This window comes from Haemorhous mexicanus, chromosome 29, assembly GCF_027477595.1.
Source record: "Haemorhous mexicanus isolate bHaeMex1 chromosome 29, bHaeMex1.pri, whole genome shotgun sequence".
Taxonomy (NCBI): domain Eukaryota; kingdom Metazoa; phylum Chordata; class Aves; order Passeriformes; family Fringillidae; genus Haemorhous; species Haemorhous mexicanus.
Window position 1 is genome coordinate 1,932,962 of NC_082369.1, and position 137,988 is coordinate 2,070,949.

At 50.1% G+C, this 137,988-nt stretch overlaps 10 protein-coding genes and 1 long non-coding RNA gene across 20 annotated transcripts; 6 read left to right on the plus strand and 5 right to left on the minus strand.

The window, feature by feature from the left end:
* Positions 1 to 3,187: 3,187 nt before the first annotated feature.
* KANK3 (KN motif and ankyrin repeat domains 3) lies at positions 3,188 to 15,745 on the plus strand. 9 transcript variants are annotated; one of them, XR_009489717.1, is made up of 12 exons: positions 4,466 to 4,596; positions 8,801 to 8,872; positions 9,235 to 10,965; positions 11,489 to 11,588; positions 11,704 to 11,901; positions 12,388 to 12,475; positions 12,816 to 13,035; positions 13,332 to 13,513; positions 13,763 to 13,963; positions 14,048 to 14,146; positions 14,323 to 14,847; positions 14,983 to 15,745. XR_009489717.1 is itself a non-coding variant. In XM_059870156.1 (11 exons), exons 2-11 carry the CDS (start codon positions 8,836 to 8,838, stop codon positions 14,377 to 14,379), a joined length of 2,913 nt encoding a protein of 970 aa, XP_059726139.1. In that variant the 5' UTR covers positions 4,466 to 4,596; positions 8,801 to 8,835; the 3' UTR covers positions 14,380 to 15,745. The 9 variants fall into 9 exon arrangements, 8 of the variants coding, with proteins under 8 accessions (XP_059726137.1, XP_059726138.1, XP_059726139.1 ...); XM_059870156.1 differs by having other exon boundaries at positions 14,323 to 15,745; XM_059870157.1 differs by having other exon boundaries at positions 14,326 to 15,745.
* Positions 15,746 to 17,314: 1,569 nt separating this feature from the next.
* RPS28 (ribosomal protein S28) lies at positions 17,315 to 17,903 on the minus strand. The gene is made up of 3 exons (XM_059870163.1): positions 17,764 to 17,903; positions 17,640 to 17,687; positions 17,315 to 17,565 (listed from the first exon to the last, which is right to left on the minus strand). The coding sequence occupies exons 1-3, from the start codon at positions 17,800 to 17,802 to the stop codon at positions 17,443 to 17,445; spliced, it is 210 nt and encodes a 69-aa protein (XP_059726146.1). The 5' UTR covers positions 17,803 to 17,903; the 3' UTR covers positions 17,315 to 17,442.
* On the plus strand, positions 17,862 to 19,418 carry NDUFA7 (NADH:ubiquinone oxidoreductase subunit A7). The gene is made up of 4 exons (XM_059870162.1): positions 17,862 to 17,985; positions 18,110 to 18,159; positions 18,248 to 18,397; positions 19,174 to 19,418. Exons 1-4 carry the CDS (start codon positions 17,935 to 17,937, stop codon positions 19,268 to 19,270), a joined length of 348 nt encoding a protein of 115 aa, XP_059726145.1. The 5' UTR covers positions 17,862 to 17,934; the 3' UTR covers positions 19,271 to 19,418.
* Positions 19,419 to 20,011: 593 nt separating this feature from the next.
* On the plus strand, positions 20,012 to 24,006 carry CD320 (CD320 molecule). Its single transcript, XM_059870161.1, has 5 exons — positions 20,012 to 20,146; positions 20,322 to 20,531; positions 21,413 to 21,484; positions 21,839 to 21,988; positions 22,315 to 24,006. Exons 1-4 carry the CDS (start codon positions 20,056 to 20,058, stop codon positions 21,982 to 21,984), a joined length of 519 nt encoding a protein of 172 aa, XP_059726144.1. The 5' UTR covers positions 20,012 to 20,055; the 3' UTR covers positions 21,985 to 21,988; positions 22,315 to 24,006.
* Positions 24,007 to 25,813: 1,807 nt separating this feature from the next.
* On the plus strand, positions 25,814 to 29,393 carry LOC132339608 (potassium voltage-gated channel subfamily V member 2-like). Its single transcript, XM_059869948.1, has 2 exons — positions 25,814 to 27,064; positions 28,441 to 29,393. The coding sequence occupies exons 1-2, from the start codon at positions 25,814 to 25,816 to the stop codon at positions 28,705 to 28,707; spliced, it is 1,518 nt and encodes a 505-aa protein (XP_059725931.1). The 3' UTR covers positions 28,708 to 29,393.
* A 2,020-nt stretch (positions 29,394 to 31,413) lies between these two features.
* On the minus strand, positions 31,414 to 33,732 carry LOC132339714 (bone morphogenetic protein 2-like). Its single transcript, XM_059870133.1, has 5 exons — positions 33,471 to 33,732; positions 33,219 to 33,355; positions 32,747 to 32,869; positions 32,182 to 32,380; positions 31,414 to 31,820 (listed from the first exon to the last, which is right to left on the minus strand). Exons 1-5 carry the CDS (start codon positions 33,730 to 33,732, stop codon positions 31,414 to 31,416), a joined length of 1,128 nt encoding a protein of 375 aa, XP_059726116.1.
* Positions 33,733 to 44,234: 10,502 nt separating this feature from the next.
* On the minus strand, positions 44,235 to 47,192 carry POLE4 (DNA polymerase epsilon 4, accessory subunit). The gene is made up of 4 exons (XM_059869681.1): positions 46,917 to 47,192; positions 45,987 to 46,071; positions 45,655 to 45,696; positions 44,235 to 45,324 (listed from the first exon to the last, which is right to left on the minus strand). The coding sequence occupies exons 1-4, from the start codon at positions 47,118 to 47,120 to the stop codon at positions 45,311 to 45,313; spliced, it is 345 nt and encodes a 114-aa protein (XP_059725664.1). The 5' UTR covers positions 47,121 to 47,192; the 3' UTR covers positions 44,235 to 45,310.
* A 556-nt stretch (positions 47,193 to 47,748) lies between these two features.
* Positions 47,749 to 56,669, plus strand: PRAM1 (PML-RARA regulated adaptor molecule 1). Its single transcript, XM_059869680.1, has 10 exons — positions 47,749 to 48,507; positions 50,815 to 51,502; positions 53,021 to 53,093; positions 53,452 to 53,564; positions 53,871 to 53,925; positions 54,211 to 54,304; positions 54,580 to 54,742; positions 55,292 to 55,325; positions 55,884 to 55,918; positions 56,376 to 56,669. Exons 1-10 carry the CDS (start codon positions 48,505 to 48,507, stop codon positions 56,378 to 56,380), a joined length of 1,263 nt encoding a protein of 420 aa, XP_059725663.1. The 5' UTR covers positions 47,749 to 48,504; the 3' UTR covers positions 56,381 to 56,669.
* Positions 56,670 to 56,733: 64 nt separating this feature from the next.
* Positions 56,734 to 72,660, plus strand: LOC132339438 (excitatory amino acid transporter 5-like). The gene is made up of 11 exons (XM_059869682.1): positions 56,734 to 57,704; positions 59,886 to 59,965; positions 62,650 to 62,862; positions 63,537 to 63,579; positions 64,289 to 64,511; positions 67,430 to 67,529; positions 67,736 to 67,969; positions 69,465 to 69,659; positions 70,294 to 70,428; positions 71,228 to 71,327; positions 71,435 to 72,660. Exons 1-11 carry the CDS (start codon positions 57,528 to 57,530, stop codon positions 71,570 to 71,572), a joined length of 1,638 nt encoding a protein of 545 aa, XP_059725665.1. The 5' UTR covers positions 56,734 to 57,527; the 3' UTR covers positions 71,573 to 72,660.
* LOC132339439 (uncharacterized) lies at positions 67,032 to 69,575 on the minus strand. The gene is made up of 2 exons (XR_009489645.1): positions 69,435 to 69,575; positions 67,032 to 69,011 (listed from the first exon to the last, which is right to left on the minus strand). It is a non-coding gene; the product is annotated as an uncharacterized LOC132339439 (long non-coding RNA).
* An 18,365-nt stretch (positions 72,661 to 91,025) lies between the features above and the next one.
* On the minus strand, positions 91,026 to 131,509 carry ELAVL1 (ELAV like RNA binding protein 1). Of its 2 annotated transcripts, XM_059870096.1 has the most exons (7): positions 131,408 to 131,509; positions 120,925 to 121,108; positions 104,253 to 104,356; positions 103,312 to 103,465; positions 99,916 to 100,141; positions 93,660 to 93,773; positions 91,026 to 92,602 (listed from the first exon to the last, which is right to left on the minus strand). In XM_059870096.1, the coding sequence occupies exons 2-7, from the start codon at positions 121,094 to 121,096 to the stop codon at positions 92,278 to 92,280; spliced, it is 1,095 nt and encodes a 364-aa protein (XP_059726079.1). In that variant the 5' UTR covers positions 121,097 to 121,108; positions 131,408 to 131,509; the 3' UTR covers positions 91,026 to 92,277. The 2 variants fall into 2 exon arrangements, with proteins under 2 accessions (XP_059726079.1, XP_059726080.1); XM_059870097.1 differs by lacking the exon at positions 93,660 to 93,773.
* Between the last annotated feature and the right edge of the window lie 6,479 nt (positions 131,510 to 137,988).

The following is a 137,988-nucleotide window of genomic DNA, read 5'->3' on the forward strand; positions in this document are numbered from 1 at the left end:
AGCTTGGGCACCTCTTTTCAAAACCCATTTTAGAGTCTGCTGGCTACAGGAGGACATGAGGGCCCAGAGCCCCTAAAAGAAAATGGCCATTTTGAAGGAGTGTAGTGTTTCAGCCAAGATTACAGATCTTCAAGGCAACCAAGGCTGCAATCCGCCGTGCACAGCGTAATCCCAGTACTGGAACGTCCCAGACGCGGGAACATCCCCGTGACGGGTGTCGCTGGCCGTTGGGGTGTGTTAGGGCCACCCACAGCAGGACTTGCCGCCGCCGGGGCAGCAGCCCCGGGCGGGGCCGGCGGGGCTGGCCCGTGGCCAAAGCAAACCCCAGCTGCAGAAAGCCGGAAAGCCCTCACGGCATTTCCCTCAGCACTGATAAGGCTGAGCTGCAATCGTACCCACAAAAAAAGCTGTCCCGGCCTTCCCCGGGCTAGCCAAGTGCCGTGCCAAGCACATCAAGGATTGCCCAAGATAAATGCCCACGCCTGCCGTGCCGCACAGGCACACAATCTCACATGCGGCCGGCTAGATCAGAGGGGACACAGGCTGGGGACAGGAGACAAGGGCACCCTGCACCTGGACTAGGGCTGGGCCTGCAGGGCTGTGCTGGGGACAAGAGGATCACGTACCTTGGTGGAAGGTAGCAGGAGGTGGCATGGAGCAAGAGGTCCCCAGGGAGAGGGTGTCATTGAGGGTGGTCTGTGTTTGGTGCAGGTGCATCAGCATAGCCCTAACCTGGGTTCAAGGAGGTCTCCAGGAGGTGATGGGTGCTGGAAAATGGCAAGGCAGGAGGCTTTTGGCAAGGAGTCTGTGGTTGTCCTGCTGTCAGGGTTTGGCTTCCCCCAGTGGCTTCAGCCTTCATGCAAGCCCCCTCTCTTGCCAGCTCAGCTGGGTCTGAGCACCATGTGTGCACCCACAGCTCCTTGGGGACCCTTCCCCAGATCCCACACTGCTGGGGAAGTGGCTCCAGCTCCACTCTTGGGCTGCTTGTTTTGCTGCAGCATCTCAGGGAGGAAGGATCTGAGCAGAGAGGTGATGGAGGAAGCAAGATTTCTGTTCACTCCCAAACCTGCAGGCAGAAAACAAGGACATCCTGCTGGGGTGGCTGGGCAGGGACGCTGTGCCTGTGGGGAAGGCAGTGTGCTGGGCTGGGACATTGCTGGCATTAACACCCTTTCCTACAGGGACTGGATCAGACAGAGCCTCATAGCTTTTGCCTCTGGTCTCACACCCTGCCCAGCCTGGCCAGCTCGTTCAGGAGGCCATGGAGGGGGCGGTGGAGCCAGGAGCCAAGCTCAGGCAGGCTTGGTGGAGCTGGAGCAAGCAGAGATGAACTCAGGCAGCCAGGAGATGGCTGGAACACATCTGATCATCTGTTTTCCAGGTGTGCCCAGAGCACGCACTGCTCCTCCCTGCCATGGGTCACCACTGGCCAGCCTGGACACCCAGGACTTCAGAGCCCACTGCCTCAGAAAGGACCAAGATGCTCCTGCTTCCCATGGGGGAGACCAGGGTGCCCAGGGGTCAGGATGCCACTACCCAGGGAACAAACGGAGTCATCCAGAGCTGCAGCAAGTGGAATGGCTCATGCTGCAGCACATGGGGCTGCAGCCCTTTCCCAGCAGCATTTCTCAGGGTCTCTCCACCCAGAAGCCATCTGAATGACACAGAATGACAGCCAATGCCTGCTTGTAGCCTGCCAAAAGCTTGGACAAGCTTTGTGTGTTTTCTCATGCACCAGCACCACCCAATTCCTGTGCTGTGTGCAGAGGGACAGAAATGCAGCCTGTTGTGTCAGTCTGCAGTCACCTCCAGCTCCTGGGGCTCTGTTCCCAGCACACTGTGGAGAAGCACCAGCTGTGCTGGTGTGAGTCACAACACATGCACACAGGTGCACCCACATTTCCTACTGCTCTGATGGGAAAAGAGGCATGATCACATTCACAGTCCCAGTAGGGACTGACAGAGAGAAAAGGATTTAGATTCACAAGGAAAGTAATTTTTTGAGACCTTCTTCTGAACCAAAAAAAGCTTTTCAGTAGATCTGATTCTATGAAAACTCATCAGTTCCTGGAGCTTTTTGTTCAGATGGACACTTCTACGAGGGTCAGGGCTGATTTCAATGGCCATTGTGAAGGAGCAGCTGTGCCAGACCCAAAAATGATGCCATGAAAGTCAGCAGAGCCCAGACAGCTGAATGACAACACTCTACCACCAGGAAACCACTGAGGGTTTTTTTTGGCAGAACTGCCCCTACAAGAGGAACAGAAGCCTGGCTAGCCCTCCCCACTCCTCCATGCAGGGTTACGGGAGAGACGCTGAATGCAAGAGCTTGGCCCCATTCTGTGGAAGACCCTGGTCCTTACCTGTAGCCTTCCCCAGACTCAGCATCTGTGCATCTTCTGCCCACACAGGCACAAGTTCTAACACCCACAGCCTCACAGCTACACTTTGGTTAATCCAGACCTTGGCACAGGTGTGGCTGCAGTCTCTGTCATTTGCCTCCAAGCCTGGGTTCAACTACACGTGCTGGGCAGTGCCAGCCTGGGCCAGCTGGTGCCACAGCCCCGGCAGGTCCTGGCTCGGCCTGGTGTGGGGTGAAGCCATCACACTTGGTGGCCAGCCAAGGCTGCAGAAGCACTTTGCTCCATGTGATCTGCTCTTGGATGCAGATGGGATTTACACGGGGTATGAACATCAACCAGCCTAGGTGAGTTCTCTGGCCATGGCCTCATATTTGAGTCCCACGTAGTTTCTGCAGAAAACAATGAATATTAGAAACAAGGGCTGTCCCTTGGGTTTGATTCTTCTCAGTGACCAGAACTTAAAGCCAGAGGAGTCTGATCCCTGCAGGGAACAATGCCATCCCTCTTGTTCAAAGGCTGCTGGTGAGTCTCAGCCTGGAAATATCTCTGAGCTCACACAGTTTTGTGATCCAGCACCACATTCAGGCAGCCCCAGGGCTGTATTTCTTTGGTGACGCTGGGTTGTTTGTAGTCTCCTCACTCTTCCACAGCTCAGCCCTCGTGCTGGGGTGGCAGCAGTCACGTGGGGGTCTGGCACCCACAGAGCTGCAGTGACATCACTTTCCCAAGCTCATGTTTCCTCAACTCCTCCTTTGCTGTTTTTTTCTCTTTGCAGGGAGGAAACTAGAATTGCTGCCTGGAGGTGGGTGACGTTTTTGTCAGATGTCGAAGAGCAGAAGTGAGGGACCTGGATGTGGGCCCGTCATGGAACTCTGAGCCGGGTTGCGGGGCATGAGCTCCACAGCCCAGCTGGGCACTGCTGGGACCTGGCTCATCACCCCAGACTTCACCTTTCCTGACCTGGACAGAGAAGGTAAAGCCACATTGTACAGGGGACCCAGGCAATTTCTTCTCCAAGCAGTCAGTGAATCGGCAAGAGCTGTGCTATTCCAGACCTGCTTTGGAGACTGATTGAGGGTGTGAAATCACCAAGTTCATTATTACCACAGGAGGCCAAGTATGCAAATGAATTGGAGAGGGACGAGGTCTGTCAGTGGAGGTAGATTCATTAGAGCTATTAAGGTACTTCCGTCAGGATGCAAGCCCTTTCCCAGGAAGTCCCCAAACTGCCTGCCAGCAGCTGGGAGGGACGTCGGGAAGCACATCGTGTTTCTCCTGCTCTTCCCGTGAGTAGTGTTACAGTAGTGCCAGATATGGAAAAATACCCGTGAAGTTCAGAGCCGAAAAGGAAAGAAAAAGAAGCTAAAATCTTTGCTGAGGGTTTCAGCGCTGAAAAGGTCTGCAGCAGTTAGTGAGGGCAAGCTCTAAGGTGGGGAATGGCCGGGGTCCTTACAGGATGGGGGGAGAGCCCAGAGCTCGCGGCTCAGCGAGCAGCACGGGAAGCAGGCGGGGAAGAAAGCTGGCAAGAAAAGGAGACAGACAGCCGCTGCTGGGACAGGGAGGGCTGCCAGGAAACCCAGCGGGGCCAGGCCCGGGGAGCCCAGCCAGACCCAGAGGCATATTTCTCCCGGCCCTGGGTGGGACGAGGGCAAGATGTGCGAGAGTGGCTGTGCTGGGGGAGCACGGTGGTGCAGGAGCTGGACCCCAGCCACCCGCCGGGCCCCAGCCAGCAGCGGGGTTGAGCTCAGGGCAGAGAGTACGCCAGCATCGGGGCGATATGAGCAGGGGATCCCCCTTTCTGTACGGTGACCATCCCCGATGTGGACAGGTTAGGGAGAATCCCATCCCCAGGGTGACTGCAGTAGGCGCAACCCATCCCCAGGGTAATCAGGACAGGGTACCTGGGGGTGACAAGGGTAGGGGACACCCCTCCTCCCAGGTGACAGGAACGGGGCACATCGCGCCCCGGGTGGCCACGGGGACAGCGATATCCCCTCCCCAGGCGGAGAGGGAGCTAGCGGGGATGCCTCGGGGCGAGCGGCCGGGGGCGGTACCTGTCCCGTCGGGCTCGGGGCCGCTTCCCGCCCGCCCCCGCCCCGCCCCGGCCGCTCCCGCTCCCGCCCGCCCTCGGCCCGGGGCTGCGGCGGGCAGCGCTGCCTGGCGCCGCGGAGCAGCCCGAGAGTCCCGGGCCCGGGGCTGTGTCCAGGCTGCAGCCCAGGAGCTCGGCGGCACGGTGAGGGACGGCGGGGACCGGGCGGGACGGGCCGGGCCGGGCGGGCCCGGCGGCGGCGGGGCGGGGGCTTGTCCCGGTGGCGGCCCCCGCAGGTCCCCGCACCCGCCGCTGCCCGTGGCCCCCGGACGGGCCGCGCCGGAGCCCCGCAGACGCGGCGGGACCACGGCGGGATGGGGCGGCCCCTGCATCCGCCGCCCCGGGGGCTCCGCCCGAGCGGCCCCGGCGGCGGGAGCGGGAGGGGAGCGGGGCCGGGGCCGGGCTGGAACTGTCCCTCTCCGGTGGCGGCGGCGGGGAGACCCAGAGGTCCCCTGGGCTGGGGACGGGCTGTCGCCCCGACGTGCCGGTGCCTGGAATGTGCTGCTGGCACCCCGGGGCGCTGGGCATCCCCCAGGGCTGCCGGGAACCCCTGAGGTTGGGAATGCGGGTGTACTCCCGGGGAACTGCAGGGCTGGGGGTTCTGGGGACTCCCTAGGGTCCTCGGGACCTCTTCAGACTGGGTGTGCTGTGGGTTCCCCGGGGGGTGGGACATGGCACCCCGGGCTGCTGCAGGCCCCTCTGGGGTACCGAAGGGCACAGCAGTGCTCGGGGCTCGAGGAAGGGAAAGGGCTTGATGTTCTTTGGTGAAGCTGTAGGGAGCCTATAGTGCTGTAGGTGTGAGGGGGTTGATAGAGCTGATCCCCACGTGGGTAAGTTTGTGTGTGGACTCTACACCTCTTGTGTGTGAGCTCAGGGAGGTCCCTGAGGGGCTGGAGTGGGTGCAGAGCCTGGGCGGCCCCTTTGGCCTCCCAGCCAACCGGGCCATCGATGACGACAACTCCAGAAATAACAGTCCAACCCTGAAATTAGACTGTTGAGATGATCATTTCCCTTTCTCTCCCTGGGTCAGCATTGTGCACCCACCCACCTGGATCCAGCTCCTCCAGGAGCAGCTCCAGCGTAGACAGCTGGCTGTGGTTGCCTGGGCAAATAAGCACAGGCTGTCCCATGCAGCCCCTGCAGCAGGGGACAGGGAAACGAAGGTGTCGTGAGCCCTGGATACCTACTGCTGCACCCAGCTACAGTGCTGGCAGGTAACACTGCAGGTGACAAGCATGTGTGACAGCTCACTGTGTGAGGAGCCCGAATCCTGGCAGGCTGCTGGCAGCGGAGGAAGCTGTGTGCTTGCTCAGTGGTTTCCCTTTAACTTTGGAACAGCCTCAGTTCCAAGCTTCAGGGCTTATCGCCTGCTCAGCTACAAGGGAAGCATGCCTGGTTGAGATAAATCAAGTTGTGCTGGCCAGGGCTGCTCTGGACTCTGTTCTTCTCACATTCCTCATGACCTCAGTATTTTGGCTCAGGAGGAGAGCCAGGGAGAACCCTCTCTGTGTCCAGCCCTGGCCCTGCCAGTGGAGCAGCTCGAGCTGTGCTGCAGCAGGTGGCTGAACCGGGCTGAGGGCTGCTACAGCTGTGGCCCTGGGGAGGAAAAGGGCCCAAAGGTCTCAAGCTTTAGGAACAGCTCTCCCAGACCTCTCCTCTGCTAGTCCAGGAGCTTGGGAACCCCAAGGGGAAGTTGCACCATAAGGCCAGGGGTCACAAGGTGCTGCCTGCAGCTGGGACTGAGGCATGAGGCCCGGGTGGTACCTGGGCTGTGCCAAGGTGCCCAGCCTCCCTCATCCCTGACATGACTTCTGATTGTAATCGAGCAGAGCAGCTCCAGTTTTGGCCCCATGTTTCCCATGCTGGCATTGGTACAACAGCATGAGGGGAAAATACAGGTGTGAGCCCAGGGCAAAACATAGCCCAGCCTCTACGGGGGTGGTTGGGTGCCTGTGCATCTTCCTCCTCTCCCCCTCACTGCCAAGCCTCTCTACCAGTCCTTTGCTTGTACCATCCTGCTTTTCTGTTGAAACACCAGTGCTAGAAACAGCACTCCTTGCTTCAAAAGACAGCTGGGATCATGTAAGGGCTCCCCACAGGGGTCCATGTGCCCAGGCCCTTTAGCAACGGGCACCAGTGCCCAAGGGAGCAGCTGAAGCTGCTGAAAATCAGCCTTTGGCACCAAAGTGGCTGGTATAATTGGCCCCAGCCAAGACTTCAGCCCAGGTGGAGGGCGGCTGCCTGTATGATGCCATGGTGGTGCCAGCCAGGTCCAGCTGGTGCTCACAGTGGCTGGGCCATGGGTGCGGGGACTCAACCTGCTGCACATCTGCTCCCCCTTGTCCAATCTAGCCCCACACCTCTTCCCCAGCCCAGGGACAGTTTGCACAGCCTGAGGAGCCTGGGTGGTTTTCGCTTCTTGCAGGAGGGTTTGAACATCATGGGGTCCCTGGGGCCACTCGGATATTGTTGGTGGCTGGCAGGTCCCATCACCATTTTTGGAGCTGGCTGAAGACAGAAACTCGTGCCCTAGTCCAGCCCATCCTATCAGACCAAAAGAAATGGGGTCTGGAAGCAGTGGGAGGATGTCTCCCACAGTCGGGATGCAGCTGCAGACATTGGCTGAAGGGGCCATAGGAGGTGGCAGGTGACAAGCAGCCTGTCCTCAGCTCAGTGGAGGGGACACCAGTGCAGTGCTGGTGCAAAGGGCACCTTTGCTGCTGGAGTGGCGTGGGAGGTCTCCAGGCCTTGGCAGAGGAGGTTTTTCCTGTCCCCAGGCAGGACAATACCCAGGCTGGGCAGCGGAAGGGAGCTGCCGGCCACTTCCCCCCGAGGAAATGCTCCTGCTGGCTCTGGCTCCTGTTGCTCTCTCTTCCTCTTTGATTTACAACGTGTGTGGAGCCCAGCGGGAAGTTTGTCCTGGCCCCAGCACTGTTTAATTACCTGCAGCAAGGGCCATGCAGAGGAGGAAGCCCAACTCTTCCCAGGATGGGAGGGACTAGAGGAGGTGGGGGATGTGTGAACTCTCTGGGGCATGAAGCCAGCAGCTTGGGAATGGTGGATGCCAGCATGGAGCCGGGATGTTACCAGGGAGGTGGAATGGGTGCCTGCTCCAGGGTGGGATGATTCCAAGGGAGGTGGAATTTGGGATGTGCATTGGCTGTGGGTGGGTTGGCAGAGGAGTGGGAGAGCCCCAGAATCTGTCCTGGTGGCTAGTGGGAAGTGTTTTATCTCTGCCCAGTTGAACTCGGTGCCCAGCCCGAGCCTGGCCTGGTGCTGCCTCAGCTGCTCTGCTCCACGGGGTCAAGGGGACTGAGGGCTGGTGGCTGCAGCATTGACACGAGGGGCAGACGTGGGTGTTTCTGTGCAGCCAGGGCCAGATCCTGCATCGTTCCCTGTGCAGCTCTGAGCCTCAGCTTCCCTGAGGGCTGTGCCCAAGCCACCATTCCTCTGTGGCATTTCTCCTCCCCTGATTTCTTCTGAAAATAGTCCAGTGCCAAATGCTTTGCCCACCAACAGCTGCTCAGCCCCATGGGCACAGCCATCAGAACTCTGGTGCCATGCACAGCAGCAATGGGTGCTGCCAAGGTGCTGTTGTCCCATCGTGCTCCTGCCAGGAGCATTTCGCAGCTGGGCCCCAGCATCCAGATGCTGCAGCAAGTCCTACCTCAGTGCTCACAGCTGGTCGCACCTCCAGCCATGAGCTCACTTCTGGACCACAGCTGTATCCTCTTGGCCCTCCTCCAGTGTGTCCATGCCTGGCTCCTGGGAAAACCAGGCTCCCATTTCATTCCCCTTTGCCTTATCCCACATTATGGACAGTGGAAAGCAGTCAGGTCCCTCCTGGGGGTCATTGGCCCCTCAGGACACTCCTGAGGCCTTGTGGGGCACTCTGGGTGGCAAGAATAGGCATCACACCCAGCACTGACAGGTGCTGGCTGCTCCCTGCAGTCACGTGCCTTTGTCAAAGCATCGTTTCCCTTTATCCAAAGCAAACTTCGCACTGAGTATTGCACCTATACAGGTTTCAGCCTCTTTTTTTTCCTGGCCTGCTCCCACTGTATGGCCAAGCTGCAGCTCGTGACCCTTGGAGCTGGCAGCATGGCCATCCCAGCTGAGCTGTGGAGCATTCCTTAAATGTGCAAACAATCCTGGCACCATGGGCAGCACTGCGGTCGCCCAGCCACCAGCTCCAGCATTAGCCCTGGGCTGGGGGAGACCAGGGGACCTGACAAATGGCAGGGGGCAGCCACAGGGCTCTCCCTGGGTGGGGGTCAGGGCTGTGTGGCTGCCTGGGGCTTGCCAGCCCTGCGGTCACAGGGTTTGGCTGGACGTGGTCTCGTTGCAGGTTGATGGTCTTCTGGTCAGCAGCATTCTGGGAAGATGGCTCAGCCAGCACCCCTGAACCAGAACCTCCCAGGTAAAGAGACCAGGGTTGTCAGCAGGTAGTGACAGCAGAAGGAGTGCAAGGGGGGTGGCAGGGCTGAGCTGTCCCATCCCATCCCATCCCATCCCATCCCATCCCATCCCATCCCATCCCATCCCATCCCATCCCATCCCATCCCATCCCATCCCATCCCATCCCATCCCAGTGGAGTTCCTCACTCCAGCACCAGCCCTGACATGGACTGTGTGCCCTGTGATTACACTACAGCACTGAGGATGCTAGAGAGAGACACATTGCACATCATGGAGGAGATGGGCCTGCAGGCTGTAAATTCCAGTATAACCCAGTTAGAAAAGCCATCCTGTCTCCACTAACCATTCCTTCTCCTCTTGCAGATCTTGGGGGCCCGTTCTTGTATCGGGACCAGGACGATGGAGAGAAGAGCTCGTATTCTGTGGAAACCCCTTATGGCTTCCTGCTGGACCTTGATTTCCTGAAATATGTTGATGATATTGAAAGTGGCCAAACACTCAAGAAAGTGCCACTGCCTCGCAGGGTGAAAGGGTCCCGTCCACTGCCCAGCATGCTGCGCAGCCCCAGCAGCCACACCAGCGCCTGGACCTCCACTGAGTCCCTCACCTCCACGGCCAGCGAGGAGGGCAGGACTGCGCTGCTGCTGTCCTCACATGGCCGAGCACCCCTGGAGCCTGCGAGCAAGTCAACCTCCCACCCCATCTTGCCACCGCCGGTGCGGCTGCTCCCACCTCCCACCCGCAAGTGTCTTGTGCCAAACCCACGGGTGGAGAAGACCTTGCTGGAGACAAGCAGGAGGCTGGAGCAGGAGCAGGGCCGTTTGCAGGATATTGGTGGTCCCTCCCACGTTGACCTGCCGGGTGCCCTGGGCCAGCCACCCCACTGGGTGCCAGTGGGTGCCGAGGGCCAGGCAGGCTGGGGCCGGGTGAGCCCTGGCAGCTCGGGGCGCAGCACTCCAGCTGCAGGGCTCGGCACGGCCCCGCTGCAGCACGTGCGGGAGCAGATGGCTGCAGCCCTGCGGCAGCTCCGGGACCTGGAGGAGCAGGTGAAAACCATCCCACTCCTGGAGATGCAGATCTGCGAGTTGAAGAGGGAGAAGGCAAAGTTGCTGGAGAAGCTGTCGGCAGAGCCTGGCGAGGCATTGTATCACCCCTCTGGCTCTGAGGCAGGGGCAGAGGGTGAGGAGGGGGCCCATACAGGGCCAGAGAGCGAAGCAGAGCCAGTGAAGGGACGAACAAGTAAAATTGCAGAGCTGAGGAAGCTGACAGAGAAGCTGGCTGTGCCGGAGCGGAACATCAGGGCTTGGCCAGGCAAGAGGGTGGCTGAGAGGCCGTGCCGCTCTGTGGCAGTGGGTGAAGATCAGGCCATGACAGATGCCGTCTTCTACTACCGGTCGCAGCAGGAGAGTGGGGATGCGCCAGACAGCGGCACGCGGCGATGCAGGGATGTGGCCGTCTGGGTGATCGAGTCCTCGCTGGGGCTGGCCACTGAGGCAGAGCGGGAGCTGGAGCTGCTGCAGCAGACGGTAGGGCACCAGAAGGAGGTAATCACCCTGATGGAGGGGCACCTGCAGGAGGCCACGCGGGAGCTGGAGGAGCTGCGGCTGGAGGTATGCGCCCGCCGGCCCCGCGAGCAGGTGGACAAGGAGGTAATGGCCATGCCACAGGTGGCCGAGGCACTGGTGGAGGCTGTGGTAGTGACACAGAGCCGGGCAGCTGGCGACCCCCCAAAGACAGCAGAGGCAGGTGTGGAGTGCTGCCCCTCAACGTCCTGTGTTGCCGTGGACTGCCGCCCTGACGGGCGGGACGTGGCAGTTGGACCCGATTCAGCTGCCAGCTGTGATGATAAGGGCAGCCAGACAGATGTGAGCAGCGTTGTCCTGGCAGGAGAGGAGAAGGAGTCCGGTGCGGGTGAGATGATGGAGCCTGGCCTGGGTGATGGCCTGAGCAGCCTCTCAGCGCCAGGTGCAGGAGCAACGGCGGAGATGTGCCCAGCCAGCCAAGGCCCTGGGCCAGCTGTACTGGAGACAACACACAGTAACTGGGGCCCAGCCCCAGCACAGGACAGTGGAGCTGCCCCAAGCCCTACAGCCAGTGAGTGTCACCAGGGATGATGCCAGGATCTGGGTTGGAATGTTCCTGCAGGAAGGGAGAGGATGCCCTTGTTGGGGACAATGCCTGCAGGGCCAATGCTACCCATGCTCCAGCAGTTGCCCATGTCCCTTCCATGCCCGCCCGGGGGTCTAGTGGGTTTGGGGTGCTTGGCTAGCTCCAGAAGAGACTGTTTCCACAAGCATGTAGTGACAGGACAAGGGGGAGTGGTTTCAAAATGACAGTAGGTTTAGATTAGACATTAGGAAAAATTCCTTACTGTGAAGTGGTGATGCCCTGGCACAGGATACTTAGAGAAGTTGTGGATGTCCCATCCCTGGAAGTGTTTAAGGCCAGGTTGGATGGTGCTCTGAGCAGCCTGGTCTAATGGAAGGTGTTCCTGACTATGGCAGTGGAGTTGAAATGAGATGATCTTTAAGGTCTCCTCTAACCCAGACCATTCCATGATTCTAAAATTCTGTGATTCTCACTCACTGGCCCTTGGCATCCATTTCTTTCCCTGTAGGAGCCCTGAAGTCCATCATGAAGAAGCGGGATGGTCCTCCCCGGAGCAAGACAGAGGGCAGCAAGAAGAGCCTGCAGTTTGTGGGCGTGCTGAACGGAGAGTACGTGAGCCAATCCTGGTCCCCTGCATCCCTGTCCTGGGCTAGGGCCCGTGGCAGGGCCTGAAGGGGGCCAGACTGGTGCTGTGTTGCCACTGAGCATCCTCCCTCTGTGCAGGTATGAGAGCACATCCAGTGAGGAGGATGAAGAAGGCAACAGCTCCTCTGAGAAGGCTTCGGCCGACAGCTCCAACAGTTCAGAGCAGGGAGACACCGAAACCTCAGAAGAGGAGGCCGGGGAAGGCACGTGCGAGCCCAGACTGGAGTGCAAGGGGACTGATATGACCCTGCTGGAGCCCCCTGAGGTGAAGGAAAAGTAAGTGCCAGTGGAAAAGGCTCCCTGCTCCCTGGCCAGCTGGGAGCCATGGCACTGGCCCTGCAGGTCGGGGCATCTGCCCCAATTTCAGTGATGCCAGTGGGAAAAACCCATTCAGCTGTAGAGACCATTCATCAGGAACAATCCTTCCAGTTTCTTGGGTCTGCTAAGGAAAGGATGAGAGGCCCCAAATGCTTCTTTGCTGCAGAAGATAGTTTAGAGTGGGACAAAAAAACCAACAGCCTTCAATAGCATTTTTCAACAAAAGGAAAAAATGTGGCCTAAGAATGGGCGAATCATGCCCAAGCACACCCATATAAGGCTCTGTTCTATGGCAGTTTGCAGAGGCTGAAGCAGCCAGGGTGCATCCACTGGGCTGGAGGTTGCACTCTGGGGACCTTGTGGAGAGTTACAGGCACTGTGGAGCTCACAGGTTTGGTGGGGTGATGCAGCCCCACACCAGGGACATCCTCACGCTCTCCACAGGTTCGAGCTGAGCCCCAGGATGAGGGAGGCCTGCCTCATTGTCAAGACCCACCTGGGCCACCCGGGTGCTGCCAAGAGCAAAGAGGTGGTGAGTGGCGTGCTGGGGTGGGATGGCTTGCCCAGCCCTTGCCAGCATCCCCCAGAGCTGGCCAGCTGGCTCCATTCAGAGAGCAGCCAGCAAAGCCTTAGCACCTTCTCCCAAAATACAGCCCTTTGCTCCAGGTTTTGTCCAGAAACCCCAAAACCCATGTGGACTCAGCTCAGGCCATGCCCAGCATGGGTTTGAGCAGTTCAGGGTCCTGCCTTCACCCAACCCTTCTGGAGCAGGGATTCTGCTCCCTGCCACCTGGGCTGGCAGCAGGGGGTGGGTGCCAGGGTGCGAGGGCATGCAGAGGCTTAGGGGGAGCTCAGCCCCTCTCTGCCCCCAGCTCGCCAGCAGCAGCCTGGTCCTTCAGGAGTGGTTCCGTCTGTCCAGCCAAAAGTTGTCCATCCCTGACATGGTTGCCAACCACCTCCTGGCCTTTGCCGAAGTCTCACCAGCTCTTCTGGCCCACGTGGTGAACCTGGCAGACGGGAATGGCAACACAGCCCTGCACTACAGTGTCTCCCACTCCAACTTCCACATCGTGTGGCTGCTGCTGGATACGGGTCAGTGCCCCCCAGCCCCAGAAACATCCCCTGTCCACCATCCCACTGTACCCCAGGGCATGTCCTGATCCTGTCAGCATGGGGGAAAAGCATTGGCAGCAGAGAGCGAGGAGAACTCCCCTGGTCTGTGTCTGTTCATAGCTGTGGGGGTCAGAAGTCACCGCAGCCCGTTTGGGAGCCCAGATTTTATGGGGGAGACCCATCAGCAGTTCTGTGCCTGTGGGAAGATTCACAGCACCCTGGGCAGGACTGTGAGGGGGAGCCAGGCACGTGGCTTGCTCCATGTCTCTCAACAGCCCTGCAGCATCTTGAGCCCCCTCTGCCCACTCCCTCAGGGATATGTAATGTGGACCACCAGAACAAAGCTGGGTACACCGCTCTGATGCTGGCAGCACTGGCAGCTGTTGAGCAGGAGGAGGACATGAATGTGGTCAGGAGGCTTTTCAGCATGGGCAATGTCAACGCCAAGGCCAGCCAGGTTGGTGCAGTCTGAGGGCCACTACATCTGGACCCTCCCACCCCCAGGCAGACGCCAGAGCCACGCTCAGCTCTTCTGAGGGCAGGACAATGGCTCCAAAACCTGGAGGTGTCAGTGCATGGGGAGGGCATTACCTTAGGAGCTCCTCCTGCCTGGCAGCAGGGCTGTCCCAGCAGTGGTCCTGTGGTGTGGGGACGAGTGGGTAGCACAGGGGGGTGGGGGTGGCCTGGCAGTGTCCCTTCCTTGCAGGCTGGCCAGACGGCGCTGATGTTGGCTGTCAGCCACGGCCGGCAGGAGATGGTGGAAGCCCTGCTCGCCTGCGGGGCTGACGTGAACCTGCAGGACGAGGAGGGCTCCACCGCACTAATGTGTGCCTGCGAGCATGGCCGCCTGGAGACCGTGAAGCTGCTGCTGGCTCAGCCCACCTGCAACATCTCCATCGTGGACAGTGTAAGGTTCTGCCATTGGGCCTGGGCAGCCCATGCTATGTCCTGTCCCCAAGGCCCTTTCTGCATGCTCTCCCTTACTTTCTAGGATGGTAACAATGCTGTTGCCATCGCGCTGGAGGCTGGTCACAGTGACATCGCTGCGCTCCTCTACGCCCACCTCAACAGCATGAAGGCACAGGTACCCGTGAGTACCACACTGCTCCCCACGGGAGGCAAAAGGGCTGAGACACAGACGAGTGTCTCCAGGAAGAGGCTGCAGGAGCAAGAGCAGAGCATTTCAGGTGCCATGTGCTCAGAACAGCCCTGCTGGCCCTGACCAGGAGTCACTGGAGGGGTCTCAGGTGACTACTCTCTTTGCAGCAGGGGACTTCACCGACAGCCACAAAGAGCCCTGGGAGTCCAAAGAAACCAAATTAGAGTGACCTTGGGATCCAGCCAGGGGCCATCATCAGCACTGGGCTGTGATTCACATCCCCTCATCTGCCACCTCTCTTGTGCCAAACCGCTCTCTGCAGCTTTAGTCCCGTCACAAGCACCATCCCTAGCCTCCCTCACCCGTCTCCTCCACTGGATGCAGCCCACACGTGGCCACCTCACCACCAAGTGACCGGAGCCAAGTGACGTCAGGGTGGGACATGGAGGGAGCAGAAGCCACCCCATCCCCTCTGCTCCCTGCCACTACCACTGGAGCTGTGCCACCTGTGAGCCCTCAGCAAGGAGAACAACAGAGAACCAACCCAGAAGAAACACCGCCTGGTTTGTGCTCTCTGGCAGCTCTGAGAAGGCAGTAGTGACAGTGACATGGAGCCGGGCAAGTGACAGATCCTGGCCTCAGCAGGAGGGCAAGTGACAGATCCTGGCCTCAGCAGGGACACTGCTCTGCAGGTACACCCTGTACAGCAATGGGAGAGGGAATGCTGCCTTGGACAGAGCTGGAAGTATTTCCAGACTCAAATACTTGCCCTTCTTTTCTGGCATTTCCTTTCCTGGCTGAAATCTGATTTTTTTCCTCTTTTCAAGCACGTGCATACAAAGCAGAAAAATTATATTGCTTGGCCAAGGGATGAAGTTCAACATGAAATCACTTGGGACTTGATTTGCTCAATGGGAGCAAAACCTCTGAGCAGTTGAGTTGCAGCCAAGTGACGAAAGGGGCTGAGGATGCATTTGGGGACTAAATCTGCCTATCTTATAACCCACAAGGGGAACAGGTCCTTCTCCCAAGGGAAGAGAGACCAATTACCTCCTAAACATTTCCCTAATTAGCCAATCCCACAGACTGTGCAGACAGCCAGAGCCTACAGCAAAGTCCCTCTCTGCCCACTTTTCATCCCAAAAGGGAGAGCAGCTGAAGACACCACCAGGAAAAACACATGGGCCAGAAGAGCTCAGAGCACACACGTGGAAGCTGTAAAGGGGAACATGTATGTTAGAGAATGCGTCTGTGCAAGTGTGTGAGCACCGTGTGGGGTGGGAACAGGGTAAGGACAATGACCAGAAGAAAGGTTTTGCATGACAATGCAGCTCTGCTCTGAGCCCTTCACAAAGGCATTGTTGTGGCCCACATCCCTGCTCCTTGGCCCAGCCTACCCACTTCTGCCCCTGCTTGACCTGCTCTGAGCTGGGGAGCCCCACAGCCCTCTGCAGAAATTTGCTGTCAGCTTTGCACTGGAGTTAATATATAGCGCTTGCTGCCACTCCCTAATACACTACTCTGTTTACTGGTATTTTAATACTGATGTTTATTTTTAAGATATAAATAAAATTTAAAGTTATTTTGAAATATTACAGTGATATCTGCAGTCTCCTGCCTTCTTGTCTGGCTCACAACAAACCCTGCAAGAGCTGCAGCAGAGGCACAGCCCCTGACCTGAACAGGTGACCCCACGTTCCAAGTCATTTACTGCAAGTTTATGTACTGGCTACATCCCTGTCTGGCTTTCTTCCTGCCGAAGTGTCCCAGGCAGCTGCAGCAGTGTGTTTGCCCATTTCTTTCTGCAGCCCTGCACCACCCCTGGTTCTCCGTGGTGCTGATATTACTGCATCCTTAAAGGGCAATCACCAGACCAAGTGTGAAGATGCAAATTGCCTCCCTCCTCAGGTGAAACAGGGACCAGGCTGACCCCACAGGGATATTCCAGAAGCTCTCTAAGCCACTCTGGCCCACTCACCCAGCACTGAGGGCTGTCAAGGGCCAGAGCAAACACTCTTGGGTCACTGATGAAGCTGAAGTGGGAGAATGAACAGCAGCCACAGAACTGAACTATGAGAGGACTTCTGGCACCCCCCAGTTCCGAGTTCTGCTGCATCATACGAGCCAGGGAGCAGAGCCTTGTGCTAATTCTCTGAAACTGAAACCCTCAAAGAATCACAAACTACATCAAGCAACAGCACAAACACAAGAGCTTTCTCCATGGCACAAACTCCTCACGTCATGTTGCCCATGAGCTGCCCAGGGCACAAATAAAACTGCCCAGGGCAGCAGGGACAAATCCCACAAACAGTCTAACATCAGCCCTACAACAATCCTCAGTGCCTGCTTCAGTTCAACATAATGCATATCTGTCCCAGCAGTGCTCTGCTCTTCTTTAGAATACCCAAATCCTCAGTCACACATGCCACTGAACTGCCTCAGTCAAGCTCAGGACTCTGGAGACAAAAACCACTCCCATCAGAGACCATACATGATAGGCTGCAGCTCTGACTGCCCAAACACACCACAAACCTGGACCACTCTATAAGCAGATAAAAAAGGACAATCCTTAAAAACCTGCCCTTGAGTTGTAAGGCTCATTCTAAACTTTTCAGCCCTACTTTTGATTTATGTAATATCCTAAAACCCATCCTGCTATCTGATTTTGTGGTGGAAGGGAAAGCCAAAGAAAGTGAGATGGAGTAGTCAACAGGGGTGACAAGCACTTGCTCTCTGTGGGTGACTGCGAGGAAGACAAGTAGGTATTATTTATGACAGCATTCACTGAGCAGTTTACTGAGAAAAGACAGACAGAAGCAGCAGGCTGTTGCTGTGAAAGCTGGTACCAAGCTTGACTTTTAACTTGTGATTTAATTCCACTGAGGTCCAGTAAGTTTCCAATGCCACTTCATCACATAAAGAAAACGGTTTACCAGGAAAATCAGGATTAAGGCTACTGTAATTAAAACAGAATTATTTTTGTTGTGGCAGGTCAATAAAGATGCAGTAACAGCGATACTACAATGGAGACACTATGTGTAACCCCAGTAACAAGAACGGCATGTTGCTACTGAACCCGAGGAAAGCGGCAGGTACTCAGGTGTGAGACAAACCAGAGTTGTCGGGTGGCGCTTGATGAATGAAACCCGGGCAAGGGGCTACTGGAAAAACCTTTTATTGCAGTGATCCGGCCGTCACGCTCCTCCCCACGCTCGCCCCAAGGCCGAACGAGCTGCGCCAGGCTCCATCCCCGACGGACGATCGGCAGCAGGGGGGCCGGGTCCAGCTCAGCGCAGCCGCCGGGCCTCGCGCTCCGACTCCAGCAGGGTGAGAACGTCGCCTTCACGCACCGGCCCCTTCACGTTGCGGATGATGGAGCGGCTCGTGTCGTCCATGAACTCCACACGCACCTGCGGGGCGGGCCCGCGTCAGCCTGGCCCGGCCCGGCCCGCGGCACCGCGCCCTCCCGGCCCCACCCGCTCACCTGAGTGCACTGCCCCTGAGAGCCGGTCCGGCCCAGCACCTTAGTGACCTGCGGGGGACAGAGTGGACAGTCAGCGCGGCGTCGCGACCCAGCGCGACCCCCTTCCCCCCGGCCCCGCACCCACCCTGGCCAGCTTGATAGGCTGCACGCGGCTCGTGTCCATGGCGGCTCCAGGGCGCTGAAAGGGGCGGCGAAACCCCGCGTCCCCTTATATATCTCCAAGTCTCGCGAGACCCAGTGTTCCGCGCGCGCACTCCCGGCGCCCCCCTCGCTCCTGCCCTTCACCGCGGCCAAGATGGCGACGGCAACTCGTCTGATCCAGCGGCTCCGCAACTTCCTGGCGGGGGTAAGAACAACCCTGGGCTCGGGGCTCCTCTGCCCCGCGGGACGCTGCGCTGCGCCTCCGGCTCTGCGGAGCCTCCGGCGCAGGGCGGCAGCTCCGCCTGAGCTGCTCCGGCCTTGCCTTGCAGCGGGATCTCCAGGCGAAGCTGCAGCTGCGCTACGAGGAGATCGCTAAGAGGTGCCGGGGCCGGGCCGGGCGGCAGGCGGGGCGCTGAGCCGCCCCCACCTCGGCCCCGCCGCTGACGCTCGGGTCGTTCTTTGCCTAGGACCCAGCCGCCTCCGCGGCTCCCGGTGGGCCCCAGCCACAAGCTCGCCGATAACTATTACTGCAGCCGGGACGGGCGCCGGGAGTCGCTGCCGCCCGTGGTGGTGGCGGCGGCGCAGAGAATCCTGCCCGCGGGCGCACAGTCCCGCAGGTAGGTCTGACGCGGGCGGAGCTGCGCCGCTGCTGCAGTGAAGCGGAGTCAGCCTTGTTCCTGATTTGTACCAGGAACACGAGAACGCTCCCAGCGGCAGTGGGAAGTTACCCAGATTGGTAGAAGAATGTGGAACTGATTATTTGAGTCTATATTTCCTTGCAAATAAGTGAGGCGGGAGGAAGTTGACTCTGCTTTGACAATACCCCACCTAGATCATCTGTGTCCAGCTCCGGAGTCTCCAAGAAGGGACCCGTTGCAACGAGTCCAAAGGAAACCACAAAGATACTCCGAGGGCTGGAGCCCCTCTGCTCTGGAGCCAGGCTGGGAGAGCAGAGCCCCTTGCAGGGCCTGAAGGGGCTCCAGGAGAGCTGGAGAGGGACTGGGGACAAGGCCTGGAGGGACAGGACCCAGGGAATGGCTTCCACTGCCAGAGGGCAGGGCTGGATGGGATATTGAGAATGAGGAATTGTTCCCTGAGGGGGTGGGCAGGCCCTGGCACAGGGTGCCCAGAGCAGCTGGGGCTGCCCCTGAATCCCTGGAAGTGTTCAAGGTTGGATGGAACTTGGAGCCACTTGGGATGGTGGAAGGTGTCCCTACCCAGGGTAGGGGCTAGGACGAGATGGGCTTTAAAGTCCCACTCAATCCAAACCATTCTGGGATTCTGATTAACAAACACCTCCAGCACTACTTTGCAGCTTGGACTTCTGATGAAATTCAAGTGTGATTTCTAGAGTGTTGCTAAAGCCTCTTCTCTCTTCCTTTCTCTACCCCAGTTCAGACCCTGCAGTGACAACAACAGGGAAGAAACCAGTGACACCCGGACCACCACTGAGGAAGTGGGAAATTTCCAGGGACGAGCCCTACTTGTGAGCAGGGAGCGAGCTGAGGCTGCTTGATGGGCACAGGTGGTTCCAGAGCAGCTCTGATGGGGAGGCTGTGCTAGATGTGGCTCCATGCTGCTGGAAGGTGCTGATGTCTGATTAATAAATGTATATAAAGCTGTGATTACTACCCCCCATTCTGTGTATTTTATTTGCTTTATTCAAGTTACTGCTGTTTAATACCAGTGTATTTGGTTGTTTGGAATAGTGACACAGGACAGGGGCATTTGTAACTGTAGTCAGTCAAGGAAGAGCAGAGCTGAGTAAAGCACAGCCTCACTCGCAGGGCTTCCCCCGGGTCCAGGTTCTGCGAGGAAAGTTCAGCAGCGTGGGGTAGTGGCCCCCCACCGCCAGTGCCGCTGTCCTGCCGTAACCGCACCCTGCTCGGTCCGGCAGGTCACTGCCGACCGCGGTGCTGAGGGATTTCCAGGGAGATGCGGGAGGGCCCGGCTGTTCCTGGAGCTGGGAAGGAGCTCGGCCGGCGCTGGCTGCAGAGCGGGCTAGCACGGGCCCGGCGCGGGGTCGGTCATTCCGGTGCTGCGGGAGGGCCGCTGGGCATGGGCGGCCCCTCCCCATCACGTGATCACGCCCCGAGGCCCCGCCCCGAAGGGCATGAGGGGGTGGGAGGGGCTTCCTCAAGGGCGCGCGCCCGCGCCCCGCCCTCGCGAGCACCCCATTGGTGGAAGTCGGGTTTGAGCGCACGCGCTTTTCCTGCACATTGCGTTTGTAGCGGCGCTGCGACCCCATCGAGCCCCTCCGGTGCGGCCCCGCGGCATGGCTGGGCCGCGACTGCTGCCGCCAGCGTTCCCGGTGCTGCTGCCGCTGCTGCTGGCACTGCCGGTGCTGCCTCTCCCTGCAGGCAACGGTGAGCTGGGGGAGCGGCCGGGCGGGCGGTGCCCATTGGTTCCCCGCGCACGCCCTTCGCTCTCATTGGTTGGAGCCCTCGTGTGCCCCGCGCGCGGGGTCCCCTCGTTGCGGGGCGTGGGGGGGGCTCTCCCCGCTGGGCCCCCCGCCTCCCCTCACGCTCTCGTTCCCCGCAGCCACCCCGTCCCGCTGCCGCCCGGACCAGTTCCAGTGCGCGCCTGGCGCCCTCTGCTTCCCCCAGGACTGGCGCTGCGACGGCCACCCCGACTGTGAGGACGGCGAGGACGAGTGGAGCTGCGGGACTGCGAACGCGGCGGAGCCGAGTCCCGGCGGCCTCGCGGTGACCCCGCCGAGGAGCTCGGCGGTGCCGCCCACCGGCAGCGCAGGTACGGGGCCCCGGGGTGCGGGTGGTGGCGGCAAGCCGGACCGAAGCCTTTGTTGCCCGCCGTCTCTGGCCGATCCGGGTAGCTGCGGTCACCTTGGGTCACTGTGAGTAGAGGAAGCGCTGTGGGGGACGCGATCCTTCAGCTTCCTTTGGAACAGCAATGACGCCCCTCAGGGCTCCCTCGGGAAAGGCCTCTGAAGTACATCCTTCCTTCTTCCAGAACATGTAATTCCCAGCAGCTGCTTCGAGAAGGCGCTGAAATCTCTCCACCTCCGAGCTCCTCTGATCTCTGGGGAATGGGCAGGCTGAAGGGAAGAGGATGAGGGGGAAATCTGGGCCATCAGGGCTGGCCAGGAGCTGCAGACACAGTGTCTGGGCTTGTGTCCGGCTGTGTCTGCACCCCAGTACTGTCGATACCAGAGCCATGGAGCATCCTTTGTCAGACCCATTGGCTGTCTGGGGTGCTTAGGAAGGCACTTCTGGCTTCCCTCACCCAGGGGTTTCCGAGGGTGTGGAGAGGAGGGGGATTACTGCAGGTGCGAGAGACTGGGTTTGGGTTTGATGTCTGCACCTGTTCAATTGGCAGGTGAGGTGAAGGGCTGCATTTTGGTTGTACCTGTGGCTGCTTGGTGCCACGAGAACAGGCTGCGATGCTGCAGTTCCAGCTCCAGATGGAAATTTCCCACCTTTCCCTGCTATGCATTTCCAGTAGAACATTTTTCCTCTAGAAGGGAAAGATAAGGTTTTGCTTAAATTGAAAAAAGCCTTTTGGTGCTCTTGAGGTGAGCTGGGAACTCAGCCAGGTGTAGATTGAAGACTGCTTTGAGTGCTGACCATAAAGTGAGTTGGAAGCCTCATGGACTTGTTTCTCTTTCCTCACAGAGCCTTCAGCTGCACCTGAGGCATCTGTGCCATCAAGGAGTCAAGGTTACACATGGACCTTGATTGTTGCAGGTATGTGAGACTCAAGAGTGCTGCACATGGTCTTGGACCTACCTACCTTGGGCTATAAATTGAGTATCCTGATGGGATCAATTCCAGACCTCTATCAGGAGCTGCTTTTCCTGCACTGGGAGGACTAAGGGAGGCCTGACACCACAGCTTAACTATTGTTCTGCCTTGGGTGTGTTGTGTCCTTGGAAAGGCCATTCCATACAATCTGGCACTAGCTTACCTCCTCTCTGTCTGTCCCTTGCCCTCAAGGGACACTGCTCATCTCTGCTTGTTGGCTCATGGTGTTGAGCATCAATGCCCTGTCCCAAGACCAGAGCAGTGAGTGGGTTTCTGCTTGTGCACTCTCCTCTCTAGGGCTCCTGATTATCCTGGTAGTGGCAAGTTCTGTTGCTGTGTGGGGTCTGTCCAAAGCAAAATGCAGATCTGACACCTCCAGTCTTGAAAAAGCCTCCAGGGAACAGCTGATGCCTGGCAAGGGCCAGAAAGGCTCCTTGCCCTGAAAGGGTAAGTGTTTTGCATCCCATGTGCTCCAAGTGCCTGAGGGAGAAATTCATTCTTGCCTTGTGTTTCTGGCTTCTAGAGATTTCCCCTGCAGGCAACGGTGAGCTGGGGGAGCGGCTCCTGATGCTTGCCAACCCAGGGGCATGGGGTTTTGGTCTGCAGCAGAACTCTCCCCTTTCCTCCCTGCTGCCAAGAACATGGAGCAGTTCTGCTGAGATACTGATCTTCTGGTGTGGGACTTTTTCCTCCACTTTGCATAAATTGAAGTCAAACTAGGTTTCTTCCCAAAGGACTGTCAATAACCATGTGTTTTTCTGGCTTTGTAACAGGGATCCTTATCCCAAGGTGATAAGGTGAGACTAGCCTGGTCTGTCTCCTGCTCACCATAGAGCCTGACTGAATTGGACATCAGCTCTCAAATCTGGGTTGTTACACTGGAATACGAAGAGGACGCTCCCTTTGTAAATGGGTCTTAGATTGTAGGACTGCCTTGCCTCCAGAAATAGCACAGGACCTTCCTTGGCACTGTTACATCAGCCCTCCCAAAGGTGGGAGAAGTGCCTTCATTGTTCTGCATGACAGTCGTTCCTGCTGATGTCCACCACTGTGGCCTTGTACTCCATGTTTTTCTCCTTGAAATGCCAGGTGCTGTTCAACTATCTCCTTCCACTTCCAGCCAAGAGCCTTTTTTCATCTGTCCCATTCTTCCCCCTGGATTTTGTCAGGGAACGGGAGCTTTCTCGCCTATTTCCAAAGGCACTCACTGGCTGCACAGGTCAAATACTCCATGTTTGCACTACTGTTTGATGCTGCTCAGTCCCATGCACGAGAGGCTTTTACTGACAGTGCCACTGTGAGGGTGACAGTTGCTCTGGCTTTGCTGTGCAGTCACCTGAGCCCGTGTGGGGCAAGGAGCTCCTCAGCCCTGGGCCAGCAGCTCCTTTCACACTCCCTTCCACAACATCTCCATTCTTGGCAGACCTGCTCTGCCCACCCCAATGCTGAATGCTGCACGGGGCTCCTCTTAACACTCTTAATGGCATCTTCCTTAAAACTGTTCTGACATTAGTGGTGTCCCTCGAGGGTCCACAATGGGAGCAGTGCTATTCTGTGTTTTCATCAGTGTGTAGAGTGAGATCAGGTGGACTCTCAGCCAGTCTGAGGATGAGACCAGGCTGAGGAGTGCAGCTGCGGAGGGGGATGTCATCCAGAGGGACCTTCAGGCCCACAGGAACCTCATGAACTTTGATAAGGTCCTGCACTTTTGTTAGGGCAAACCCTGGAGAAGAGATGGCTCCAGGGAGCCCTGTTGTGTCTTGTCCATGTCTAAAGAGGGATTGTAAGAAAGAGGGAGAGGGGCTTTTCACCAAGACCTGTAAAGACAAGGGGCAACAGGTACAAACTAACAGAGGGTGGGCTTAGGTAGGACATGAAGGAGGGTTTTATGGTGAGGCCCTGGCTCAGGTTGACAAGAGCAGCAGCCACTGCCTCATCCCTGGCACCAAGCTGGACAGGGCTCTGAGCATCTTGGTCTAGTGGAGGTGTCCCTGGAAATAAGTCATGTATTTGGCCAGGGCTCCACGTGCCACACAGAGAGTGTCTGACCCAAGGACTGAGTGCTATGTACTCTCAGAACTGACTGTGCAGGGGCAGATTAGTGCCCAGTGCCTCTGGTTCAGCGATGGCCACGTGCACCTTGCACAAGTGATCACTAAGTGCGCCAAGCTGCTGCCTTGGCTGCTGACCTGTGTGCCTTGAAGGTGGGAACTTGGCTTGCCAAGCAGACACCAGTCATCAGCCTTGGAGTAGGAGTCTTCCACTCCTGGATAGCTTGTGAGTGCTGCCATACCCCACGGGAGTAACTTCTATATGTGGTATGGAGTCCTGAGTTATTCCAGGGCTGCTATTTTTAGTACCAAGGAGTCATTTGCAAGGGCACACACAACCTTTTGTTTCCTTAGGGACTGACAGAGATAGCTGTGGTGACTGACACAGGAGAATAAAGAATGTGAAATTAACAAGTTCTGGAGGTTTTTTTTTTCCTGAATATGTGCATTTGCATGGATTCTGTATTTGGGAGGCCAGGGGCTGCATGACCTTTGGATTGTCACATCCTGGGAAAGAGGACTTGAGGTGGGTGGGCTGGCATGGGGTGCTGTGGGGAAGCCAGTGCTGCTGTGCGTGCCAGGGACAGATGTGACTCCAGCACACACCAGCTGTAGCAGAGAAAATGAAATATGGGAACAAAGCAAACAGAGAGGGTGGGGACAGGAAGAACAGATGCCGCAGTAGCACCTCTGCTGCTACTGCTGAACCATGGACAAGTGGGGAGCTCAGCCAAAAACAAGGTGGAAAAAAATGCCTGAACTTGTCCCTTCTTTACCAGAGCAGAACACAAAGTGGGGAGCACTACGGGGCAGGAGCGGTTCCAGGAGTCCTGGCAGGACAGGGCTGAGCTGGGGCCAGTTGAAGCACTGGTGCTGGCAGGGCCATGTGGCCGAGGTCAGCTGTCGCCAGCTGGTCCCAGATCGTGCTCTGAGCTGCAGCTGCCGAGCCAAGCCCGGCTGTTCTATGGTACAAGGCGGAATGCTTCCTCCCTGCGATGGGGAGTGAGGCCCTGGGGCAAACTCACAAGACATTGCAGGTTTTGCTTTCAGCTCCCTGAGCTGAGTGCTTCAGGGTTGAAAGAAACACATTTTATGGATTTTGTGCCAGAACTCGGGCCTGTGTTTCTGACAGCAATTTCCCTTCCTCTATCTGGTGCTGGAATTGTTTTTGTTGTTCTAATCCCCAGGCTCAGAGACTTCAATTGTAGTGGAGCCTGAGCCGTTTTTTAGGCCAGGAGCATCTTTGTGCTCCATGTCTCTGTATTTAATTAGACCAGTTCATGGAGATCAATGTGATGTTTTACATGTTGAAGTAGGATCATGTTCCAGGATAAGACCTCAAAGATCAGCCTGTTTAATTTTGGTTCCTCTTTTACTTGCAAATCCAAAGGATTATTTCCTCCTTTTCAGTTCCAATATTTCAGAGGAACTTCTACTGTCTACTTGCATTTCCAGTGTCCTGTTCTGTCCCTACCTGGGTGAGTTGTGGGGCTGAAGGCTAATGTGACAGCACAGGGCAGGGGCATAGGGGCAGCTTGTCCCTCAGGGGATCTTCTTGGACACTGTGGAGGTGGAGGTGGTGCCTTCACCTCATTCCGTCTAAATCTGCACTATGGGACTCAAGGGGTGAGCTGAGAGGTCATGACCATCTCCCTTGCCTGGCTGTGACAGCTGACAGCCAGGGCAGCTACATTAGCCTTTAACAAAGGGCTGGTGCCAAGAGCAGCATCTGGTGTGGGGATACAAAGCCAGTACAAATCCTGCGTGTCTGCACCTTCCTGTCCCATCGGCAGAGGGTAAATTGAGGCAAGTTTGTGCTGTATCCAGTTTGCTGTCATGAATGTCCTTCCAGGAATCATCATCCAGCAAATGCAAACAGCTAATAAGAACAAAATAAGGGAAAAGAGAAGTGCAAAGCTAGAAATAGTTCCTTACATAAAGGACTAGTGCCTCAATCTCATTAGCGTCTTAAGGAGCGGGCACTTGGCTGCTTCCGACTGCTACGATGCAAACCCCAATCTGATCAGCAATCGGCTTTGGGACCCTGGCAGGTGCCACGTGACACTGGGACACATCTGTGTCCCTCGGGCAGCCACTCCACTGCCCCAAGCTTGCAGCACTCATCCCAGTCATCATGTGGCCAGTGGGAGCGTTCCCATGAAGCCAGAGCTGCTGTCCTGTGGCTGGTAACAGGAGTCACCACTTTGGGAGGCTGGGCACCATGAGGCAGCAGCAGGGCAGGCGCGCGAGTCTCTCGGCCAGCCTGAAGATAGGGGATCACCGGGGCCGCTGCCGGACCCCGGAGGAAGAGGAATCTTACATTCCATTTGCACAGGATAGCCTGGTAAGGCAATGGAACTCCATGCAGAATGTGGCAGATGGTAACCAGGAGAAGAGCCAGACTCCCATCCAAAGGAACAAGTATCTGCTCAACATTAATGTGGGTGGCAAATTGTTCCAGATAGCTTACAAGGTACTCGCCCAGTATCCCATCACCCGGCTTGGGAAGCTGGCACTCTATACCGACCCTGTGAAGAAGCTGCAGCTCTGTGATGATTACCTGGTGCAGAAGAATGAGTACTTCTTTGATAGAGATCCTTCCATTTTCCACTACATCTTCCACTTCTACCGCAGTGGGGTCCTGTGGGTGATGGATGAGATGTGCCCCAGTAACTTTGTGGAGGAAATTGAGTACTGGGGAATCCATTTGAAATACTCCCAACGCTGCTGCCGGATCCTGTTAGAGGAAAAGCGAGATGAACTCAGTGAGTACCTGAAAATAGAGAAGGAACTGGAGGCAGAACTAGAGCCCCTGGAGTCAGGGACGCAGTTTGATGGCAAGTTTCTGGGTCAGTTTCGGAAGATGGTTTGGAACCTCATTGAGAACCCGTACTCTTCCGTCCCAGCCAAGATCATCGCTGTCATGTCGAGCTTCTTTGTGCTTATCTCCATTGTGGGCATGACACTGAGCACAGTGGAGGAGATGAAAAACAAGACAGGGAAAATGTGGATGGAGCAGATGGAGATGATCTGTGCCATCTTCTTCACCTCTGAATACCTCATGCGGCTCATATCCTCCTCCAGCTTCAAGAACTTTCTGCGGGCAGCGTTTAATGCTATAGATCTGGTGGCCATCCTGCCCTTCTACATCCAGATCCTCTTTGAAAATCTGGATGATGGAGACATGCAATACCATGAGGAGCTGCACAAGGTGGAGAATATGAGCAAGCTGGGCAAAGTCCTCAAGCTCATCAAGCTCATGAGGATCTTCCGCATCCTCAAGCTAGCACGTCACTCCACTGGCCTCCGGGCCTTCAGCTTCACCATGCGCCAGTGCTACCAGCAGGTTTGCTGCCTCCTCCTCTTCATTGCCATGGGGGTCTTCACCTTCTCTGCTCTCATACACTCGGTGGAACATGATGTCCCTGGCACTGACTTCACCAGTATCCCCTGCGCGTGGTGGTGGGCAGCGGTAAGGTGTGAGCAGCTTCTTGCAGAGGAGGGTGGGGGAGGCTCTGTGGGTAGGCGCTGCCCCCATGCTCAGGGGATTCACCACTGCTGCTGGGCAGGAGGCAGGAAGGGCCCAGCCTTCCCACCAGCTCAGTAATGGCAGAAGTGCCCTGCGTGCTCTGAGAAAAGGAGTCAGAGGTTTGGACTGAGCCCAGAGGCTCAGAAGCTGGTGCTGGGGTGGGATGGTGGGACAGAGGTGGTGGCTTGGGAACCTCCAGGCCTGAGTTGAACAAGTGGGATGTGACTCAGCTTTATCTGTCATGGGACCCAAGTGTTGAGTGGATGCAGCCTGTGAGTATGGGCACAGCCACCCTGGACAGCCTAAGGGCCTGGGCAGCATTGCAGCCCTGCTGAACTCGATGGGCACAAGAGCTTGTGGGTCTGAGATGGGGAAACTATAGCCACACTGTGCCTATGGCTGCATGTGGCACCCACAGTCACACTGTGCCTCGGCCCCTGTCATGAGAGTGGACACAGACTGGGATGTGCTGCCCATTCACCGCCATGCTTGTGGCAGGAGCCGGCAGCTCCACAGAGCTGAGCACTGTAATAAACCTGGCATTACCTCCAAGATGGGGAGCAGCTAAAGCACTTGAGAGTCACAGGCTATGAGGACATATTGATTTACAGATTAAATGATCCCACAGATCACTTCTGCTCTTATAATCCCCTTTAGCCACTGAAGGCTATTTGCTTCAAATTCATCCTTCCTCGAGGAAGGGCAAAATCACTCAGCAACATCAGCAAGTTCAAGCATTTCAACATCCCAGGCTGAGCCTTTCCCTGGGAGCACAGCTCCCTGCCAAGCTCACAACTCTCTGGCCTCAGATCTCACCCTAGCTCTGCTCCCCATTTACTAAACATAGTTCATTCCCAGGCAATGCTTCTGTTTCCCCTGGAGGGAGGCTCCAGGAAGCTTTGTTTGTCTGGGGCCAGGCAGCTCACAGCCAGGAAGCTCTGGAGCCACGGCTCTGAGGGGGAAGGAAGCTCCTGCAGATGCTGACTGCTGGGGAAGGCTCAGCTCAAGGGTGTCCAGTTGCCTTTGAAGAGACACACACAAAAGCAGTGAGGGAGCAGAGTGTGGCCTCTATCTAATCTATGTTTCATGGGCTCAGACAGCCCTTTCCTTCATCTCTCCAGGCCTGGACAGTGGAGCCCTGGCCATGCAGGTTCTGGAGGGTTCAGCTCAGCTGGCTGCCATCAGGGTCAGGGTCTGGCACTGGTCACAGGGGACAGGCAGCTCCACAGAGGGGCAGGAGGCAGTGAGTTCCAGCACCAGCCGGTGGGGTCTGCTGGGCTTGTTCCCGTGGGATTTTATCCTTTTCTGTCCCTGCACAGGTCAGCCTCTCCACTGTGGGCTACGGAGACACTGTGCCTGACACAATACTTGGCAGGATGGTGGCATTTGTCTGCATCTCCTTCGGCATCATCCTCAATGGAATGCCCATCTCCATCCTCTACAACAAATTTTCTGACTACTATGCCAAGCTGAAGGCCCATGAGATGAGCCAGTCTCTTCAGCTTTCCAGGAGGATCCAACTGAAGGAGCGAGTCCTGCGGAAGTTCTCAGAGTGCTGGAGAGCTGACCCCCGCTATTACCGCTGACCACAGGCTCCCCATCCCCCAGACATCCTCCCTGGCCATCCTCCCTGTAGGTCCTGTCCCCCAGGGAGGCTTCTTTCCTGGCCATCCTCCCTGTAGGTCCTGTCCCCCAGGGAGGCTCCGAGCTATGGGCAGAGTCACAACAGCGCTGGGGCTCTGCTGCTGCACAGGGGCTGCTCCCAGCTGGGACCTCTCTCACTGCTGCTGCTGGACAATGGTGTCCCACAGGGCAGTCAGTCAGGGTGTATGGCCAGGGCAGGATGTTTGTCTGCCCTGGGCTGAGGCAGGGGGCACCCTGACATCACAGGGAGTGAGGATGGGACTCAACCGTCACCTGTGTGAGCCAGGTAGCCCAGGGTGACTCGTGCAGGTGCTGCTCTGCTCCCCACTGAGTGGGACACACACAGGCTCCCCCTGCCCAGGGCCCTGTGACTCCCTCCCAGCCAAGCAGCCCAGGCCTAGTCCAGTGTGGGGATTTGGGTGAAGGCCCAGAGGAAAGGCTTACAGCCATGCATCCTTCCAGCCAAATCTGCTCTTCTTCCCACTGCCCTAGACTTTGGGTCCTGACTTGGGGTGCTGCTGTGATGGGACCCAGAGGCACTATGGGCATACAGAGCTTGTAGCCAGAGCATCCCCAGGAACAGGATTTAGTAAACCAGGCCCAAACTTTCGCTGTCATGGATTCTTGTCCAGCCACTGTGTGTGATTTAGTAAACTGATCATCATTTGGGGTGAGGAGGGGACATCTCCCCAGGACTCACAAGTCCATCAGTGCAAGGACAGGGCTCTCAGGGATGCAGATGAGCCTGTCTATACATTAGTTATGGAATGAGGTGCCGGGGTGCATTGGAACTGGAGCTGGGATGTGCATATGATCAGGACACACCAGTTGGCTCTGCCCTGCATTCACATCATGGGAGGCAGTGGGGAACATGTCTGGGGGGCACAGGGCAAGGATTTGCCCTCCAGTGTGGGACCATGTCCAGTGAAAGGGCCTCCTGAAGGAATATACCTTTCCCTTGCGTGAGATGGAGAGAGGGACCTCAGGTTGCAGGGAGGTTTGGCATGGGGAAGGGCCAAGATCTGCTGGTGCTGCTTCCAGGTGAGCAGGGGGAAGAAACTGGTGCCAGCCAGGCCAGGGTACAATTCACTCACTAGTGAACTGCAGATGCAGAGGTGCCAGGGGACTCCTGGTGTCAGCCTGGGACTGTGGCTAAGCTGCTGATGTTGGAAACTTGGAAAGAGACTTGGAGGAGCTGAGTGCTCTGGCAGGGACAGGCACACTCCTACAGAGAGCTGGACTGCAGGGGACAAGGGGGCTGTGCCACCAGGTGTGAGGGGACCCCTGCGCTGACCACCAACACCTATACCCACTCCCCGGTAACCCACATTGACACCCACCCTCAGTACACCTCCCCAGTGCTGACCTGACCCCACAGCCTTGGGCAGCTCTGGTTTCCACCCCATTTCTCTTCCATGAGGAACAATCTCTCTGGGCACAGCAGTTTCTTCTGACCATCTTCCCCCAGAGCTCTCCTGACCCACTGTCCTGGTTTCAGCTACAATAGAGTTCATTTTCCTCCCAGTGTCTGGTACAATGCTGTATTTTAGATTTAGGGTGAGAATATTCCTGATCTCTCAGCAGCCAATTGCTGCTAGGAGACAGGCTGGGCACAGATCAGTGGCTGCTGAGCAACTGGGTCTTGGGCATCATTTGTCTGTCTTGGAGTTTATGACTCCGTCCTTTTGGTGTTTCCCTTTTCATTGCAAATATTATTAAATATTACCATATTTTATTTTATTTCCATTATTGAACTTTCCATATACCAACCCACACATTTTTCCTTTTCTTTTGATTCTCCTCCCCATCCCACCAGGGTGGAGAGGGAGGCCAGTGGCTGCATGGTGCTTAGTTGCCATCTGGGGTTAAACCTCAACAACCACCACTCACCCACCCCAACAGCATCATCTCCAGGCACCTCTATAGACACCCCTATCCCACCCCAGACCCTGTCACCACATTCCCCCAAGCACCCCTATTGCCTGCTCATCTCCCTGCACCCCCAGTTGCAGGCTGATGGGTCCTGAGATCATTCAGCTTTCAAGAAATAGGGCACACCCACCCCGTCCCCTTGCCCCTGGAGACTGTGCTGCAGCTGGATCTTCATCCCTCCATGTGCACCCCCTTCCCTGTGCCTGTGAGATGTCTGCTTACCCTGCTCCTGGCAGCAGTTCAGAGTTCACAGGCAGCCTTTGGAGAACAGCACTTTTAAATAGTTGCTCTGAATTAATTTTACAAGTCACAGCAATGCAGGAATGTACAGACATTTACAGGACGTTGTACAGGCTGTTTCTGTCATATATTAGTGCTCTTGCTATATACATATAGTACAGTCTGCAGGAGCCTCTGCATGGGCAGAGACACCCATGCCCTGCACAGGGCACCCCAAAATGGAGCTGCAGCCCTGGGGCTGCTGGTTCACATGGGCTCCATCGGGTTGGCTTAATCAGAGCTTGGCCCTGAGCCTTCCTTGGCTGGCCCTGTCAGGGGGTGACACCATCCTGGGCAGACCCAACACCCCCTTGCTTTTCTCGTCCCAGTATCTTTTAGAAGGTTTGTGGGACAGAGACTCCACTGATGCTCTGGAGGGAGTAGGTCCAGCCCCACTGCAGCCCCTGCAGGTGTTTCCAGCCCCTGCTTCTCCCTCCTCAGTGGCAGCCGCAGCTCCCGGCCACCATGTCATCGTACTGCTTGAGGACCACATTCTCATCATCATCGAAGTAGAGGAGGTTGATGGAGAAGAGCTTGTCGGGCACACAGCAGGGGCTGCTGACACCCTCGCTCAGCTTTAGGGCGTTAATGATGGACTGCACTGTGGCGTGGTTCGTCGGCCGCATGTTCTCGCCCAGAGGGAAGGGGCAGGAGCCTTTGCAGTGGAAGGCGTTGTACCCCCGTGGTGAGATGATCCAGCCAGACCAGCCAATCTCCTCAAAGTCCACGGACAACGGATGCCTCTGGCAGGGCCGGAGCCGGTCCAGCGAGCGTGTGCTGCGTGACCTGCCCAGCTTGGGCACCAGCATCTTGGCAGGGAGATCGGGGGCCTGAGGCTTTAAATCTGCCAGAAAGGAACATCCGATGTCATTGGCCACTGCATGAGCCTGGGTGGAGGGAGAAAATACTGCAGCCCCCCCAGCCACCCCTCCCCACAGGTTTTTTCTGCAACCCTCTGGTCATAGGCTGTCACCCACCCAGACAGAGCCACCAGGAGGTGACAGCCTCAGTCTCACGGCCAAACTCAAATCCAACTTCACGTCTGCAAGCAGGCAACGCCCCTGAGCAGGCTACACCAGAAAGGAGAGATCCTCTCCCACCAGCCAGGGAAGGAGGTTTGGATTTGAGGAGCCCACATGCGGGGAGCAGCTCCTGAGAAAGGGATGTTGGCACCAAGGGAGTTGTGCCAGGTGTGTGGGACCCACCTGGGAAACCAGCTGTGGGCAGCGATGCTCCGCGGCGCCCATCATCTGTGAAAAGGACCAACATGGGCTTCTTGCTCTCGTGGTGGCTGCGGCCATATGCAAACTGCAGTGGTGGGGGGTCAAGTGGGCTCCCATCCAGGCCCTGGACTGTCACCAGCAAACCCTGATTGCTGCTTTCATCTTTGGTCCAGTCGCGAACCTGGGAAACCAAACCAGTGTCACCATGGACCGGGACAGGCACTGCACCGCTGTCCGCACAGGCTGGTCCCAGGCCAGCAGCAGGACATGGTGAACCAGTACCCCTTGAGGCCACACTCTGTGTGCCATGGGAAGGGGTTGCTCCGTGGCTGCAGCACAGGGGACACTGTGGCAGGAGCCAGCACCAGCACACCCTGCGGAGCAGTGGAGACAAATTCAGGGAAGGAGATGAAGCAGCCCCGGGGCTCTTGGCAGGACTATTTCCTCCCCCTCCCAGAGGATGTATTCCCCCCATGTCACTGTAGAGACTGCAGGCAGAAAAGTACACTGGAGCCTGAAAGGTGAAAACAGAGGAAAAGTGACTCACAGCTGGTGTGATGGCAAAGACCTCCCAGCCCGAGGTTTGCAGTGAGACAAGCCGTGCTGCCAGCAGCTTCTTCCCTCCAGGGGTGTCTGGCTTGTCTTTCTCCAGCACCTGGTACACACTGACCTGGGGAAGGCAAAAGGTAGTCACCCCGGTGTATTCTGTCCGAGGGGTTGACCCTGGACAGAGGTGTGGGGGGAGATGGGGAGTTGTCAGCATGGATTTGTAACAACCTTGGTGTGCCTTTGCTGATGTTTGCACAAGCCAGAAGGATATTTAAGAACCTGCCACAGTTAAATCATCATGATTCTCTGTGAAACATTTGTTCATGTGATCCTAGAGCCAGGCTGTGTTCCCACTGCAGGCAAATGACCTCAGTGTGCCAGTGGCACCCCTGGGCACAGGCTGGGGGACAGCTCCATCCCCGTCCCCATCCCCATCTTATCCCCGTCCCAGTCCCCATCCGTCTCCTCACCTGGCAGAAGTGGTGCCTTTTGGGCCCCTCTGTGACCCTCGGCCAGAGGCGGAAGAGGTGCAGCTCTGCCGTCAGGATCTTCTCGTTCTTGGCCACGCTGGAGAGGACGAACAAGAACCGCATCTCCTCGCTGTGAGCTGGAGAGAATGATGCGCTGAGGAGAGCAAAACCAGGGGCGGCACCGGCACCGGCCACGTTCAGCCCCTCCCCACAGACGCATCCCAGCACCACGGGGACGACCCCCTCCCTTACTTTTTTCCAGGAAGCTGCGGACGGTGTTGCCCTCCAGGATGTCAGGGTTCTTGGTGACACCATCCGCATTGGCGACAGTGTTGAATAGATCCACCATGTACTGGGGCGGCTGCTTGAAGTGAGTTGGGGGGGCCGGCGGGTCTTCCATGCCAAAGACTTCCAGGAGTTTTTTCAGCGCCTCAGCCCGCCGGCTCGCCACGCTGGCTGGGCTCGGGCACGCCGTCTTGGCCAGGGCCAGCAGCAGCAGGACAGTCCGCAGCATGGCTCTGCCCTCGCTGTCCCTGCACAACTCCCCCGGCTTCCCCAGTGCTGCATTTATAACTCATTGGAAAGATGGACTGGAGTGAAATATGCACAGGAGCAATCAGGAGGGTAAAGAGAGCTAATTGCCATGCTAACAAGGTGAGAAGCCCTGCTCCCGGGCCTCCTGCATCAATTAGCCCCAGTACACAAGCGGGAGGCAGGACGGCTCACCAGGCACTCCCAGGGCTGGCAGGGGAAACGGGGGTCTGGGGCCACCAGCCCCTTGCCAGGGCCTTGGCGGGGCTGCATTTGCTCTCCGTAGGAGACTAACTGGATTTTAATGATGGCACTAATGGGACAAATCGGAGGACCTTTGTGTGGAGGAATGCAGCCCATCAAGATGAGCACCCCCTGCCCGGCCTGATCCTGCCCTTCTCACAGCCGGGCTGAGAGCGAGGATCGTGGCGGGGGCTCAGTGTCACCTTGGTGTCCCCACACCATGTCCCTGTCAGTGTGCAGGGTGGGGTGCCCGGGTCCCCTCTCTCGGTGGGGCAGCCCAGGCTGTGTGTCCTGCCAGGGAGCCGAGGCCACGGGGCAGAGCAGATTCCAGCCGAGGACCCGGCGGTGCTATGTCTCGGGCTGGGGGGTCACACCGCAGCAGCAGCAGCAGCACTCTAAGCCAGCTGCATTTTTTTTTTTTTTTTTTTTTTTTTTTTTTTTTTTTTAAGGCTATTGGCTTCCGGGGAATTAAAAGACATTTGCTGCTAATTCCTGAATATTTGAACTTTACTAAATATCCGGGTAGTGGGATAAAAGCGAATTCTTTAGGTCTTATTCCCCAATCACACAGAGAAACTAAGCTGGTGCAGGTGGACATGACACACTGAACAGCTGCCACGGGAATGAACGGAAAAATTAGCATTAATTAACTAATTCATCAACCGACTGAAGCCCTGCTAGGACCACCTGATGGGAGACAAGGTGAAGGCTAATGTCCAGCGGTGCCCACAGTTTATTCCAGCCCAGAGGGCTGTTAATTATGCAGAACAGGTACGGCGGCACCGACTGGCTGGAGTTAATGGTGAAACTATCTATATCCCCGAGATCCTTTCCCTCCTCTTCCTAGCTCACCAGCAGCATGTCCCACAGGATATCTGGGGGTGCCTGCGGAGGAGACAGCTCTGCCCCGACATGCTCAGCTCCTGGTTCCCTCTCCTGTCTCCGGCTCCACAGTTTGCAACCAGGAGCAGCCAACTCGTGCACCCTCAGCCAGTGCCAGACAGCTGCATCCTCCTGGGATGCTGGATGCGGAGGGGCCGTGGACCTGCACAGCAGAGCCCCAAGGACCTGCAAATTGCCCACGATGTTTATTTTACAAACTGCAAAACATTTTGTGGAGGGTTCATTTCTACCCGCTGGTTAAAGTAGCTTTTATTCAAAAAAATAGCCTTCTCTCATTTACATATCCTACAGACAGTCTGGCGGCTTCTCCAGGAGCCCCACCCGCAGCTTCCAGCCCCGCTCTCCCCGGCACTCCCGGATGGCAGCGACGGTGCGGACTTGATCCCAGCGGCTCCGGAACCTCAGCCTGTCAGAGCCGTGAGTGGCACAGCGTCTCGGGGCTGCTCGTGCCCAGACCAGGCATTCCTCTCCGTCTTTTCTCTCCCTGCAGTTAGAGAAAAACCAGTACAGCCCCAGTGCAGCTTCAGTGCAGCTCCAGTACAGCCCCAGTATATCTCCAGTACAGCCCCAATGCATCCCCAGTACAGCCTCAGTATAGCCCCAATATATCCCCAGTGCACCCCCAGTACAGCCCCAGTACACCACCGGCCCCTCACGTCCTAGACTTTCTGTTCACACTCAGGAGAAGGGCAGATGCTCTGGAGTAGGATGGGGGAGAAGGGAGGCAGCTTTTTTCCTACAGCATCTATTCCTTACTCCTAGAGTAACTCCACTGTCACCTCCCCCTGGCTGAGCAGAGCAGCTCTTTCTTCCTGCATGGTTTGATTTGCTTCCCTTTGCATGCAAAGGATCCCAGAAAGGTTTGGGTTGGAAGGGACCTCAAAACCCTTAAAGCCCATCTCATCCCAGATCCTGCCATGGCAGGGACACCTTCCACCATCGCAGGCTGCTCCAAGCCCTGTCCAGCCTGGCCTTGGGCACTGCCAGGGATCCAGGGGCAGCCCCTGGGCACCCTGTGCCAGGGCCTGCCCACCCTCCCAGCCAACAATTCCTCATTCCCAATATCCCATCCAGCCCTGCCCTTTGGCAGTGGAATGCCATTTCCTGTGTCCTGTCCCTCCATGCCTTGTCCCCAGTCCCTCTCCAGCTCTCCTGGAGCCCCTTCAGGCCCTGCCAGGGGCTCTGAGCTCTGCCTGGAGCCTTCTCTTGTCCAGGTGAGCACCCCCAGCTCTCCCAGCCTGGCTCCAGAGCAGAGGGGCTCCAGCCCTGGCAGCATCTCCATGGCCTCCAACTTGTCCATATCCTTCCTGTGCTGGGGATACATATTTTTATGTCTAAAATCAACACATAGTTCTGCCCCTTCAGCCTGAAACACCTGCCTGGACCCACCCTGCCCCAGCAACCCCCTGCTCTTCCTGCCCCACAGCTTTGCCAGCAGGTGAGGGACACGAGTGGCACATTCCAGGCTGCAGAAGCCACTGTCAGGATCTGTGTCTGCTGTCCTGGGACACCACAGGCTCTGCAGCCACCTGCCCAATTCAGCCCCATCGCAGCAGGTCCAGGTCTCCCCACGGCACAGCACAGAGTGGTGGGTGAGCTGGGGTGCTCCCCAAACCCTGCTCCGTGTTCCCCCACCTGGGAGCCGCAGATGCTTTGGGTGAGAGGACCGGGGGCAGCTCCCACCTGGCCCAGGGTGCGGATGTGCAGGAGGAGAGCGGATGGAGCCCGGCAGCTGTGCTTACCTAAGCAAGCAGGGATCCCCCGAGGAGCAGCTGCCCAAGCATCGTCCCACATCGATTTCCTGCATAGATTTGCAAAACAAAAGCACAAAAATCCTCTGCAGCACCTCAGCAGGGACACCTCAGGACCCTCCACCCCCCCCCCTCCACCCTCAGGCTCTGCATTCATCCCCAAAGAAGGGCAGCAGCAAGGCACAGCTGGCAAGAAGTATTTTGGGGACATAGCAGTGGTTTTTGAGTCAGAAACCCCTGTGCACAAAGGTGTACTCAACTAGGCAGTCGAGTCTCTGTTAAACTGAAGACATACCTAACAACTAAATATTTTTAAAAATAAATATCATTGTTCCTTAATTACTTTTTTAAAGAAATCCTCCCTCCAAGGAAAGAGCCATTTGTTCCTTTATGGCCCTGATACATGCACGAATTAGTGGCAGCAAAATACATTCTATAGCACAAGAGAATACAAATGTGAGGTTTTTACCACTCTAGTTTGATGCTAGTGTGAAACTGCCGATGTTAGAGCATCTACCTAGCAGCTCAAACCCCGCATGAGGGCCCAGCTGAGCCCACCAGAGAGGAACCAAACTCACCTTGCACCGTTCCTCCCTGTGTCCTGCAGAGCGCTGGACAATTTCATAGTACTCCACCTGAGAGACACAATAGCATTTTTCCTTCATTTCCCAGTTCTCCAGGGTCTGAACCATCTCCCCACATGGGTTTTTAACCAGAGCAGTGCTGAATTTTGTGGGCACACAGAAAAGTCCATCTGCAAGGAAACAAGATGGAAAATGAACCTGGAGCTGCACCTGAGTTTCCTGCAGCAGCAGCACAGAGCACCCAGCTTTAGGCATCCAGCAGCCACTGGGTGCCAAAAGGCCGTTCTTGGGTGTCAGGGTCCCAGCTGGGAGTTTGGGGCTCATTCTTTCACCAGCTCAGTCCTCAGTGGTAGGTTTTGTTCCTCCATGCCAGTTTCAGACCATGAGGAAAGGGAGGTTATTGTGGGTGCAAGTTGTGGCTGCTGTCCCTGATCCTGTGAAAGCCCCAGCTGTGGGAAGTGAGCACATGTTATCTCTGAGAAAAACTGTATTTGAACATTAATATTGATGGCAACACTTTTTTCAGAGCCACGCTCTCACACCAAGGATAAGGGAATGTGAATTAGCATTAACTCATTCAGCATTTCCCTCCGGATTTGCCAGGGACTGTGCCCTGAATAGGCTTCTCAGATGCTGGAGCCAGTGTTAGGGGCTCTCCTGGAGGTACTTTCCCCAGGCATCTCCACAGGTGTGCTCTGAATGGGCTCCCCACAGGAGAACCAGGTGTGGCATCTGCCTCTGTGGGGTGGGGATAGGGGAAGGGAAGGGGAAGGGGAAGGGAATGCCCCAGTTCTAGAGTGTGGGATAAAGGAAGGCTGGTACCAGAGGGTTAGAGGGGGGAGGTGGACAATGACCCCAGCTCTGGGGGTGCAGAACAAAATCCTTCTTTGCCTTTACTTTCCCTATTCCAGCTTTAACTCGATGAAAAATTCCCAGGGCACAAAACAGTTCTGGATTTGACATTCCCGGTTTGACTGCAGACAGCTGGGGGAGGAGGGTGGGGGCAGGGGCTCTGGGTGGACAAACCAACAGCCACATCCCTGCTGCTGTGTCACCACCGCACCAGGACATGCCACCGTGGCAGGGTGGCCCAGGCAGGGCCAGCAACTGGAGAGAAGGGACAAGGGTCCTCCAGCTGCAACTTCATCTCCTTAGAAGGGCAGAGACACAGGTTGTCCTGGGTGGCTCAGTCTTGAGCTGATGTTCTGTGCAGAAAGAAACAACATTGTTTCTGTGCTAAATATCCTGGCTTTTCTCCCTTCACAAAATAAATTAGGGTTAAAAATCTGCATTCCGTGAGCTAGAGGAGGGGGAGAAGGATGGCCGAGCTGACGGCCAAGTGAGTTTGGGCTCTGTCTAGGATCTGGTCCTGCCCTGCCCCAGCCCTTGGGTGTACATCTTTTGGGGTTTATTTGGTTCCTGGCTTTGAACGGGTTTTTGAGTGTTTCCTGCCCCCTCACAACTATTTCAGCAGCTGCTGGAGGAGATTTCTTTGTTCCAGGACGGAGCTGTTTCCAGGGGAAGGAAAAGCGATTTCTGAAAGCAAGTATCTCTGGGATGCCTTAAGGGTGGGACACAAAATGACAACAGATTTCTGGACGTCAGTGATTCTGGGTGAGATTTTAACATCCTCCTCCAGCCCCGTCCCCCCGCCCTGTTCCCCCTCACCTCCCTGCCCCGTTCCTCTGATGATTCCAAATTTTTACCATGACACTGAAAGTATCAGCCCGACTTTATGCAGGAAGATGCAGAAGGAAAGTGCAGAGACCTGCCCTAGGGCAGAGGCAAAGCTGGCGGTGAGTCCACATTTCCCAGCCCTGGGCTATTACTGTGACTGAGATTCTCCCTCCCCACTCCATTAATTCCCCTCCCCGGGGCAACAGAATTGTCCAGCACCTTCCACTAACACGTCTGGGAAGTAAATGCTGATTCTCCCAGCTCTGGAAGAAAGCACTTCACGCTGCCTAATTGCCTTTTCCACTTGCAGCTGGATAACCAGCGGCTGCAGCAGCTGTGCCGCCCTCCTGCCATGCCTCAGGAGGGGACACGGCCTCAGGCAGAGCCCTCGGGGCTCCGCCGCCCACTCCCGGCCCCTCCAGCTCCCGGAACCGTGGAATGAATTCCCGGGCCCTGCGCTGCTCTCTGGGCTCAGCTCAGCACTGCCGCGGTCTCTGTCCCTCTCTAGTGGCGGTGCCACAGCCCTGCCGCAGCAGCTGCCGGGAACTTTGAACGGATTGGCTTTTAGAAATGACAAAAAAATTACATCAGCGAATTCCAGGACAATGGAACTTGTCAAACAGTTGTGGTAAATCATTTCAACACAACTTTCAATTCTGATAAAATCAGTTCATCTCCACTGATGTGTCTTGGGTTATTTTATGAGTGAACTCATGAGACAGCTCACCAGTTCACAATGAATGAGTTCAGCTTTGTCCCAGTGAGAGGTTTTGACCCATCTGGAATGATTTCGTTTGGAGTTTCCATTTCCAAGTGATTTTTGAACCAGCAGTGTAGTTCACTGGTACTAAAAAGGCATTTTGGAGTGTCAGTATGGAAATTGAATTTTCCAGTGCTCTATTTCCAGCAGAGCTTTTATCATCAGGTTGGTTTCTTGCTTTGATTTGGAGGGTTGGAGCAACCCCGAGGTCTCTCCCAGCCTGGGTCACTCTGATTCCATGCTCTCTGGCTTGAGGACATTTCCCTATATATGAGGTGCCTGTATCCCCATACTCACCCATGCACACAGCAGAGAATTATCCCTGTGCATGCAGACCTGTGTGGTAAAGGCCCAGCAACAGGAAACTCAACCCCAAAACACAACCCCAATACTCCCAAAGGCAGAGGCTCTGCTCAGCAAACTGGGTGCCCTGAGCTTGGACATTTGTGCTGGTCACACAAGAGGGCTTGCTCCCATATTCCCAGAGGAAGGGAGGGAGCAAGGGAGGAAGAGGAGCTCTCCCTGCACTGTAGGTTGGGTCAGAGCATTTCCCCACATTAATTGTGACCTCCCAAGGAGACTCTTGAAAGGTTTTCAGGGCCAGGAGCCCAAGCCATCCCTCAGGGCAGGTGCTGCAGTGGCAGACCTCCACCACCCCCACCTCCCTCAGGCCTCCAGGGAGCAGGAGCCACCCCAGGTGCAGCTGGCCGGCTCACAGCACCCCTGGGGCAGGAAAGTAGGGCAGGGGACACACCCACCTCAAAACACTGCTTGCATATCCTCTATGACAAGTTGACCCACGTGGTTGACCCAGGAAAGCCAATTGATGTAATCTTTTTGAATTTCAGTAAAGTTTTTGATAGTCTCTCCCAGGATCCTTCTGGACAAACTGTCCATCCCAGAGCCGGATAAACACATCATGGGATGAGTGAGCAATGGGCTCATGGGTCAGGCACAAAGGGTGACAGTGACTGGGGTGACATCAGGCTGGCACAAGTCACCAGTGAAGTTCTGCAGGGCTCCATCCTCGGCCCTGTGCTCTTCAGCAGCTTCATAAAAGTCTTGGATGCAGGACTGGAAGGGACACTGAGCACATTCACATTTGATGCAAAACTGGGAGGAGCTGCTGACTCCCTCAAAGGCAGGGAGACACTGCAGAGAGACCTCAGGAAATCAGAGGGCTGGATCATCACCAACCACATGCAGTTCAACAAGGGAAAATGCCAGACCCTGCAACTGGGACGGGGCAGCCCTGGATGCAGGGACAGACTGGCAATGAGAGGCTGGAGAGCAGCGCTGTGGAAAGGGCCCTGGGGGTCCTGGTCAGTGGCAAGTTGGATCTGAGTCACTGCTGTGTCCTGGCAGCCCAAAGGGCCACTCTGTCCTGGGGGGCACCAGGCCCAGGGAGGGATTGTCCCACTCTGCTCTGCCCTGGGGCAGCCTCACCTCCAGTGCTGGGGGCACTTTGGGCACCACAAGATCAGAAGGATCCAAAGCTGTTGGAGAATGTCTGAAGGAGAGCAACAAAGACGGTGGAGGACTTGAGGAGGAGCCATTTGAGGAGCAGCTGAGGGCACTTGGTCTGTTCAGCCTGCAGGAGACTGAAGAGAGACCTCGTTGTAGTTATACCTTCCTTGTGAGGGGAAGAGGAGGGGCAGACACTGATCTCTCCTCTTTGGTGACAGTGACAGGACCCGAGGGAACGGGCTGAAGTCATGCTGGGGAGGTTGGGGCTGGGTATTAGAAAAAGGTTCTTCCTCCAGACGGTGGTCAGGCACTGCAACAGGGAATGGTCACAGCACCAAACCTGACAGAGCTTCAGGAGCACTTGGACAATGTTCTGGGCACATGATGTGACTCTTGGGGATGGCTCTGTGCTGGGCAGGGAGTCAGACTTGATGATCTTTGTGGGTCCCTTCCAACTCAGCATATTCTGTGATCCTGTGATTATATTTTCATCATTATTTAATCTTCTAATGTTGGTGTCTACGAAGCTGACAAGCTTGTAACAGCTGTCACTGCTTGTAACAGCTCTTAATTTGGATAATTTTATCATTCCTACTGTACACAAGAAGCTGGTATTTGGCAAACACTAAAGGTTAAATTTATACAAGTGCTGCTCTCATGCACTGAAAAATCCTAAGAAACCTCAGAGAGTAAAGCTGTTGTGTCCTTACAGCCACTGCAAAAGGGAACAGGGCCCATAGACTGCTCCTGAAGGCCACAGACTTTTTTCTGATGAACAAATGGAGCTACTTTCTACTTCATCTGCTTTCTCTACTTTTACAGGGCAGCTTGTTGTCTACCTACTGATAGCACTTACAACATCAATCCTGGGAAGCAAAAGCCTGCAGTTGCCCTGAATTTATGCAGCAATAAACAGGGAATTCAAACACAGGATCAACCATGGTGCAGCTCAGGTTCAGGGAACTGAGCTCCTTTGTGCAAAGGAACAGACCCAGGGGTCAGGCTACTCATCAATTCCTGTGCTACAAAAGATGCTTAAGTGTTGGATTATCTGGGCAACAGGTCCCCAGCACATTTCTGTCTTTAATCCCCCAAGGGAAAAGTCACTTGGAAAACTTCAACATGAAAAAAAACCAGTCAAGGGATGGCAGGATGTGAGTGTGGAAGCATCAAGAATCTTGGTTTCTGGAGGGTGAAGGGGAACTCAGAGGAGCTGTGGCTGTCCCATCCCTGGCAGCGTTCAAAGCCAGGCTGGACAGGGCTTGGAGCAACCTGGGATAGTGGAAGGTGTCCCTGCCTTTGACAGGGGTGGAACAAGATGAGCTTTAAGTTCCCTTCCAATCCAAACAACTCCATGATTCTGTGAACTCACCGTGCCCAACACAGAGGAAATAGCTCTGCCTCCTGCAGCAGCCGCTCTCTGCAAACAGATTCCCATGCTCCTCCACTCTACTGACAGCTCCTGCAAATGCAGTCACAAACCACCGAGCCCAGCATTACCCCAGGTACAATTCCCCACTTTTCTGCCTGAGCTGGGATGACGCACTGAGTGCCCAGCACAGCTCCAGCTGCTCCCTATCCTGCGCTAAATGGCTCCAGCACAATGAAGAGATTTTGTTACAGATGGACTGACACATCTGACCCTGGCTGGGTGGGCTGGACACCCTGTTTCGTTACTCCAGGAAAACACTCTGGCACTGTTTCTCTCACTGTTTATCTGCTCTCTTTATTTCTACCTTACTGCAGACCTGGGTGAAAGGAGTCCCCTCCCACAGCACAAAGGAGCTCATGGTCACTAAAACTCCCAAACTCCTGCACAGCAACTTCTTCTGACATAAACCCCACACTGCCTGCCAAGTGCAGACACTCCTCCGTGCTGTTCACTGTGGAAAGCACACACCAACCACGGCAGCATCATATGTGAGCAGAGTCCACCACAGCCCCACACCACACCTCCCAGCAAGAGGCCAAATCAGTGCCAAGCCCAAGAAAGGAAAAGGAACTTACAGGCAAAGATGGGAGCCTGCCAGAGCCCTGCGAAGAAGACCCCAGCTTGTGGGTCCTGCAATGCTGCACCCTGGGAAGCACAGGAAAGTCTCCAGACCCTCTGACACTTATACCTGCCCTCCCTGGCAGCTGAGAAGGTGAACAGCTCCAAGCCACACAGGCTCACATATCCTGGCAAATGTTCCAGCTGTGATCTGAACAAACACCTCAGCCCTGGGAAATGAGCATCTCACCCACATGATCAGGATTATGCTCCCAGCATGATCAGGCTTGGATCAGGCTCTTAGCAAACTTCTAAGTGTTTCTTGAGAGCCACTGGATTTGCTAACAGCCTGGGAAAGCTCCCTTGAGGGGTTCTTGTTCTTATCACCACTTCCAAACTTAAATAAGTTTGTGGTGACTAGGAGCCACTCTCAAATACCCTCATTTGAAAGAACATGGATCCTTCATCCTCCTTCATCCCATTCAATGGTTTTATCTGGGGACAGCCCACACCAAGTGGAGTCAGAGCTGGCACTTGGACAACATTGGGAACACAGCAGGACATGTCACAGCAGTGATGACAGCATGTTCCCCACAGCCACACAGTTCTGCTGTTAACTCCAGGTAGGAAAGCTCTAGTTAAAGTGGAAAAGCTCCAGTGACCAGAGTCCTGGCAGCAGCAGAGGCAGCACTGGTGCTCGTGTGCTGCCAGGGCCTCTCAGACAGGGCTGGTGGCAGCAGCGTTCCTGAACAACGATGGACTCAGCTCCTCACCAAGAACTCAGCGTCTCTGCACCAACTCCTCCGGGGCACAGGGCAGGGAACAGATCCAGGTAAAATAATGAAGCCACAGGGGCTAACTTCTTAGCCGGATAGCTGGTCCCCGTAGGGTTAAAGCGCCCCAGGCAAGTAGTCTCAAGGCTAAATACCTCAGCCCTTCGGGAGCTGAGTGTCTAGCCCAGACTACCACACAGCCGTGGCCTTTTAGCTAGCTTAGTGATTGTCAGCTTTTAGTGATATCAGCTCTTTTATGGTTTCAGCTCTTAGCTTGCTAGTGGCTTTGGCTGGCCGTGGCTTCTGAAGGCAGACGAAGAGAGAGGAGAAGGCTGGGTTCAGAGTGTTCCACGATGGTTTATTCTGAGGGTTTTGTAAAGGGTCCGAATGCAGCTCTTCCAACAAAATGGGCCCAGACAGCCCCTTTTATAGGATTAGGGGGGATTGGAAACTGACCAATAGTAAGGGTCAGGGAAACTAGCCTATGGGGTCACAGAGAGATAAGCAGGCCTGGAGGACCAGAGTGAGGACTCCTGGTTCAATTCCTATGACTCAGCAAATACCTATCTCTAAACATCCCTCCACGGAGCCATAACCGGCCCTGTGTCTGCTACAGATCCAGGTCCCAGGGAAAATGTTTTGCCAGATTCAGGAGTGAGAGCACACAAGAGAACAAAGATGGCAGCGTGGACACTCTCCTGGCATTCAAAATGAGGTTTGGGGGGTTGGGTTGGGGTTTTTTCCTACAATTACTTACAAGTGCAACAGTCACAGGCACTTAGAGAAGCTGCACTGCCCTCAGGCCAAGCCGAGCTCCCCTGGAGCTCATCCCCAGCTCCTAGAGGACAGCTGGGTTTCTCTGGAATAGATGCCTTGAGAAAACAATTATCAAAACCAAAATGCTAGAGAAGGCACCCTATCAAAACTACACTATTTCCCACCATGCTACAGGAACCCCAGCCCAGAGCAGGAATCAGCATAGCTGCTCAACAGCAACAACAACAACAACTTAATTGTGTTAAGAGACAAACATATTAACAAAATCCATATTTCCATAAAAAAAATTTCTTGTGCCTGGGCACCTGAGCCAAGGCACTCGCTGTTCACAGCTCCGTGGTGCTGCAGAGTATCCAGAGAGGCTGGGACTGCTACTGGGAGTAACTGCTGTGTAACCTGGCCAGAGCAGAGAGCTGCACGGCAACCACATGGGAAGGGACATACAAAATAGTTATGAAAAAATATGCATTTTAAATAAAGAACTTACAACAACTTCAACTTTATACAAAATATCATGGTTGCCATGTCTCAATTTCAGTGTCTCAATTCTAGGAATTATTTTTGAACTCTCAGCATCCCGTTTCCCATCTCACACCACCTCTGCAGTCTCTCCAGAGAGCTCTGTCTCTGTCCAGCTCAGTCCAAAGTACCTGAAAATGAAAAAAACACATTTTAGCCACACGAATCAGAAGTACAGTTCTGTGAACAAATAAATCTCATTTACAAACTGGCAAAAGAAAATGCAGTAACTTTAAAGTTTAAGCAAATCACACATTGAGTAAAACCAAATCTAGCAAAAAACCCCACAACTACTGCACGTGCCTCAGGGTCCAGCTGAGCCATTCCAGTGCCCAGAGGGGGACTGCAAGCCACACAAGGAATTACTGAGAATGTGGAAACAGAGAGCTTTGCAAATGATTCAGTTCTTTCTCTCCTAAGTAGGGTATTACACAAAATACTGAAATCAAGTAGAAACTCACCTTCCAAAAAAGCAAATTCATCAATAGCTTCAATGGCATTATCTGAAAAGCAAATTGAGAACAATTAAAATAGATATATCAACTCCATATTTGCATCTGTTTCAAACTGCAGCATTTGAAACTACATCAGAGCACAGTGACCACTTTCAAAGAGATTTGTTTTGCAGATGGTGTGTGAAATTATTAGTGTAGCCTTTGATAGAAGTTCTTCTCTCCCATCTTCAGGGAAAGAAAGAATAAATCTGTAATTACTTCAGCACCTCCAGACAGGTGGAAAAATCCCCCACCGGAGCAACCCTTTGCTAAGAACAGCACAGAACGTGCTCCCATACCCAGGTCTTTTCTTTGCAGGGTTTTCCTTTTTCCTTGCTGGGCATACACGTAAGCATCTTTGGCTATGGTTTCAACAAACAGCTCCTGCAAGACAAAACAGGACAGGTTCACACGGGAGAGGAGAGAGAGAATATCCTGAGGAAAAAGAAAGGTCCCGATAAGGCTTCAGGATTAGATCAGAATCTTCATCCTAACATTACCCATTCCTAGTAAACAGGTCTGAAAATACCTAAGGAAATGGCTGGACAGTGATGCACAGGACAAGCAGTGAGGGAGAAAGCTGGGAATGTGGATTCCTCGAAACCAACATTCTCTGGGCGACCCATTCCACACCAGGGGCTCCCAGGGCACCTTCTGAAGGGGGACAGGTGTCCTGTGCTCAGGACCTATGTCCTATGATTCAGGAGATGAATCATGAAATCCTTCAGATGGAAAAATACCTCTACAATCATTGTGTTCAACCATCAGCCCAGCACCACTTCCACATTCACCCCCATCCCATGTCCCCCGGTGCTACATTTTTTGAACCGTTCCAGGGATGGTGATTGCCCCGGGGAGCCTGTGCCAGAGCTTGACAACTCTCCCCATGGAGGAATTTTCCCAATATCTTAAACCTTCCCCGGCACAGCCTAAAACCATTTCCTCTTGTCCTGTGCCTTCTTGCTTGGGGGAAGCGATCGACCCCCTCCCGGCTGTCCCCTTCTGTCAGGAGTTGTGCAGAGCCAGAAGGGCCCCCCTGAGCCTCCTTTTCTCCAGGCTGAGCCCCTTTCCAGCTCCCTCAGCTGCTCCTGGAACTCCAGACCCTTCGCCAGCTCGGGCCGGCCGCAACCGCCCCGCGGGTCCGTGAGAGAAGGAAAAACCTCCTGGGCAAGACCGAGCAGCATCCACGCAGCGATCCGGGCCCAGGACCCGCGGGGACCGCCCCTCACCGTGGCCCGCGCCAGCACGAACACGGCCTCCTGGCTGGCCAGGGTGACGTCCGGGTCCGCCTTCACCAGCGCCTTCACCCGCGCCAGCGGCAGCCGGGCCAGGCGGGCCGGACAGGGGCCCTGCGGCCCCGTACCCGCCGCCTCCTCCCCGGGCGCCGCCGCCTCCGCGGGCCCCGGCCCCGGCACGACCGCCGCCGCTGCCATCCCGCCCGAGCGCTGCGCCTGCGCGGGCCCGCGGGGCCGGGCCGAGCTCGGCGGGGCCTCGCTGCATCCTCGGCCGGGCCCCGCAGCGCTCACGGCCCCGAGCACGGCCCCTCCTCCTCCCCCTCAGGCCAGCGCCAATCACGGCGGCTCATCTTCCCCTCCATTCCGTCCCCAAACACGGCCCCTCATCCTCCCCTTCACCATGTCGCTTAATTCAGCCCCCCACAGCCCCATCCCGGTCCTCCCCACAGATGGCCCTCAGTGCCTCCCTGCCACCCCCGGTCCCCCAGCACGGCTCTCGGGCCTCCCTCTCCGCACAGACAGGGACGGGCCCTCCCCGTTGCACCGGCAGGAGCAGCGGGGTAGGTGGTGGGTGGCCGTCACTGCTGTCTGCCCGTCCTGTGCCCCAGTCAACTCCCCGTGGGGCCCCTGTGGGACCTTCCTGCACCCCCTCTCCATCCCATCTCCAGCTAGTGGGATCAAGCCCTCCAATGCCCCCCAGGGCACCCACCACCCTCCACAGGACCCCAGGACCACCTCCCTTGGCCAACAGGTGTCTGCCCCAGCCTTCCCCATGTCCTCAAACTCTGTCTTGTCCTTAAACCATCTGCAGGCAGGAGCCGCCTCGGGCATTGCTGATGGGACACTGTCCCAAAGGGGACAGTGCAGGGACGCACAGATCCTGGAGCAGGGACACCAGCACCAACCAGCAGGCCAGAGCACCCCTGCCAGGGTGTCAGACCGTTCCTGCCTCAGAGGCAGTGGCACCAGGACAGTTAGACACTGTGATGGCCCAACACAGCACCCTGCAGTGCACAACTTCCCCTTGCTTCCCAGAGGAAATAGGCTTTTCAGCAGAGCTCATGTCCCGCATGAAGAGCCTAATTCCAGGAAGCCACAGGCCCTCACCCAGCTTTTCTGTGCTCCCACAGAACTCAGCCGTGCACCCTCTGCACCTCCCCGCCCCACAAGTCCTGTGCAGCTTTGAGACCTGACCTGCAGAGGAATCCTGGGCCACCATCAGACAAGAACATTGCCCACCCTCCTGCCCCCATCCACTTGCATCCCACAGTCAGTTCCCAAAACTGGGACTCTCGTCTTACGGCCAGCAGGACTTGGTGGGCTGCAAGCGTCAAACAGCAGCAGAGCCAAACTAGCAGTGTACCAAGAGCTGCTCCTCCTCCTCTTTCTCCTCCTTCTTGTGCAGTCTCACCAGGTCTCATCAGGCAAAAGCAACTTCCTGGCATTGCACACAGCTCTTCACCAGCTGTTAGGAAAGATCTGCTGGTTTTAAGGGAGGGTGCCTCAGACAGGCTTGATCAGAATGCTTCAGGTGGTCTTCAGGAAGGAAAAGAGCACACAGGAAAGCATCCACTGATGGAAGATGGTGAGTAACAACCAGACCTGGGCTATGGTGGACACGGGGATGGGACACTGGGAGCCATACGTCCTGGTTGGAAGGGTTTTGGGGATGTCCTTGTGAGGGGCTGGATCTGGCCAACAACCTCACTCCTCCTGAAAGGCAAAGTCCTTCTGTACATCTGAGCTGGATGGAACTTCAAAGGTCTCTGACCAGTTTCTGGGCTCAGAGGAAGGTTTGCTGGGTGAACTTAGGCTGAATATAAACATGTGGGAAAGGAGGAGACCACACTTCCACTGAGTCCAGGAGAGCCCCCACCAGCACAAAATGGATTGGAAAACCTGGAACTGATCACAGTGATGGCAGTGCTGTACATCCAAGGGCTCCAAGCAAGTCCGAGCTCATGGAACAGGCCCAAAAATGATCATTAAAAACCACCAAATCATTCAGGTGTCAAAAATCTAACTCCATGTTTGGAATCTGGAAAACACTGCTTGTTTCACTAATTTGAGTGAAAGCCCCAGTGCTGGTATACAGGAAATAGCACATTCATGCTGCTTCAGCACTGCTATACCAAGTGCTGCATTTGAGGGTTTACCAGGAAAACTGGGGTGTTTGCCTGGGGAACTTGCACTTTTGTAAATCTGTATATATACATTTGATCAGTTAGTTCTAAAAATATTGCATCAGCTTCTCTCCATATCAGCCTTTCCCTTTTGTGAAAATAAAAATTATGCAATCACAAACCCAAACTAAAATCCCAGAAGGATAAAAACTCCAAAATCAAAGCATACAGCTCCAGTGAAGCAGCCAGCTCCGGTGCAAAAGGACACTGTGGTCTGGGGACAGGGGCATGGGAGAAAGATGGGGAGGGTAAGGTCATCCCTCCCCTCTCACAAAGTCCATCTGAGAAGATTAGGAAAAATGTAGCCCCATCCCATACCTTTGTGCCATACCTCCAACCTGGCAGTCTTTTTGCAAGAGCTGTTCACAGCCTCCTCCTGGCAGCATTTCTCTGGAGGCTCGAGAGAAAGGTGAATTTTGGTCACTGAGGAAGCAAAAGGCAGCTCTGTGCCAGAGCAGTTGTGTCCTGGTTCGTGTGAGCACAGTGTGAACCACACAGGAAAGACACATGTCAGAAAAGTAGGGCAGTCTGCTGCCTCAGCCTTTTTTTTTCTGCACGAAGGCTTTGGTGGGATGAGTCTCAGCAGTGCCATCCCCACTTTTCCTCCAGGGAGGAATCCAGTGGCCCTGTGCAGTCTCCCCCACCAACTCATCATGGAAAACAAGACCAGGGCAAGGCAGGTTGCTCCCATCTGATCCCTGGGAATCTCTGGATCTCAGATTCTGCACTCAGGAGATTTGCTACTACCACCCAGTCCTGTGGTATTGTTACCATTGGGAGGGGAAGGGTTAACAGTACCTTTTTGGTGGAGCCAGAGTGTCAGATTACAAGTGGGTTTTGCAGGGTCCCTCGGGGTCTAAGCCAAAGTTTGAGGGGTGTTCCCCATCTCGTGACTCACCAAAGGACCACTGGACACACTCCTGTGAGTGTGCAGCAAAGCTTTTTGTGTTCAGCCTCAGCTGCGAATCCGGCGGATCCATCCACGTCCTGGTTCTTCAGCCAATATCGAGGTCACCACTTGTAGTATTGTAGGGTACCCCTGAGGTGAGGAATGATTGGCACCTGACCCCATTGATTCAGAATGCTGAACAATTGCTTTATTAAAACTATATTATATTGCATTATCCTATACTATAACAAAGAGATAATATACTATAATGAATACTAAAGAAAAACTCGTGACTGTCTGTAGAGAGGACACAGCTTTGAGTGATTGGCCAAGGAAATATAACAATCCTCAGCAGAATCAATTGACAAATCCCTTCAGGCAAACAATCTTCCTAACACATTCCACATGTGTAAAAACAACAGGAGCAGCAAGTTGAGATAAGAATTGTTTTCTCTTCTCTCTGTGCTTCTCCAGGAAAAAAATCATGAGAGAGAGAATTATCTCTCTCTGTTCAGTGAATGTGAGTGCCAGACAGTCCCTCTGATTTGATGGTCCTTGGTAGTGGACAGAGGGTGGATCAGACCAAAAGACTCCATGAAAGGTGTCATGGATGCCCTCATGGTTGGGTAACCTGGTCCCAGTTTGGTGCAGTCCCATGTTTACTCAGATATATTCGGTACTTTTTTGAGCAAATACCTCATTTTGTGGAGAAGACTTAGTGTGAGACCATGTTGAAGGAATATCACATTCCCCAGGGGGAATTTTGACTCATTTTCCTCCATGGTGTTTCAACTGGAACTGTTTTTCTTAATGGTTGCAGATGCCTCTGGAGGGGAGAGATGCTGTGTTGAGGCACCTTCGGGCAAAGTTCCAACAGAAGAGGAAAGAACCTCCCAAAGTGGGTGGCTGGCCAGAGACTCACCCTGCAGCCTCTCAAGGACCAGAGCAAGGACAGACCTCTGCCATGGCCTCCAAGGGTGATCTTCCTCAGGAGGCCCCCTGGAGCAGGAGGAACTGCAGCAGGGCCTCTCCATCTCACAGTACAGATCAGAGCTTGGGACAACATTCACCTCATTCTGCCTGCGAGACCCCGGCACAAGTGGTGTGTCGGAAGAAGGGGATGGCTCCAGGTGCCAACTTCCACTCAAAGTTGGTGCCTGCAAAGCCAGGAGGAGATGTGTTGAACAAGAAGATGGAAGCCAGCTCTGATCCTCCCCACAGGAAGCCAGCCCAGCAGACACGGCCACCTGCCAAAGACAAGGGGGCTCCAGTGGTTCTTGCCAAAGGCGCGGCTGCTGCAGCCCCCCTGCTCGCTGTGGGAAGCCCCCAAAGGATGGAGCACCCAGCTGTGCCCCGGAGGAAGCCTTTGCCACATGTCAGAGCACTGGGAGTGAAGCCAGGCAAGCCCCGGCGCCCTCCTGATGTGGATTTGGCAAAGTTCAGAGCAGCTGCATATCCTGGGACATCCATCTGTCCTGCCGCAGAACCACCAAGGAGTGATCAGCTGGGTATGGCCAGACACAGGAAAGTCCCTCAGGAAAGGGCACTGCTCATTCAGGAAGGAAAATCTCCCCGGTTAGAGCTGTAGCTCTTGGGAGATGGAAATACTGGGAGGGCTTATGGAGAGGTGGGGGTTTTTATTACCAAAGGGGCTTTTATAGGCAATAGCATGAGGATGAGAATTAGAGAGGAGAAGGACAGGTGAAGAAACGAAGTGTCCTGTCCCTGGCTGGGCACAAGTTTCCATCTCTGGAGTCTTTGTAGGAAGTAAGGTTGGAGTAAGTAACCTGAGAGATATTGTCAAATTGGAGTGAGCCCAAGATGGCTGGGGACTGGAGCACATGGAGAAAGAAGGGCTGAGACCCAGGCTTGTTTAGCTGGGAGGAGAGGGAAGAACAGGAGATCTCACTGCCCACAGCTACCTAACAGGGAGAAAGTGGGGCCAGACTCTTCCCAGAGGTGCCCAGGGGCAGGCCTAGGGTGATGGGCATGAGCAGTAGGGGAGGTGCCAGTCAGACACTGCCCCACCACGCTCCATAGTGGCCTTCCAGAGCCAGGCTGCTGTGGTGGCTTCTCACAGTTGCTGTTCTGCTAATCCACACTACAGGTGATGAAAGCTGTTTCAAATACTATTTCTTGCTCGGTTTCTCTAATCATGAGAGTAGACTTCCTTTCCTTAAGAGAACTGAAAAATCAAGCTGGTATATGTTATAATTAAAAGGTGGTATCAGGGCTGGCTATACTGTTGTGCTGGGCGATTCTCACATGACTGGCTACAAATATTTATTTGTCTCATGGGTCCTGAGGCAAGCTAGTATTTATTTGTCACATGGGTCCTGAAGCAACATCTCGAATCACACTTTGCCTTGATTTGATACTTTTTGTTAATTTTTAGGGAAATCTCATGATTTTTAGGGCCGAGTATCTGATTGTATATTACTTGGTACTGTAAACCAGCAGAGATTTGATGTTCTGCTCAGGTCTTTCTGTCCATTTTTGGTTGGTCTAGTTGACTAGGCTGGAGACAGGGCTTGTGATACAAATAAAGGCTTGTTAGCAGGGGTGCGGTCATGCTGGCAATCTTAAAAGGGGCAACAGTATGTTCTGACTGATGATGCTCCTAAACATGTGGAGATATCCAGGACTTGCCCTGACTCTGGTACCTATTTGAAATTTAGGGGTTTTCCATATTCATTATACCTGTTTTGGCCTCTTCCCCTCTCCTTCCATCATTTGTCCAGGAAGAAAGTAACATTAGAAATATACAAATGGGAAAATATGTATTCACAGTCCTCAGTGAGGAACCTGATGAGCTGTGCACTGGTGCGCTGGAAGAAAACCCCTGGGTGGGCTATGGAGTAAAAACCTCCTTGCTCTATCAAGATGTGTAGTCAGTTTTATCTCCCCACCTCCTCCTGCACTAAATCCAGCCCAGAATGGCTCTGACCTCAGGGTGGCTGATAGAGCTCAGGACAAAATATGAAATAATCCCTCCCTGCTCCCTCCTGTTCTGTTGTTTGTCACAGGTCACCTGCAACCAGGCTGTGCTGCATCTGTGCCTGCAAGGTTCCCACTGCAGGGTGCTCCGAGTGGCACGGGGTAAGGACTGAGGCAGCACTGCTGTTCCAGGCTGTGCCAACCCACTGGGAAGGGCACAAGATGTGACAGCAAGGGGATGTTTGGGTGTTCCTGCCTGCTGCTGGAGCCCAGGGTGTGGAAGCAGCTCCCACAGTGTGAAGTATGGCCATCCCTTGGGGCTGTGTTACTTCACTGTGGCCATTGCACCTGGCTGTCCATCCACATCCAGCTGTGTGAGGAGCTGCTAGCACAGGGCACGGAGCTGCTGTCCAGCTCTGGCCCAGAGCCAGGACCAGTCCATGGACAGCCCACCCTCCTACTGGCAGCCCTGATTCTGCCCTGCAGCAGCACCTCCTAACCGTGCTCTGCCTTGCTGCAGGGATGAAGATGAGATATACGATGATGTTGAGCCTGTTGAGCCAGCCAGGAGAAGCCCAGGCCTTCGGCTGCCATTTTTGTCCCAGCTGCCAGTGTGTCCCTGCCCCAGAGGAGGTGAGTACAGGAGGGGCTTGGATGCTGTTTGGGGTGAGACCTGCAGCTCCAAGAGCCACGAGGCCCCAGTGAGCCGTGGGCAGCGGCAGGGTCAGTGCTAAGCCTGCTGCTCCCCCACACAGGAGGGCAGTGGGTTCCTCTTGTAAATGGGCACAGGAAACCCTGATCCCCCCACACTCGGGGGCAAACTCAAGATTTGGTCCCAGGAGGAGAGAGCTCTTGCTGCTCTTTGTATCCTGTTTTGGCAAGTGTTTACACCTCACAACAGCCTCATGGCAGCACCTCTCCCGGGGTTTGATTTTACAGGTGGAAATGCTGTCCGAGCCTCTAACAGGGTTACCTTGCTGGCTGCTACACAGAGGTAATGGGGCTTTTTTATTCTTTCTAAGGGTCCTAAAATGGCCAGGGCTCCTTGCTGCTCTGACAAAGCTGCTGCTTTAATGGTCTCTGCTGGGCTTGCAATAGGAAGGTCTGTGGTGAAGAGCACAAGCTGTAGGCTGTACACCTTGCCCCGAGAGCCTCCACAGCCCCAGGTCTGGTGCAGGGAAATGCAATGGGGAGCAGCCAGCAGGGAGAAGGGGGTGGGAGGGAGCAGAGCATGGGGTGGGGGTCATCTGAACTTTCCCATGGCTTTCAATGGCTGCAGAGAATCCCAGGTCTCCCAGAAGATGAAGACCATGACACTCAAGGCATGCAAGAAGGAAGAGAAGATGGACAGGTGGTTTCAGAAGAAATTCAAGGTGAGCAGCAGCGAGTGATCACTTTTCCCTTTGAGCTTTTTCTCCCCTTCTGGGAAGGGTGCAGTGCAATGGCAGAAAGGAGCTGTGCTCCTCAGGGACCAGTGACACCCAGATCATGCCCTGCCTTGTTTCCCCAGGTCACACCTGCCCCACTGCCCCAGATCAGACCATTTGGCCAGAGAGAAATCTGTTCTTTTTCAAGGAGGGAGAGCGGTCAGACCTACCTGACTCAACTCCCCATGGGCAGTGTTTGTGTTCTGCTCTTTGCGTTTCAGTTCGAAGGCAGCATCAATGTCCTGACTCAGATGATGGTCGACCCTGCAGCGACAGAGAAGAGGAGTGGAGCGAAGAACCTGCCACTGAGACCGGGAGAAATTCTTGATGTCATTCAGTTTACAAATCAGGAGCAAATCCTCTGCCGGAACAGCCAGAGGAGGTGTAAGTCTGGAGGGGGATGGGGCTTGCCCACAGCGGGGAGCACAACATAGTTTTAGGAAGAAGCTTCTTCGTGCAAACATCCCCTGACAGACCTCCTGACAGATCTTTTCCACCAGTTAGATCTGACAGGTATCCTGCTACCCTGAGAAGGTTCCCACTTTTCTCTGTACAAATGTCCTGCCCTTCCTTCCACTCAGCAGCAGGATTTCTGTGTGAGCTGGGCTTGTCCTTTCCCTATGCTAAAAGCTTTTGCAGTCCTCGAAGCCTCCAGGTGGAATGGGCTGGAGATCGCTCAGGCAGAGGGGAAGGGTTCAGGCTCTTCCCTGTCAGCTGCCATTCAGCCTGGCAGGCTCCTTCCTGACACTGCCCAAAGCAGGTTCCTCCTAAGGGTCCAGCTGGGCTGCCCAGAGCTGGATTCCTCCTTGTCCCAGCTCTTTCTGGGAACGTGAGGTGTTGCTAAGCCCTGGGCAGGGGCAGGTGCTGGGATGATTCCTGCTCAGGCCCTGGCTCCCAGCACAACCTGACATGTTTTTCTTCACTCTGTTGCAGACGGCTACGTGCCCCGGGCCATGATGCTGCCTCTGTGAGTACCCTTTCCCAGCCCCTTCAAGTCCACTCCATGAGCTACAACAACCGCTTCATGAGTGGTCAGTACCAAACTAGTCCTGGCTGACAACTCAAAACTACCGAGCTCAGGCTGTGACCTAACAGATTCCCCTGGGGTGGAATCTGCCATTTCTGGTGTCAGGAGAGATTCTGTCACTGGGACACTGGAAGCACTCCCCAGGCTGTGGTGCCTCATGTGGGACCTAACCAGACACTGCTCAGAGGCTGCTCCTGGGACAGGATGAGGGTGCAGCCCCTCTGCAGAGCCAGGTCTGTGTTTTCTGGCAGCCTGGGATGAGGCCACCATCCTGAGAAGGGCCAGAGTCATCTTAACCCCACTCCAGATGGTCCCAGCCATGCAGGGAGAGCACAGCACTGGGAGGGGGAAACGGAGCTGCAGGTGGACACCAGAGTCCACAGGTCAGGAGGAGCTGGGACAGACACAGCAGCAGGAGCTGGCCCTTGCCTCAGGGTTGGGAGGTGGTGGAACATGGGACACCACACTGCCCACAGTACCCCATCTTTGTCCTTGCAGGGACACTGACATCTATGATGACATTGAGATTTATGGTAGGTGCACAGAACTGCTGCCATACCCCTTCACTGGCCACAGCTACCACCACACCAAGCACCAGGATTCCCCTCCTCCTGACCCTTTGCTGTTTTGCTGCCTTCCCTCTCTCTCTTCCCTCTGTGTAATTTCTCTTCCTCTCCCTGAGATATCCTTTACTTACTCACAGTTCCCTAAAAGTCTTCATGTTCCTCTGTTCCAAATTATTTGGACTTCTCTGCACCCTGTTCTCAGCTTGCTCCCTCCACTTGCTGCCAGCCCCAGGGCCCCTTCAATGTCCTTTGAGGTGTCCCTCAGATCCCCCAGACAATTCAGACTTCCCTTTCCCAAGCAGTTGCTCTCTCCTTACATGCAAACTCCATCCCTGGCTGGCAGTTGGCTCTGAAGATGGAGCTGAATAGAGACAAGTGTATTTCAGTTCTGCTCACAAGCACGCACTTTACCTAATTCTGGCAGGCTGAGCCAACCACGCTGAGGCCAAAGGCACAAGACAGCACCACAGAGACCTCCCCAAGGGCTGAAACACGAACAGCACCAGACACCAGGCTCCTTTTGTGAAGGAGCTCTGCTTCCTCTGAGACAGACTGCAAAACCACCATGTTCCTGCCAGAACAGAACAGTAGCATGGCTGCTCAGCATGTGGGGCTGCACAGATCCTGCCCCATGGGCCAGGGGGCCCCAGAGCCTCAAGTCACACCGTCACTGCAGCTCTCTTTTGTCTGTGTAAAATATAACAATGGCTCAAAAGGGTTTTATGGCCCTTGTTTTTTGGGGGGATGGGGTAGGGAGAGAGGGGTAAAATCAGGCCCATAAAGGTTTTAATATTTTCCCATTCCCAGAGCATCTTCAGCCTGGGATCCACCTACCCTTTTGTTCTGCACCACACTCTGGCCCCAGTGGCACTTGTGGCCTGAACCAGAGGCAAACTGGAGAGAGAAATACTCTAAAATATCACATTATGGATGAATTATGGAACAGGAGCTCCAGCAGCATCTCATGGCCATGGGGCAGCTTCCCTGGAGAGCTGGCAGGAGGTTAGATCTGTTGGGGCAGATATTTTTGTGGGAATGTTCCAAATCACCTGTTGATGTCTTGGGCTGTGTCTGCAGATGCCATGGGAAGTTTTCTCATTCACTGAGAAAGCTTTCCCTATGCCAACCCTCCCCTCATGAAGCCCTCACAGATGGGGGCAGGATTGGGGTGCACTCACAGCCAGTGGGGAGCACAAATCTAGTGCAGGACCCAGATCTGGTGGCAGGATCCACCTTTTGGTGGATCATTTTGGATCAGGAACAGTGAGAAGTTCTGGGGCTGAATCCCTGCTCTCAGTCTGCACACTGGCCCCCATCCCAGGGGCTGGAGGGTTAAACTGGGAGGGTTCAGCACCTCACGGCAGGATGCCAAGCCCAGATTAACCAGTTGAAGACGTCACTTTCCATTATGGGAAAGGCTCCCAAATATCCCTGAAGCTTTTGGTTCTGGGGATTAACCAGCAGCACACTCAGCTCCTGGCACAGAGCAGGGGTCCATTGGCGCTGCAGGGCCCGTGGCCATGAGCGGGGCTGGGAGCTGCTCCCAGGGGCAGCACTTGGGCGGCTGAGGGCGACCATGTGGGAGTGGGTCAGAAGAGCTGTGCTGCACTCGCTGTCCACGGCCCTCCTGCGCCTCTGGAAGTGGCTTCGGGCTTTCTGGTACAAAAATGGCCTCTTGACTCTCTCCATGCTGTCGGTTGTCACCGGATGCCTCCTGGGGTTCCTGCTGCGGGCACTGGAGCTGACAGACCTGGTGAGCCTGGCTGGGATGCTGATGGGAGTGAGGGGGATGGAGTGGGGCAGGGGGCAAGCCCTGGTGCCAGGAAGGGTCCCACATGGGCACAGCCCCAAAAGCAAGGGCACCTGCCCAAGAAAACCACCTCAAGGCAGGTTTCTGCCCATGGCTTTTTTCTCTTTTCTTTTTTCCAAGAAGGTGCCAACAAATGGCCAAGCTATAGGATAAATCCTGCCTCCCTCCAATGAGAGTGGGGAGCTCTGGGTTGGACCCCATGGGGCTGCACAAACTCGAGGTGGGATGAGGATGGGAAAGGGGGGAATGTTTACTCAGATGCTCAGTAAACAGGCTCCCCCCAACACCACCAGCAGCGTTGGGATCTGAGGGATGGGGTTTGAGGGATGGGATCCAAGGGATGGGGTCCTCCCATTACTCTCCTCAGCTGTGTGCAATCAAAGCACATTTCCATGCTCTGGAGAGGACCCAGCAAATAAATAGAGGGCTGGTGGGGAGCCTGGAAGGCTTTGAGGAGTCACCTTACTTTGAGGAGCCTTGGAGACAAATGCATTGGAGAAAACACAGGAGAAAGGCACCATTGGCTCGGCCCCTTCCAGAAGCATTGAGCACGAAATGGCCGAGCTGAGAGCTCTGCTCTGGGGCAGCTGGGCCACAGCTCAGCCCTGATCCTGGGCCAGGCTGCTGAGCCCAGGAGGGGGAATGCTGCTCCGGGAGAGCTCGGCTGATGCTGGAACATCCCTGTGTTGCCCACTAGGATTTAGCAAAGTCTTGTCATTTCAATTAGGCCCTTCAGCATCAGTGTAGCAGGGATGATCTCGTTACTTAATTGAAGCTGGGTGTAATCTCCCTGCTTCCCAGTGCACACACCCGTGAGCTCAGCAGCCACCCATACTGGGTGTGAGGCTGGCAGAGTCTTGGGACTCCCTCATCCTGCCATGCTTATCCATCAAGTTTATCCATCCTCTGCTCCAGCCCATCCTGCCCTGCTGCCACAGCTCTGCTGTTGGCCTAGCAGCCACTAGAGACTGTCCCCAGTGAAAACTTTTGTCACAAAATCTGGAGGAGAGCTGGAGAGGTGGCCAGTCTCTGCTTTCCTCCCTGCAATGGGAAAGTGTCACAAAGCTGAGAGACCCCGTGGCAAAGAGATGCTGTTCATTTCTGGCATTACCCCTTGCACTCATCTGGGCCCATCACAGCTCTGCTCTGCCTGAGCTCCCTGGGGACATCAGCCATGTCCAGGTCACACACTGGGACAGTGCAGGGACAGCACAGGGGAGCAACTGAACAGCTGCCTTGGCACCCCTCAAAGTCCCAGTGTGAGGTGGTGGCTACTTTGTAGTAACCAAAAGTACCTGAGGCCAACTCATATCCCTCCCTGACACCTCTACAGTGGCACAGTGAAATAGGGGAATCAGGGATGGATGGATGGATGGATGGATGGATGGATGGATGGATGGATGGATGGATGGATGGACAGGGGATGGATGAATGAAGGGATGGAGGGATGCGTGGATGGAGGGATGGATGGTGGGTTGAGATAGGGATAGAGGGAAGGAGGGATGCTGGCCAGGCTGCTGGTCCCAAAGACCCCTCACTCTCCCCTTGGTCATGGCTGTGGGACCCAGACTTTGGGAGATCTGCAGTCCTTCCCCATGTCCATGTGAGGGGTGTAGGGGATGGAGAGATTCCATGGCACCAAAGTTGTCCCATGGATGGGCCAGACACCGGGGCTCTCCCTGAGCTCGTCTTTGCCACCTGCAGCCATGAGATAAATCCCACCTTTTGTTGCTGCCAACAATTTTGGGACACTTTTGCCCCAAATCAGATGCAGCCAAGCCTCTGCTCCCTGATAATGAGTGCAATGACTTTTGGGAGGAGCCAGTGGTGGGGCCATGTGGACCATTCCCTAGAAGGCTACAGAATCAAGAACAGTTTTGGGAGGGGACCACCCCCTACATGCTCCTTCCTTGTTTATAGCCAGATTTGCCATGTGGCCAGTATTCCCCATCCCTGAGCCAACTCCCAGTAAGGGACAGCAGAGAAATGGCCTCATGGAGTGCCTCAAGGAGGGGCTGCCAGTTCACAACCAAGCTCAGAGCTGGGTCTGGTTGGGAAAAAGGCAAATTGATCAAGTTTGAGCCCATAATAATTTACCTGACATGTGCTCTGCTCTATGTGCAGGAGAAGCAGTACTTTTCCTTTCCTGGAGAGCTCCTCATGAGGATGCTGAAGATGCTGATCCTGCCCTTGATCACCTCTAGGTAAGACATCATCCTCTGCTCTAAAGCACCACCTTTCCATCCCGTTGGAAAGATCACCCTGCCACCCCCCAGTGAGGAGATTACCCAAAAACTGCATGGGTTGAGATTAATCCTGGCTCCAAGCAGCTGGCAGTCAAGCAGATAGCTTGGTGTCCATCAAACCCCATGATTTCCCAGCAGCAGTCTGGGACAAATCCTCACCTGGATTTGGTAGGCACTTGCACCCATCTCAGATACCTGCACGGGCTGGGGTGTTTCCCTTCTTTTGGGCAGCTGGTGATGCCAGGACCATCCGTGGGCAGTTGTGATGGGCTGTTTAACCTCAAAGCAGGTTCTCTTAGAGGGATTTGAGAAAGTTCAGGTGAAAAATCATAAGTATTCCTCAGTGCTGTGTCTGTCTTTGCAAATTCCCATTTTATTGGCCCATACAGACCTAGAAATAAGGAACAGAGCCAGCACTCCTACTGGGGTCTAAGCAAGGTCTTGAAAATCTTTTATGGATTAACATACTGCAAACAATATGTAGGCGTGTGCTCATCAGACACACACAAATGATCAAGTCCTTGTTTCCTCGAGGATGTGTCTTTTCTCTATTGTTTGTCAGAGTTTGCTTGTTATCCTATTTGCCTCTGGTTCATTTCTGTGAACAGAGTGGTCTCTATCCTGGCCACACTTGACGTGTTCAGTACCAGCCCTTGTAGAGATGTCTGTACCCCACATCCCTCCCTGAGGTGCCTGAGGGTTTCCCTTTGCTCTCAGCCCTCTCTGCAGCTGAGTTGCTGAGCGATCTCTGATCACTCTCCTGTCTGTGGGTGCAAGGTCTGCAGAGGCCTCCTAGGAGTTCTCTTTCATGTTGGATTGAACCAGGGATTTTTTTATAATGACTGAATGATGCTGAAGTGGTGTCTTCCCTCCATCCACACACCATCCCAGAGGGGACTGAATGTGCTCTGGGGGTGGAGCTCTGGAGATCCCCAAGCCCCCAAGCTGGAAAGCACAATCTATGCCAGGGATGCTTTTCTGGACTCCCTTGAGTTTCCAAGGCCCTTCTCCTGCTGGATGTGTGGCTGCTGAATGGGATCCATGAGCTGACCACCACCTCAGCCACCCTGTGTGTCCCCAGGGTTGGCACTGACCCTTGCAGCCTTTCCTTATGTCCTGCCTCAGGGTCAGGGCTTGGCTGGGTTCTGCAGGGGCTCAGTGAAGGTCTGTGCATGGGGGGCACACTGCAACCCCCAAACACTCACATTTTATGGAATCCTGGAATATCCTGAGCTGGAAGGGACCCTCAGGGATCATTGATCCCAGCCCCTGTCCCTGCACAGCCACCCCAACACCCCCACCCTGAGCAGCCCTGACAGCGCTGTCCAAACGCTCCTGGAGCTCTGGGACCATTCCCTGGGGAGCCTGGGCAGTGCCCAGCACCCTCACAGGGAAGAACCTTGCCCTGAGCTCCATGCCAAGCCCTGGCCCAGCTCCAGCCCTTCCTGGCCTCCTGTCCCTGTCCCCAAGCTCAGCCCCTGGCCCTGTGCCTCCCCTGGGGAGGAGCTGCAGCCCCCCAGGAGCCTCCCCTCAGTCTCCTGTGCTCCAGCTGAAGGAGCCAAGTGCCCTCAGCTGCTCCTCAGCCCCTTCCCCAGCTCCGTGTCCCTCCTTTGGGCACTCTCCACCAGCTTTGGATCCTTCTGATCTTGTGGTGCCCAAAGTGCCCCCAGCACTGGAGGTGAGGCTGCCCCAGGGCAGAGCAGAGTTGGACAGTCCCTCCCTGGGCCTGGTGGCCCCCAGGACAGGGTGGCCCTTTGGGCTGCCAGGACACAGCAGTGACTCAGATCCAACTTGGGACTGACCAGGACCCCCAGGGTCCTTCCCACGGCACTGCTCTTCAGCCTCTCATTGCCAGTCTCTTCCTTCACCCAGGGCTGCCCCATCCCTGGGCAGGATCCAACACTTGCCCTGTTAAACATCACAGGGCTGGGGATTTCCCAATCCTCACATTTGTCAGGGTCTCTCTGTGTGGCCTCTCTGCCCTTGAGAATGTCAGCAGTTCCTCCCAAGTGAGTGGCCTCAGTAAACCCAATCCTGCACCCAGCTTGTCACCACCACCATCACTGCTCTCCCTGCTGGGGCAGCCTGTAATGCCCTCTCTATTTTTAGCCCAGTTTTGCTGAGAAGTAGCTTATGGGTTACTTCTTAGGAAAGCTTATGTGTGTATGAAATCTGAACCTGCAGGTCTCTCCTGCGGGCATGGGGTCCATCTCCAGCAGGATTTTATGAATCTTGCTGGTACCTTCTTTTGCTCCTCACAATGACACACAGCAGTGGCACGAGGCAATGGAGATACAAGATAACAATATCTCATGAAAAAAGAAGCAACATCAGTAATTCAACATAAAAATAAGAACAGCTAAGAACATAAACTTCTTAACCCTCACAGAAAACAGAGCCAGACCTTGAGTAGGGGCCTGGAGGTGTCTCCTGCCCTTCACAGCTCAGCTTGGGTTGTCACAAGCTCATCCTGGGTGAGATCCTGTGGGTGCTGGCACAGGAAAGTGCAAGAGCTCAGTGATGCCCTTAGGCTTTGGTTTAAAAAACCTACAGAAACCCCTCCCACCTTGGAGATTTTGCCCATCAGGTGCATCTTGTGCAGTTTGGGGAGCAGACAGTGACCACTCTGTTCTGTGCTGCAGCCTCATGTCTGGGCTGGCCACCATGGACTCCAAGGCCTGCGGGAAGATGGGGGTGATCACCATCACCTACTACCTTTGGACAACCTTCATGGCAGTGACCGTGGGGATTATCCTCGTGGTCAGCATCCATCCTGGTGCAGCTGCCCAGAAGGACAACTACTCTGTGGGGAAAGTGGTGCTCAGCTCCGCCGATGCGTTACTGGATTTAATCAGGTGTGTCACAGGAATTCAGGAGAGCCAAGGTTGTGATAACAAAATCTTCCCAGAAGGTTGTGAGTTCCCAGAAGATGCTAAGATCTCAAGTGGAACAGGAGAACCACTGGCCAGGTTGTGGTACTTCCAAGCCCAGCAACACGGGGTTCATTTCCCCCACCCATGCCCCTCTGGCCACTCTGTCACTGCCACTGCTTTCCCAAAGCCATCAGCAAAGAGATGCTCTGCAGCAGAGATCAGAGAGAGTCATGTTCCCAGCAAGGTCTGGATTCTCCTCTGCAGCCCCAGCTGGGACATGCCAAGCCCAGAGCTGGGTTAAGGCAGTGGATGGGGTTACCTGCAGAGAGGGTTGCAGCAAATATCCAGGGGCTGGGGGAGAATCTCCATTTCTGGGGTTACTGGATCAACTGGACCAAGCTCTGAGCAGGGGGATGCAGATGGCAGATGTCCATCCCGGGCTCAGGCTCTCCACCAAACCCATTTACTCATGGTTCTCAGTCCTGCTTTGCATTCACCTTCCAGCCTTTCTTTGCTCTCAGCTTACACAGCTGTTATAAGCTGTTGTTGGCTTTCATGTCCTCTCATCTGGACACTGTGCCCACCAGAAGTGCTTCCCAGGATGCTCCCTGTGCTCTCATAACACACTTTAGCCCTGTGTCATTGGTCTCTTACAGAAACATGTTTCCTTCTAACCTGGTTGAAGCTTCATTTCAGCAGGTGAGTTCCCCTGACCCCTCTGCATGCTCAGCTCCACACGGGGCTGCCTCTTTGCCCACCCACAGCCTGAACAGCAGCCCCTTCCCTTCCCTGAACTTCCCCTTCCCTTCCTCTGCATCCCCTCACACTCACCCAGGGCACCTGAAGGTAGGAGGGTGCCAGGGGGGCACAGGGACCCCCGTGCCTGCCCTCTGCTTGCGAGGCTCTCCAAGGAAGCAGCACACATCCCTCAGATCCTGCTCCTGTGCAGGGGCAGCCATGGGGTGGGCAGCAGGCAGGTAAGGGGACACAAAGAAGGGACGCCTGAGAGAAGGTAGAGTGGTCAAAAGGGACAGCCGGAGTGGCCAGGTAGGCTGGAGGGACAGGGAAAACAAACTCTTGGCATTGGGAAAGCATCAGTAAAGCTCCCAGGAGGAGGGAAGGAGGGACAGAGGGAGCCCAGCGCTGTGATGGCATCCTGCAGGGACCCGGGTCACCAACACCACGAGTCTGCTCTGCAGCCCCAGCTGAGGATGGTCTGAAGCCAACAGCCACAGCTCCCCCTGCCTGACTCTCACTCCTTGTTTCCACCAGCCTTTCACTGCCCAGAAAGCAAACCTTTAACCTCCAGGAGCACCCAGCCTAGGGCTGGCTTGGCCTCCTGAGAGGTGTTGAGAGCAGGAGCTCATGCCAGCAGCACACTAACCTCCCTCCTTTGCTTCTCTTCCAGTACCGAACTGTTCTTGTGCCAGTGGTGAAGTCTCCCGGTTTTCCAAAGATCCCAGGAAAACCTGTCAATTTTATTTACTTTGCACCTGATGACAAAAACCCTGAAATCCATCGGCCTGTGTTCCTTGAGCTGACACCATCACCTGAGATGACCTACAGGACCCTGGCTGGGACCAGCAATGAGATGAATGTCCTGGGCATTGTCATCTTCTCAGCAACCATAGGTACCAGCTCCTCCCCGGGCCAGGGCAGCCCAGGGTGCCACTGCTGCATCACCACGCTTTACAGAGCAAAAGATGTGGGACAAGGTTCTGTTAGCCTCAACTGCCCCAGTCCCTGGGAACTGGGCCCAGCACAGAGCTCATACCAAGGCCCCTCCCTGCCAGCGGCACCTGTGCTGGAGCTCACTAAAGCTGTAGGCACGGGGAAGGAGGGTTTTACCCCATACTTCCCTCACAACCCACGTGCGGGTCCTGAGAGTTTTCAAACCATTACATAAGCTGGGGATTCCTTTCAATGAAGTCTGAAGTGAGGTGTAAGTTTGCAAAGGCTGCCTGGGACACAACTCACCACAAAGCCCCAAACCTTTCATGCTGAGTGTTCAGCCCCTGAGCAGGCAGGATATCACAGTAGGGTCAGATTTGGTGCTGTTACGAGGATTCCCAACAGGACTTTCTGAAGGATATAGGGCAGCATTCTGCATTGAACAGCTTGCAGTCCTGTATGGAAAAAGTGCTTGGCAGCAATTTTGGGAAGGAAGAAGGAGCAGGGGTTGTGGAGAGACACGTGCAAGTGAGGAGATTTAAAGGGGAGAAAGTCATTGAAAGGAGGAACTTGAAGCTGCCTCCAAGTGTAAGAGGACAACAGGTGCAAGGCTGAGGGAGAAAGGGAGGAAGGAGAGATCAGAAAGGAAAAAAAGTAGGAGGCAGAGATGAGCATGGTGGCAGGATTATGTGTAGATTAAGAGGTGAGGGCAAGGAGCTTGAACTTTGTGTATAAGGAACCAAAAAGCCAATTAGAGGATTTGAGGAGTGGAGGCAGCACAGCCAGCACAGCACCGGAGTGCGCTGGACTGCAGTCAGCCTCGGGGAGCAGCCAGCTCCAAATGTGAGACCTCAGAGGAAGTGGCCACAGTGAAACTGGGCAGAGCCAGAGCCACTGACAGATCCCTACAGCCAGGTGTCTCTAGCAATCTCCTGTCCCAGCAACCAACAGCCTCTGCACACCTTGGACAAGCAGGAAAGCTGCTGAGCTCCTCCCGACAGGACACGTGCCCCCTCCAGCCCTGCCAAACCTGCAAGGAGAAGCTGCTTTTCTCTTCTAAGATGACACTCCACAACCCCTCCAGCGTGGGAGTGGGATCAGCCAGAGTTAGGAGGCAGTGGGAGATCACCTGAGCCAGCCCCAGCCACCACCTGCACTTCCCATGTTTTGCCCAGGATTAGAGCTCTACAAAGCTACAGTCCGGCACAGCATCACCTGCACCAGGCACAGGAAGCTTGATAAAGGGCACGCATACACCCACAGGGGGCTTTCCTTATGAGGAGAGGCTGAACTGAGTTTGCCTGGCAGAAAACAGGAGAGGGATAGGCAGGGCACCACAGCCCCATGCCTTGGGAAACAGGGATCACCTCCATGCAGCACGGTGGGGGCAGGTGGAAGCTGGTTGAGCTCTCAGCAAAGTGTATTTGTGTCCAGCACCAAAACTAGGCAGCTTATGGGGCTGAGACCAAGGCATCCATGCAGCACCCACCAGGTACCCAGAGTGCCTTTGCTATGAGGGGTGACCCCACACAGCTACCCCAGCTCTGACAGTTCTTCACTGGCATCGAGGGCCTCTCTGTTGCTTTTGAAACCCATGAGAGGGCAGAGCTTTCAAGATCCTTATCTGTCTGTTTACTTGGGCCATGTTTCCCAAATCAGCTCCGTAGGACTTGAAGAGAAATTACTTTCTTTCAAAGCAGCTGTTGTAGCTACCAAATACTGGATGAATGTCCACAGAGCTGAGATTTAAACATGCCAAGCCTTGTCTCATTTCTGGGAAATGTGACCCCACCTCATCTTTCTTCTGAGCAAGGCAAGAGATCCAACCACCAACCAAGGGCCTCTTGGAGTCCTCAACCCTGAAGACTGAAGAGGGATAAGCAGGACAAGATCCTGTCTATATTCTTCTTTTCCAAGATAAAACAGACACCTGCACAGTGCTTCAAAATTAATTTTAGCCAACACAGGAAGAAGGACTTGCACCAAGCTGGAAACAAGATGGGCAAATGCTCAAAGGTTTCTTTTACCTTTGCTCGATGGGTTCCTGGAAAGCCTCCCAGGCAGTGAAAGCAATGGGATTTAGCACTGGGAGACAGGACAGCACCATATCCTTTCCAACCATTCAAACCATAGCCTGTATTTCTGCCCTAGTATTCCTTCAACAGAAAATTAGGCTGGATTAGGTTAATGCAACAACATCAAAGGAAAAAAAAACAGATTTAGGAGAGAAGGCTTAATGCCTGTATCTAAGCAACTCACTCAGATCCTTCCTGACATCACACTCTACAGACACATGTATTGTCACCACCATGGCAGAGCCTATGAGCCACCAACAATGAACAGCCCAGGCCATGAGGGAACTGGGCACGGGGCCTGAGCACTGCTCAGACCCTGTGGCAGCTGGGGCCCCTTTCACTCCACAGCTGGGCAGGAATGCAGCACAGCATCACATCCTCAGCTACAGAGAGCCCTACCATACCTTATCCTTAAAAGAATTCAATTTTTATTTTCAAAGGTCATTATTCTTGTATTACTAAATAGCAATCCAGATATCCACCTAATCCAGCTAATCCACAGTTTATCCACCCTAGGAAATCACTCTTCCAGCACTGAGCAGCAGTGAAGTTTATCTGTTTTCTGTGCAAGGAAGAGTCCCAATCCTGGATTTGGGTCTGGTGGGGCTTTGTGAGAAAAGGCCAGATCCTTGTGTTTGCTTGGAACAGAGAACGGCTCTGACTCATAAGAGCACACAGCAACCAGTACTAATTCAGGTTTTGCCTGGTGACCCCCATTCTGTGGCCCCTCGAGACACTTGACGCTTGTGAGGTGCTGCTCCGTGGTGCTCCCAAGTAAAATAACCTGCTGTGCTTGCTTGCAGGACTTCTCCTGGGGAAAATGGGTGAGCGAGGAGCCCCGCTGGTTAACGTGTGCCAGTGTCTGAATGAAGCAGTTATGAAAATTGTCTCGATGGCCGTTTGGTAAATCTGGTTTTGATTCATTGACTGATTTCTTTTCTTTCCTTCTATCTAATGGCAGTGCCAGTCACACGTCTGCAAGTGTCTGTTGTGAGCACTGAATTTGTTTTGATACAGTTGTACTGCACAGTACCAAACACTGCCATGTCTATCTGCAGTGCTACAGTGATTGCTGCATCCTCTTAATTTTTTATGCTTCTTCTTTGCAGGTACTTCCCCTTTGGCATTGTATTTCTCATAGCTGGAAAGATCTTGGAGATGGAAGATCCATCGGTTATTGGACAGAAGCTGGGACTGTATGTCATTACAGTAGTGTCAGGGCTTGCCTTGCATGGAGTCATCCTCTTACCTCTGCTTTTTGTGCTTATCACCAAGAAAAACCCCTTTGCTTTCATTCAGGGGATACTGCAAGCCTTGCTGATCGCCTTAGCTACATCCTCCAGGTAGGAAAACACGGCTGGAACATGTGGATACTGCAGAGCGGGGCTGTGGTTTAGCCAGGGAGACATGGCTGTGTCTGGCCAGGTGAGCGCTGGGGGGACAGATGTAACTCAAAAGAAAATTATGCTCCAGCACTGCTTGAAATGGGAATGCTCCTGCTTTTAGGATGCTTGGCCCTGCCCTGGTCAGCCAACCTGGGCAGCTCCTGGTGCTGCTCCACTCACCCTCTCCCAGGGTTTTCCCAGGGCAAACCAGCAATGTTTTTGTGTGTGTGTGCACACTTCATTAGATTCCTGCAGTTTTCTTTCCATTAATTCAAACCAGGACTGTTGTAGGTGCTTTATAAACTGCATGGGGTAATGATCCTGGAGTTTAACTGAAAACACCAAGAGCTCTTCTGAACACTTTACTGACAATCTAAAATCAATTACAGTGTTCAAGTTCATCCACAGAAAAATCTTGCCTACTTTGAGAAGATTTTAATCATTTTAGATTATATTTACCTATTCTATTTTCATTGAAATACATTCCTTATAACAATGAAAAAAAACTTCACACTATCAATTAGCATCCTTTCCAGGAGACACAAATTCAAACATTTTCCTGGAGCACATTTGACCAGGCACAGGGTTTTTCTGGCCTCTCTGCTGCTTCTCCACATAATCCCAATAAAACCACCTGGATTGTGCCTCTCTTCCCCAATGCCCACTGCTGCAACTGTTGCTTCTGCAACTCTTAATAATCTGGTCTCATCCTGAACCTGGGTCTCCATCTCTGTCTCCATCAGGCTTTTCCTCCCTCTGCTCTGCAGCCAGCTAAGGGAGGGAGAACTGTCACAGAGATAACATCCTGTCCAGTGTCCCAGCCTCACGTCTGTGGGCTGAGGCCATTGCTCTGCATCCAGAGCCCTTCCCAAATGCAGTCCCCGCCTCCCAGAGTCTGTTGCAATCCCATGGACTTCTTTTCTGTGGTTCCCTTTCTTCAACCTGTTCTTCTTCTTCCATTCCTCACCCCAGTTCCTGTGGGACAGTTGTCATCTTCATGCTAGACAGAAACAAGAGAGAGAGGTCAGGGTTGCAGAAGCTGAGGCAGGCATCCCTCATGGAGGAGACAGGTGAGGACTACAGGGACCTGGACTGGACCCCAGCCCAGCCAGTGCTGGTACACAGTGTCTCACGCTCCAGGAGGTGCTGCAGGATTAACGTGGGCACCAGGGATGGTCAAGAGAGTGGCAGCCATGGGACACAGGTGGTTAAAGTGGTGCCTTCAGCCACTGAAATGACATTCTGACATTTTCTCTCTCAGCTTGCAGCTCACTTTGCTGATAATGTCTATTCCCCAGGTGGTGAGAGCTGAAGAGACTTTCATTGCTACAGCAATTTGTGCAACACTGTGGCATCCACCCCCAGGAGGGCTGGTATTTCTGTCCCATCAACCTGACTCCAACTCATAAAGCTCAATACGAACCGCAATTACTGCTCATTTCTTGTCCTCCAGCTCAGCCACCCTGCCCATCACCCTCAAGTGTCTCCTGGAGAACAACGGCATTGACAGACGTGTGGCGCGCTTCGTGCTCCCCGTGGGGGCCACCATCAACATGGATGGCACCGCGCTCTACGAGGCCGTCGCTGCCATCTTCATCGCCCAGGTCAATGAGTATGAACTGGATCTAGGACAAATTATAACTATCAGGTACAAGATTCTCTGCAGCAGACAGACTGTTTCTCTCTCTTCTTATTTATGGATATTAGGATGACCTCTTACATTTTTTCTGTTTGCAGAGATCTTGTTAATGCACAGTGACCTTTGCTGGGAAGCTGAGCAGCAGGAGGTGGCGGGGAGCAGCATGTCCCAGTCCCTGTGCTGTGTGCCAGGGAAAGCTGGGCTGGCTCTGTGCCCCTGAATCTGCTGCAAGTCAGGGACTTTGCCCGTAGGGAAAAGCCTGGCTGCACAGACATGTGGCTGGAGCAAGTCAGCACTGCAGGGCTGAGCACAGAAGGATTTGTGCAGGTGTCATATACTCCCTTTCAGGAACGGGATATTCTCATTTTATAAGCAGGGAAAAAAAGCATGTAACTAAATAATAATTGAGTACATTTGAAAATATTTAGTAATTTTAATGAGGAAATCCCTACCCTGAAGGCAGGGGGGAGCACAGAGCCAGGGTACCCACTGCCAGCCCGTTGTGTGCAGGGGAATTAGTGATAGCACCTGGGAGCAGGAAGGTGGAGGAAGTCAGATCCAATCCAGTCCTTCCACACAGCAATAACTTACTCCGCTATGTAAACACGCTAGTTTGAGTTGCACAGCCACCTTCTCTTTGCAGCATCACAGCCTCAGCAGCCAGCATTGGGGCCGCTGGGATCCCACAGTCCGGGCTCGTCACCATGGTCATTGTCCTCACCTCCGTGGGGCTGCCCACCGAGGACATCACCCTCATCATCGCCGTCGACTGGGCTCTGTAAGTGCTCTCCAGGCCACTGCTGTGGGCAGTGCCCCGTGTCAGTTCATGGTGCTGTATCTTCATCTTGATGGATGAAACCAGACTGCTCTCAAGACAGAAAATGATGCTAGATTATTCCTGTCACAGACAAATAAACTCATAGCTTGTAAAATGCGCCATTCCAAAGTACTCAGATAAAAACAAAGTGAGTCACTAGGTGAGAAACCACAGAGCAGATGCTGAGTTAGGGAAGTGACATGCCCGTGGCTGGTTTGTACTTTCCAGCCCCCCAGGGAAAAGAGGGAACAGTGCCAAGAATCAAGGCTGCTTTTCTCTTTCCCTCCCCCTTTTCTCTTTCCCCCAACAAAGGAAGGTTAACACACCAACAGTTCAACCTTTCAGCATCACAGGGTACCCAGCACCACTGGCACCTTCTACTAATGTGAGAAGTGCCTGGGTAGACGAGAGGACCAGCAGCTAGATCTACAGGATTTCTCTTCGAGAGGCATCTCAAGGAGTTTTATGACTTGCTGAGGCAGCTCTCCCTGCACTTAGCACAACAGTGCCTGTCCCTGTTTCGGAGGTGGCACTGGCAGGTCCCTGCACTGCTCACACAGGCAGGGTCAGACAGATGCTGCCCCAGCACGGGACTCACATAGGGACCATCTTCTCTCTGCATCTCCAAAAACCAACACAGCACTTGGCAACACTGGTGGGAGGGACATTCAGGATGGGGGCTGATGTGTCCCAAAGCCATCAACAGCCCAGGCACACTGGCTGTGGCCACCCCCTGCATCCTGGCACTGTCTCTCCACAGGGACCGACTGCGGACGATGACCAACGTGCTCGGGGACGCCCTGGCTGCTGGCATCATAGCTCATGTCTGCCAGAAGGACTTTGCCCCAAAGCCCTCCCCGGTACGTGCAGCATGGTGGGAGGGCAGGGTCTCATGGGACATGGCAGGACAGGCACAAGGCACCTGCTCAGTCCGGAAATTAAAACTCTGCTCTTTGCTTTTTTGCAGCAAAACCCAGTGAGCAACACAGACAAGGTTCCTTCTGCAGAGACCTCACACCTGCATCCCAAAGACAAGAGGATTGAAATGACTGAAGAAACCCTGTTGGATCAGACAGGAGTTCACTATAACATCTGCCAGGTGTAGATAACAGCATTCCTGCTCCCAGATATGGCATCTTGGTGCTAAACACTGACATTGTGAGTGTCGCATGCGGATACTCTGAAGGATAAAGGCCTTACTTGGCACAAAAAGTGGGAAAATCCTCTTACCCTTTGAAGGCCGTGGAATTCTCAGCAGGCACCCAAAGAGCATGGCTCTGCCACTGGGGCAGGGAGCCAGCTCCTCCCTGCACCTGAGGACACAGCTGAGAGCTTGCTGCCCTGTCTTAAATGGCTGGGTTTGAAGGATTTATAACTCACATTTTTCAAGCTCTCCTATTTTTGAAAGCTAAGGAGGTGAGCAGGTGTCAATAGACTGGATTTGGTGAGAATACAATAGGGAAATAGGGATGGAACATAACACTGAACCCTCTGGCCAGCAGCTCTTCCCTGGAGGCCAGGCTGTGCTCCAGAAGCTTTTGTTTTCCTTATTATAGAGATTATTTTTTTTAATCAATGCATTTTATTTTACTACTGGGTTCTGATATAAAAAACTAAGATTAAGTGAATTTTTGTCTAGAGCTCAAAATCCAAGTTGGACATAACTAGATTTCCCAGCTGTCAGGTTACAGACAGGATGTCTGAGCTGTTGCACTCTCAGGGTCAGTGGGATCCACTGGCTGGAAGGAAGAAAGGCCCAGCTGTACACCTGTTTCTACAGCTGTTTTATTACAGAGAACTAATTAACCAGGCCCAATTGCAACTGTGTTGATTTTCCCAGCTAAGGATCTGTCCCCAAGATCAAATTCCAATTACAGCCTTAAAATCCAGGCTTCCCAGGGCAGCCTTCTACACAAAAGCCTTTTATACCAACAATTCATGTCAGTGAATTAATCTCTCTCTCAAAATATCAACTCATCCCTTTTCTCCTTCTTGATCTTTCCTGACATAGAATTGGGAATCATAACACAGCTCAGACCCCCACTCACATAACTGAACTTTTCTCCAACTGTACATAAGGAAAACATTTTCTGTGCAGAATTCTTTCCAGATGAAGTCAGAGGTTGTAAAAGAATATTTAGAAGAAATATTCATTCCAGTTTTGCCAAATGAAAAGCAGAAACTATTAAATATCATAAACCAGCTTTTGCACAAAAATTGTCTTACTTTAACTTATGAAAGCCTTCAAATATTTAGAATCCTGGGCAACACAAGCTTGAGACACTGCTGCAAACTTTGGCCTTTTTCACCCTTTCTCCTTGGTGAGGTTAATTAATACCTTCTTAAACATTACAGCCCAACTGCTCTTCAAGGAGCAGTCGCATCATTCGCAAACCCAAAATAATCACATTTCAAATGAATCTGCAGCATCCCCAGATATCCCTCCCTCCTTCCCGTATCATTTATGATCACCTCGATGCATCACACACTGGTTCAGCAACACTGGGTCTGAAGGGCTTTGTGGTTGTTTCTCTATTAGCAGGAGTGAGCTCACCCACCCAAGCCCCCCTTGGAGATGCTGGTGAACACTGGGGAGGCTCCAGGCAGCCCCAGCTCTGGACAAAGACCCGAGCATCCTGTCCATCTGTGAGATACCCACACCCCACAGACACAGCTGGACAGACACCTCCAGTGCACCTGCTCCAACACAGTAATTAAAGCAGGCAAGATTTATGAGACCTGTCTGGTCAGTCACTGGTGCAAGGGAGCGCCCACATCCCTCACGGGATGAGTCCAGGCCAACCAGCACTGACACCAGCAGAGGCAGCAGAGATGAGCCCCACTTTCACATCCATTCTCCTCTCATTAGTGAGCTCTAGATATTACAGCACACAATTAACCCTACAACAAAAGGCAGGATGCAACATCCACAGCAAAGGTCCTTGAGTGAGTGCTGGGGCTGCAGGATGAGCCTCTGGGCAGTCACTCCCATCACTGGGCTCTGGCTGCTGCAGACCAGACCACCTCATCCCCTGCCCCAGAAACTGCAAGTCATACTAAAACAACTTAAACAGCACATCCTTGAGCTCACTGCAACAAAGAAAAAATTATTACTGAAAAAACTGAGTATTGTATCTCAGTAATAAATCTAGGGATGGGGAAGCCAATCCCACCCTGTACAACTCACCCCAGGAGCTGCAAGTCCTGGGGTGTATCAATCCCAGAATGCCTGGATTGGAAAGGAACTTAAAGCTCATCTCCCATGGGCAGGGACACCATCCACTAGACGAGGCTGCTCCAAGCCCTGTTGAAGCTGGCCTGGAAAGTGTTGGTAACATCTCTTACTATCTGGTGAGATTAACATTAGCAGAGATGCTTTGATTTTGGAAATCAGCAGAAAGGATTTTGGTACTAGTAAGGTAAAGTGTCATGCTGGAGTCCACATAGCCTTGTCCTTGTGACAAATACAGCAAGGGAGAACTTTAAGTCCAGCAGCCTCAAAACTGGGCTGTCCTCACTGTGCCCCTCTAACAGGATAAAACAAGAGGAAAAAATAATTCAGGTGCTTCTGAAAATCTCTTTGTGGTCTGGTATAGAGGGAAGGCATCATTATGGATGGGGAAAACCCAAAGGCAGCAACTTCAGCACTGCACATAGGCACAGGAGAGGCACCTGAACACCTTTATCAGGGTGGAAATTGCAGAAGAGTAAATGAAGCAGATTTATGGGATGGCCCAGCTGGTGAGGGGCCCACTGTCCCAGACTATGCCTTTGGGATGGCATCATCCCAACCCCACCCATGCTTTCAATAATCTGCTGCTGGGGAAACACTGACACCAGTGTTTATCTGGTGCTCAGGGGGGAATAGCAGCCTACCTGTGCCAGCCCTGAGAGCTGGTGGCACCCATGGAACCCCAGAATGCCAGCAGGGCTTTTGCAGAGAGCAACACAAACACATCAGGGGTGAGGAACAAGAGATTTCTAGAAGAGGAGAAAGTAGCAGAGTTTGGACAAAGTCCCTGGGCACCACCTGGAGGAGTTTTATTCTGTACCAATCGTATTCAGGAGACCAGGATGGGAGGGAGGTGAAGTTCCACATGTCCCACATCAGGAAACCTGAGGTGTCTTGCTTGGCAAACTGAAACCCATCTATACAGCCTCAAAAAAGGTAAAAACAAGGGAGCTGGGGAACTGTCCAGGCTCCCCAGGGAATGGTCCCGGCCCCAAGGCTGCCAGAGCTCCAGGAGCGTTTGGACAGCGCTCTCAGGGCTGCTCAGGGTGGGGGTGTTGGGGTGCCTGTGCAGGGACAGGGGCTGCACTGATGACCCCTGAGGGTCCCTTCCCACTCTGGATATTCTGTGGTTCCATAATTAAATTCTACTGACTGACACATTGCACCTTCAAAGTCTTATAAACTATCTTCCTGGGCACCTGTAAGAAGAAGAGGTGCCTCTCTCTGTTCTAGCACTGAAAATCTAAGTCTGTGTTGTTTCCATGCAATTAGGGAAGTACAGGCAGTGCAAGGCAAACACCCTACAGCACAGAAATCTGGTGTGCAGAAAGCACACAAGCTCAAATCTGTATTTCTTCCTTGGAAATCCTTGTTTTCCTTACAAACAAAAATCTCAGCTGCTATGGTAATATAGGTGATCCCTGGGTTATGGCTGCTGAGTATAATATTGTAATAAAGTTGGAGATCAACTGGGTGAAGGAATTTGGCTGTTATACAAGTGTTATTTTACTGGAAAAAAAACTGAAGGGAAAAAAAACATTGAAAGAAAGCTGCTTTGGTGAACTAAAATCCATGTGGATGGTATTTATGGGGTCTGTGGTTATTAAGCAAAAGGAAAAGTTGAAGCAGCCCTTGGCTTTGGGGCACTTCCCAGACAGAGGGACAGAAAACCCTCCTGTTGACCACATGAGCCTTGACTGGGGAATGACATTTCTGCAATGGTATTTGGGAGTCTGAGGATGTGACTGGCCATAAATATTAAGCTTAAGTGAATTTTCATTGAACAGAATGACTCAAGTGTATACTTTCTTCAAAAGACATTGGCTCCTACAAGCCCATGGATAAGTTACCTCGATCCTACAAACTGCTTCTTTTCTGTGCATCAGCTGTCTTCCAGAGAACAAATTATTTTTACATATCTGAATTTATAAAATGACAAGTTTTGATCAGAGACTTTTGCTTTTATATTATTTTCACACCTTTTTAGGATGTCTAAATGGAGTTGGAAGGGTACTTTCAGCAGAGCACTGCTGACATTCTTCCTTTGGATCACAATGCGCCTTGGTTTGTGTTTTACTAAAACTGAAAAAAAAACCAAAATAACTCAATGCTGTAGCACGTGGCAAAACAGATTCCAAGCAACAGATGTGAAAACCAGCCCAAAGCTCTCTTAATTTCAAATACTACCCACTTCAAAATTAGTCTGCAAGTTTTCTAGAATAATTTTGAAAAGTCTCTTCCACAAAATTTTTTGAAGGTAATTATTTAAATCTATTAAAACCCCATGTTCCTCTGTAAAACCAAAGCAAATATTTCCAAAGCAGCTCTGAATGACAGATATGGCTCAAGTAAGTTTTTTTTTGACAATCACAGCATAACCTCCACTAAATGCTCCTCTAAGGAGTGAGTGCCTCCCTGGGGATGTGTTTTCTGCCTCTCCTTTTCCAATTCACTGTATGCATTTCTTTCCTTGAGGAACTCCTAATTTTGTCTGACGTGATAATAAAACTTTCTAGAGGATCTGAATGAATTATTTCAGCTCCTCCTGCAGGCAGTTGCAGCTCAGTCCATCACCCAGGGTTCCACACACCACAGCCCAGGTCAGGGCAGAACACAGCGCTATGAGAGCACAGTAGAGGCACATCAGGGCCTGTGTTCATGGGACCATTTGCAAACTGTACAAGAGCTAACAGTTCAGATCTAGCTCATAAACTGCCATTCAATGTCCATATGCAGAGAATCTCATCCCACCCCCTGCCACAGGCAGGAACACCTTCCACTATCCCTGGCTGCTCCAAGCCCCCTCCAAGCTGGCCTTGGACACTTCCAGGGATCCAGGGGTAGCCACAGTTGCTCTGGTCACCCTGTGCCAGGGCCTCCCCACCTCACAGCCAAGAATTTCTTCCCACTATCCCATCTACCCCTGCCCTCTGGCAGTGGTAAGCCATTGTCCCTTGTCCTGGCACTCCAGGCCCTTGTCTCCAGTCCCTCTCTGGGTCTCTTGCAGGTTCCCTATAAGTTGTATCTGTACCTTTGCTGGGCCCTTAGGGCTTGTGTTTAGACCTCCCCCCCCGCTCCCCCCCAGTGGCCTGCAGATCCCACCAGCCCCCAGCCATGAACTGCACAGGGTGCTGAGGCGCCCCATGGACTCTTTACCTTGGGCCTCCACAAGCCTGGGCAATTCTGCAGCGTGTTCCACCTCACCATGTTGGATGTTCTCCAGATGCAAACTTCACAGGATTCAGTGTGGGGAGGAAGCTGTAACATCCCTCTGTAAGATGCTCCAAAATCCATGTCAGGAGTAGCCAAACTTTTGCAGGTGCAGAGGTCCTGGCACAGAGGTGTGCAATGTGCACTTACCTTTGTTTTCTGGAAGCTTCGTGTCTCATTTAAACTACACAGATGAAGTGCCCTGTAGCCAACAGTGAGAGCCAGGTACCTTTCTGAGCAGTACATCTCAGACTTTAGGAGAAGATGTCTTCAGAAGGCTCTTACTGATGGGTTTGGACTGGGTGCTAAGACTTTAATAGTTTGAGTCAGTAGTTGAATCCCACCCTAAATTACATGTCTGAGCAAGAGACCTATTTTTAGAATCCTGAGCCTTAAAACTCTAAAAGGCCATATTGTAGTTTTCACTCTGAGCCATGGACTTAGGCAAACCACAGCTCAACACAGACAGGAAAGAACAGTAAGGCTGAAACATTACACCCAACCCAAAACTTGCAGCTCCACTTAGCTGGCCATTTCACCTCAGAGATCTTCTATGCCCTGTCCTTCCTGGAAACACAACAAAATGGGTATTTTGCCATCCTCATCCTTCTTTCCCTTTCAATATTCCTGGAGTATTCAACCACCTGTAAGGCAGGATTTTAAACCAGATTCTGGTGCTAAAACATTGAGAAGAGCAGCATCATGACTCCAACTTCAGAACACTGTGTTGTCTCTAGACATCTCACTCCATTTCTCTGTTTTGCTTTCTCCGCCCCCCAGCAGTTACTTAGACAGGCTGCAGTCACTAGAGACAGACAAAGTACATGCTCTTTGCACTTACAGCCTGGCAGACATCTGCTGGTGGTGTCACAGCTCAATCCAGGCTAATTTCCTCACAATTCTCCTCCTAATGCCAACAAAATGCGAATCCTGACCTTTAACTGTTGGGTTTTACTGCTCATGTATCAAGCAATTTTTCCCCACAGGATGCAGCATCCATCCAGTTGCTATTCAGAGTTATGAGCTGCTCTTCCCAACTGTGCTTCCCTCTAATCTGAGCACCAACCTGCATTTCCTAGACATGAAGCCTTAAGTAGGAAATAAAACATTCATATGTATCCTTCCAGAGCAGCAATTACCCACTTGCTCACAACTAGTTACCAAAGCAGAACTCTGTTCTAATTCACCCTCTCACCTTTCCAACCAGGTGCAAACCGAACAAACAGGGAAGTGCTCAGGCTCTGGGTTCACTTATGGACCTGAATTCTTTCACCTTTTGAAGACACAGTCATAAAACCTGCCTTTCCCCTCATGATCCAGCAAAGGCAGGAGCCAAGGTAAGTCTCAGCAGTGACACAGCCAAGAAGCAGAGAACATGAACAACCTGGTGAGTCCCACTGCTCAGGGTGAACACCACGCATCCCCGCAACAGCTCTACTGGGGCATTAAATCCCCCAATATTGGCAGATATAGAACAACCAGAGACACAAGAACCCTGAAAATGGGCAGATATGAACAATCAGGACTCCTCTTCTGTTGGCCATCACACCCTCAAGCACTCAAACACAGCTGAAAAGAAAAAGCACCCACCAGCAACATCCACTGCTGCCAGCACCAACAGCCACATGACTTCACCTGCTCTGAACCACCCCTCAGCTAGATTTCCCCTGCAACCACCAGGAACACGCTGCTTTAACCCAGGATTGCAAAGATTGCTCTGAGGAGGATTTGATTCAGTGACAAGCCCCACAAGTCCCTGGCTGGCTCTGGACAGCAAACAGCCGCGTGCATCATCACCGCAGAGCCAGCACTGACTTCACCTGAGAAACGTGTTGAGCTGGTCAAAGTTGTCAACAGCAGGTTCTGGTGTGCACAATTCATTCTCATCACTGCATCATTAGCCTACACAACACACTCACTTCCCTCATCTCCCATCCCCATAAGGAAAACGACCAAATTGCTCAGCTGGTTCCCTGTCACAATAAGCAAGCCAAGATGGCTCAGTTCAGCACAAACACATATCACAAGGTTCGGGCCTCTCCATCTATTTCCTCATAAGCAAAAAGAGCCCACCAGCAGTGCCACATGCTCCACCTGGGAACGGGACATCCAAAAAGCTTCTCTACTTCAGCTTCTTTGGGAGAAAGAATTCACTATTTGCCCTTTCTGAGCCTCCCATGTCACCTGTGTCACCAACTCCTGAACAACAGATGCATTGAGATTTTGAACTTCTCATCAACAGCCTTCCACTGCATTTTCATAAATAAACAAGTGACAATATTGCCAGTAGACTGCCAGATCCTGTCCTGGAAGGATTTCCCAATCAAAGCATTTCCCAGCCAAAGGATACACACTGGTAGCACACACAGATGTAAATGAACTACCCCAGCAAGAAGCTCTTCTGGAGAGCTTCAGTCCTGTGTTACAAGTTGCTACAAAGCACATGACTGAGCCTACAAGACTCACATGGACTCTCCTACTCCCACAGGCCCTGAACAATTTGCATCCACTACTCCCTGTCACAGCTGTGTCCCACATCCCTGTTACCCATGTTGTAGCTCCTGGCTCCTGAACTTGTCTGTGCACTCTGCATCACACCCAACCCACGCTCCGGGCCAGAGCATTTACACTCCTTCTGCCTCTCCAAAACCTCTCCTCATACAGCAGAGTGAGAATGGGGAAGTCAGGGAAGAGCTACAGCATCTCTCCACAATTTCCAGCAGAGGATGCCATAGCACATATGTGATACTTCAATATAGGTAAATGCTGAAAATGCATCCCAAAGATCTGGGAAATATTTCACCAGCTGAAAACCTCCTGCTAACCCTTCCATGCTGCCTTCCTTCTTTAAAGCAACTCTCACCCTAAATTTCCTGTATTTGTAACTACCAAAGTTTATTTAGTGGTATGCAATACCATGTAAAATGCTTTACAAAAGTCCATGTAAATGGGAGTTACTGAATTTCAAAAATCTATTTACTTACTATTCTCAAAGTAACTTACTAAATTAATTCTTCTGTGACAAAATGAATTTGAACATTTTCATTTAGGTCTGTATCTTTAAATTTTGTTATTCAGAATATGAAGCATATGGCTTTAGACATTTTTTTGACCATGCCTTGGTGGGATGGAGCCTCCTCAGTTCAGAGCCCCTTGGAAGAAGTTGCCACAGCCTTCATTCCCTACTTCAGCACTTTGCAGGGATAAGTGTCCTGTCTAATGGTGAAGCACAGGGATCAGTTTAACAGGGGTGTACCAGCCCATGCTATACACCCCTAATACACATTTGTCTGTGATGTGTGATTTTCCACACGAGACACTGCCAGGAGGGACAAGTTACTGTACTTCCTGCCTGTTCAAGATCACATCTCTCCTGGTTTTAGCATGGCCAATACCTTGCAGGTCCTTGCCCTTCCACTGCCCCACCTTCTGTAACGAACATGCCACATTCTCCCTTTGGCTGAACATGGAGCTGCTTCCTTCCCCACTTTACAGCTTACAAATAGCTCATCTCCTTCCTGACCTTTTAGAAGGACTTTGGTTTCTCATCAGTCCTCCACTACTCCATTTACTGTGATTTTAATAGCTTGGATTGGATTTTTGCCAGTGCGGGTTTTTTGGCTTTTGCCAGGTACACGGACTGATGATTGCACCAACAGTTTTGAATAAGAAGTGACTCCAAGGACTGTCCTTCACATCCACAGTCCACACTCTAGTCTAACTGGCTTTTCAGAATAATTAATTCCTGATGTTTTCATGAGTCCCCAGCTGACCCCAAGCACAATCCAGTGCACTTTTTGATATAAGTGCCACATTACACAGCCTGATCCCAACCCTTTAATTGCCCCCTTAGCATTGCTGGAATGGGGACTATAGGGGAACCAGATCCAAGAGCTGATCCAGGTTTAAAGGAACCACTGGCAAGACTTATCTTTCCTTTAACTAAAGAAATGCCTACCAACAGTTTTATAGCACAAGTAAGATGACGGTGGAACGTTGGTTGGTATAAGATGCTGGACACTGGAGCAACACCAGCACCTAAAACATATCCAGAGCTCACCTCTGGAGCCCTAGTTACATCTTCAAAGACATTTGATGATACTTATGATTATGGGGGTTTTTTTAGACCTCAGTATCTAAAATCTTCTAATACAAAAACATTTATGAAGATGTACCATGTAACATTATTTTAATAACCTATTAAGCTTTCACACAGGATGAAAATGCACCCATTGCAAGGAATTCCTCCTCCATCTCCAATAAGGAACAGCAGATGGACAGTGCCCAGCTGACACCTCAGTCAGCAGCATATGCCCCACTGCCTCCCAGGTGTAGGACCAAATGCCAAAGTATTTCTGAGCAAAATCACGTTAAGACATCACACCTCTTTCCCTCCTTTTGTTTGTGCAGCAAATTAAGCAAACCTTCTGTCAGGACTTGATGCTGTTCACCATCCTCACTGAGCAAAGGGCTGACACAGTTCCTATCAATCAATTCCCTACCCCATGCTGACCTCAACGCTCCCAACAGGGATCCTTCCTGTCACGTTTCACAAATTACACCAGGCTGCCTTAATCTCACCAATTCAACAAGTCTGTCCTTTTCTTGTTTTATTCCTTCTTGGATACAAGCAGCTCTCATTATTCCCTCACCCAATCCCAGAATCGAAAATGACAAAGAAGCTGGACATCCAATTCCACGGAGTGGACATTAGAGATGTTCTTCTGTAACATCAAGATTTGTCATATGAAAATGGAAAGAATAAAATAAGGGCAAATATTCCATTGCAAACATTCATTCTTCAAGGCCCCAAGCAGTCCAACAGGACATGAGGCTCTCATGTGCCCAGCTGAGCACAGAGCACCAAGATCAGAACAGAAGCACAAAGCTTCTCAACCAGTTTCCATCGTACAGCTCTTGTTCTGCCTTTGAGCATCACTATGTTGAAGTAAGATAAAAGGCAAATCAGGGCAGCCAGAATGTTCCAGAAACTATTACAGTGTTAGAGGCACCACTGCCCAGGAATTAAAACACCTGGTGCAAGTCTTTATGAGCTACCTGAGTGACTAAACAAGGCACAGACATCACAATGAGTCAAACCTCAAACCTGAACTTTGTGTTGTTCAGAAAAGCAGCTCTGAACACACTGGAACAAAGCTTTGCCATGTTTTATCTAAAAAAGCATGAGCAGCCCCGATGACCCTCCAGGAATCCAGTGATGGGGGCAGAAGGGCCTGGCAATGCAGCCCAGGCTGTCGTGCCGTGTGCCGTGGCATGAGCAGTTCAGCCACTGCCATCTCTCTAGAACCACAGTCCTCCTTGCAGCTGAACTGTCTTCCTTCCTCCATTCCTGCAGTAAGAAAAGATTAAAACATTAAGACCCATGGAATATAGTAAAAACAGAAAGGGAGAAATACAGAGTAAAGGTAGCTTTAAACATAATCACTGATTTCTGAAGTCACTGACTCCCACAGAGTGACAACACTGTATCTCACAGGGAGAAGGGAATGAGAGGTGCTCCCTGAGCAGCAGTGATATGGTACAGTACAGGACCACTGCTGAAAAACACCGAGACACAACATACAGATAGGGCAGTTTTCCAGAGTTAGAAAAATGTGGATGTTAAATTCTCTCTAAGATGGGCATTAATTTTCTTAAACCTCCATAGCTTGCTCCTCACATCACAGTAGAGTTGTGACCAACGCCTTAGAAAGCCTCACACAATCTTGTATTTTCAAGGACATACATCTCTGCATTGTGCAGGATGTGGGACAGTGCAGATGTGCCATTCCACATGTGCTATATATAGCACCTATACAGCAGAGACAGTAACACACCACTGACAGCTATGTGTACCTACTGTAAATGAATAATTCCAGTCTACACATGTTTTATTACACAAAGGTATTACATGTGTGTGTACACACACATACAAATGTATATGCACTGTGTCTCTTGATAGATGAAAAGCAGAAGGAACAAGCTGGGACAGAAAGGTAAAGCAGGATGCATGGTCACAAAAGTGTTTAATCACAAATTCTGCAAGACTGGTTAGACCAAGACCAAACCCCTCTGTGCAAGGACTGAGAAGCACAAGATACTTACCACAGCTGTTCATGGGCTGCAAGACAGCCTTGGAGTCCTGCCAGTGCCTCCTCCCATGACAGCAGAGCTGGAGCCCATGGCAGGAAGCAGCTCAGCACTGCTCACACTGCCCCAACTCTGCTCCCAAGCCAAACCACTCCTGCTCTGCTCTCCTCTATGAGCTTTCTCTTGGGGCAGAATCTGTTCCAACACATTCAAACACTAGGTTTAAAAGGTTTGTTAAAATAGGTCTAACAGCTCCTCTGATCCCTACACTGAGAAAACAGGAAGCCTCAAACTTACTTTTATTAAACTCAGTTCTTTGTAAGCTCTAGTTTGAGCACAGGCTCCTTTGTAAGCATGGAGCTCCAGCCCTGCAGGGAGAAGTCAATTCATTCTGGACAGGTCAACCTTCAGAATGTTATAAACCACTCTTTAAATTCAAATAAAGTCTGTATTTTATCTGTGCCAAATTTGGTTTAAATTAATTTTGATGCAATGAAGAATTATTTGCTAATGAGATGTCAGTACAAGTTATGTTCTGACAAACTTCGGTTCAGAGTCCCATTTTGCTCATCACTGTTTCTATACATAAACACTTAAAAAAAAAAAAGACAAAAAAAGGAAGGGTGTCACAGTGCAAAGAGTGAAACATTGTGATTTATTCACCTTCATTCAGCTGCTCAAATAACACCCATGCATTAAACCACTCCCAAATGCTCCACTTCCTCTTCCTGCTGTCAGTACAGATGAAGCAGAGGACAGTTTAGGGAAAAGAAAGGCAGTTTCAAAAATCAGGATTCTAAAGAAGAGGTGGTATTTAGGGCCCCCCTGACACTGAGCTGGGGAAGCACAAGGGAAGGGGAATGAAGGAGGGGGAGAAGGCAGCCAGGCTTTCCTTAAATAGCTGCTCACTGCCACTGCCAGGACAGAATCCGGAGCACGTGTACTGTCAGCATGACCCAGGACACTTCTTACAGTCATAGTCTTCCCTTTTTTTTTTTAAGGATAGGAAATACAGAGAAAAAGGGTTCAGACATCCTTCTCTGACATATCAGTTTAACACATTTTTTTCTTCCCCCCCTCCTTCTTTCACTGTTCTGGAAATGAAGGAGGTGAAATTTGGAAGCAGGATACCGTAAGAGCAAAGCAAAGAAGGGGAACTGTCAAAAGCCAGGGAGTCTGCCAGGAATTCTGCAAAAACCAGAGTCCCTGTCTGGGTGTTAATGGGCCTACACAAACTTTTTTGGTTTGCTTTTAAAAAAAGAGCTATTTCTGAGGGGCTAGAACTTCACATGGCCATGTCTGTTATTAAGCTTTTTCGAATTTAATATATTTTTTCCCTCATGATTTTTCATAAAAGAAAAATATGGAAAATACCATAGTGGTCAAAATAAACATGAGCAAAGTGAACCACACGGGATGAACTCTGGTGGGAGCAAAAATTGAGAAGGTGTTCCAGCTCCACGCTAAGGAAAACCCAGGAAAGGTCTAAATCCTGATAAAGCACTCCTGAATACATCAGATGCTGCTACATTCAACAATCTACTGATAAAATGGTAGGAACAGAAACTCTCAATTCTGCTCTTTACCAATTTAGCTCAACAAATAATTCCATATGGTGAACAGTCCTGAACTGAGAAATTCCCATCACAGAAAATGTAACTGCAAATCTAAAAACTCCTGAGTTGGAAGAGATCCTGAGCTGAGGCAGAACTGCCACACATTCTGTGACATCATACATAAAACACTACCTATATCTCTTACTTTACATCACTTTTCTCAGTAAGTCTTTAAGAGAAAAATCAGAGGCAACGTGTCAAAGGTACAACTAGCCCAGCTCTCAGAGGGATTACATCTGTGACTAAAGGACAGGAGGCACCTGCTGAAACGCAGCAGAACAGCGTTCAGCTCACCAAAACTAAAAGTTTGTTTTGGTGAAGAAAGGACTAAGACTGGAAGTCAGTCTGTGCAGAGCCAGCAGGGTTATATGTGATCCTTCAGCCAAAAGGACTTGCTCTCCAAAGCATTTCTGGAAAACGCCCCTTACAGAACCTCCCTCAGGGTTTGACCTGGGGTGTCTGTCCTGCCCCAGCCTCACCCAAGGAACCAGGGAGCCTGACCTGCACTGATGGTCCCTTCTCACAGAATCACAGCTGTTAGGTTGGAAAAACCCTCTAAGGCAATCAAGCCTAACCACCAAGCTGGCAGCACCACCGTGCTCACCACTGACCCATGACCCCCATCCCACAGCCATGTGGTTCTGGAACACTTCCAGGGATGGGGACTCCCCACCTCCCTGGGCAGCCTGCGCCAGGGCTTGACAACCCTGGCACAACCTGCATAAAATCTTCATCCAATCTAAACCTCCAATGGGCCAACATTAGGTGTTTCCCCAGGAGCTCCCTGAAGAAGTTCCACACACATTTCTAAATAACAGTATAGCTGGGCTTTGGGTTTGGTTTAATCAGGAAGAAAAATGTAAGATAAAGACAACAACTTTTTCCCCCTGAAAAATAAAACCGAAACTGAGCCCCTTATTTTAATTCCATCTTTCTAACAAGGCCAAAAGTGACAAAATCTTTAGTAGAGAAACCTTGATTGGCCTATTCCTGAACACAGTTCAGATTCTTCTGAAAACATGTCAAATTCCAAACTGCACAATAATAATCCAATTCCTGCAGGGAAAAAAAGACAAAATATGAACAATTAAGTAAAAGCCTAATTCTATTTTGAAGTACATCACCCTTCAACAGGGTTCAAGTAAAAGCATCCCAAGTATGTTCCAAACAAGTGCTCAACAAAACCAGCCACGAACATGAGGCAAAAGTACAAAAACTCCTTTGCACTATTAACACAGATAATGTCATTGAAGTCTTAACACCAGTGTAAAATATCTATGAGTTGTTTCATTTAATTTTGAAAATCCATATAGAAAACAATGTTCATAACTCCATCCACAGGATTCTACAAAACTGCTGCTTCATCAACAAATCTTTGAACTGTTTCAATATGAAAACTCAATTTTTTCAAACTGCTCAAAAATCATTGCAGAGAATTTCCAAGCACTTGAATTGAAGCACAACCAAAGTATGAACTTGGTACATTTCTGCAGTTATTTCTAAAATAAGTTAATTTACATAAATCATCTCAAAATAACACAATGGGATTCAACTTCATTTTAGACATTTGGAAAGCAGTGTCATACTTTATTTAAAGTAAACCCATGTAAAAACAAAGTTTAAATGAAAATGGTACCTGAAAAATAAATTATTTGATATAAAACAAATCAATAACTTAAAAACACACTAAATATACAAAATGTATAACCATATACTGTACAGTATGGAAAGCAATTGATAAAACCTTCTGTCCCACAAACAGATTAATTTATAAACAAAAGATTACATAAGTTAAAGGAAAGGAAATCAATAAAAAGACTAGAAGTACAGTATTATTCAAATTACTCATCAAATAAAGGTTTATCCCAACTTATGTTTCAAATGTCTCAAGTCATTTTCTTCTCAATGACCAAGTGAAAAAGCTCATCCATACCACTAAAAACTTGCTCAAAAATGTTCAGAAATAAGGAACAACAGTAGGAGAACATTGAGATTCTAAAATGTGAACACAGAAGCAATTTTCCAAGGTTTCAGGTGGCAGTTCTACCATTACTGTTTTCAAATCATTAGCAACAAAAGACAATTTCAGTGCTGAAAACTCCACTCAACAGAAAAATATTTCTAAACCTTTTTTGCTGTTGGATCAAGTGTGATCTAGAAGGAATCTCCAGAGCTGAATGTCAAACCCACCCATGGGGTGGTGAGTTATGCTTTAGAGATCATAAAGACTTGGACTGGTTTTAAATCATGCAGGATGAGAAAATAACACTTTGAGTTTGGTTTTGTTTGACTACATGAGACTGCTACAAACAGCAAGCACTGAAATGACGCCGTACCTGATCAACCTACGAGCGGCCGCTCAGAAATGACCGGTGATTTTCAATCCACTGGTTGTCATGGAGGCACCACCTCTTCCAAGCGAGAGGGAGGGAACTGAGACCCTTTTTATGAACTCCACATTTTTTCATTTTTTATATTATAAGAAGAAACCCAGTAATAATAAATACAACAATCAGAGAAAATAACCACTGGCCTCTTGAGCTCTGGATTTATCCATTCTACTGTGCTGAGCAGCCAACCTTGAGAAGTGCAGAGCTACATTAGAGGAACTTGCCGAAGGCACAAAAAGACTCTCCTGCTTCCAAATAGAGATTAAAATACCTCAGGTGACAAACTCCTCTCTTGGGAAATAAAAACAAAATGAGAAAAAGACAAAACACAAGTGCAGCTCCTCTCAGAGAGCTCAAGGGATCAGTGTTTCTTTATGCTAAAGGTGGATTTGGTCCCTTCCCTCTAAAGCTATTTGTAGATGCCTAAATGTAGAAATGTAACAATAAGGTGCTTCATCGACAGAGTTATAAAGGACACATTTCTTCATTATGGAAATAAAAAAATAGGGTGACCTTCTGATAGAGGCAGTCTCCAGACAAACTGCTCCATGTTTATTTGATTGAACCAGGCTACCAGCAGCTCACAAGAGCTGTGTGCTAAAAACCTCCCACAAACTCTAACCTTCTGCAGGCAAAGCTATCAGAGGAGCTACTTTGAATAAACAGTTTATCATATGACCTGTATATTGATTTAGATAAGTAAACATGGGGACATTCTCCAAGTTTGTTTTTTTAAAGCATATATCCAAAAAGGAACTTAAGTTATTGCCATTTAAAATGCACTGGAAAAAAATCTCTCCTGAAATATTTGAAGAATTTCTACTTTATTGACCTTACCCAGAACATTAAAGCAACACAGACTTTTAACAAATGTTGAAGGACCTTAAGGACTATTCATTTTCCAAACTCAGCCTTAAAATAATGGATCACCTTTACAGTTAGTTCATCATTTTGGTTTTGACTGCTGGATATTCTTTCTATAAATGATACCAAGTGTTTTTAAAAACATTTTAAAAAGATTTTTAACTGCTTTGTATAAATAACATTACTGCAATGTTCAATTCCCCTATAAAAATAGGTGTCCTCTCCATGCAAACACCCTTTGGTCATCTGGACAAGGGCAAGTGACCACACACTGACCAAGCAGTGTTCACTGCGGTGACAATTTATCCTGCTCCAGTGACTTGTCTCTGGATTTTCCATGGTTTTCATACTCACATGATACAGATGTACAAAAAACATATCCAAGCAAATGGAAGAAAAAGCTGTGTGGCCACACACACCACTGTGGTGATCTGACTTCTTCCCTCACCCTAAGAGCTGGATCCTGAAGCCTTTCCCAGTCCCAGAGCTAGAACAGATGGAGGGGCTGGCAGAGGAAGGCTCCAGAGGCAACAGTAACTCCATTGGCCAATCTCTGACAGAAGAGTGGAGCAGCTCAGGTAAACCAAATTTTATGATAATGCAGCTTGAAGAATAAAATAAAATAAATCCAACACTTCAGTGCACAGACACCACCTAACAGAGAATCACTGAGAACTGAACACACTGAGCTGCTCCGGTTCTGCTCACATCTGGATTTCTGGTGTTGCCATCCCCTCACCTGAAAGATCTGCATGTGCCTTTGCCAGCTCACACCAAGCACATACAGAGATTCCTCTTCCATATTTATGTGGGATTTCCCTATCTGCTAATGGTTAATGGGAGGTTCACAGGTGATGAGGCTCATGGCCAGCGTTCTGCACAGGGTGAATTCCATTCATGTGGACATCTGGAAAGCAAATGCAGTGACTCCCCTCAGCATCTATACATGAGACCCTGAGACAGCAGCATGAACAACTGTGTTTTCAGCAGAAATTACACCTGGTCCTTCAGAACCTACACCAGGGGCTGTCCCTGACTCTTAACCTACTCTAAAGGGCCCCAAAACACTCCCATCTCAGCTGTTCCTGTAGCACATCTCACAGTACAGACCAAAAAATTCAGTCTCCAGAATCTGACTATCACATCCTAGTCCAGCAATGAAGACTTTCCAGAACTCTCTACCTCAATGAGACCACTGAATCTCATGAGCAATGTGAGACCTCTGCTTTGACACAGCCTTTGGTTCTACAAAGATCCTGTAAGTGCTTACTAATAGAAGCATCACCTGACAGAAACACCTGGCTTCCATCAAATGGATGGATGAAAAAGCAGAGCACTCCTACAAAATTAAGAGGCCAAAAACTCTCTTGAAACAGGTCTATTCTAGTGAGAGCTTCAAAGCAGTGTGAAGAGGAAACCACTTGCTCCTACCTTTTGGGCAGAAAAACTCCTGGTAGATGTCTTGTTAGAATTTAATTTCCACCCCCAGAAGCTTCCTTTTGGTCTTTACTAGTTGGATGCCCAAAGCATTTCGGTTTAGGACCAAAAGCATCAAGAATACATACACAATTTTTTCTGGACTTCAGCTATTTATGCTAAGATTTTATTGACTGTTAGAATAGCACAGATCATACACTACTTCTGGTATTAGCTCTGGATATTAGCAGGAGTTTTTCCCCTTTTTCTGACTCAAGCAGCAGTGCTTGGCTCATACCAATTGCCTGAAAATTATTATCAGAGCAACTATCAAAGAAAGCTGGAATCAGACCTTTCCTAAAAGAGATTGTTTTAATATCAGTACAAAACCATATCCTGCACTTCCTTCTTACTTAGCAAAGAATGAGAGATGGAAAAATAGGGAAGCAGTGGAAAAATAAAGGAACAGCGATGCCAGAAAGCATTCAAGAGAAGGGGGTTTTTCAAAACTGGCAGCACAGCAATGTGCTGCTGCCATGGCCAGTGTGCTTGGAACCAGTACTGATAGAGTCATGCTTAGGGGTCACTCGCTGGAAGTCTGAACCCTCGCTAAATATTGTGACAAACCAGCAACTACCATTTCAGTTTAGCAGCAAATTTATCTTAAATGGAATAAAGCAAGAGAGAATGACAGGAACTGGGAATGACTACAGCCCACTCCTGTGGAACAGGACAGTGCAGGGTTCAACAATGATGGGACATGTAAGAGAACTTCTCTGTACTACACAGCTTTAACTTGGGAGGACGCCCAGAATGCTTCCCAAGCTCTCCTTGTATGCAGAAAGGAAATAACCATAGACGTGATAAATGGGTGGTGATGAACTGGTGGAAGGAAACCTCTGACAGCCAAGAGCAGCTTTGGGGGGTGGGAGTGGCCTGGCTGCCATGTCACAGTCCCTGTTCCACCGAGCACTGAGCATCTCAAGAGATGGGCAGGGAACAGATTGGCAGGAGAGGCAAGGTGGGATGCTTTAACAGGCAAAAACCCCACCTGAATTCACTGCACACAAGCTCAAACTCAGCAGGCGGCTGCTCACTGGGCCAAGGCCTATCTGTACGGTTTAGATATGTCCTGGGCAGGTCCAGGAATAGCAGCAGCTCCCACAGGTCCTCCCTGGAGCTGGGCACCAGCTCAGCCACATATGGAGGCTGAGGGAGCACTCAGGCTGTGCAGATCACATGGCAGGGAGAGGACAAGGAGAGGACAAATGGTGGCAAGCACAAGGCAAGGTCAGCTGGGGATGAGACGAGCAGGCAGCATGGACTGGCCTCTCGAGTTTGGAAATGGACTCTGGGGCTGGTAGAGAGTCAGGCAAAACAAGGAGACACTGCATTAAACTGCCACAGACCTCATTTCCACACCGGCCCTACCTACATAAACACCAGAGCCAAGTCTCTAGTTGTGCAAATCAGCTCACACACGTGTACAGGCATGGTCAGCCTTCCCAGTTTCCTACCCAAGCACACCTGAGGGTTCCATCAGTCTGTGACTCTCATTTCTATGTGACAGATTTATTGTGATGCTTGTTTCATAACTCTTTTCTTCTACTCATCTGTCAAAGCGGTAAACTAAAATTCTCTTAAAGCGGAGCTATAGGTCCTTAAACAGCACTCTGAAAGCTGGACACTTTGTGCAATACTTAGCAAAAAAAAGAACAGAAAATAAAAAACAAAACAAAATTTGAGCAAAACAAAATCAAATTTAATGTTCTTAAATGCAAAAGTAAAAACAAACAAAAAACACAAAAAAGCAAAAGAAAATTAACAGAAACAGAACAACTCAAAGTTTCAAGGCAGTCTGCAGAAAACCTGGGGAATTAATCTTTAAATCTACAAATCAAAGGGGTTTTTTGGTTAATATCTAACTTGCAAGTTGTAAGTACTTTTCTGCTGAGTGTTCAGTAAGTAAAGCTAGTTGTCAAAACAAAATCCTATTAAAATAGAAAAACTAGCACTCATTAGAAGGGATGCGAGAAATACAATGCTCAAATGTTTATAACTGGTTTTTCTTTACAAAATAGAACTGCCAAAGGAATTCCAACTACAATGATCTTGGAAAATGAGTAAGTATCTTGCTGCATTATAATGTACCAGTAAGTAGTGCACCATGCATTAAATATTTGGACAGAAGAGATTCAGTCTGATAAAGTAGCAACATATATTCACACTCGCTTTTTTGGAGTTTCATTTTGACTCTGAAATCTTCCCGGAGTTTCAAAGAAACTCTTTGGTCCATTCCTCTCAAAGTGGGTTTTAAAAGTCACGTTTCTAGAACCTGTGAATTGGACAGCTTGGCCACTGCTCAGTGTGCAACTTACCTCCTCAATGGTGTTAAAGTTAGGCTGGCATGCTACTACTTACAAGACCTTGACTTTAAAAAGCCTGATCCTCAACTAGACACAGAGTAATGAATATTAATTTATCAAACAATTTACTGTCAACTAAAACATTAGTATTTCTCAACTTTTCTTCCATACTACTGAAACTGAGGGGGAACAAAAGGACAGGGGGATGGGTAGGAAGAACAACATAAAACCAAAGAAAAATCAATGAATTCAGCCTGATATTTTTCAGAAAATTCCAGTTTTTGCAGACAACATTCAATGAAACAAATGTTAGTCTCATAAGTGAAAGCATGCTTCAATTTTACCACCATCCAGAGGATCTAGTTAATGCAATCTACTTAAGATTTCAGGGGATTTTTAACATGTTTTAAATGAAATAACTTAAAGGAACTTAAAATTGGTCTAACATTGTGGGATTTCAAACATTTGAACATGTCAGTTGCATCCCAGAATATAAAACCTTTTCACTTCTCATTTAGACTAAGACAAACACTTGTGAAAATTGGCGCAAAATGAGTTTTACACTAACAAAAATGTCTCAACTTCTGTCACTCCATTATCTATTCCATACAAAAAGCATGAGCAAGTTATTTGTGGGACTTGTTGGTTTTGAAGGAAACCTGTAAGATTTTGTCCCCCAGGCGGTAGCCATTAAGACTTGCTATGGCCATTGCAGCTTCTTCATAGTTTGTCATGGTCACAAAACCAAAACCTTTGCACTTGTTGGTGTTGAAATCTCGAATAACTTTCACATTGGTAACCGCACCAAAGGGGCCAAACATCTGCCAGAGGATTCCCTCATCAGCATCTTGACCAAGGTTGTAGATGAAGATACACCAGCCAGAAGATGCGTTTCCTGGAACATTTACACCAGAAAGCCCACTCATGTGATCTACACCCATAGGAGAGAACCTAGCAAATAAAAAGCACAATATTTCGTGTTCAATTAAGCAAATGAACTTGAATGGGAAGCAACTGAGAATGAATATTTTATACATGGCACATCAAAACCGCCACATAAATATTTCCCCATTCAAACTGACAATCAAATTGACAGCTGCCAGAAAAAAAAAAGTTAAGTAGTCCAACTGCTTTATCAACAGGGAACTATCCTTAGAAATAGGCAAGGAACAGGCAAGGCAAGATTACATGACCACCTTCCCAGGGGACCTAGATGGATGCCTGAACTCAGCCAGGCCGCTCTGAGTGTCCAGGGCATTGCTGCAGAACTGCTTGAGTTTGGGGGCACAGGCAGCACCTCCCCAGAGGCCCCAGACACCCCCAGGCATCTCCCAGTTATTTCACAGAAGGAGACTTTCTTTCATCCCATGCTTCTTTTCTTGCCTCTAAAAGAACATGTTGGGAAACTCTAAGTCAAAGAGTTTCTTTGGGTTTGCTGGGGCAGGGGATGAGTGTTCTGGGTTCTTAGGAGTAGAGATTGTATGTATTAATTTCTTCTTCTGTGAAGCAGAACAAAACCTACTCCCTTTCCACCCAAAGGCAGCAAGTGCAGGCAAACACAACATGAGCAGGCTCAGTGCAGTTTTATTATTCCAGTGTGTATGGATGGTTTTAATAATTTTTCCAGGAAAACTCAGATCTGACTTTATTGAACTGGATTTTTAAAGTAACCTACTCATTCTTCCTGAATCCTGCCTCCTTCACAATACCTCAGCAGGATTCATGCATAACAAAGAGCAAAAAATCTTCTCCTTTTTATGTCTTGTTTTGTATTAATTCCTTTCCCCTAAAACCCATATCTCTATTTCCCCTTTATTCTATTTCTGGCCTACACTCCAGAAAATCAAAGCTTCTGAATATTTTAGCGCAATATTAGGGTTGCACAGCTAAGCAGTCAAAGGCCAGGAAATGTGAAAGTTAAGGTCAAAAACTCACTTTGAACCCTTGTGCTTATTTATTATTTAAAAATATGAGGTCATGTGATCATAGAAATATAATGATACTATACCAGGGGTTCCCAAATTGAGGTGTACCACTGGTGATTTGCAAACCCCTTAAAAGCGGTACACGAGCTGCTCTCTGCCAAGAGCAGGGCGGTGGCAGATCCTGATTCTCTGCTGACCTGGAGGAAACAGGGAAGGGATGTCTGGGCAGTGAATGCTGCAGTAAGTGCCAAATGCTTCCCCTCTGACTCTTTTTTGCCCTGCATCAAGGAGCTGCTGCTGCCTTTCTCGAGGAGGGAGGGCTTGAGGAATACAGGGAGGGAGGGGAGCAGAGGGATGGCAGTGCACACTTACACTCACACACACACATACTGTGCACTCACACACAAGAACCACTCAGTGCCCATCTCCCCCAGGCTCTCTGGTGCTCAGAGCTCCCTTGAAGACCTGAGCTCCTGGACTCTCCTGTCCCCAGAGCAAGTGTCACTCCATCCCTCCCTCGCTGCTGCTCTGCAGCCCTGGGGGCTCCCGGAGCACAGGGGGACACTCTACTGAGCTGCAGCAACTCACTGACAGCCAGCCCCAAGAAAAAAACAAATTTAGGAAGCCTTGTACTACAGCCAAACTGAAAAAGCAGTTAGAAGTACCACAAGGTGAATGAGACATACCAACCCGTATGATCTGATGAAGAGGTGACACATCTGGTATTTCTTTTGGCTTTGTATAAAAACGTTCCTGTGCTTGCATGCTTGATACACTTACTTGTTCTGACAGACACCTTCAGTTCTGTAGCTTCTTTCCAAGTGAGTAATAATCTGATAGGATGAATTTATCTTAATATCTGTCAAGTTTTCATCTCAACAGATCACCAGTCCTGAATCCCTTCTCAAACCACTGAGCTCAGAATTGCCTGACGTTGGTTCCAGCAGTCAGTATAGCTCTGCCCCTGCCTGCTCCAAAGGCTCAGGCTCTGCCCAGGAGCCCAGGTAACACCATATCATGATACTGCAAATCCCATGCAATCAGTTGTAGAAGAGCAACTGGTATTAAATGCAAGAAAACAAATCTAAATGCTTGTTACAGACAAAATAATTTAAAATAGCAAGTACCTCTGCTCTTTGGATACACTTATCTTCAAACAGATTGTCCTCTCTTCCTGCTTTATCTCACAAAAATGTTACAAGGTTTATTAAAATACTCAAATCAAACAAAACAGGATAAAACCAAAGAAGTCCCCTAAAAGATTAGAAAAGTAATTTAAAAAAACCCCAAAAACAGCCCAACCTGTAGAAAATACTATTCAGCTAATCTGACGAATGTCTGTTCTCACTCTGCACAAGAGGGACCCCAGATCTCTCACTCAGCTCACGGTAACAGCCTGCACGAGCAGGGCTGGAGCAGCTGACACACAGCTCTCTGTTCCACTAGGACAGATTTTTGTGGCTATGCCAATTTAAGATGACCTTTAGGAAGTTACACTTATTAAGGATGTTTAAAAGAACACCCTACTATGGCAAACACAAAGGCCAGCAGAGATCCAGGATGTTTCAGAGAAAGTGGTTTTAAAATTCCTTTAATATTGTAATTTGAACGATCTGAGTCTTAGCACACTTACAGCTGGTGTCCTCATTTCTGCTGAAGTTATTTTTATACTGTCCCCTCCACACTGCTTTTTCAACCCTCCTGAAGAGTCTGTAGCCAGTGTTATTTGTGGATGGTTCCTTCCAGCCATGCAAACCTAATACACCAACATCTTGGGGCATTAGGTATCAACAACAGTGTATTTTCCATCATAACTCTTTTTTTATTTTATAAGCTTCTTTTTTCTATTAATGACCTTTTGCTCCCTCTGCCATTAGACAGACAGCCTGCTCCGTTTAACAGATCCTGAGATTAGATTAACTCACTGGAGGATGTAATCTCAGAAATGACACTCCAAAACAAAAGCAGTTTCTTTTTAGTCTATGCAAGTCTTATAAATTCTTTTCATAGAATGACAGGATCTCCCGAGCTGGAAGGGACCCACAGGGATCATTGATCCTAGCCCCTGTCCCTGCACAGGCACTCCAACACCCCCACCCTGAGCAGCCCTGAGAGCACAGTCCAAACGCTCCTGGAGCTCTGGGACCATTCCCTGGGGAGCCTGGGCAGTGCCCAGCACCCTCGGGGGGAAGAACCTTGCCCTAATATCCAACCTAAACCTAACATAGCTTTGTGCTGGTTTTGCTGAACTCTTTTGCCTGCATTCTGAGGACAGTTCTATACAGCACCACAGGTGGGAAGCCAATAAGCAGGAACATTAATTTTAATCCCAGCTTGTGTTGCCATTGCACTTGAGCTTAACAGCTTTTTATTTTTTAATAGCTCCACAAAGAGCAGGAGCTCAGCTACACTGGCAATGTCCTTCTGACAAGCAACTTTTTCTGCTGTCTTTGACAGGAAGATCTGTCAGAAAAGATCTGCTGTGGCCAACAAAAATCTTGTTGAGAACGCAGTGACACAAGCTCTAAGCCTGAAAAAAATCAGGGTGTTGGGTCAAACAACCACGTAAGGAAAAACAAAAGCAACTGGGGTTTCACTCCCATATTCTTCCAGAACTTTGATGAAATACTACTCTGGATGAAATGGTTTCTACTCAGTACACACAGCCTGCATCCAAATTATAAATTGGTCTAAAAACTGAAAATTTAAACAATTTCACTGGAGTGATACCAAGCAGGTGTACAGGAGCTGTCTGAGCAACCGTATCACTGACAGGGTTAAACAGTCTTCTTGCATTTCCCCTTGGATCAAAGAACTATCAGAAATGGGTCCCCTCCAGGCATTCAGGGCAGAACTCATGGGCTGATGCTGGTAGAGTTATGCCCATTACATGAACTGGGAACTGGCTCCAACCCTGAACAAGTCTGAAAGCAGTATCAGCTGAACTGGCAATAATTGAGGTTTGAAAGAATGTTGTCCTACTAGAAAGCTCTGGTAAGCTGCAAAAGCATAGGTCTTCCAGGGGCCCTGAGCAGCTTCCTCATGCTACAGGAGCTAAACCCCTCCATTTCATCACAGTTCAGCACCTGGAGATCTACTGTTTTCTTTAAGTAAACAAATCTTACATTCTAAAGAAACCCCCACCCCAGATGTTTCATCTGTCCTCCAGATACAGCCTCATTCTGTGGCATCATTCCCTCTGGATGGAAGCAGAGAGCCTGGGTCTTTGAATTAGTCCAGAATCCAGTGGGACACAGGACTAAGACCAGTTCCTGATGTGAGACATAAACACCACAGGAACTCAAAAGGATTAAAAGAACATTAAACAAAGGGTTGGAGAAATACCTGTAGGAAATTAATAATTACAAATTAGATACTAAAGGCTTAATCCTGGATTTACAGGGATTATGATGAAACGAGATGAAATGTAATCAAAATATCAGGTTACATATTCAACCTCTGTGGAGCAGAGATCACAACTTTAATTTATATAGACTGCAGGCTCTGTGGAAGCTGCTTATCCATTCATCATGTCTTGTTCACTACCAAAACAAACAAGACTCAGCCCAAACTCAGGTTCCTGAGCTTAACCACAGCATGAGTAATCACAACTCCTTCAGTGCAACATCCTTCAAGGAAGACAGACTCACTAGAAGAACTTGCAGCTAAAAAAAAATACAAAGGGTTGTGGGACAGACTTGATGATGTTGGAGGTCTTTTGCAACCTTAATTCCATGACCCCATGGTGTAAGTGTTGTGCATACATGTATAGACTTGCCTGCACGAGTGACTGAGGGAAGGAAGCTTTGTAGTAAGTGTTGGAGGTCTCCTAAGTCTGTGACAAGGCAGAGGTGAAGAGCTTGTGTCTGCAAGTCAACTGGGGGCTCTTGTGTCCACAACGTCTTCCTGAAAGCACGGCCTTACCACAACTGCTCTACTCCCACCTCTGCCAGGCTGTGGGACCCCAAAATCTTCAGCTCTTTCCCCACCAGCAGGTCTGCCACAGGGAGCACCAGCCAGCCAACATGTGCTGATAGACAAGCATTGGGCCCAGACAGCCAGCAGGACACAGCTCCAGGGTAGCAGGAATGGAACAGAGACACAACATTTTCTTCCTCTTAAACCCCACCGTGACACTCCAAGCCTAGAGAAACACTCTGTGTGTCTGCCCCATCCTTGAAAGTGTTGCAGGCCAGGTTGCACATGGCTTGGAACACCCTGGGATAGTGGAAGATGTCCCTGCCTATGGTGGGGGTAGGACGAGATGAGCTTTAAGGTCCTATCCAACCCAAACCAGTCTGTGATTCTATGAAATGCACATAATTGACATTAATGCTGCTCTAAATGGTACATTAGGAGAATAATGAACAAACTGATTATTAAAATTTAGTTTCACCAGCAACTCTTCATATAAATACATTAATAATTTTTATTGTTCCTGAGTGATCATTACGGGATTGAATCAAAAGTATTTGGTCTCTTAATTATGGATCCGAATATTATTTGCATTCCGTATTCTGATGCAATTTGGTCCTGGCATAAATTTTAGGGGGAAGAACAATAATGAAAATGTCCAAGTAAATTAAGAATGTTAAGAATGAAAAAGATTTTAGTAGGATCTGGACACACTGAAGTCCAGGCTGAGACAAAGGGCAGATGTGTTGATTTTTTAATAATTCACCTAAATGCAAAGAATGCAGAATTTCATTCCTCAGCGTCTGGCTCAGAAAGTCTGGTGTGGAGATCTGGGTGACTGTTCAGGGAAACGAGGAGCTGCCTGAGCTGACTTCCCAGGGCTACAGCTGATGAGAACTGGGGAACAACTGAGGCTGGCATGAACCTTTGTAAATCCTCTAATAAATCTTCTGCTCGAAGCAAAGCACCTGGAGCAGGTTGCTCAGGCTCATCCTGTCGCTGAAACTCACCAAAAACTGGTCAAATAAAACTCATTAACACCAATGTAGCATTCAGAAGGGCATTCATTATTCATTATAGGCCTGGTTGCACAGGGGATGACTCTACCTTGTGTGCACGTGATCTTCTACAAGTGTGTTGCTTATAAACAGTCACCACGTGCATATTTTGCTCATTACCATAAAGCTCTTCCCAATTTCCCAGGTTCAGTCCTTGCTTTGGCTGTGGCTGCATCCCTAAGCCAGATGTCTTCCCCTTATCTTCCAACCATCCTTGCTGAGAAAGCAGATCCCGCATACTCTATTTCCTGCTAAAACTACACAGGCACAGTAGAAATTAGATGAACCCTTTTGATATCAATTCTAGCCAGGTTTCAGCATCTTCAAGGACAGAAACTTCACTGTCTTCTTGGGCAAACTGTTCAACCACTCTCAGTATAAAACCACAACTGACTACAAAGTACAAATTTTCTCTGGATATCCATCACACAGAGCTGTGCTCAAAATGCTGAGCTACAGCACTGTGAACAGGAAACAGCAACACTGGAACAGCAGTACAGCTAAAAGGTGGCTGAGATTTTAGATCCAATGAGCTCAATTTTACTGAGCTCATTGGATCCCTTACAGTAGAACATAAAAAAAAAAGGAGTAACTTCTCAACAGGGAACCACTACTCTCAGAAACACATATCATCTCAAAGCCTATTGCTTCCCTACAAGACAGCCAATACACTGCATTTTCCAGAGCACTCTCCAACCATCAGCTTCCTTCATAAACACCCAAGGCACTTCCAATTCAAGCAATTCCTATTCAAAGCAACCAAAGCAATTTTCTATAGCAAAGCACAGTGTCTTCTATAGCCCTGGAAGCAGACAGGAAGCTGCAACTGCTCAATATTCTCATCAGTAAACTCCTGAGGCCCCGAGGGAAGGCAGAACCCTGAACAGGTTGCAATGCAGGCAGGAATCCCACAGAACCTCCTCGTCAGAAATAAGGTTTTCCTTTCTTATTGTAACACCTCCCTGCTGGAACCAACCATTCAGAGCTTTAATTAAGTTGCCAAATTCTATTAGTGTTCAGATATATAAACCACAGAACGGGGATCTGTTGAGACAGGCACCTACCAACACCCACCTGGAACCTGCTGCTGCTGTTCCCTCACTGTAACCCAGTAGTGGAAACAGACACCAGAGCGCAGGTACCTTTACATACTAACTTCAATATAAATTTTACAAGTAAGATTTTTCTTTAATCATATTTTAATGCAACAGTTCCTTTACATAACACTGAGGACACATAATACACTATGTATTCATTCACACATGTTGCAGTAAAGGTATCACTGCCCAGCTGTGGGGGCACAGCTCCCCACATGACCACGGGAACAGGAGCAGAGCCTTAAATGCATTTATTCCTCCTAACCTACCTGAATCTCTGTGCCTGGTGATGCACTGGCCCTCCAAACCGTCTAGCTGGTGAATGACACAGCTGCGACAACAGTGCCACATTTTTGTTCTGGTTAGGGTTGGCTGCAAACTTCACTGTAATGGGCTCGGAGGAACCTGGGGGTTTGTGACCATTGAAATTTGTAATTGCCTCTTCTGCTTCTGACCTTTTGTCAAACCGGATAAATGCGACCCCTCTGGACAAACCTTGTAACCAAACCAATAAAAACAAACAAACAAACAAACAAACAAAAAATTGAAGTTCAGGATAAACTCAAAATAACTTTGAAAACAAAACCCAAAAAAGTTCAGTATTTCTATGGTCACAGCTTTCAAGTTCTCTACATTTATATTTCTTCAGCAGCTGGAGGATAAAATACAAAATTAAGAAACCAAAGACAAATTAGCATACTCATTTCAGCTATAACAACCACAGTGACTAAACACTTAAAAAAATATGTGGTAGAATTCCATGATATTCATCACCAACTGACATTTCCATTCACAAAAAACTCCTCAACATTTTAAATTAAGTAAAAAAAAAAAAAATAATTAACTCCAGATGGTTAAAAACAAAACCAGACCCCTCAGTTTCAATTATTTTATCACTAAAGAGCATCTGCAAACACAGAATTTATACATTTTTGCAAATGTTTTCATTTCTCCATGCTAGAAACACACTCAGGTTCAGAGATGAGGGAACAAACACCTGACTATAATAAAGGTCTTCCACCTTTTTTAATGGAGAGATCAGAATTTCACCTTCACCTCATATGCTACTTCCAGCTGGCACATAGATTATTTTTATTCGTTAAAATCAATGAAGAACTACCTCTTGGTAGCTGTACTGAACCAATATCACAACCGTTAAAAATTTGTGTATTTTTTCCCTAGTCCCAGCCCCTGGATGCGGTTTCCTTCTGACTGAGGTACATGTTATGCCTTGTGAGCTCTCCTCTCCTCCCCTTGCTTCTCATCTGTGACTTGACCATGGGCTGAGAACACAGTTTATCACAATGAAGCTAAAAGGGCACATTTTGTTTAAATGCCATTCCAAAGGAGGTATGGTGGCCAGACTAAATGTAGGACTTCATTAGCTCTGTTTCAGAAAGGGACTTATCAGATACTTTGTTTTCTTCACATCCACCCAGGACCATCTTCAAAGCCACATACAGAACTTAGTCTTATCATAAACCACAAAATCATAAACTGTTGTTGGTAACAGCTGAGGATCATTTTCTCTGCTTCACAGAAGGAAATGCAACATGTCAAGACCTCGACCTGAAGCAAACAAGGTGTGATTGCCTTTTGATAAATAACAACACAGGGGCTCACTAGAGTAGAGCTGACAGCACTGCATGCTCAGGTACCAGAGATCAGCCTCCGTGCCAGGGGGAAGGGTATGGCCCACCCTGGGAAGGCCCAGGGCAGCAGCATCACTCAGAACTCAGCAAGGCCTATCCTAGAGCTCAGCTTACTGTGACTCCTCCACTTTCATGCTGCTCATCCTAGTGCTTCTCAAAGCATTCATTTGAAAAATAAATATTTTAGAAAGTGAATTTTTAAACAGAATAATTCTCAAAAGCTGGAGTACCATCTCTGTGAGAAGGTACAGCTAAGTACAAATTAAAACATGTCTTAAGTGGGAGCAGATCAAGATATGAAAGGGAGGCTTAAAGCCAAGGCATAGCTACATTCCTGGTGGGATGGTAAGCCCAGGCTCTGCAGGCATTAACTGTGAGATTTAACAGAACTCACTCTTCAGTCAATGCATTATTAAGGCTGTGGGAAAGCAGGTGGTGTGTTCTGAGCTGAATTACACAGCATCAGGCCTCAGCACACCTATGAAAACTATATTATTCTTGGGGAGATTTTATTTGTATGACTTCTGTCATCTCATTTTACAGCTCTGTCAAATCCAGATGCTTTCCAGACCCCATGGATTCCCAGAGAGGGATGACTAGTTTTGAGACTTGCATTACTAATTTTGCTGTGCTCCACAAGTCTTTTTCTTGCTTTTCATTAGAGCTGCATCCTAGATAACCAGCTCTAGGGACAGGGCCATGCAGGTATCAGAGCGAGTCAAAACAAATAATACTCTCCAGGCAGGATGGGATTTTCCTCATTCTGCCATGGGCAGGATGGGATTTTCCTCATTCTGCCATGGAGTGTGTGCCATGTCAGTTCCCAGATCTCACCAAGCCACCTCAGGTTTCTCTGATGCACAGTCACATTTGCAGCACCATCTGACCAAACACCTGCAAGTGATGCCTGGACCAGGAGCTGGCTCTGATAGGGACACAACCCTGCAGACCTCAGCCTGCACTCACACTGAGCCCACAAGGAGCTGCTGGTGACCCACTCCGAACTACAGCAGATTCCTCACAGAGCAGGAAAGAGGCTTCTGAACTGAAGTGTATAAATGCACATCCCAGTTATAAATGTTAAACGTGGAATTGCTAGAATTAGATTGTCTTCTATTCCAATACACCAGATGCATAATCAATGAAAAAGTCTATTTGTAAAAGCTCTCGCCAGATTAATACATGACATATGGGCTACCAGTAAAACCACAGAACAGCTGGGTGACAGGATAAGCCAGACAGTTATACTGTCTGAAATAATAGGGTAAGAACTTAAAACTCTGAAAACACTTTAACAGAGTCAGAATTGCTATCACAAAGAAAACCTTAACTTTGGTCTCCCCTGAGACAAGTGCCTAACTGACTTCTCCCCTTTCCCTTTTTTTTTTTTTTCTTTTTTTTTTCTTTTTTTTTTTTTAATACACAAAATACATTTAGAACTTTCAGGGCTAAGTGTATGAAATTAATTCCTTTGCTTAGCAGTAACCACAGAGGCCTGTAAGACATCTCACATGGTTTAAAATATAAGAAAATTGAGTGAGTGAGTTCCAGATTGGTACAAAAGACAAAACACACTTTTGTTTTGCTTTAAATCTCTAACTATGGCCTGGAATTGACCAGTGGATAAGAACTGCACATGTGTAAAGTCAAGGTAAGGTCAGCACTCCAGGTTACACACAAGGCCCAGAATTACAGTGCATTGCAGTGCCAGCAAGCATCAGAGCAAGAAAGCAGATTTGGCAAATCAGTAGTGGATAAAAATGACAATAATCCTATTTTAATATGGTCTGAGGTTTGGGCTGTAAGCTGGAAAAGGCAGTGTGAGTCATTTTGTGCTTAAAAAAAATCACTGAACATGGATATCCTGTCAAAATTCTATCACCAGTTGACAGCAGATGTCATAATTAGCTTGTGGAAGTCTCATTTACTGAAGTTTAGGTACTGCCAGTCTCAGAAAACACCAAACACATGCTGTAGACTCCAGTTTTCTGCAGCCAAGGTCCCAGAACTCACCTGTGGTTTGATCCACAAGCACACGTGAGTTGATGATGCGCCCAAAACGGGAAAACATATCTTCTACATCCTTCTGCGTCATTGAGCGGGGCAGGCCACTGATGTATAAATTAGCATCCTTGATAACTTCAGAACTTGGGCGGGCATAGGAAACCTTTAAAAGAAATAAAAATACATGTTCAGGGCATTAACAGGGAAGATCAATTTATTGTCATAAGCCAATTTAATTAATTCCCCCATTACCAACATATGCATTTTTACTGGAATTCATAACAATGGAACCGAGACAGTAGGGGAAAATCAACCAAACAACAGGAGAAAGGGCATGTCCCTGCATAATGCCATTCATTTTGGGCTAACCCAAGAGATAACAACTATATTAGCATTGCTGTAAGGAGACAGCAACAGACCAATACCAATGCTCCCAGCAAACACTTTTGCCACGTGAAGAATCCTGAGGTCTGATTCAGCCACTGGACCTGCCACAGCTCACATCAGGAACTTGTCTTGTTAGTATATTTTCTAAAACTTCATAAAAATATGGCATGAGTAGGGTGCAGTTTTCTGCCCTAATTTCTACTCCTGGAGAAAGCTGCATAAATCACCTAAGCAGGAGCGAGTCCTACACATGGAGCACAGGCTGTTGGTTTGGATAAGGAAAAGAGTGCACATGTACCACCAACAAGATTTACAATAAATATTATGAAGCATCCAAGATGTGCATGAGTTAAACGCCTGACAACCATCTATAATGGTCCCTCTACTGCTGTAAAAATGGTGGGAATGTAAAGAAAGGGAGCCTTCAAATACTAAGCTGTTTCAAAACACTTCACTACTCTCCACCCAGATTCATGTTTGCTGCAGCTGGGAGCACACAAACTTTACCATCAGAATAAAATTTATTACAATGCTGTTTTCACAGACAACCGAAGAGCTCCTACCTTGATAGTTTTTGACTGCAGTCTGAGGCCATTCAGTGTGTTTATTGCTCTTTCAGCATCTTTTGCAGTTACATAGTTCACAAAGCCGTAGCCTAAGCTGTGTCCTAAATGGAAGAACATTTTTTTTAAATTAATCCTAACAAAATTATGTCATCGCTACTAAATTGAAAGGAAATGCAAACAAGAAGTGAACTTAACATACACAATCCACACAGTAAATATTTCAGTAAGCCAAGGAGGTTTCCCAAGGCTGGCACACATAATGAGTAATTCAGAGGTCTTTTACTTCCACTCTGGACATCCCTCTGCCTTCACAGACAGCAGGCACTGGACAGAGCACCCTTTGACAGGAAGAAACTTAGGGCTAAAACACCAACTCTGACCAGTCTTGCACACTTCATGGGTGTGGAACAAAGGCAGAGACTTAACCAAGTTTATCAGTACAAAGTCTTGTGGATAGAGAGCAGAAAGTGAGAAAATGTCAACAGATGAACTGTCAGGTATGAAATGAAGACCCTCGTGATTTCTTTGGCTATTCCAACCTCCACCCCTGGAGACAAGAAGGAAAAAGAAGTTTCCAATCCTTCATTAATATAGCTAATAAGCAGCCAGTTTCCCAAACACAGTATCATAGTGAAGAGTGAAAAATTCTCTTTAAGGTGGACAATTAATGTACTGTTACCTTATTTAAGTTTACTCTTAGAGGAATAATTTGATATTAATAATAAAAATCCTTAAAATATTTAAGGAAAAGGATTTTTAATTGGATACTTACACACTCTGCTTCTACCTCCAATCTCCACAATTGCTACTATTAATTATAACATTACATACTAAGATCATTTTGGGTTGCAACTTCCCAACAATTAAAGGTTCTTATCAGTGTAGGCCTAAAAATAACTAAAATACTTTCAAGACTGTCTCAGAGCAATAAAAAAGCTGCAATTCAACCCAAGACACATCTCTTTCAGCCAACTTCTCCTTGTCTCTGTCAGATCTGAGGGATTTTCTAAAGAAAATTGTAAGCATGCATAGGAAAATGTGCTATTTTCCTCTAACAATGTACTACTTTTAAGCTTAAGGACACTTAAAGACACTAGAAAGCTAATTGTTATGGTAAAGGATTCTGTGGTGAAACAGCCCTTTTTAATCACACTGCTTGGCTCTGCAATGGTCTTAGCTGACAAGGAAGTTTCCTTATGCTTTCCTGACATTTCAGAACACCAAATACGGAGACGGGTGTCCAATGAGGATATCGTGGCACAAATGTCAGAGGAAATGAAGAAAAGGGCTGCAAAAGAACTGTAGATTAACTTCAGATACAGAAAAAAGGATGCCCAGTCTGCTGAGACGTCAAGACTGCAAGTGTAAAATCAGCAAGGGAATGGAAGGAAGGCCCAAATAACCCTCAGTGTTTTCATGCCAACAGACTGACTGCAGAGCTGCACCAGCTCCTGGCACAGCCTCTGCCTTTGGATGCTTCCTTGTGAAACCTAACCCAGCAGTAACTCAGCTGAACCCACACAATGTCAGAGCCTGATGTCTAAATACACCCTTTGTATAAACACTCACAGGTAATTTCTGCCATCTGCTAAAACTCTTAGAGAAGTCAGATCCCCTGTGTTCAGGCCTCACACAGAAACAACATCCTGTTCCCTTAGAGACCTGGTGTTAAAGCAGCTCCAAATCAGCCTCCCGTGACACCAGACACAGAACACAACTAACAGCAAACTGCTCTGTGCCAGCCAAGCAGGATTTAACTCCATCCTCTGGAGACCTGCCTGCAAAATTCTAATCAATGTTTCTAACATGTACCCACAGCATGGCTGCTGTGATTCCTTTACAACATTCCTTCTGTTTTATTAGTCGAAGATGGTCAGTCAAAGATGGTCAGAGATCAAATACAGTTGGTTCCCACCCACTTACCTACTGAGATTATTTACCTCTGATTAAGAAAATGAGTAACTGAACAATTAGAAAAATGTTGAGCACCTGGACCCTACCTTATTTCTCCAGACTAAGAAAACAAAAGTAAGCTTAAGAGGGACAAATACCAGGTGGACAGATGGCAATAGCTTTTGCAAGGATGGGAAGGATCCAACATCTTTCACAGGTCCAGCCCTGCTCTGAAGGCTCAGAGCAACAGCTGCTTTATGGATATTTTCAGTCTGTCCCAAAAGTTACATAAACATGAAGATTCCAGCAAACTATTGAACAGAACCAGGTCCTAATAAAAATTATGGAAATGGGCCCTTAAAGACCAGGGAAACATACCCCAAACAAGACTAATCCCTCCAAGTGTGACCCACAGTGAGCCCTGGAGGACTCTCACTGCCTGGATGGATGCTGCACTGGGGAGGACTGGGGGACTATTTTCTTGACAGGTGAACAAGAGCAGGATTCCACTCATAAATTTATTATGCTGTCTTCAGTACACAGAATATCCTTCCCTTGCAACAAGTTCCCAGAGAACAGAGCAGCCACAGAATTGGAGATCATGGCATGGTTTGGGTTTGAAAGGACCTTAAACACAATTTCATTTCACTCCCTGCCATGGGCAGAAACACCTTCCACTGTCCCAGGCTGCTCCAAGCCCTGTCCAGCCTGGCCTTGGACATCTCCAGGGATCCAGGGGCAGCCACAGCTGCTCTGGGCACCTACTGCCAGGGCCTGCCCACCCTCCCAGGGAACAATTCCTCATTCCCAAGATCCCATCCAGCCCTGCCCTCTGGCAGTGGGAGCCATTCCCTGGGTCCTGTCCCTCCAGGCCTTGTCCCCAGTCCCTCTCCAGCTCTCCTGGAGCCCCTTCAGGCCCTGCCAGGGGCTCTGAGCTCTCCCTGGAGCCTTCTCTTGTCCAGGGGAGCACCCCCAGCTCTCCCACCCTGGCTCCAGAGCAGAGGGGCTCCAGCCCTCAGAGCATCTCTGTGGCCTCCTCTGGTCTCACTCCAACAGGTCCATGTCTTTCTTGTGTTGGTGTCTCCAGAGCTGGAGACAGCTCTGCAGACGAGGTCTCACCAGAGTGGAGCAGAGGGACAGAATCCCCCCTCCCCCCTGCTGCCCACACTCCTTTGTTTCCTCCCAAAGCATCACACAAGTTGTGTTTATGCACTGTTTGAGATCAGTGACAATGAATTTTAAGTTACTTATATGCAGGATAAAACAGACCTGAGTTGCAACACCCATGGACACCCAGGAGTAAAAGGCACCACGTGACCTGGGCCCAGCCCCTGGAATCAGAAACTGTGCCCTAACACACACACACACAAGGCCACATTAAAAGCAGTCTTGCCAGGCACTCTGAAAGCACATTCTACAGCCTCCAGCCAAAGGCTTCCTCTTACAAACTCAGGTGTACATATTCTGTGTCCACTTGTTCCTGTACAAGTCCTATCCTGGACCTCACACAAGTCCTTCCAAGTGTCTGTCCCCAAAGTACCATCACACAGTGACTGTACCATTTTTTACTGGTTTTGTCTGGCCTTCTTTACTGCTTCTGTCAGAGCAAAATTCTGCATCTTTTTCACTTCCAGTTTTATACAGGTTCCTCAGTGACTATTCCTTATCCAACAATTTGAATGTCCTTGAAAGTGAGGGGGCAGGGACATAACGCAGTTTACCCAAACAAACCGTGACTAAAAAAAGAAGTCTCTGAAAGTGGCAGGATCTCAAAAGTTCATTCTCATACTCCCTCTAGGAACCTGACAGTAAGTCTGTACTGAATCCCAATATTACAGTCCTATTGGGTTTTACCAGACAATAAGTAAGAAACTGTCAACTACCTGCATTTCTCTACAATGATCTAGAATGCAGACAATCCCTTTTCAGCTGTACTTACCATCTTTAAACTACAGTAGTATAACATGACCTTATAGTCTTTAAGTGATAGAAAAACCCAATCCATGCAAAACTGACAGCATATGTTAACTTATCTTGCTCTAAAATACCCAATAGCATCAGCCTCAGCCATCTCCTCCCACTCAGTGCCCAGTGTTCATCTCTACACAGGCTGGGCCGACACACAAGTGTCCTGTCACTGCAGGAGACATCTCCACCTCACAGATACCTGTGCGGGAATGCTCTTTGCTTCATCATTTTACTCCAAAACAGTACAATCTACCTATGTGCTAAGGATGACAGGAAATATTTAAGGAATTAGCATTTACACAATATTATGACTGCTGTCAAGTTTTTACCCCAGGCAAGAGAACTGATGTTCCCCGCCTGCTACAGAATCCTGAAGCACAAAAGAAATTGGTGCTGTAACAGTTTTCAAAATATTTTAGTGGATAGGAATTTTAAAATATTTTTTAAAGTTTGCATATACATAAATATAAATTTACTCAAGAGACAAAGCTAAAAAAGAGCAACAAGTAGGTCCTTATCTGCACAATAATTAACAAAGTAACTACAAAAGCTAGTTTTAAGCAAAATACTACACTCCTTCAGCAGAAAGAATCAAGTTTTGTTTCCATGATAAAAGGCCCTTTCAGGAGAGAGGGCACTGCTTTTCTTTCTGTGCATCACTTGGGTTTCTGTCCATGTCCCTGCTTCCTTTCCCAGCTCCTGAGACACACAGCTTCAGTCACCAGCTTCTTCCTTATTCCCAGCCCAGTGCTGACAACTCCAGCTTCACTGAGGAGTCTGATACACGGCAGAGCACTTCACTGAGAGCAGCTAACTCAGATCCTCCCCCTCCTGTCCTCCACAAGAAACCCCAAAATCAAACCTGGCTCCTGTTATGTCAGTGCACCTCAGCATGATGGCAACTTAGTTCAGAACTTGTTTTCTGAACTGGGAATCAGTTTTTGGAGGACGTGAGCTGGGTTTGAGCTTTTTATTTGGCTTTACAAACCATGCCATGAGTGATAACTAGAGAGCCTAAATAGGTGTGAGTGCATAAAGAAGTACCACAAAAATACCAAGCATCCGCAGAATACAAAGCAGTGGCTGTAGCTTCTGAGGATAAGAACAGATTGAAGTGCTCAGATGTGCCTTGTGTGGGCTTCTTTAGCACAGTTACACTGTTGTACAACCAGGGCTCCACAATCATATCAGCCCACAACCACCCTGCATCAAACTTCCTGACAAGTGCCATGACAGGGGAGAAGGGCAGCAAGGCAGGAACGGCAGAGCAGGTGACCAAGAGCCTGCACCCTCACTGCTGAGCAAGTCCCAGCACACATACAGCATCCTCTGTTTCCTAACAGCCAGGAAAACACACAGATGTGGGAGCAGAGCAGCCTGGCTGAGCAGGGAGCCATGGCAGAGCTCCAAGGGAAACAGAGCACAGGAGATAAAAGTAGTAACAGCTACAACAGGAGGAATTTGGAAACACTGTCCACTGCGTCTGAGGAACAGCAGAGCTCAAATGCAGTTCAGACTTGAAAATAATGGAAAGAAATAAAAGAATAATATCAAGGGTAACAAGAAAATATTCTATTGCTGTCCCAGCAGCACAAGGCTAGAAGTATGACAGCAGATTTAATATGTGAGCTGAGCAGAGGGGCACGGGATGCTTTCTGTGCCTCACCTCACCAGCAGAGTCTAACAGGTTCTTCACTTTGGAAAGAGCTCCAAGAGAAAGGCCAGCGGATGAACACTGAGCCACTGAGCCAGCGACTGACTGGTTGAGTGAACTGGTCCCAGTCAAACCCATGGGGAGATGAAATGGGCTCTATGTAAGGGTGATGAGGCACCAGGCTCATGTCCCTGCCAAAACTGCTTCATCTTTGAATGATCAGGAAATTGGAAGAAGGAAGGTAAGCAACACATCCATCTTCACTTCAAAAGGAGACAAAACCACCCCGCACGCCCCCCCCCAACTATATGCCTGGAGCTAGTGAAGTTTGCAGGGTCTCTACTGGGACCTGCAGCTTACCTTGTGACCCACGTTGTGGAGGAGGTGATGGGAATGTGCTCTCACCAATACCGGAGATCCCACCAGGTTGGGAGAAACCTGTCACAGACTGAAGGGTCAGGCTGCCAAGAGGACAGGCCATGAGCACCTCATGGAATGCAGCAAGGACAGATGCAGAGCCCTGATCATGGGGAGAAAGAGACCCTGGCAACAACAGACTGGACACTTTCTGGCTGGAGACTGTTCTAGGGAAAATGAGCTTGGATCAGGGTATGGAGCATGAGCCAGCAGTGCCCCAAGGGAGAGGGGTAAGAGCATCCTGTACAGGCACAAGACAGAACACTTGACTCTGGAGACAAGGACCTGCTATTTTGTAGATCCTTAGCAGGTTTTGTTTTCATACTGCAAGGTGTCCTTACATCAAAAAGAATGGAGCCTCATGAAGGATTTCTGTCAAAACATATTTCTGCATTTGTACACAGACATCTTGATGACCAATTTTCAAAAGTAACAATTAAGGGCACAATTTTCCATTCCATGTCTATGTTGATCAAATTCCATCATCACAAAATAGACAGTAATAAACAGAATAACTTCTAGCATATAATTCATAGTATGTTTTAAAATACAGGAAATTATGGAATTATGGAATGGTTTGGGTTGGGAGGGACCTTAGAGAGAATTTTATTCCAACTCCTGCCAAGGGCAGGAACACCTTCCACTGTCCCAGGCTGCTCCAAGCCCTGTCCAGCCTGGCCTTGGGACACTACCAGGGATCCAGGGGCAGCCACAGCTGCTCTGGGCACCTACTGCCAGGGCCTGCCCACCCTCCCAGGGAACAATTCCTCATTCCCAAGATCCCATCCAGCCCTGCCCTCTGGCAGTGGAAGCCATTCCCTGGTTCCTGTCCCTCCAGGCCTTGTCCCCAGTCCCTCTCCAGCTCTCCTGGAGCCCCTCCAGGCCCTGCAAGGGGCTCTGAGCTCTCCCTGGAGCCTTCTCTTGTCCAGGGGAGCACCCCCAGCTCTCCCAGCCTGGCTCCAGAGCAGAGAGGCTCCAGCCTAGGACTCCATCCTTCATTAATGGTATAGATTATGCATCTCAGCTACTCTGGCAACACATGAAGCTGTAGCTAAAACTCATACCTTGAAGCAAAAATTTTCTCTTATCCAGTCCCCTAGCCCATAGGTCAGGTATGTCCTCTCATCTGCCCCACTACTGAGCAGCTGCTGTTTCTGACACAACCATTTGTGCTGTGGTGAGCATAGTGAGTTCCAGAAAACACACTAGTGGAGACAGAACTGAGTACAGAAGCTTCAGTGCAGGTACTGAAGCAGTCAAAAGTAAATTTCACTTTTATTTTGCCTACCAAAAATATTCTGCCAAATGGAAGTAAATATTTTTTTGTTTACCCAAAGAATTTGTTGAAGCAACAATTAATCATTCTGAAATACTATCATCTGCCTCATCTCCAGTTAAGTCATAAATGCTGCCCAAAACTATCATTTAGTATCATTTCTGCTACTTTTAATGAAGGGATGGGACTATTTTCTGGCTAAGAACAATTTATTGCTCAGATGAACATCAGTCCTAGAGACTGAGATTTTAGAGGAGCAGGCAGTCAGCCATAGCTCAAAGAAGTCACAAGTTCTTTGTTGCAAGACAATACATAACTTTTTAAACCAACAGACAGTTGCCACAGGCTTTATTCTGCTTTTCTAACCTATCACCTTTACTTACTTCTGCTGTACTGTGGATACTTTTATCCAGTGGGCTATTATCACACATATACACATATGCTTCTCATTATAACTTCTAAACTCAGCTTACTCTATACAACCACACCCCTACGTTATAAACCCTTCACTGTCTTACCCAATACAGTTTCTCACTCACTTAAGGCATATTCTTACTTACAACTAGAGAAACACAAGTTTATGATTTTTCTGCTTAATGTCTGTGTATTGTATTTTTACATCAATCCAGCTTCTCCCAAGGCTGCAGATCAAATCTTTCAGTGCCCGTGGAAGTTTCTGTTTTTTCAATTCCAATTTAGTCCCTGAAACACCAAGACAGCACCAGAAATTTCATAGAGTCCTGTCTGCGTCAGGCTGGGGGCAAAGCCCAGGGCTGTGCCTAACCTAGAGAGCTGCTGTAGGGCTGGGTCAGTCACACCAATATCTTACAGGGAATTACTGCACCTGCTCCACCTACACAGAGTACAGAGCTTAAAGTTTAGGCTTATATTTCAGCATTTTCAGCATTTCCACGGTGTTTCACCGTTTCCTGTTAGTCTGAGCAGCAGCTCAGGGTCTTCCTTCTACAAGACCTGAACCCAGCTTTGTGGCAGGTCCTGTTACTGAGACCCAGACTGTACACTAAGCCAATTCCCACTTTTGCTCAAGACTTCAAACCAGCACACCTTACTGAACAGACACTTAATGGCAACAGAAAGGAACTATCAAGGAAACAAAGAAAATACCTAGTTATATTGATAATGACTTTCCAATCCAAAATGCATCCCCACTGCTTCCCCTGTCTTTAGGACACAATCTCTGTTTCGGTTCACGGCTCAACAATGAAGAGTCTCATTTACAGAAGTTTAAGGGCAAAAGCACATTTAGCTGGTTTGGAACGCCTGACCTTCAAACAACTCAGAAAAACATCACAAATTACAAATAAAGCTGCCTCTCCTTCTTATGTAAAATCAGTGATATTTGCCTAGAAACAAAGACGAATACAAACAACTCAGACGCCTCCTTTGGGAAAAAGTTAACAGCTACAAAGTTAACTTGACAAAAGTCTGTTGTCAACCCTGATTCAGAGAGCTCACAGGGATCTCACGATCTCCACAATACTTCAAAAATTCAACCATAAGAGTAACAGCTTTAAATCCTGAAAACAAAAGGGTGGGGGCTTTTTAGTAACTAATTTTATTTCACAAAGCCTCTCTGCATAATTATAATTTCTGTATGTTCTTTTTTTACTTTTTTTCCTTTCTCTCAGTTCCAGAACATTTCTCTATTGAGATTTGATTTCAGTTGCTCCAGAGCTCCTTTTCCAGATGAACTGCCAGCATCCAAGATCCTGTGAAGTGAAAAAGATTTTTAAAGTGAAGACAGAAAACACCAGGCCAACACCAGGCCCAAAACTGTACAGAAATACCACAGGCTTGTTTTTTTGGAGGGAGTCTGGGAGGAAAATGCCTGCCCACTTACTGCAAGATCTCATTTCTTTAAACAGGACCAAATTTGTTCACCTGTTGTTGGAACAAGAAATCTGACTGTTCAAGATGCTGAGGGCCCAAAAGTTCACTTCTTCCTTCTCTTGAGGAAGAAACTGCGACTTTCAAATAACAACACTTCTTTAGCTGCAAACATTACAGTACAAAAGCCTCAGCAAGTGCTCAGTCACGGGCTGACTTGAACACAACTTTTACACTGCAGAAATGCAGCTGCTCCTTTGGAAGAGAATGAAAGTATTCTAAGATGTAGAAAAAAAATTCCCACTAAAAACATGCTGAAAAATATTAGAACACAACCAAAGATGTTGCCACATAGCCCATTTGTATGGCTTCATACAGGGAAAAAAAAAAAAAGCAAAGGAAGCAGAGGCATGGAACAGTCTGTACAGTTTTCTTGGCCTTTTTTACTTGTACGGTAAGGAGGGTTGTATTTAACCCTCTCAGTGTAACCAGACTGGAAGGACACCCATGACCCCAGAACAGCAGGGAGTCAGTGCCTGTTGTGCCAGCCCTGCCTCAAAGCTTTCAGTGAACATTCTCAGGGTCCCTCTGAATGGGAGCACCATCACTACCTGGTGACCAGCCACAGTTACCCAGTCTGGCATCACTGCGCACACCCAGTGTGCACAGTCAGAACCATCAGCCAACTCACTGACCAACATTTCTAACAGATTTGGCCCTGATGCCAAACCTTTGGGTACTTCACTGAGGGTTCCCTCCAGCTACTGATGAACCCCAAACGCAAGGACTGATTTTCAACATGCTCACAGGCCCTTCAGCTGGTGACACAGGTCCCCCTCATTAAGAACACATCTGCTCAGCCTGAGTGAGAGGCTCCAGGCACTCCCTGCACAGCTCCACCATCCTTATCATTAAAGGCAGCTTTTCTTTTGCTCTGCTTTTCCAGGAACAGGTGCTGCCACAACTGCTGGAGACCACAGCACATCATCACCAGCCCTGAGTGCCCAGTCCCTGCCCCGCTCTGCCTGCTCACAGTGCTCTGGAAGCTCTCCCCCAGGCCAGACTGGTACATAGGCCTGGCTTCAGCAACAGCTGAACAAGTGCTTGACAATCCCCAAGCAAGGGTCAACCAGAACAAAAACTTCAACCTCCTTTTGGTCAAGTACATCTGACAAAGCTCAGAGCAACCTGCTCCAAGTCCAGGCGTCCTGTCCCATCCTGACAGCAGCCAGCACTATGGGTCATAAGAGGGGTGCCAGAAATCCACTGAAAACCCAAGATATGCCCCAAATATTGAGAAGCAGAGCCCAAGAACTGCTGCTAAAGCGGTTGCTTCTACTGGCTGTGCTCTAATCCCTCTGAAAGAGCCCAGGCAAGCTTCAGGGATAGAAAGATGGGGAAGGGTCTGGAGGGGAAGGGGCTGAGGAGCAGCTGAGGGCATTTGGCTCCTTCAGCTGGAGCACAGGAGACTGAGGGGAGGCTCCTCAGGGGCTGCAGCTCCTCCCCAGGGGAGGCACAGGGCCAGGGGCTGAGCTCTGGGACAGGGACAGGGGGCCAGGAAGGGCTGGAGCTGGGCCAGGGCTTGGCATGGAGCTCAGGGCAAGGTTCTTCCCCCCGAGGGTGCCAGAGCTCCAGGAGCATTTGGACAGCGCTCTCAGGGCTGCCTCAGGGTAGGGGTGTTGGGGTGCTTGTGCAGGGACAGGGGCTGGGATCAATGATCCCCATGGGTGTCTTCCAGCTCAGGATATTCCAGAATTCTCTAATTTAAGTTAACTATATTTCTATACCCTTGAGAGAAATCAGTTACTACCTCTGAGGCAGTTTATGTGGCCACCTTTATAACAAAGGGAATTAAGTGGAGCTGGCAAAGCTGGTGTTCACATTTTCGGTATTTGGGCAATTTGTCTGCAAACCATTTGCACTTCTCATTAAGTTAACCATTGCCACAAGGCATTCTTGAATGCACATTTAAAGAAATCACATACCACCAAATGTGATTAAAGAGCTAGAAAAAAAAAAAATCCAGAGGTAATGATGCATTCCAATTCCACAGTTAACAGCAAACCTGCATAAACAATTTCATGGGTGTTTTGCATGCAAAAGGAAACGACTTCAGTCAAAGAGAATACTTAAGTATTTTCCACAAACAAGAACACTTCAAATTCTATTTCTAGACTGAGTTCACTGCACTGGTGAAATGAGTAGTTGCCCCGTCACATGAACTTGAGCCACTCACCACCCTGCAGGACCTGACAGCTGGGCAGTAAAATCCTCCTTCCCTTTCTGCATGAAAAGCTCACATGGACAAGGACGCTCCTTTCTTTTTTAGCTGTGTAATTTCTGAGAATGAGTCTTCCAGAGAAGACATGAAAAGAAAAAGGCAGGGAAAGGGTAAAGCTTTATGTCCATTCCTGAGGAATTGCAACTATATGAAAATGATTTATTTTGGTCCTGTAAGCAACATGCCCCAGGCACACCTGCAGAGAGTGAGCCATCACTGAAGCAATGTTTGAGATGGAATTCCTGCATAAAACCTTAACAAGTCACCTCAAAATGTCCTTTCTGCTCCATACTTGCCAGCAGCAGTGGAGAGATCCCTTTGCCTCAACAGCTGCTGATCACCTTAGCGACCTCCATCAGAACTCAAACTGACACAGCAAATGCAGAGAGTGCAGGAAGCCCACATCCCCCTCTCAGCCTCTGCACAGAGGGGGCATGTCTGGGGAACTGACAGGTACAGAATTCCTGCATAAAACCTTAACAAGTCACCTCAAAATGTCCTTTCTGCTCCATACTTGCCAGCAGCAGTGGAGAGACCCCTTTGCCTCAACAGCTGCTGATCACCTTAGCGACCTCCATCAGAACTCAAACTGACACAGCAAATGCAGAGAGCGCAGGAAGCCCACATCCCCCTCTCAGCCTCTGCACAGAGGGGGCATGTCTGGGGAACTGACAGGTACAGACAGAGCCTTTGGAACAGTGTGAAGGATCATATCCTACACTCCTAGAGCAGACAGTCGTGAGTACCAGAGGGAAAACACTCCCTGCTCAAGCAGTACAGAAGGTGTACTGCAAGGAACAGGAAACCTCAGGAAGTTGGATGCCTCCTTCCCAAAACCAATCACTGTCAGAAGGAACCCTCACAGGATGAGGTGTGCACAGCAACCTGTCACCAGGGACTCTGAGTGGGATATGGTGTCAGGAGCAATAAATAGACCCCAAAGAAGTCTGAGACCATAAACACATGGGGAAAAAGGTTCATAGAATCCTAGAACAGAACCCTAGAATACTCTCAGTTGGGTTGATGGTCCCTGTGGGGCCCTTCCAGCCCCTGTCCCTGCACAGCCACCCCAACACTCCCACCCTGAGCAGCCCTGAGAGTGCTGTCCATACGCTCCTGGAGCTCTGGCAGCCTTGGAGCAGGACCATTCCCTGGGGAGCCTGGGCAGTGCCCAGCACCCTCAGGGGGAAGAAACTCTTCCCCATACCCAGTTTAAACTCCCCCAACACAGCTTTGTGGTAGTTTTGATGAATTATTTTCCCTTGCACTCTGAAGACAGTTACATACAGTATCACTGGTGGGAGCACCCCACAGCTCACATAATTATTCCAATAAGGAATATTATTTTTAATATTACCATGTACTGCCATAGCACATGAGTTTGTCAGCTTTTTGGTTTTAATAATTCCACAAAAAAGCAGTTTATCTCTACCTTTTCAGAGCTTTAGGATAGTCAGGTTTGAAAGCACCAATACTTCAGCAGAGTAAGGGGAAGACAGAGAAACTAAAACACACATGACTTTCAGCTTCAGCATCTGGTCCAGAAGGACTAACAGTCTGTGTACAGCTGCATGGACAGCAGGCTAAAGATGACCAGGCTCTCTTGGAAAATTTAGAGCATCTGTGCTGTACAAAGTCAGACATCCTGACACAACAAGCCATCAGCATCTGTGCTGCAAGAAACTGAGCAACCCCAGAGGGGCCCAGAGGCCTGCATTCCTACATTAACAGGTACTGAAGGAGAAATATTTTTAAAAAACTCACCTGTTAGAGGAGTCCAGCCCAGCACAATGGCTGGAAACCCAGACCCCAAAACCTGGATGCTGCAGCAAAGTCAAACACTGACAAACAAACTATGCAAAATACAGCACAAGACAGATTTCTTCTGTTGCATCATCTCCAGCACGAGGCAGCTGCTCCAAGGAAGTGGACATTTAACATCATACACAACCCTGGAGAGGGAATTAGTGCAGAGTACAAGTCTGGTCCTGCTGTGTCTGCAGTCACTACTGCAGGGCTACTGGACCAACCCCAGACTTCTTGCTCTCAGCCTCATGAGCCAGAGCCCCAGGAAGAGAGGATTTAATTGATGGAATCAGGTCAATGGCTACTCACAGACCTCAGCAATCATCATGACAGGCCAGAAGATGCACTAGTGAAAAGTTATACTGCAGGCTGGACACTGTGCCATACTATATTGGGAAGTGGGAATCAGCCTTCTAACATTTCCCTAGGGTTCAAAGCCCCAAGGCATGGCTGGTGCTCAATTAATATCTGACAGAAAGAACAGTATCCAATGAATGCTATAATTCTCTTATGAAAATCCTGGATGTCCAAGACATACTCGCCATAAACACAAGTACAGTGAGCAGCACAGCAACAATCCAGTATTTGCCTGCTGACCCCCAGTACTGATTCACTCATCACAGGTCAAGCAAAGCCATGTCTGGAAGTGCTAAGGAGTGCACTATACCAACTGGGGAATGTAAAGCCCAGCTTTTCCTCCAGTATGATCAGGAGGAGCCACGCATCCTTCTAACGCTCATCTACTGTGCACAAGTTTCTCTGTACTGAAAAAAAGGAAAACAAAAACAAAAAAAACAACAACAAAAAAAAAACCCAACAAAAAACAAACAAAAAAAAAAACCCAGAAAAAGAAGCTGTGACATCTCAAACAACAAACCAAACACACAGTCACACCTCTATCAATGGTTATAACCCATATGTACACAAACCCAAAAGCTCCTGGTAAGGAATGTGAACTGACACTATGGTTTGCTGCTACTTTCACCTTCCTGTAATGCTCACCAGCAGTGAGATAAAGGGTAACCAGTCTGGAAGCTTCTAGGAGCTTCTCTTCATTTTCTAACCACAAACTAACACACGGAACACAGACTGTTCAATACTCTGCTGCCGCAACAACATATGTAATGATCATAATAAAATATTTTGCTCAAACAAACCAAAACTTTGGCTTTCAAATCAGTTATTGAATCCCAGTAATCAGCCTCCAGACAGCTCATGCCAGTTCAGTAAGTCGTGAAAAACTGCATTCCAAGCAGAAGTATTTTTTGCCCCACATTTCATTAACAGACAATAAATTGAGAAGAAATGTATGTATCATTCAGTGTTTTACAAAAACCAAGCATTATCAACTAAATGTTGATTTTAACTCTGCAAACAAAAACAATAAAGAGAACTTCAAAGACAAAATACTCTGATTATTAAAACTTTATGGGGGCACAAAAGCTATGACTTCATTGAAAAGAACTAAACTGATCCAAAAAGTCTAACTCAAACAAAAGCAAAAGGTTTCTCTCCCTCCTGCCCAGGCCACTCAATCAGCTCTATCTCACATGCCAATATTATGACTTATCTGACCAGAAACCAAGGTCAGGGAGCTGAACAGGTTTTTCTGCAGCTCCAGTTTCCTGCTGTCTGCCACAGGGTCAGAGTAATGCAAGTAGAGGCACAAGAAAAGCAGAGCTGTGCCACAGGATTTTTCTGTTCAGGAACTGCTGCACATCCATGTGTTTTAACAGAGTTTGAGAATAAAGAATATAACATGAACATTAAGGGGCAGAAACAAAAGCAAGAGGAAGAAAAAATGCTCAGAAGGAGCCAGTTCTTTGGCACTGATATTCCAGAACTATCAGTAAGCACGGAGATGACTGATAACTGCCCCTAATAGTGTTGCAAGCAAGTGAAAAATTAGGTAGCAACAAAATTCAGTGGCAAGACCACAGCAGCCACACAGAATCCAGCACCTGCAACCACTTTAGAGAAAAGCCAATGTTCTGTCCACAGGCACTCAATCGCTGTCTGCAACAATAACAGCAATTTTACTTTTCATTCTTGAGGTTAAGAACAACCTTGAGCACACCAGTGTATGTTTTGGACTTTACCCAGCACTGTCGAGTTCCAAATTAAAGTTAACCAGGCTTTACCAGAGTGTTTGATGCTACATGTACCTGTGAAGCAGGGTCTAAACTTCAGAGACTCATTAAGTCTCTTACTTCCCACTGAAAATATCTTTCCTCCTATGCAGGTGATTCTGTGCTTATTTTACAGTCTAAGGTGTGGGTCAACTATGACCTGCTATCATTAAGCAAGGGGTCTTACCCCTTGCAAAACCAGCCTTCAGAGTAAGCCTCAACTTCTGAGTGTTGCAAAGCACATGACAACATCTGGGACACTCACCTACCAAAACATTCAAAGAAATCAGTATATATGTAACTATTTTACCATGACTGAACATATACATCCCTTAAGTAGAGATACAGCCAGAGACATCACAAGATACTTCATCCGTAAGATATCAGGAAAGCCAGAGGCATGGAAATCAGAGAGGCTACTCAGAAGGGAAATGCTGAAGTTTTTAATTATTCAGTTCTCATGGGTATTCTCAAGCAAATAAAGCACTGAAGATTACGCACAAAGAGCTCTCATGCATTCCACCAGCTCCATGCAGCTTTTCCAGACTGGGGAGCAGTCTCCATTAGGGATTAGATAACAATCAGTATCACTGGATTCTGAAATACAACACTGAGCATGTGCAGCAGAGAATTCCATAACCACTGAGCTGCAGGCTGGGAACAAACACCAGCACACAGCTAGTTAACAGCAGGTGTTTTTTTTTTTCCCCTCCAGAAAAAACCAAGTGCCCTCACTGAATCCAAGATTCTGCAAATTCTGAACAAGAATAACCAAAACCTGTAAATGAAGTATTTTAACAGTGCAAGGATTAAAATCTCTTCAGAGAGCAGCTAAAACCTCCTGCAACTAAACAGATATGGAAGCAGTTGCTCTGTCAGCATTTGTTTTGCTTCAAGGAAACATTAGGTTTCACAAGTCAGAACAATTCATTCCTCGCATATTTTAAAGCTACTACTACCAATCCTATTTAAGGAACTTAAAAGACATTCAGCCACTTCAGAACTCCAGCACACCTTTATTTTACTGATCAAAATCAGAACAAAAGGTTTGTTTGTATATTCAGAGCTCTGGTGGAGTCAAAAACACTTAGATTGTAGGAAGAATAAATCAGCCAGGGACTAAATCTAAACCAGTTTTAGACCTGTCTATTAATGTTCAAATTTGGGAACTGTACTTCTTAGAATTCTTAGCCATAGACACAATAGTCATTAACTTAGCCTTGAGCATTCCATCCTTCCAATACCCAATCCTGGCATTACTGGAGCTCCAGGCAAACGTGTCAATAGTTTGATTACATACATAGATATTTAGTATTTCTAGATTAAATTGTATTCAATCAAGTATTTGCTCATGCAGTCTAGCACAAGGTGGCAATTTCTGAAACACTAAATCATACCTGCAACTTTGTCCCGAATAAGTTTTGCAGATTCCACTTCACCGATGCTGCTGAACAGACTCCGTAATTCATCCTGCGTCATGTTCTGAGGAAGGTAGTTCACAATTAAATTTGTCCTACCAATATCATCCCTGCAATCTTCAGCCATGTGATCTTCATAACCATTGGACATTTTACAATATATCTGCAAAGTGAAAAAAATCCTCAGTGAGGCTTAGATCTTCACATTTCCATAAACCAAACTTCCTCCACCTGAAATAAGTTTGAATGTTTATTTTAAAAACTAAGAACAAGCCACTGCTTCAGCAATGCATTTTTTCAACTCAGAAAACAAAACACTATTTGTAGAAAATTCCAGAACAATTTATTCTTTCAAAAGCACAAAGACGACATTTTACAGAACTATGTACCATTAAAGAGTTCTTCAGGACTTCTATTTTTTTACATTCATATAAAGAATCAAGATAGATTTTGAAGACATTCCTGTAAACACCAAAGTATTCCCAACAGCCAAGGTAAAAATCAGGTCCCCCGTGTCCAGGTACTTGACCAGCCACAACCAAACTGCCACCTCAACCTGAATTCCAACCTTATGCCCAGAACTTTTTCAGACAGGGAGACAAGAAGCAGCAAGATCTGATCCAGTTCAGTGTTTCAACTAGAGACTATTAATTTTCTGAATGTTTTCCACTGTAAACGTTGTCCATCCTGTACCTCAAGGCCCGTTACTGTTTAATGCTGCCTTTGGTGCTGCTTTACTGCATGTATGAAACTGGTGAGTCTGCGCTGCACACTGACTTGGGGGCATATTGAGTATTTGACACAGTTTCTATTTTTGCAGCTTTTTAAAGAAAGCCTAGAGAAAATATACAGAATTCCTATGACAGGAAGATACTCTCTGCCTCAGTCCACCATCAGGGACTGAATCCTGATGTTTTAGTTGACCTACAACTAAAACTCACACCAGACTCAAGCTGCCCATGGCTTGCCAGAATCCTAGTTTTTAATGCACTTCAACTACTTTGAAATAGTCAAAAATCAAGATATCTAAATCCTGTTTCTGCAACAGGATCTAGAGATCTGGATCTGCTAAAGGATAAGCCTTTCCAGAGACAGCATTATGACTGATAGCCAGAAGTTGAATAATAGAAGAAGTCAGAAACAGCAACCAGAAATCCTCAGTCTAGAAAAGGAATGCTCCCGGCATGAAAGGACTTCCAAGCCCCTCACCAGCAGCTGCTGTTAATTCATGTCTGACAGTGAAGGTCAAATTTTTAAACAAATACCTGAGCACATGATTATAGAATAAACCATGAGAAGATTTATGCTAATTTGAGATTTAACACAGTATGGATTTGAACTGAATCTTTATCTTTTCAATATGTATTGAAGCATTAAGAGTGGCAGCTCTTGCTCCCCTTCACCCACAGATCAGGTTCTACCCTCATTTTTGTGTTTCAGGTGTCAACATGAGCCTATTCCAGCACCCTCTGCCCATGGGATAACCAATCTGTACTGTGAAAGCAATGGAAAACCATACAGGAGGGAAGCCCTTTTTGTTGTGTCAGCAGTTTTAATCTGCTTTCCTTGCAGCAGGATAAGCACCAGTTAATGCCACAGGATAGGAAAGCAGGGGGAGGCACTGCAAAGCTGGAAGCAAGGGAAGAGACTCCCCACAGCAGACAATTTTTAAGCTGCCAGGTAATCTCAGCTGTACTGCAAATTCTGTCATTAAATACACGCTTCCTCCTGGCTCTGTCAGAATTTGCTGAGCACAATCTCAGAGAAGTTTCCTGTTCTGGTAAACAACACTCAAACGGCTGAACTGTCTGTGGTCACCATGTCTAAGTTATAAAACCACGTAACACACATTTTCAGAATTATTTGAATAGAAGGCAACTTTGCTTGCCTTTGCACTCTACAAAATTCAAGCCCTACAAGCAGAACACACCAAATGTTGATGAGTGCAAGTTGTATGGCACAACTACAGTATTTAGTAAGCAAAGGAAGAAATGTTGAGATTTTTCCACCTGTAAGAGGAAAAAGTTAAAATTTCCTTCATTTTAACCAACTTTGCCCTTTATTACCATTTATTTATGATATAAATCCTTCCTGCTGCTGATATTAAGAAATTGCTATAAAGTCTACTGATTTCAAGAACAGATACTTAAAAGATTGAGGTTTTGGGGTTTTTTTAATTCTCCAGGGTGTATCTGATGCCTGAAAAGGAGGCACCACAGTCAGATATCAAGCATAGAAAATTTCCCAGCACACCAGGAGGGCAAGTTACCACACTTATATCTGTCATAAAGCAGAATTGACAAGAGTTTGGCAAGCGGTTGCTGACTTTCCGTCATTGTCCCTCATCCTCTAACCCATCTGCAATACTTACAGTCTGCACCTCCCAGGATATTCAAGCAGTGCCAGGGGCAGTGCTGATTCAGAGCCATTGGAAGGTGGAAAGGAAGCTTCCACCTGCTTTTCTTCAGGCTTTTTGAAAGCAAACATAGGAAGCCCTTGCATACAGGCCTAGCAAAGGTTTCCATGGGATACCAGGAACCAAGAATGCAGGAGCAATAAAGACACAGTGAAGAGCTAGAGGAGCAGAGCACTGAGAGAGAAGATGCTTCTTTCTTCCTAATCTCTTGCTGAGCACTTAGACCATCTGCTGCAGGACTAATACTGTCCAGCCAGCCTGGAAGTTAGTGGGCACCACTTCCTCTGCTGGTGAGGTGTTAAGGAAACTCCCCCGGTTCACCGGTCTGATGCCACTCTGGGGGTCCCACTGGCACCATCCCAGACTGGCACTGCTGGGATCACAGCCCCTTTGCAGCAGAGGCTCCAGTGACCCCACAGCCCCCATATGAGTCCCTGTACACCCCACAGTCCCCCAGTCAGACCAGCTCATCTCACCAGCTCGACCGCAGGTTTCCCACAGCACAGTCCCAGACTCCAGCTCCTTTGTGGTGCACTGACACAGAACAGCTCGAGCTGGTGCCCTGTGGGGGGACCCTGGACAAAGCCCCCCAGGCTATGCCCATCCTGATGCTGATGTTTAGTCCAGGGACTTCTCAATGTGTCAGGACAGGTTTAGGTTGGATATTAGGAAAAAGTTCTAGAAGGGGCTCCCCAGGGAAACGGTCATGGCCCCAAGTCTGTCAGAGTTGAAGAACACCCTCCCAGAACAACCTGCAGCTCACACTGCTGCTACCAACCTGCACCATGTGTATTCCTCAACAGGTGAACAGTTCTCATGCCAGCAAAGTTTAAAAGAGCCCGTGAAGAATTGTAACCTCTGCATACTGAAAAGATTTCCAAAAAGAAAAGGAGCTATAAGATAGGATGGATGAAACAAGCAATGCTACACTGGAAAACAAGTTTTTATTCTGCTCTCACTAAAATATGCTGAGGCAATGTCCTGATCTTTCTCTACCAAAGAGATAACAATCCATTTCTATCAGCATATATTCCAGATTTGAGAACCAGGCCTATACACTTATTTGCAAGTGAGAACTTCGTTAACCGACACTTGTCAATCCACAATGACATAAATCAAAAGACTGAATGTGTTTATATTCCCAGTGGACAGGTCAATGATGGCAAGAAGGCCCAACAGCTCCACTTGGGAAGGCTGACTGAGAAGAGACTGGTAGTTTGCAATCTTTCCAAAAGAGGCCTTCATTTTTATGTCCCAGAAAACAAAAACTTTAAGGCTAGGTTCCACTGCACTGCACTTCCTAAAATTACTTTTTTTTTTTTTTTAAATAACCAAATGCTGCAGAAGCTTGTTCGAAAAGGCAGCAGTCACCTTCTTCCTTGGGTAAGATGCCCTAAAATTAAAATGCCAAGGGTGCACAAAGCAACAAAGGGAATCATAAGTGCTGTGCCTGACTCTTCCACTAATTCTGGAGTTGCTTGAATCCATAAAGCGTAACAATTCACCACCTGTGCCAATGACTGCTCAGGCAACCTCAGCCAGGCCAGCGTTCCCAGGACTGGACTGAAAAGCTCTCATGAGCATTATCTGCAGAAATGTTGCACTGACCATGACAATCACCATCTCACAAAAGCACATCAGATTCCACAGGTTCAATGGTTCTGGCAACAGACCAATATAAGTTTTTTCCCAATGACACTCGGTACCTCCATCCAGAATTTTAGGAATCACGGTTATTAATTATTTCACTGCAAGATGTTTGCTAAAAAGGGAGACCTGTATGGAACTGTGGAGATCATGTGAAATGAGAACACTGGCAAGAACTGTCCGCCTTCAACATCAGGCAAGAGGCTTTGTCTACCTTCACCTTGTTCGAAGGACTACAAAGGCACCAGACCACTACTGAGGTCACAAATTATATGTCAACACCTAAACAGATGCTCGCAGAAAGCCAGGATAGCTGGGTTGGAAGGAACCTTAGAGACGATTTCATTCCATCCCCTGCCATGGGCAGGAACATCTTCCACTGTCCCAGGCTGCTCCAAGCCCTGTCCAGCCTGACCTTGGACATCTCCAGGGATGCAGGGGCAGCCACAGCTGCTCTGGGCACCTACTGCCAGGGCCTGCCCACCCTCCCAGCGAACAATTCCTCATTCCCAATATCCCATCCAGCCCTGCCCTTTGGCAGTGGAAGCCATTCCCTGGGTCCTGTCCCTCCAGGCCTTGTCCCCAGTCCCTCTCCAGCTCTCCTGGAGCCCCTCCAGGCCCTGCAAGGGGCTCTGAGCTCTCCCTGAAGCCTTCTCTTGTCCAGGGGAGCACCCCCAGCTCTCCCAGCCTGGCTCCAGAGCAGAGGGGCTCCAGCTCTCAGAGCATCTCTGTGGCCTCCTCTGGTCTCACTCCAACAGGTCCATGTCTTTCCTGTGCTGGGGTCCCCAGAGATGGAGGCAGCTCTTCAGGTGGGATGGATGATGGATTAGCTAGTGCAGAACTTAAGATGGGAAATTCTTCCTGGATCAATGATTGCTGTGGCACAGAGCTCGTGGCACCTTGTCTGGAGCACTGGCAATGGGCCACAGTGAGCACAGCATGATCATTAAACCACGCAGACCTGAAGCTGCTGACCCAGCTACTCACCCAAAACCTCCATCTTTCTTTGCAATGAAGTGCAAGTCAGCATTACCCAGGACACTCTATACAGGAAGAGCTTCAGTGGACAGTGCCTAACAGAGTCCCTGGACTGGTGAAATCTCCTTGTTGCTGTTTTCAGTGGTAAATGAACAGGAGCCCCAAAAGCAGTGATGCTTCAGAGCAACTCACATTTCAGTCTCACAGGCTTATTCCTGAGCTCTGCCTGTGGACTTAAGAATCTAAATGGGGTGCTTCAGGCAGAACCTCAAGGCTACTAGAGCCCTTCTGCTTCTCCAGCACACGGATATTTGCTGACAGCCCCCCCCCCCCAGAGTCATGGCTGACTACAAGGCAGCAACCTTGTCTTAAGCTGCTGAGCTGTTTCTTGGAGATCGCACCTGAAACAGAACCAAAAGAACACTATTACATTCAGGCAAGTGCCAAACCAATCCAGAAGGCAAGCGCAGAGGTGCTGAGATGTCCAGGCTGAAACGCATGTCAAAACCAATGCCACACATGTAGAAGGGCCTGAAGAGACTCTATTTTCAAGAACTATCCAACATAGTATTGTCATGCAAACACTTGCTCTGCAGGCAGCTGTCATACCAGGATTGAGAAGCAAGAGTTTAATCACAACAGAGTAGGACAAACACTGGGGGACAAAAAAGCAACATACTGTCTTCTCTGAAATTGCTGAAAGGAACAGAATAGTTTTCACCTGAATAGCCACACCGGCAGAACCACCCCCCCCAAGGCCTACCTGCCTCCCAAGGAAAAAAAAAGTTTCCTAGTGCTCCACAGTCAGAACACATCTCTCTCCATTACTTAATCCAGACCTCTCTACATCACAGAGCCTTTCCCCATAATCTACTAGAAAACACCTTTTATTCTTTATACAAACTCTTTTTATGACCCCAACAGCTCTGCATATTGCACCCCACAAGCACAGACCTCTCCATGAACACACAGACAGACCACAGGACGAGGACAGTGCAGTGCAAGCCCGGCTGGTATTTGATTCACCACACATTCATGCACTATTCCTTCAAATTCCCCTCAAATCTTGACCAATTGTCAAAAGCCATTTGGGGGGAGGGAGAAATCACAAAATCTAGATTGTCTCTTAAATTCAAGAACAGCATTTATACAGTGTATGAGGGGAAAAAAGCAAACCCTTTCTACTTGCCTACCCCTTGGGTTTTCCAGAGGTAACAGATCTCATCTCTGATTCTTTTCCCTTTTGCACACCTGAAACAAAGACACTACCCTTGTTCTCCTCAGCTTGACTGCACCTAAGATTCCAACACTTTTGCCAATAAAAATAGCTCAGAACCAGTAGCAGCCATTACTAAAATCTGCTGCTGCATTTCCACAAATTCTATTTCCAAATGCTGAATCACTCGTTTCAGTACAACATATTTCAAGCTTTTTTTTAATGTTGTTTTTAAAACACTGGGCATAAACTTAGTTTTGAGCACATTTTTGGTCTAACAAATCTCAACTGTTATAATTTTAATATTTCAGCAAAGCAGTTTTAGCAATCAGATTTGTCTGGAAGGGTTTTAAATGCCTCCCTTAGTCATTTTTATTCATGCTCATATAATAATATCATGAAGGTATTTTTGTCAATGCTTATATTGCTATTCAGAGACAAAAGCATTTGAGGCCAAAAAATAAGCTGCATTCTTCAGAGCAATGACCTTACTTTACCAGTCTGATGAACTGCACTCAATTCCTAGGAACAAAATTAATCATCATTGGGATACTGTCAGAAATCAGATACAGGCTGGCCATAATTACCATCCACTGCTGGTCCAACACCCGGCAGGGACTGGGGCTCCTCTCAGCCTGAGCCATAGGAACAAGGGCAACCAGAAACCTCCGGCTGAGACACTGAACATCTGCTGCCAGTTCCACATTTCCCCATCTTCCCAGGTTAACAGCCAGCCCTGACAGATAGAGGATACCAGGCTCTGCTCAGAGTTTCACATCACAATACACTTCTCAGCACAGGAAAGAAACGGAGCTGCTAGAGCCAGACCAGAGGAGGCCACGGAGATGCTGCAAGGGCTGGAGCCCCTCAGGCTGGGAGAGCTGGGGGTGCTCACCTGGACAAGAGAAGGCTTCAGGGAGAGCTCAGAACCCCTGGCAGGGCCTGAAGGGGCTCCAGGAGAGCTGGAGAGGGACTGGGGACAAGGCCTGGAGGGACAGGACCCAGGGAATGGCTTCCACTGCCAGAGGGCAGGGCTGGATGGGATCTTGGGCAGGAATTGTTCCCTAGCAGGGTGGGCAGGCCCTGGCACAGGGTGCCCAGAGCAGCTGTGGCTGCCCCTGCATCCCTGGAGATGTCCAAGGCCAGGCTGGACAGGGCTGAGAGTAGCCTGGGATGGTGGAAGGTGTCCCTGCCCATGGCAGGGGGTGGAATGAAATGGTCTCTAAGGTCCCTCCCAACTCCAGCCATTCTGGCATTCTGTGATTCCACAGTTGTTGCCCCTGGGTCAAAGATGCTGCCAGTTAACACCAGCAAGTTCCTAAGCAGGGAAGAGGCAGCGAAGAAGCAAAGACCTTTGCAAAGCCTGGACTATCTCACCTTCTGCACTGGTATTTAAAAAAAACAGGTCTATGATAAACAGATCTTTAGAAAAGTGAAATAATTTATTATCTTCCTTTTTCTAGACAGTATCAGATTGTCCATAAATTGCCTCTGGCTATTTTTCACCTACACAAAAGACACCTGAAGACAACTGTGCTGTGAGGGAATGATTCCTTTCTGAGGGAGAGGGCAGGAGATGAAAAGAAGTGGACATAAGAACTATAGACTCCAGACAGTTTCTGACAACAGCTGCTCCACACATTGATCCAACCTTGGATAACACTGACCCATCTTCAGACACTTTCACCTTGATGCGGCAGGAAGGCAAGTGAATAGCAGGAGAAAAAGACAGCATCCAACTTGCTCACCAGCACAAAACAGCTAGCTGGAAATCCATCTCTGAGGGCCTGGTTTGCTGCTGTGTTCCTACATGGAGGCCATGGAAGCAGTAGGAGATAGGAAAATTATACCTTTATAGTACTATACTGCTGCAACTAATTTTAAAAACAAACAAAAAAACAAACCCAAAGGCAACAAACCCAGACACATGAAAAACATCTCCGCCTTCTCAGTACAGCTTATTTCCACCCTATCTCCTCAGAAAAAAAAATAAATTAGAATCTATTTTTGCATACATCACCTACATATAATGAGGTTGTATACTCAAATGGATCATTTAGGCCAGCAGTTTGAAGCTAGCAGGTACCTGAATACAGAACAGCACATCAGACAGAAGTACCCTGATCATTTTCAGCACAAGTCAAAATTTATCACCTCTCCTGTCATTCTCCCTAAATGCCTTCCAGGCTGCTTCTAAAGTATCTGGAAGTGCAGAAAGAACAGCATATCTGAACTTCTTCTTGAAGTCTAAAAACATAGCAAGCTTTTGAGCTTTCTAAACTTGGTGACTAAAAGTCTACCAGCTTCACAGGCAGCTTATCCACATGTGATCAGAGTGACAACCAGTAACTTTGGGAATCAATTCAGAGAGCTCACAACAAATAAGCAAGAAACATGACAAAAACCAAAGCTTCAAGAGATAAAGTAGGCTGGTACAACAGCTGAAAGAGGTGGATTCTGAAAGCAAAATGGCATGTCTCAGGTCAAGACAAGAATGGTTTTTTCCAAAAGAAAAAAAAAAGTGATAGAACATTCAAGAAACAGAAAGAAAATAGTGCTTGAATTCAGAGCATAGAGCACATTTCCCATTAAGTTCATGTCAGCACCAAACACTGTTCAACAAACACAGATAAAGAAGCTGCTACACACAACTTTTACATTTCCATTCACACTGTGCTTACTATTGCTGCTGTTTTCACAAAGTTGGTACCACACGAGACAACTCCCTAAGGAGTTCATCTGGTCCTGCAGAACCACCCACAGCAGGGCTATAAATTCACTACACAACACATTTAACAATCACACCAGCTTAAGATGTTCCTGTTCATATTCCAGTCAGGCCTGGACAGAGCCTACTGCAACCACAGCTGTAACTCCGGACCCCTGAACACCTTGAATCATGGAAACCACAGGAGCACTGGCCTCATTATATACACAGTTACTCTGCTTCAGAACAAAACACAGGACACTCACAGTAACATCTCATGCAGCACAGACTTACAGGCTCAGGACTCTTGATTTTATTATTCATCACACACAGAGACATAACCCAGGACTCAACAGGAATCTAAGAAATCCCATCAACTCTACTGGTTTGATAAAGACTATGGAACATGTGCATCATCCTAGTTGTAACAAGTCACAGAACGGTTCACACAGCTCCAGAAAAAAAAAGTGGTTAAAACAGGAGTACAGGGAAACAACTCGTAAAGAGGTGAGAGCCAAGCAACAGGAGCAGTCAATACCCACCATCAGGGAGTAAAATGAACAAAACTATAAAGACCTCAAAAAGTGATCAAATATAACAACAACAGGCGTTAACAAAAGACCCTTCCCAACTTTTTCCTCTTTTGTTTTCCAAAGATGCCTCATTAAGTGATCAGAGGATCCCAGAGCAAGTCCTCATGAAACAAACCGCGCTTCCTTTCCCAGCAAGTCTCGGATACAACTCTGTGCCCAACAAACGCTCCTGCACTCCCAGCAATGCAGAACCCGGCAGGAGCACGGCTCCCCATGGCTGTCCCACGCCAGCCCTCACGCGTCCTGCCGAGAAAGTGTCCCCAGGACAGTCCTGCCTCCTCCAGCCGCTGAAACTGAGCAAACGCTCTGCACTGAATTGCTCCCACAGGCTCAAACAGCAGTGACTGCTGCTTTAGCCCTGATTCCTGCGGCTCCAAGCACTGGCCACACCAGCAGATGACCCGCTGCCAGCACCGATGCCAACCGGCACTGACCGCGCTGGCATGGACCCTCGGATACCGTCAGTCAACAACGCCATGCCAGTCCTAACCAACGTGGGAGATTTAAAAGCTGTGTCTGCACAGACACGGGAAAAATAAACATGAAAGATGAGGCCATTAACCGCACGGAGAAAGGCCCTGAGACGCGGCGCGGACTCGCCGCGCATCGCGGCACCGCGAAACCCGCGGCCTTCCCGCCGCAAGCGCGGCGGCCTCGGGACCCATTCCCCGCCCGTCCTCATCCGACCCCGGCGGGCCCCGCAAGCCGCGACGATCCCGCCGCCCGCCCGCCGCCCCAGGCCCGCGGTGCCTTGCGGCCCCTCCCCCCACAGGCCGGGCTACCCTGCCAGGCCCAGGCCTCGGCCCGGCCGCCCGCTCTCCGTCACCCGCTCCTTCTCGCGCCGGCCCTGCGGGTGCCGCCGGGGCTGTTCAGGCGCGGCGCCACGGCCCTGCGCGCGGCCTCACCTTCGGCGGCGGCGGCCGGACCCGGGCAGCGGGAGGCGATCGGTCCGCAGCACACAACGAGCCGCTCCAGCGCCACGGCCCCGCCCCCGCGCCGCCCGCCGACACCCATTGGCTGCCGCGCGCACGTGCCCCGCGCGCCATTGGCTTCTCTGCCCGTCCGTCAAAAGCCGGCCGGAGGCGGAGCCTACCGCGCGCCGGGGGGAGGGGACCGGGACCGAGGGGCCGGGGCCGGGACGGAGGGGCCGGGGCCGGGGCCGGGGCCGGGACCGGGACCGGGACCGGGACCGGGACCGGGGCCGGGACCGGGACCGGGACCGGGACCGGGACCGGGATCGGGACCGGGACCGAGGGCCGGGGCCGGGACCGGGACCGAGGGCCGGGGCCCGGCAACGTAAACAGAGTGATCTCCCCGGGGCGACCCGGGGCTTCGGGAATGGTCGGTGCGCCCCGGCCGCGGGTGCGGCTGCTCTGTGGAAAGGAGCCCGGAGGAGAACATGCCTCCTGTGGCCGGCCGGGCTCTTGGAGCAGGAGAAACGCGAGTGGTGCCCTGTGCCAGGGAGCCAGGCTCGGGAGGGAGATGGAGCACGGCAGCCCTGGGCCTGGCGGCTGCGGGCAGCACTCCCGGTAGCCGAGCCTCTCTTCGGCTGAGGGCCTGTGTCAGCGGGAGCCCGGGCACAGGGAATCTCCACGGGCACAGCCCACGGGCAGGCTGGTGACTGGTTAGGAGATTAAATGCTTTCTGTGTAAATGAGATGTAAATGATGATCTGTCAGAGAAACTGGTGGCCAGCGCTTCGCTGTGCTCTGAGAAATTCTGCAGCGCCCTGAAAGGACCAGCTGCCCAAGAGTTTTCCCTCTTCCGTTTTCACTTGTTTTCACTTTTCGTAGCCAAGGGCATCCCTTTGTATCTGCACCTATTTTCCCTGCACAGGAGACATCTGTGAGAGTAAAATTCCGCTATTCTGCAGAAAAAGAAGTCTTTTTGTCATTGCCAACAGTACTCTGCAAAAATACCCCGGTACAAAGTAGCATGCTTAGTGTGTGACATCTAAGTTTCAGGTCTGTAAATCCTGCATTAAGGTGCTCATCTTCGGGGAAGAAAAATCAGAATACTTCTGCATTACAATAAATGATGTTCCTTTTCATTCACAGACAACTCATCATTTGAGTTTTACTTAGTTAAGTGACATACCTGAAAATCAAATTTCTCCTTCTCTAACTCCTTTCTCGAGTCTAGAAGATTGAGATCTCACCTGAAGGATGGGAATTGCGGCAAGATGGGAGTTTGTGTTCTTTGGTATTTCCACGCACACATGTGGAAATACTCTGTCTACTGGAATACATGGCACATTACTCAGTGAAAATACAATTATCTTTCTCTGCCTATCCTGATGAGCCTTCTAGCAAGACCTTGTCTGGTAAATTCCCAACATGGTTGCACTGATGTTTTCTGGTTTAACTGCCCAGAAACCCCATCAAGTGGCCCTGTTACATTGGGCCATGTCCTGATCTTCCACATGTGACAACCAGGAACAGCCCAGCCTCTGCCATATGCAATGGACACAGCGTGACAGAGATTCTAATGTTCAGCTCCATGAAGAGCCTACTGAGGATGTTAGATTAAGACCGATGTTAAAAACATTGCCATTTTCTTTTCCTCTCTACAATAGCTCTCAGTGCCAGATGGGGAATCCTCACATGAAAATTCCAAGCCTGACAGGTTTGGAAATATCCTTCAATGCCTCATAAAACATTAAAGATGTTTGTGCATCTGTTATTTGCTCATCCTGCCAGCCCCAAAATCACAATATTGTCATTCATATCAGTGGCAGCTTTCTTCTACTGCAAATTTGATGTTTTCCTTGTATCATCCAGGTTTTAATTAACAATCCCATTCTTGGACATGAGGTGGGTCTCAAATCTTCAAAAATTGAGGCCATGAGCACAACATTGCACAGAGTTGATGCCTTTATCATTTGACAGCATATTTGCAATCTCATAATTTCATCTATCACCATAAACACTTATTTAAGATGTGCTGGCAATTAAAAGGTGTCCTTTGAAACAGTGTGTCAGTTTTTTAAAGGAATTATCTCTTTTTGCTATTATGCTTTTTGCTATGTATTAATGGTCTGTTACAGTGTTTCAGTTCAATATGAAAACATCAACCTGAAAGTTTCATGATAATGTGGAACGTCAGCAAGGTAAAGCCAAGTGTCATGTCTGAAATCGTCTCAAGATAATGCAACATGAATGCCACAGGTATTTTTGGTCATGCCATTTCGTGGGATATCTTGATACGTGAAAAAAGCTCAGTGAAAACAGGGTGACCCAGGAAGCCCTTGGTGAATGCGGTTCTGACACAGGAGGGAAATGTGCAGTGGGAATTGATGGATGGAAGCAGCAGCATAAGGACAAATGGTTGTACCTGGCAGTGAATAAACACAGAATCATAAAATCACAATGTCCTGGATTGGAAGGGACCCACAGGGATCACTGATCCCAGCCCCTGTCCCTGCACAGCCACCCCAACACTCCCACCCTGAGCAGCCCTGGGAGCGCTGTCCAAACACTCCTGGAGCTCTGGGACCATTCCCTGGGGAGCCTGGGCAGTGCCCAGCACCCTCGGGGGGAAGAACCTTGCCCTGAGCTCCATGCCAAGCCCTGGCCCAGCTCCAGCCCTTCCTGGCCCCCTGTCCCTGTCCCAGAGCTCAGCCCCTGGCCCTGTGCCTCCCCTGGGGAGGAGCTGCAGCCCCCGAGGAGCCTCCCCTCAGTCTCCTGTGCTCCAGCTGAAGGAGCCAAGTGCCCTCAGCTGGGCACTCCAGGTTACAGAAGGCGAGGATGGATGGATGGGTGGATTCCTAAAAGCGCAGACGCCACACAGAACAGCAGAGAGGCTCCAGAAGCCGCCCTATCGCGGCTGCAGTCTTCCGGTTACAGCCGTAAGCTGCAGCCTCCGCACACGCTCCTAGTAGGCAGTGCCGGCTCCGTAGCCGCTAAGGCCCCAGGCTCCGGTGGCTGTGAAAGCTGCGAAGCTCCGGAGAGCGGCGCCGATACCCCCCGGTGATGCCGTTACCCCCTCCGGTGGCGCTGTTCGGGCGCTGCAGGACAACACGGCCCTCAGCACCGGCGCGGCTCTGAAATGGCGGCCGTGGAGGGGGCGGGGTCTGTCATGGCCCCGCCCATGCCCTCCCCGCTTTCCCCGAGCCCTCATGAGTGAAATGGCGGCAGCGGCTGGCCTGGCTGTGGAATTTTTTTGGGTGCTTTTCGACTGGCCCTTCACAGGCTGCTGACCCCAGGGCACAGGAGTACTGCGGGTGCTGGAGCGTCCTGATCTCCCGCCTTTATTCAATATGAGATACCTGGGGATGTTCAGCCTGGAGAAGAGGAGAGATCTCAGAGTCCCTTGCAGTGCCTAAGGGGGCTGAAAGAGAGCTAGTGCCTAAGGGGGCTGAAAGAGAGCTGGAGAAGTATTTTGGACAAGTGCCTGGTGTGCCAGGACAAGAGAGAATGGCTTCCCACTGCCAGAGGGCAGGGCTGGATGGGATCTTGGGCAGGAATTGTTCCCTGGCAGGGTGGGCAGGCCCTGGCACAGGGTGCCCAGAGCAGCTGGGGCTGCCCCTGGATCCCTGGCAGTGCCCAAGGGCACGTTGGACACTGGGGCTTGGCGCAGCCTGGGACAGTGGAAGGTGTCCCTGCCCATGGCAGGGGGTGGAATGGGATGGGCTCTAAGGTCCCTTCCAGGCCCAAACTGTTCCTGATTCTATGATTCCCCCTGGAAAGGTGTCCTGGCACCTTCCAGCTATCCCTCCTTGGCTCCTCTGTGTCTGGATTTCTTTCCCTTCTTCAGGGTTTTGCATGTTGTTCTCTGATTCCTCACCTCTATGATCTCACCTTCACTCTCCTGTGTCTTCCTCTCCACAGGCTTTCAGCCCCTGTTCTCCATTTTTCTCTGGTTCACCCCTGCCTCCTAAACACATGCCCCAGCTCTGTTCCAAGGCTTTGCTTATCAGCCCTTTCTGATCCCTCATCTTTGGGTTTGTGGCTCTATCACCCAGACTTGAGGGCTCCTGTATTGCTCCACTGACAGCATCCTTCTAGATAACTCTTTCTGTGGTGTTTCCTTATGCTCTCCTTGGTCTTCCTGGTGTCCTGTTCCTTGATGCTTTTGTCTTTGTTCCAAATGTCATTTCCTCCTCTGAGGAGGAATAATATCCACTGTCTGGAGCAGTTTGCCCTCTTTGGAATTCCCTTCTGGCCATTTGGAGAAGGATGGACTCACCCTTGCTGCTTCACTCCCATGGGATTCACCTTCCCTGAGGTTACCTGTAACTGTTGTTCTTGTTCTGCCTCTGCTGTCATTTCACTTCTGAGGTGAATTATGTCACCTGGAGCATGTTTGTCTCTAGTTGTGCTGCAGAAAGATCACCCTCATTTACATTCCCAGTGACTTGTATGAGAACTCTTTCTGGATTTCTGGAGGTCAGTGAAGAAAATACCAGGCATGGCTGTGTGAGCCCTAAAGCAGCACTGCCACCAGCAGCACAATGGCTGAGGAACGTGTTGGTTCAGGCTTCTCCGCACTGAGCTGCTCTAATTAAATGAGCCACACTTAATCATTTGCAGATAGATGTGGAAAAGTTTTAATTCAATTTAAATGTGTGGTTATTGTAAGTTGTTATTGAAGCCGATTTATCCCTTACTCTTCTTCGGTTTCTCTTTTCCTTCATATATTAATGACCTCTGTAAATATCCCCCCCCTAGATGTTTGTTGTGCAGCAGCCATCATCTATTAGCCTAGATTCTGAAATAATCTCCTTTAAAATTTATCAGCAGGTAAAAGATTTAACAGAAAAACAACAAAATGTAAGGAAGCAAGCCAGAAGCTTTCCTGGTTGCCCGGAGTCATCTTTATTTCAAGCTCATAATTTCTGAAGCTTGTGGTTATGTGTGGTTTTATTCTGGTCGTGAATGAATTTGTAGCATAGTTGTATCTGTCCAGTGAGCTGTTGGTGTGAAAAATACTTTGTCACACTGTCAGACAATATTAATTACATTTATTATAATTTTTCAGTCCCCATTTTCCAGGAAGATATTAAGCAGTAGTAAAATGCACAGTAAACACGCTGATTAATTTACTTTTTTTGTTTCCCCAACAGCTTAGGGAAAGCACCTGTTTTTTTGATACTTTTGAATGTTTGACAAAACCTACCACTCACTATGGCACTATGTGTGCTAGTATGAACTAGCAGTCAGGAGTTTTGAAGAGCCTGATGTGTGCTTTAATAATGTTATTGGAGAGTGGTTTATTAGTCTTGAGATCAAGCATTCCAATCACAAACCCAGAGAACGGATCAGGAACAGCCCTGGGGGAAGCACTTGTGGTGTTGGTGGGTGAGAGGCTCAGCCTGCCCTGGCCATGGGCACTGACCCAGAAACCCCCCCGTGCTGGGCTGAGCCCCCAGCGTGGGCAGCAGGGGAGGGGGGGATTCTGCCCCTCTGCCCCTGTGCTCAGGTGAGACCCCACCTGCAGAGCTGCCCCAGCCCTGGGCAACAACAGCAGGAGGATGTGGAGCTGGTCAGTGTGAGGCTGTGCTGGCTGCTGTGTCACATGTGTGTGGCTGTCCAGTGGTACTGCTGATGGCTGGGATATTTTGCTCCTGTTTCCAACAATATGGTTTGTGTTTACATGCTGAACACTTTTCTGAATAGCTGGAGTGTGTTAAGAATGTCTGCTCACATGACCCACATTAGCTGTGGCTCTCAAAGGGGTTAACTTCAGAAATTCCAGTCATCCAGTCAGGAGCTTGCTAGGTGTTAGAGTTGTCAGGAGACCATGTCCTCAGCACCTGTGCAGGTGCTCCCCCAGCAGGGTCGTGGATTGGCCTGAGCTGTGGCATGGCTTCAGGGATGAATCACTGACCTCTCTGTGCAGGCTGAACCCCACGACGTTTCGGAGTGGCTGTGGTGCGCAGCAGGTCAGAGCCCACCAGGGAGGGTGAGCATGACCGTTCCTGACCATCGGTCAGATCTGACCAGGCTGTGGTGGAGCCCTGCCAGGCTGTCAGTGGGGTCAGCCCTCCTTGGAGCAGTAGGTCTGCAGCTGAGGACTCTTCCTGTGGGTTGGGATGCCCGAGGGAGCTCCTGGAGGCTGAGAGCCCTAGCCTCAGTGTGTGAGGGATTCTGTATCTGAACTAAGTGTTCTAAAATCCTCAGAGTTCTCAGTTGGGCAGCACCAGCTCTGTCTGACATCACGAATTTGTATTCAAAGGCTGGCTAAGCCTTAATTGATTTATCTGCTTTAAATGGCTTACAAAATAAATATCATTTGAATATATTATTTCATAGCATCGTAGTTTCATAGAACCTCCTGAATAGGAAGGGAGCAAATGGATCATTAAGTCCAACTCCTGGCCCTGCACAGGACACCTCAACTATTTCCCCCTGGGTATTGCTGTCCAAATACTCCTGGCGCTCTGGCAGCCTAGGGCCTGTTACCATTCCCTGGGGAACCTGTTCAGTGCTTGACTACCCACTAGGGGAAGAACCTTTCCCTAATATCCAGTTTAAACTTCCTCTGGC

Coding starts and splice junctions, on each gene's coding strand:
- ELAVL1 (XM_059870096.1), bottom strand. CDS start 121,096: ATGTCCAATGGTTATGAAGATCACATGGCTGAAGATTGCAGGGATGAT. Junction 104,357..120,924: donor TATTCGGGACAAAGTTGCAG/GTATGATTTAGT, acceptor TCTTCCATTTAG/GACACAGCTTAGGCTACGGC. Junction 92,603..93,659: donor CCTCAATTTGGGAACCCCTG/GTATAGTATCAT, acceptor TTTATTTGCTAG/GTTCTCTCCTATGGGTGTAG.
- NDUFA7 (XM_059870162.1), top strand. CDS start 17,935: ATGGCGACGGCAACTCGTCTGATCCAGCGGCTCCGCAACTTCCTGGCG. Junction 17,986..18,109: donor TCCGCAACTTCCTGGCGGGG/GTAAGAACAACC, acceptor CTTGCCTTGCAG/CGGGATCTCCAGGCGAAGCT. Junction 18,398..19,173: donor GCGGGCGCACAGTCCCGCAG/GTAGGTCTGACG, acceptor TCTCTACCCCAG/TTCAGACCCTGCAGTGACAA.
- PRAM1 (XM_059869680.1), top strand. Junction 53,926..54,210: donor TTGCTGGCTGCTACACAGAG/GTAATGGGGCTT, acceptor CAATGGCTGCAG/AGAATCCCAGGTCTCCCAGA. Junction 55,326..55,883: donor CGGGCCATGATGCTGCCTCT/GTGAGTACCCTT, acceptor TTGTCCTTGCAG/GGACACTGACATCTATGATG.
- CD320 (XM_059870161.1), top strand. CDS start 20,056: ATGGCTGGGCCGCGACTGCTGCCGCCAGCGTTCCCGGTGCTGCTGCCG. Junction 20,532..21,412: donor GCCGCCCACCGGCAGCGCAG/GTACGGGGCCCC, acceptor CTTTCCTCACAG/AGCCTTCAGCTGCACCTGAG. Junction 21,485..21,838: donor ATGGACCTTGATTGTTGCAG/GTATGTGAGACT, acceptor TCTCCTCTCTAG/GGCTCCTGATTATCCTGGTA.
- KANK3 (XM_059870154.1), top strand. CDS start 8,836: ATGGCTCAGCCAGCACCCCTGAACCAGAACCTCCCAG. Junction 8,873..9,234: donor CCTGAACCAGAACCTCCCAG/GTAAAGAGACCA, acceptor CTCCTCTTGCAG/ATCTTGGGGGCCCGTTCTTG. Junction 13,964..14,047: donor ACATCTCCATCGTGGACAGT/GTAAGGTTCTGC, acceptor CTTACTTTCTAG/GATGGTAACAATGCTGTTGC.
- LOC132339608 (XM_059869948.1), top strand. CDS start 25,814: ATGAGGCAGCAGCAGGGCAGGCGCGCGAGTCTCTCGGCCAGCCTGAAG. Junction 27,065..28,440: donor GCGCGTGGTGGTGGGCAGCG/GTAAGGTGTGAG, acceptor GTCCCTGCACAG/GTCAGCCTCTCCACTGTGGG.
- LOC132339714 (XM_059870133.1), bottom strand. CDS start 33,732: ATGCTGCGGACTGTCCTGCTGCTGCTGGCCCTGGCCAAGACGGCGTGC. Junction 33,356..33,470: donor CCGCAGCTTCCTGGAAAAAA/GTAAGGGAGGGG, acceptor CATTCTCTCCAG/CTCACAGCGAGGAGATGCGG. Junction 32,870..33,218: donor AAAGGCACCACTTCTGCCAG/GTGAGGAGACGG, acceptor TGCCTTCCCCAG/GTCAGTGTGTACCAGGTGCT.
- LOC132339438 (XM_059869682.1), top strand. CDS start 57,528: ATGTGGGAGTGGGTCAGAAGAGCTGTGCTGCACTCGCTGTCCACGGCC. Junction 57,705..59,885: donor CACTGGAGCTGACAGACCTG/GTGAGCCTGGCT, acceptor CTCTATGTGCAG/GAGAAGCAGTACTTTTCCTT. Junction 70,429..71,227: donor ATCGCCGTCGACTGGGCTCT/GTAAGTGCTCTC, acceptor GTCTCTCCACAG/GGACCGACTGCGGACGATGA.
- RPS28 (XM_059870163.1), bottom strand. CDS start 17,802: ATGGACACGAGCCGCGTGCAGCCTATCAAGCTGGCCAGG. Junction 17,688..17,763: donor AGCCTATCAAGCTGGCCAGG/GTGGGTGCGGGG, acceptor TGTCCCCCGCAG/GTCACTAAGGTGCTGGGCCG. Junction 17,566..17,639: donor CTCAGGGGCAGTGCACTCAG/GTGAGCGGGTGG, acceptor CCCGCCCCGCAG/GTGCGTGTGGAGTTCATGGA.
- POLE4 (XM_059869681.1), bottom strand. CDS start 47,120: ATGGCAGCGGCGGCGGTCGTGCCGGGGCCGGGGCCCGCGGAGGCGGCG. Junction 46,072..46,916: donor TCGTGCTGGCGCGGGCCACG/GTGAGGGGCGGT, acceptor TTTGTCTTGCAG/GAGCTGTTTGTTGAAACCAT. Junction 45,697..45,986: donor CCTGCAAAGAAAAGACCTGG/GTATGGGAGCAC, acceptor TTTGCTTTTCAG/ATAATGCCATTGAAGCTATT.